Here is a 114,738-nt window from a genome sequence, read left to right on the forward strand (position 1 = left end):
TCTCCCGATCCATGAGCAGGGGATGTCTTTCCATTTCATGGTGTCTTCTTGTATTTCTTTTAACAGTGTTTTGTAATTTTCTTTGTAGAGGTCTTTTAGGGAGGGCCGATTTTTTAAGGCGCATGATTATATGAAGCTGCTACCAAAGTTGGATTATTTACTAGACAGACTATTCAAGTGCAAAGGGCACTAGCAAAATAAGGAAAGAAAGAAGGGAGAGAGAAAGGAAGGAAGGAAGGGAGGGAGGGAGAAAGGAGAATAGAAGGGAGGAGCAGAGAGAAAGAGATAGAAAAATGACCCCAGGGCTCTCCCTGGTAGTGCAATGGATTAGGACTCAGCACTATAAGCTAGCCCCAGCCATTTTAGTGCTAGTTCAACCCCTGCCCCGGAGATCACCACATGGCGCGGCAGACCTCTCCTGACCCACGCACTGTTCCCCTCAGCAGTGTACTTCATCAGTCTGCCTGTCTCTGGTGAGTCCTTTCACCGCCCCTGCACCTCTGACCTGTACCCCAGCTCTGTATGCATAAATAAATAAATCTTTAAAAAAGTAAAATCTAAACTGAAGCTATTTTGTTTCAACATGCATATAAACATGTTTGTAAAAACTTAAGTATCTATCACTTTTGTTCTGCAGGACATGTGAAGTGCGAGCTAAAGTTTTTGGTGTGTGAGGGACACAGTGGAAACAGGAGATGACTCTCAGAGCCCTTAATGGGGACAGTGACAGGGCTGGGGTATTGGGTGGGGTGGGGGGGGGAGTCAGAGATCCATCAGGCCCACCATCAAGGCACAGGTTAGATTTACCAAGATACCTGGCCTTTCAAGCAAGGTAAAGCAAAACTTCACATTTGGGTGAAGGGTTTGAGAAGTCATACTTTCTTCAAACCTCTGGAAAATTAATAAGTTCACTTTCTTTGTATTATGTCCTTTTCCAGTTTTCCTTGACCAATACCTCCCCCCAAACTTCACTGAGCATGCATGCTGGTATACTGTTACTGTTAGAGACTATTCCTTGAAACACTTTTTTTTTTTTTTTTTTTTCAGAAAAAAGCTATAGCACTCTGGTGACTGAAAACAGCAAGGCAAAACACCAGTTCCCAAGACACAGGGATAGCAGAGGCCTGGCTGAGATCCAGTAGACATCTGTCACCTCAGGGTCCCGCAGAAGTTTCCATGATCCCCCCAGAGTTCTGACCCTCCCTTGCTATCAGCATGAAGTGTGTGGTGGCCTCTGGCAAGTTCTACTGCCTTGCTGTAGTTTAGCTAATCTGCTGTGCATTCCATGTCTGACTAACTGAAGCCTTTCCCAGAACCTCAGCAGATGGTTTGCTCTGCTCTGTGTTCCGGAAATAACACTTCGGGCCACTGAGAAAAGAGATCATCAATTATCAGCAGCCATCTGTATTTGGGCGTTGCTGCCTGTTTCCTCGTGCTTCTGCCATAGGAATGCCCCTGATCACACTGCTCTATCAGTGGGTAGTAGAAATCTAGTATCCTCAGCCTTTTCTGATAACTAAACCATGTTTATAAATCCATGATTGTCTTTATACCAGCCCACTAAGATGAAATAAAAAGTTACAGCACTTCATCTGTTTTTCAGATTGGAGTGAAGGAAGCTAGTCAGCATTGGGTAGCCAAATTCTAACATCTCGTCATTTCTCTGTCTCTCATCAATTACCAAGTCTAAAACCCCTTCAAGGCAAGAAGAGTCTTATGTCATGGACAAGTCATAGTAAAACAATTACTCTTTATAGACACTGAAAGAATATAAAGTTAATTTCCTCTTCTGCATGCATCAAAATGTTACAGGGTAGGGAGAGGAGCACCCCTGAACCCCCAAACCTACCTGCTCTAAATAGGTTCTGCCATCTGCTTCATCAAGACAAGACATAAGAGTTTTAATGGAAAGGAATTTTAATACAATGAGTATACAATACAGGAAAGACAAAGAATATAATTTCTAAATCAAATGCCTGAAGTTACCCATCCCCTCTTGGGTAAAAGTCTACCCAAAAGGGATTGGTCCAAAGCAAGGCCTGAAAGCCTGCCATGAGACTAAAGCACCTTCTGGCCGGGATCCATAGAAAAGGGTCAGAAATGGCCAGACAAGTTTGGGAGGAAAAGAGCAAAATCAAAATCAACACTGCCATTGTCAACCTCCCCATGGGTCTCTCACGCACATCTGTTTCAATCAGTCCAGGTCCAAGAGACAAGCACAGTTTCTTCACATGTCTCTGCTCCATGTGGCTTCCTCAGGTCTCCTTCTGGCTCACCATCCTGCTTCCTTCTTCTTCAGATTCCTTCTCTGCTCAGCTCCACCCTTCTTCTGGGTGGGGCAGGGAACCTGGAACTTCCCCTTTTCTTGGGGACTACCCTGTTACAAAAGGAATGTGAATTCTTAGATAGAAATCTAGACATGACAGTGGAGATGCCTGCTTCTAGGGAGTAGCATTCACCTCCACTCAGCCCCATGGTGTTGGGCAAGCACCACCTCCATCTGTTGACAGAGAAGGCTGTCCATGCGACCATGACTGTCTTGCAGGCAGAGGCAGATGCAGAGACGTTCAGTAGAATTGGGTTTTTAATGTTTAACAACAAACACTCAACCCATACACTGCATTTTCTTTCTTTTTTTCTTTCTTTTAATATTATACTGCTGAGGAGAGCAGCAGGTGAGGCAGGAGAGGTCTGCTGTGCCATGTGGGTCACTTCCAGTGCTGAGCATCGAATTCGCACTGAAGCAGCCATGACCAGTTTCGCAGTGCTGTGCTCCAACCTGCTGTGCCACCAGGGAGGGCCCCATACACTGTATTTTCTGTGGAATCGACCTGAGAAGGATGTGGGGTTATGGTCGGGGTGGGAGAGTTTATAGGGTGACAGAGGCTAAGGGTTATTGAATAATAAAATTGACCTGCAAGGAACAAGGCCATTCTTCCAATGTGAAGAGATCCCTATCTGAAGGAGCTGATTTCAACCATGTATCTGATTGTGAATGAAGTGAGTGCTTCAGTCTGGAGAGTAAATTTGAGTGGGAGCGCAAGGGGAGGTGGCCGACACAGAGAACTTTCTTCCTGGACGGTTGCAAGGAATTAGGCATATCCCCTGGAGAAGGACCCTGCAAGGAGGAAGATAAGACCATACTTTGAGCAGCAAAGTCCAATGCAAATATAATGCTAATCGCATAAAACATCACCATGTTCCAATAGCCACATTAAAGAAAGTAAAAAGATGAAATTAATCTTAATCATGTATTTGGGTGATCCCCAGATGTCCAACATATGATCACTAGACATTACAATTAACGTGAAGATTTAAGACTTGGAAATCGGGTGCGAGTTCATTTCTAGTCCTTCAAGCTGCTAGTCCACATGTGGGGGCTGTGACAGTGTGACTCTGAAGCCCTGCAGATTGCAAGTTGCCCACTGATCCTGAAAACCTGAGCCCATCAGCACAAGTTTAGCACCATCAGACTCTGTGGTAGGTATCTAAGATTACAGTTATTATTTAAGTCGTTCCTTCTTGATCACACTTCCTGTGGGTTTATAAATGACAGGTTATTGCATTATGCTAGTAGAATCCCAAAGTTCATTTGTTTGAACGTTCAAGGCAAATATAGAATAATTTGAGGCTTCGGCCTGCAGACAGCCACTAAGCATGAAGAGAGAATCACAGAGAGGAACCAAGAGGAGGGGCCAGCCCTATCTGACTCATCTCCTGGCAGCTTTTCCAGAGTTTCCGTGGCTGTGGTCAGTGAAGCAACCTAGCAGGTGGCCTTTCCGAGGTTCAGATAAGAGGGCCTGGAAACAGATGAAGATGGAGGGAGGCGGACTGAAATAAGTGATAACACACAGACCATATCAGAAATATCAGGCTGTTGTCTGTAACACACATGCACACACAGGCCACGTGTCAAGACTGCCACCCCCACATGGCACAATAAAGGTTTGCAAAGCTTTGGAAAGAAGAGTAGATCAATATAGCAATTAGGACAGAACCCCCTGCCAGGCCCGGGCAGATGGGAGCAGCCGAGGCCTTCAAGGCCCGTCAGCATGGTTCAGAAATGAACACGCTGCAGTATCATCACTCGTCATACAGGAAGCATTACGCTGACCGGTGATGGTTTTGCCATTCCTCCGGCCGTTAATAATAGATCTGGGTTATTTAACACATAAAAACAAAACAATGACAAAATAGAGTCCTCTTAAGAAAGAAAATCTTTTTTTGTCGTCCTTGCAGGCCAGACGTCTGAAAAACAAAAAACAAAAAACAAAAACCGAACTGAACTGTGTAAACAGTTCTTTAAAAGTACTTCTGGGGATCAGATCCCTCATTAGAACCATCCATTTAGAACTGTGGTAACAAGCTGAAACCTTCCAATCCAGCAAAGAGCCCTTGGCTGTGAGTCTGCAAATGGAAAACTGTGGGGTGGCCACCTCTCCACCCTGGACCTGCACCCCAGCTCCAGGGCTTGTAGCCACGGCCAAGCCCCGCCCCTCTCCCTGGGCGCTCCCCGCCCACCCGCCGCTTGCAGGGGTTTTTCTCCTCTCCAGGACTCACATTCACAGGGGACAACAGAGCCTTGTTCAGCAAGTAACAATGGGATGCTTGTCGGGATGACCGGGATACCGTGATACTCAGTTGGGGTTTCCCTTTGAAAGCGTTTTCCAATTTGAGATGGAAAACAGGAATCAAGAGCTCGCTGGGAGCAGGAAGATGCCTCAGAAATGTTTGGAACCTTCCCTTATCTTTGACGCCAACCCCTCCCTTGAAGCCATCAAAGACTTCTCCCGAGAAGGGAGTCTGAGCAAGGGAGTCTGAGCGGCAGTTGGAGCCACTATCTCCCCTCTTATTATCTCTCCAGCTCTGCCCTGGATTCCTCTAGACTCATTTGAGGTCTTGAGACTAAGAATGCACTGAGCAATCACCCCTTCTTCAAAGTACATTTCTGTACATTTCAGATATATGTGCAAGCAGAATTGACTCGAATTATACACTATTTTCCACTTTTCTGTATATAGACTGTTCTGCATCCATGCAGACGTGGAGGCAGGGCTGGTTGGGAAAGGTGTAGTATTCTGTGGCAGCCACACACTTCACATGGGCATCTTGCTTGGAGAGCTCCTGAGTGTGCCTTCAGCAACCTTCACCAGTGCCCAAGGACCACCATGTCCAAGGAACTGTAAGATCCCGATGAATTAAAAGGTTAAATGTGCACTTCAGATAAACTAAAAATAGTTTAGTTTACAGATTACAGATACACCTAGTAGGTGATCAACATATTGTAGTGAATGATTAGGTTAGAAAAATAATGGTAAACATGAACTGTGGAGGCATTTAGCTAGAAGTTGAAGAAGTTTTATGATACTTGCAAGTTACCTGATAGCAGATCCTGGAGTTCTGGTCCCAACCCAGAACCTACAGCAGAGATCAAAGTTTAATTCATTTGGCCCAAATAGTTAATGGGAGAAAAGAAATCCCCACCATTAGCATATATATCTTTTCTTGCTCCATGTATTCTCAATCTACTGCCAATCTGTAACTGAGAGGAAAGAGGACTTGCAGTCTCAAAGAAAGGCTGCATAGAGGGGCCCAGAAGAACCTGGCCCTGGGCCTTCATCTCCCCCAAAGATAGAACACCATAGCTGGCTCCAGCTCCATCAGGCTGGAGCATCTTACCAGGTCTACAGAGAGGAGGCCAGCTGGCCGCCAGCTGGCGACCCAGGAGGAAGCCCAGGGAATGGAGAAGTGAGAATGTTTCAGCAGTGTAACTGGGTACACAGCCACCTTGACCGTGGCCGGAAACCACCAATGGAAAAAGAAAAAACTGCCCTGAAAAGCCCTTTGGGAACCTGCAGTAAGTGCACAATGTTAGTATATGAGCTTGATTTCCTTACCTGGGTTAAAACAAGCATTCATACCCTTTTCTTTTTCACTGTAGTGATCACACTCTTCTGTCAGCTGTGGTTCTGAATCTTACAAAAGCCTTTGTTGAGAAATGTAAGATGTGTAGGTCCTCTTCAGTTTGGTCTTCAGGGAGGGCACAGATGAGTTTAGTGGATGCCCAGGAGAGGATTGGGGTCCCAGTGTCCTCCTCTGCCTGTGTGGGGCCAGCTTAGTTAGGTGGCAGCTCTGAGTTCAGCTGCCCACTGTAGCCAACAGCGCCCTTCTCTCGCCACCAACCCTGGCTGAAGACTACATGAGATTAGGTCCAAGAAAATTACTTTGTATAATCTTAAAGAACTGTTTCAATCTTTGGTTAACTACTAACTCAATGAATCACTCGCTCATATAGAGATGTCAGTGGGGACCCCAAACTAACTTTCCCCTCTCTTTTCTCACTTCTTCTTTTTCATAGAATCAAGTCACATTTTGTTATTAGATTGTCACTAAACACCCATGAGTTCTACAAAGACACTGAGTTGAATAGTTCAAATAAGCTTGAGTTAAAATGCCCTAAAGAATCTAACATCTAGTTGGAAAAAGCAGCACATTAGAAGCTTTTAAATGGTAAGTCAGATTGTAAAGGAACATTGGTACAGAATTCTCTCCCTATGGCATGATTAACTTACTACTGTATTAATTTGTTAGGACTGTCAAAAAAATTAACCACAGACTGGGTGACCTTTTTTTTTTTTTTTTTTTTTTTAAGATTTATTTATTTATGCATACAGAACTGGGGTATAGGCCAGAGGCGAAAGTGTGAGAGGGTTCACCAGAGACAGAGTGAGAAGCAGAACAAGCAGATCAACGAAGTACATTGCTGAAGGTAGGTCAGGGGAGGTCTGCTACACCATGTGGGTCACACCCCGGGCAGGGATCAAACTTAGTGCTGTGCTTTAATTTGCTGCGCCACCAGGGAGGGCCGGCCTGAGACTGGGTGACTTTTAAACAAAAACAAAAATAAAATTTTCTCATAGTTGGACTAGAAGTCCAAGGTATAGCCTCTTGGCTTGTAGGGGATATTTTCTCCCTGTGTCTTTAAGTAACTGTATAGACCCATCCTAATCTTTTTTTTTATAAGCCCACTGGTCAGGAAGGATTAGGGCACAGTCTAGTCACCTCATTTAATTTATTTACCTCTATAAGGTTCCAGTCTCCACATAGAGTCACATTCTGTGGTATTGGGAATGAGCAACATAATTTGCAGTTGAGGCATATGACACCCCCACTCTTCTTATTTCTCAGGATTATACTGAATGTTCAACATCTTTTGTGGTTCCATACAAATTTTAGTGTTTGTTCCATTTATTTGAGGAATGCCATGAAGGTTTTGATGGAGCATGCATTAAAGCTGCATATTATTTGGGGTGAGATATTGATGTTTACTCTAGAGCAATTATTTCTTTTCTTTTTGAAATACTATTTCCCAGGCAGTCATGATTAAGGAGTACTTAGTCACTTGGTTTACAGGACAGAGATTAAACACACTAATTTTCCTTATGGTTTTCTCCTTTGGTCCAGATTCTAAATATTTATATCATAAATTCAGAAATTTGTTTTTGACTTATAACATCACTGAAAAATCAGAATTTATTAAATTATCAGAATTTATTACACAAAAGTGAAGGATTTCAGTTATTTTTGTTTAACTGCATTATAATGGATTTCCCAACTAATGAGAAACCTGAGAAATGGCCATAGATAATATAGAAATGAATGGGCTGTCATCCATGAAACTTTATTTACAGACATGGAAATTCTAATATTCACTTTTGTGAGTCATGAGATAAAATAACTTTTTGCTTTTAAATTGGATTTATAAATAAGAAAACCATTTAAATCTGAAAGGGGTGGTGGGGCAAATTTAACCTGTGGACTGTAATTAATTGATTCCTAGCCTAGAAAAACAGTAATTTCAAGTAATGACCCCTATCCATCCTTTGGTTAGTTACAGGAACCTGAAAGGTTTTTGGTACAAGATAAGTGAGATCACATAAAAAAGCCAGGGCGTAGTTTTCTCACTTTAACTATTTCTAGAACTAATTGTGGCCAAAGTAAGTCTGGGACAGCTGGTGCCCCCCCCCCGTTGCACTGGATGTCTGTTGCACGATGGTTTTCAACAAGGACACAACTTGTTTTGAATGAAAAAACACCTGCTTACAATGCTAACCAGACTCAAAGGCAGAAAGCATAGCAAATGAGCCCTTTCTATCCAAACAGGCTTTTCTGGTAGTGAAACTAAAAAAGCACATTCAGATAAATCTGTTTCCACATTTGCTCTTGCTCATGCTGCAGGGTGACCATAGCTGGGAACTCTTCAGGCTTAATTATAGAAAGTAGAAGCCAGTGGTTTCCAAGAGGAGAAGCTATTTCATGGAGTGCACATTTTACCATTTTTAATGTTGAACCCTAGTTTTTCAAATGGGACTCTGACCCTAATTGCAGAGATTTATTTAGAAGCAATGTCAATAATTTTCTTCTTCTTCTTCTTCTTCTTTTTTTTAAGCACTTTTACAACACTACAGCTGCATCACCAACTATAACCTCAAATATATCTAATGTTTTGAGGTAAAACAGTGTCTGGAACAGTACTAAGTGACTGAAGTTCAACATCCCTGTGAGACCTACTCACCTCTATTTTATAGTTAAAGCAAAGGAGGCTTGCATTACACATGGTCTGTAAACATAAGTATGAATGACTATAGGAGGAACTTGATCCACTATACTACTCTGTCTCTTAATTTATCCTCCCAGTTACTATGTGAAGTTGGAATGGCTATTTTATTTTTGTTATTATTATACTTTTTAAAAAAGATTTATTTATTTATGAATACAGAACTGGGGTACAGGCTAGAGGTGCAGTTGAGGTGAGAGGATTCACCAGACACACAGAATGGGGAGCAGAACAGGCAGATCGAGGAAGTACACTGCTGAGGGGAACAGCAGTCTGGTCAGGGGAGGTCTGCTGCTCCATGTTGGGTCACCTCAGATGCGGGTTTGAATTCATGCTGAAGTGGCTTTAGCGTCTTAGTACTGTGCTTTAACCTGCTGTGCCACCTGGGAGGGCCCAGCTATTTCCATTTTAATGAGCATTGTGTCAGAGACTCTGGATGACTTGTCCCAAGTGGATCAGATTACTGTTTTATGACTTCAAGGTCAATAGTGACACCTCTTTATGATTGAAGTCATGTAATCAGGAAGGTGAGGATTTTAGCTTTAAAACCAACAAGACATAGTAATTCTAATATTCATCATTCGACTTTTACTCATTTGCAAAAATAAGAAATTACACAAAATCTCAAAAAGTTAAGTTTTATGTAATAAAACCAGCAGATTTCTTTCTCATTAACACACTGAGAAACATTTTTTCTTTTAATGAGGTTTAATTGACATATAACATTCTGTTAGGTATAAAGAATAATAATTTTATATAGTATATACTAGGAAATGATCACCACAATAAGTTCCATCACAGTGATACAAATTTATACACATAGATGCAAATGTTTTTTTCTTGTGAGAAAATTTAAGATTAGACTGTCTTAGTAACTTTCAAATAAGCAATGTAGTATTTAAGAATCATCATCAACATGCTACAGATTATATCTCAGGTTTATTTATTTTATAATTGGAAGCTTGCACATTTTGCTCACCTTTACTCATTTTGCCACCAACTCTAGCATCTGCCAGTATATTCTCTGCATCTGAGTTTGGTTTTCTTACATCTTACATATAAATGAGATCATATAGTACTTGTATTTTTCTCTGCCTTATCTGTCTGTCTTATCTCATTTAGCATAATGTTCCCAAGATCCATCCATATTTTTGTCAACAGCAGGATTTCCTTATTTGTCATGATTGAATAATATCCCATTGTATATATTTACCATATTTTCTTTATCCGTCCATCCATTGATATGTACCTAGGTTGTTTCCATATCCTCCTAGCTATTATAAATAATGCTACAATGAATATGTGGTACATATTATCTTTTTGAGATTGTGATATCATTTGTGATATGCAGAAATGGAATTACTAGATCATTGGACAGTTCTATTTTTAATTTTTGAGAAAACTACATATTGCTTGCCATGGTGGCTGTACCAATTCACATTCCAACAACAGTGAGAAAGGGTTCTGTTTTCTACATCTTTTTTTTTTTTTTTAAGATTTATTTATTTGTGCATACAGAACTGGGGTACAGGCCAGAAGCTCAGGGGCTGCGAGAGGCTTCACCAGAGACAGAGCGGGGAGCAGAACAGGCAGATTGACGAAGTACACTGCTGAGGGGAGCAGCGGGCAGGTCAGGAGAGGTCTGCCACGCCATGTGGTCACCTCCGGGGCAGGCGGGAATCGAACTCATGCGGAAGCGGCTTTAGATTCTCAGTGCTGTGCTTTAACCCGCTGCGCCACCAGGGAGGGCCCTGTTTTCTACATCTTTACCAGCACATGTTATTTCTTCACTTTTTGATATAAGCCGTTCTAGTAGATATAAGTAATATCTATTGTGGTTTTGATTTACATTTCCCTGGTGATTAGTGACATTGATCACACTTTCATGTACCTGATGTTCATTTGGATCTTGTTTGGAAATAATTCTATTCAGATCCTTTGCCCATTTAAAAACACTTATTAATTGAAATAACATTGGTTTATAAACTATGAACAGGTTTCTGTTGCACAGAATAATAAAAATCAACACCTGTTCATACCACATTATGCTTGCCACCAAAGTTTGGTTTCCATCTTTTATCATATAACTGCTTCCTTTTACCAAATTTACCCACACTATCCCACCATTCTCTTCTTTTGAGAGTTTGTTTCTGTTCTGTTTTGTTTGCTCACTGAGTTTGTTTCTTTTCCTTTCATGTATAAGTGAAATCATATGTTTCTCTTCTTCATCTGACTTATTTATTTCACTTAATATGAAACTCAATGGCAGAATCCTAAATGTTTTTTTTTTTTTTTTTTTTTTGCTGAGTAGTAATTCTTTATGTTTATGTAACACATTTTCTTTATCCAATCATCCATCATTGGACGCTTAGGTTAGTTCACTTCTCACCTTAGCCCATTTTTAAATCATATTGTTTGTTTTAAATTGAGTGATTTGAGTTCTTTATCTAATTTGACATTAACTGTTTATGAGACATCAGGTTTAGAAATACTTTCATAGATTGCCTTCTTTTGCTGTGCAGAAAGCTTTTGGTAGCAAATTCATCATCAAATCTCATATCGTTTTATGTTCAAATCTTTAATCCATTTTTAGTTGACTTTTGTGTATAAGATAATGATCCAGTTTAATTTTTTCATATGGCTGTTGTTTTTTCAACACTGTTTATTGAAGTGGCTATTCTTTCCCCATTATATATTCCCAGTTCTTTTGTCATGAATTAATTGACCATATGTGCATGGGTTTACTCCTTATTTTATTCCATTGAACTACTTTTATGCCAGTACCATATTGTTTTAATTGCTATAGCTCTGTAAATATAGTATGAAACCAGGAAGTGTGATGCCTCCAGTTTTGTACTTCTTTTTCAGGATGGCTTTGGTTATTTGCAATCTCTTATAGTTTTATATAAATGTTGGAATTATCCTGTTTCTGTGAAAAATGTATTTTGAATTTTGATGGTGATTGCATCACCATCAAAAGTTTTAGGTTGCTTTGGGTAGTCTGGAAATTTTTCAATAATAATTCTTTCAGTCTATGGGTATGGAATATATTTCCATTTATTTGTGTATCTTACTTCTTTCATCGATGTCTTATAGATTTCAATGTGTATGTCATTTACATTCTCAATTATATTTTTTGCTAGGTGTTTTAATCTTTTGATAGCTATTTTAGTGGAGTTGTTTTCTTGATTTATTTTATTTTTCATGATTTATTTACAGGAAGTTTTGAAAAATGCCTTATTCTGTTAGGAGAAAAATTTACTGGTACATAAAAAGTAAAACAAAACAAAATGAACAACTTAGTTGTGGAGAGAAGAGAAACTGAGTACTACCCAAAACAACTGGTAGTTACTCTGGGAGGGATGTGGGCACAGCATGGAGAAAGAACACTATGGCCTAGAGCCAGACCCTGCATCCAGCTGAGACATGTTATGCTACTGAAGTGTCTAAGTGCCTCAGTCATGTCGATTTGTCTTTCTCATAGTTTATTATTAGTGTATACAAATGCACCTGATTTTTTATCCTACAACTTTAATGAATATATGTACTAGTTCTGTGTTTGTGAAGTCTCTAGAGTTTTCTATACATAATATCAAATCTTTGCAAATAGTCAATTCATTTTTTCTTTTTTAAAGATTTATTTTTTTATGCATATAAGAGTTGGGGTGTAGGCCAGAGGTACAGGTGGGGATGAGAGGATTCATGAGACAGAGGGGGAGCAAAACAGGCATATTGACTGAAATCCACTGCTGAGGGGCAGTGGGAGAGACAGGAGAGGTCTGCAGGGTCATGTGAGTCACCCTTCTGGCTGGGGCTCAAACTTGTGCGTTAGTGGCTGCTTATAGATATAGTGTTGAGACCACGAGGGAGGCCTTCACTTTTTCTTTTCTGATTGGATGTCTTTTATTTCTTCTTCTTGCCTTTCCTCTTGCTAGGATTTTCATTACAGTGTAGAACAGATGTGGTGAGAGTGAGCCTCCTAGCCTTATTCTTGACCTTAATGGGAAAGCTTTCAATTTTTCACCATTGAGTATTGTGTTAACTGTGAGGTTGTAACGTATAAAGTTAACTAAGTTTAGTTTCATTCCTTCTGTATTTGGTTTATTGAGACCTTTTATCACATAATGATCTTTACTGTTTCATTTCTGTTTAAGAATAACTGACTAATACTAGCTAGTTCTTAACCACATGTAAGACATATATAACACTTTTAGGTACTTACATGAGTGCAATCATTTGATATTTTATATTTAGACATATAAATTGAGCACCAAGAATTGTGTACCTGAGTTAGAATGCTCTACTGAGTTACTTACGCTCTACTCTTTTTATTTTTTTTCCTTACTCCCTTTTCTCCTTCTTCTTTTTAAAAATAAACCAACTATCTTTGTTTTTCCATGTGGAAAAAAGGCCCCCAGAGTCTGGTGGGAAAGGTGTATAGGCTTTGGGCAGGGAAATAATGGCAAAGGAAAAAGATAAACCACTTAAGAAAGGAATAATGTAAAGTCATTAAGAGAGAAAATTCATCCTTGTTTAAAAAAATAGTAGTAAAACGGAGATAGAAATCCCTTCTGCCTTGCTGGGCCATTTCATTTTCTCACACATTTCTTTTTTCCTCTCTGGGTATTTTTAAAAACTGAAGTGCTATTGGTTTATAACATTGTAATAGATTTCAGGCATATAAACTTTTATTACCTCTGGAATTCTAGTTTCCATCAAGCACATAATATATTCTTTCTCAATTTTCTTCTGGATTCTTTTCATATGATAGTAGAAGCAATTGAAGCCACTCCTGATGGCTGTTTTTAATGTTGACAGGCACAAGCTATGGAGAGGGATTTGATGGTTACACTATGAATTTAACTTGTTTTAGTTAGGCTGTCTTCAGGTTCAAAAAACACAAACAAACAGAAAGTCTGGCCCCACTGGCTTTGATATTGAGAGGAATGCATTACTAATGTTAAATTTATCAGCAGTTTGGTTTCAGGTATGACTGAACCTGGGGATTTGTGGCAATAAGATGACTGGTCTACCCCAGTGCTATAGATTTTTGTCTGTTTCTTTTCAATTATATACAGTAAGTTCTACCTTCTTCCTGACTGCAGTCACTCAGATTGGGTACGTATTTCTGATCTAGTCCTTTTGATAACACAGATAGAATTGGCCTTGGCTTCTCAGAGCTCACTCTTAGCAGACACTGGGGTCCATCTACCGAAATCCTATGGCAAAAAAATTCAATGCCTTTAGGGATGATTGTTTGGCAGGCAAAAACTAATAATATCCTCTTTCACAGTGCATGGAAAAATAACACAAAATCTTGTATATTGTGTTAATGTACAATACACAGGGCCATTAAGGGAATAGCAAATCAGAGCAAAATTCAAATCCCCCATGTCCAACTTGCCCTTTTCATCCATTGACTTCATTCAAGGGCCAACTTGATTGAAAGCCTTGCCTCCAGCCTACTATTGCCTGAAGACTCTGCTCCAGTAACTGTGTTAGAACCACCCTGCAGCCCCCAATCCACCATATGTTCTAGAGGGCACTGCATTTCAACAAAACTAAAACACTGAAAAGGACACAGTATGTAGGTCTCACTGGTGCTTTTGGCCTGGATCTTTTGAATGGTAGGGGCAGGTCTGACCATGGATTCATTACAACTCTCTTAGCCTGCTCATGTGGAAAGGATGATGAGAGCTTCCATGCATCCTCCTAGAGTCACTGGACAGATCACCTGAAATAGCTAGCTATGTGAAAGTCCATGCTGAATCATGGAAGCACCAAATAGTGATTAATTGCTATAACATACTGTTGCTGCTATAGTCTCTGGGATGATGTAGATAGCTTTACAGGCTATTTCCATCCCCCCTGCCCAAGTGGCCAAACATTTAGTTTTGACTATAGATTTTATTCAATGACTTCTGGTTCATTTCTTCAATGGAGGTCACTTTCTAGTAGAGTATATTAAGAGTATATTAAAGAAGTATATTAAAGAGTATATTAAAGAAAATTAGAGTATATTAAAGAAAAAGTATATTAAAGAAAAATTTTAAAAGCTTATCTCATTGTAGTCATATAATATAGTACTTAACAAAGTTGGATCTGCCATACAACCCAGCAATTCCACTCCTAGGTATCTACCTGAAGAATACAAAAACATTCATTCAAAGGGAAACATATACTTCTACATTCATTACAGCACTATTTACAATAGCTAAACTATGGAAACCATCTAAGTGCCCAAATACAGTTGAGTGGGTCAGAATGTGGTATACATACATGATGGAATACTACTCAGTAATCAAAAAGTTGTTTGCCATTGTAGCAATGTGGATGGGACTGGAAGGGATTATGCTAAGTGAAATAAGTCAGAAAGAGAAAGGTAAATACTGGATGGGTTACTTATGTGTGGAATATAGAAATACCAAGGGATTAGATAAAGTTATGTTAAATCAAACCTAGAAAGTTGATTACAGAACTGTGACTACCAGAGAGGATGGCACTGGGGAAATGGCAGAAATAAAGTGGAGAGGGAGCACAGAAGAGTATGGGGATGGAGTGTGGGTGCTTTGGTGGTGGATGTGTAGTAAAAGTACCCAAAGGGGAGATCCTATACCTCCACAATACAAATAATGATATAAACCAAGTGAACTTAACAAAAGACTTAATTAAAATTTAAAAGTCTAAGTAAATTTCAGTCACTTGAAAAGCAGTAATTAGAAAATTTTGATCTTTAAAATTCTCTCATATATAAACAGCAAAATAATCTGGGAGAAAATGTCTACAAGTGAGCTTATAACTGTCACTTAATATTGATCACATAGTGATGGGAAATACTTTTTTTTAAAAAAAGATTTATTTCTGCATATAGCACTGCGGTACAGGCCAGAGGTGCAGGGGAGGGGAGAGGATTCACCAGAGACAGAGTGGGGAGCAGAACAGGCCAACTGAATCTGAGGGGAGCAGTAGGCTGGTCAGGGGAGCAGTGGGCTGCTGCGCCATATGGATCACCTCCGGGGTGGGGCTGGGGGAGGGAATCAAAATTGTGCTGAATTGGCTTTAGCTTCTTAGTGCTGTGCTTTAACCCACTGTGCCACCAAGGAGGGCCCAGAAATCTCACTTTTTAAATTATAGCTTTCATCAACAGAACAGGGAAAGTAAATTACATTTAAGAGTCCTATTAGGGTGTGCATTTTTCTACATAAATACTTATGTAGAAACTTGCTAGTCAAAGGGCATTTGGGGCATAAGTATTTAGCTGGGTGGATATTGTCTTTCTCTGTAAGGGGCCTTGACCAGCAAGGCCGATTGGGGTCCCAGGGTCGACGAAAGGAGAAGCAGAGAGTCGATCGATTGTGCAGCAGAGAGAGGAGAGAGAGAGGAGAGAGGAGAAAGGAGAGAGAGAGCGCTTTATTGTGTCTACAGCTATATATATATGTATACAAAGAGGGCGGTGCAGTTAGTGCCGGTGGGGGGTGGTCTTGATGGTTTAATGTCTTAAAGGCCAATGGGTTTGAGGGGAGGGATCCGTAATCGTCTTAAGGGAGTGGACACTTATGGGAGCCAGAGATAAAACCTTTTTCAGGCGCAGGAACTTGCTGAGTTCTGAGGGAGAATGGAGTGGGAGAAGGGATTTGGGTGTGCTGCATTCTCAACCGGGATGTTTACCCTATGTTCCGCTCAAGTGTTGTTTTGTGCATAGGAGGCAAAGTCCTGGTCTCGGTCCCCGACATTTCTCATAAGCAAAAAGGAGAATTCAATGGATAAATGAGCAGGAGTAGAGAGAGGAAGTGCTAAGTGCTCAGGGCAGAAGGCAGAGATTTGAGAATTGTGTGTTGTTCTTGATTTTGAAACTAAATAATCATGTGACTGTGGGTTAACCTGTTCCCTAAACTGAAACATTATATAACTTTACAAATGCTTGCTTTGTTTAAAATGGAGTAATTTGTAAGCATTCTTACACCTTTCCAGAAAAGTATAAAGCACAATGAAGACATAAATATTTTAGCTGATGATATGAAAGGCTGTGACTAATAAAGGGTTTCAATTGTAGTAGAGGTTTTCTGCTTTATGCTTCTACTCAAAGAATGGTCCTGTCACAGTTCATTCAGAAGGGTGTGTAGGTAAGGGAGGAAGTCACAGGAGTTTAGGGGAGGGTTGGAAGAGGCAAGGCGTGACAAAGGCCTCCTAAAAAGGGATGCCTCATGATGATTGGTGTAAGGTTAAGTAGTGTGCTGGGGGAACATTTCAGTTGAGAGAACAGCCTATGCAAAAAAAAAAAAAAAAAAAAAGAAGCCAGAATTGAGAGCAATAGCATCAGGGTTAGATTATAGGATGTGGAGTGGAGGGTGAATGGTATGCTAGTATATCAGATTTGTGTTGGCCTTGTAGGGTAGTGGAACACATGTGGGCTAGAGATCATGAGGGTGATGTGAGGGAGAATTCAGGAGTAGGGCTCACACTTTTATTCAGACCACTGAGGACTTTTATGTTGGAGAAATCAGATTTAGAATCAGTGCTTTTGTATGACTGTGGAGTTGGGAGATAAATTGATGGGGAATAGCTCTGGAGTTACGAATAACTAAGGAGGCCAGTTGCAGCATCTGATGCTACAGATGAGGTAACCTAAACTGGGGCAGCATCAGGGATAATCAAGAGTAAGATGATTAACCAGGGCACTCCGTGGTGTGCAGCTGGTTAAAGCAAAGCACAGCACTGCAAGCAGCAGCCATTTCAGTGCAAGGACATTTTTAATATTAATATACACATGTGAAAGAGTTATTTTTTTCACTTATGGCATTTATAGTATTTAAATTTCCCCCCCCCTGCTGCACCACCAGGGAGGTCCCTTTCCAAATAAATTTTAAGTCTTTAAAAAAATTAACTGAGTTAAACAATTAAGTAACTGTCAGTACATACTGATAAAGGTGTTATGATTGTAGCAGAAAAATGCCTCAAGCTGGGGAAGCACTTGGCTGGCTGAAGACCTGCCACTGTCTGCTTAGGCTTTGACCCTTGCAGGTAAGAATCTGGAATAAATTCCATGTGGACTCTTACATCCCTCTGCTATTATCACTAGAATTGTGTTGGGTCTATTTCTGAGTAGTTTGAGGTAGGTTAGGAACATCTGGAGAGATGAATCAACTGTATGCAAATTCTGTTAGCTTTTCAACTTTTTGAAAAAGTCAGTCAAAGGATGGAAGCAAATGTTGATAATGTACTAATTTTCTTTCAATAAACCAAAATATAAATGGAGATTTTTTTCCAAGAAGTTATAAATTACTAAAAGAAAAATGAAGGCATTATTAAAAAGCCTGGAATAGGCCCTCCCTGGTTAAAGCACAGCACTAAGAAGTTAAAGCCATGGGCAGACCTCTCCTGACCCACCCAATGCTCCCCTCAGCAGTATTCTTCGCCAGTTCTGCCTGTTCTGCTCCCCACTCTGTCTCTTGTGAATCCTCTCACTGCCCCTGCACCTCTGGCCTGTACTCCAGTTCTGTATGCATAAATAAATCAATCTTTTTTTTAAAAAGCCTGAATAAAATGATCATTTGAAAAATGCTAGTCAAAATGTCTTGCTAAAAAGTTTTCAGGTCAATTTTCCTGGAGGTCTATCAAAGGTTCATTGAATAGATATTGTAACTGTTATTTAGGACACAGAAAACAAATTGAATACTTTCTAAAGTATTTTGTCAGTACAGTTTTATAGATACCAAAATTAGTTAAGTGAAATCCTAGTGAAATTACCTAGTGAAATCCAACAATGAATTAAGATAATTCATTATATAAACAATGAATTAAGATAATACATTATATATATGTATAATACATTATAATAAAACAGGATGTAATGATAAGAATTCATATAATGTTGATTAGTTTGAAAGTCTAAGTTGATTAGTCTGAAAGTAATTTAGCATTTAATTAGATTAACTAAGAACAAGAAACTAGACAAGTAGTGTTTTTAATTTTAATGCAAGCTATGATAACATTTCATAGAAATGCTTCTAATTTTTATTATAAAATAAAAAGAATAATTGCCACTATCATGACATTCCTGGCAGGCCTAACCAATCAATAGTAAAATAATAAAGATTAAGAGGCATACATATTGGTAAAGGGAAAAAAGGCTGTGAGTATCATGACTACTATTTAAAAGGTAAACAACTGAAAAGCTGTTTTAAGACCTATTAAAGAAACTACTATAAAGTTTAACAGGTGACTGGATATAAGACAAAAAAGCATTGTTACATACAGACAATATTCCTATTAGAAAATTTAATGAAAAGATCTTATTCGACATTAAACAAAAAGTGCAAAATACCAAGCAATAAACTCAGTAAAAAGTATGTAATATTAGTAAGATGAAGTTTCACTGAAAGGCATAAAAGTTCAGAATGGGAGACACATCAAGTCTTTGGATAGACTCACTGATGTAAATAGATTACTCTCCTTAAACTGCAAGTTTAAAATTCCAAGACAGTTTGTAAAATACAACTTGATAAACTCAAGCTCATCTAAAAAAAAAAAGATGCTTAGTAAGGGTCAAGAAACTTGAGAGACTATCCTGAGGGAACATGAAGCTATCAACACATATAGTGGAAACTACAGTAATTAAAAAGCAGGGCACAGGAATGGACAAGAAATTAGTGGAACAAAAAAATTCCAGAAACAGTTATATATACAAACACAAAGATGAGATTTCAAATCAATGGAGAAGTTATTTTTTAAAAATAGGAAATGATAGAGCAATTAGTTTGTCATTCAATGAAAAAAATTAATGCTTAACATACATTTGAGTAGCAAGTGTATGAAAAATCACTCATATTTCACTAGTAAACAAGACATGAAATTAAAAATAATTTTTTTTCAGCAGACAGTTTTTGAAGTGAAGAAATAGTTGGGGGGGAGGGGTATACTTGACATAAGCCAAAAAAAAGCATGACTTTTGACCTAAAAATTTCACTTCTTGGAATCTACCCTATTTATTACATTGCAGTACTAATTACAATTGCATAAATTGGGAGTAATTTAATGTTTATCATTAAGTAATGTTAAAGAAATTCTTGTACAGTTGTATGATGTTTTAAGTGTTATGTGTATGTATATGTATTTATATGAAAAAAACTTGTAAGACATATTGAAGTAAAAAACAAAATCAAATGTCAAAATATATTTCTGTCCTACCCTATTTGTATGCACAGCTTTATTGCTCAGGGATCTGCCTTGTATGAACATATCAAAGTGTACACAGCTGTTGTCCTTGGGAAGGGGTATGGAAATGTGGGAGGTGGAGGGGGAAAGGGCTCAAGGCAGGGGATGAGGTAATGGTGAGCTGTGACTTTTTTTAGTTACTCAATTTATATTTAAATTTTGAATGAAGGTTCATTTGTATTAAGAAAGTCTTTTAAAAAGATTTTCCACTTAAGAAGGAAAAAAGGTTCACTACAACAGGGCTGCTTGCTTCCTCACTTCTGTTCTATTCTAAGTAATTACAAGGGCCTTTACTTTTTATCCATTTTACATATTTGGATTTTTCTAAGAATTTATTTCAACACAAGAGTAGCATAAAAGACTAGCACATTTCTAAAGTTCTTTTTGAACACAATTTATAAGTGAGTCCATAAATCAATTGTGTCATGTGTGATGAACAGGCAGGAATATTTTAACCTCAGGTTTCCTGTTCTAGTCATTTAAAGTTCAGGAAGACAAATATATTCATATAGTACCAATATATAAGCATGAAAATGTAGTGTGGAAAAAAGTATGCATAAAAGGTTAAATGACAAAAACTAAAAAGTAATTGGTTTCTCTTATCATCCCACCTCCCATCCACCAGTAGGTATAAAAAGCCATACTCCAGTTCTAGGGTCCAAACACAAGACTATTTACAACCAATGCTCCCATTACTTTAAAAAATGGTGACACATATGCTCATGGTACATGAGGAGGAAAGTATAAAACTTGAGAACAGTGAGATTTTGATATTGCAAATTTATATAAAATTTGACAGAAGTCAGCATTGCTTCTGCACAGTCCAACAAAATGTTTTTTTATTTAAAGGCGATTTTTTTCCAGTATTACTGGAAATTCCCCCAATTTACTTCAATTATCTTTGTTCCATCCCAGTCCAAATCTTACTTTGCTTAATGTTTACTATGCTAAGGTTATTACAAAATAAAGGCCCAGATCCCTATGGCCAGAGTTCTACATCCTTGTCTTTTTTACCTTGTAAAAATGACTGAATAAAACTTTTAGATAAATGATTAAGTGATACATACTTTTTCTTTTCATTAGCATTTTAATAGAAAGATTATAAAATCTTGTATTACAAAATACATTTCATATTGTTGTTGCAATGGAAATTCAAGAAATAGCTTTATATGAACAAAAGGATGTTAAAATCAAGTTCCACATGGAGTCAGACATGAAAACAAGAACTAAAAAAGTTTGGTTAAATGTACTTATATCTAAGAATAGAAGAATTTTCAAAAGGAGCTAAATCCTATAAAAATGTAAAATTTATGTATGGTAAAAAATACTAAAAAATCACAAAATAAGTCTAAGATGAACAAATAAACTGGAAAAAATGTAAATATGATTAAAGGCTAAAGATTAAAGGCTCTTTATTTACACAGAATTTACACATATTAATAAGAAAAAGACAATCCAAATGAAAAATAAAAAAAGTTTAAAGGAGAAACATTATTTAGAAAAGATCAAACACATGCAAATACGCTTAAGTCACATTCAAAACTAAGAAAACATGCAAATAGGTAACTTTTTCTGATGTGAGATACTAAAAATTAAAATGCTTGAGATATCCAGAACTTGGGGGGTTAGGATGAAGAGAAATATTCATACTAATACTAGTCACACAGCACAGAATAACTGAAAAGTGCCAAAAAAAAAAACAAAAACCTCAGTCCAAAAAGTCAGTGGGGAACTGATTAAATTTTGGCATACTCAGGTGGAATAAAATGGGACTGTAAGCAAAACAAAGTAGGTCTGTGTATGCTGACATAAAAGGTCTGAGTAAAAAAGTACATGCTTTAAAAAAAGGATACAATAAGTTAAAAAAGGAAGGTGTATTGAACAATGCATCAACCAGGGAGAAAAACTATTATCAGGCTATAGTGCAATTGCTTTCTGTCCTCCAAAGCTGTATTTATTGTTAGATGAATAAAAGATAGGGGGAGGGGGTAAAGACTTACTATTCTGTTTTTACCATTGTATGTTTATGCACTTAGCCTTAAATAAACAGACTAACTCAAGTCTTTGTTTACTTGGTATTTATATTAAAAAAAGCATGATAACTTTTTTTTTTACATACAAATACAATGAAAGCAAAACATAGAAACTAAAAAAAAAAAAGAAATTACAACACAATCGCATGCATTATACATACCCAACTGACATTTAGCATGGTGGAACATCTACTTTCTCCATGTCAAAAATTACTATATAAAATATACACTGTTACTATAGACAAAGATCTCAAAAACTTCATTGATATTTATTGCTACAATCTCACAGTTATGTTTCAGTGGCTGATCTTCTAATTAGGTCACCAAAATAAGCAGTGATTGTCTTTAACTTATTATTAAGAAAGTTTTGTTCTATTTCCACTTGTCCTCCAGGTCCAGCTAAGGATGCCACCTAAAAAAAGGAACAAAAGAAATTCACACACATTGGCTGATTGATTTCAAAAAGAATCTCTTTCATATGCTTTTTAAAATATTCTTTACGAAGAAGACTAATTCTTAAAGTCCTTCAAGTAATAAGGCATCTCAAGTATTAACTTTTATTTTCCATGTAAGTATCAGACAAATTTAGTGGCAGAAATACTTCTTGTTTCAGACACTTTTTATTACTATAGGTGAGAACATGGTGCTATGTTATTGTATAGGAGCTCATTTCTTCAATTCCAGAAACTAAAAAAACTTGGGAAGAGAAAAATGAACCTTTCTTTCCCAAATATAAGGTTTACTTACTAAGATAGGAATTCAAAGACCAATTCCTTTTCCTGAAAGCTTCTGTCCTGTTCTTAACATCTCTATCCACTGTCCTTCCTTCAACACTATTTAAGTACCTGCTACATGATACTACTAGAAGTACATCAGAGCACTAGACAGGTGTGACCCCACTCTCATGAGAGTTCTAGTTTACAGCATCTATTTTTTTCTACTTAAGATTATTCTTCCAACTTGTACTACCCCATCTACCTGCTGTTTTTTAGTGTTTTAAATCTCCCTTTTCATTGTTTTATGTAAAACATATTATTCTTTGAGGTCTGCTAGAATACAATGACCAACTCTTTTTAGGAAGTTAAAAGCACTATTCCCTACCCCATGTCCAGAGTTCATATCAAAAGGTTGCTAATCAAATGACCTGTAACAGGGATTGAGAACTGCTCAGGATTTTTTTTTGGCTCCATGACAATGTTTGTATTTGACTTTGTAACACATCAAGCTAGCAATGCTTTACTGTAAGTTTTTATATAGATAAAGCTTGTCTGGGGCCAACATCTTTTCATCTAACTTCCCAGATTTATTAACTGGCAAATATATTACCTTGCACCCATGACCACATCTGCAAAAATCAGTTCATTAGAGTGGCAGTAAGAATTAAGGGAAAGGGGCCCTCCCTGGTGGTGCAGAAGGTTAAAGCACAGCACTAAGAAGCTAAAGTCACTTCTTCCTGAGTTTGATCCCCGCCTGCCCTGGAGGTGATCCACATGGCACTGCAGACCTCTCCTGACCCACCCACTGCTCCCCTCAGCAGTGTACTTCAATGATCTGCCTGTTCTGCTCCACACCTGCTCTCTGGTGAATCCTCTCGCCACCCCTGCACCTCTGGCTTTACCCCCTGTTCTGGATGCACAAATAAGGGAAAGGGGAATGCAGTAGAAAACCCTGGGAATCACACTGCCATGACTGTTAAGTAGCAGGGACAGGTTCAAACAATAGGAGACATGCATTTCTGAAATTAATTCTGTAATTGTTATTAGTAAAACTACAATTAATTCTGTATTTCAGTCTAGTTTGGTTTGGAGACTGAGAGTATCTCACTGAAATTACACATATTATAGCAGCACTGGCAAAAGGTAAGGTTTATATGCCTCATCAATGTACATGTATTTTCAAGTATCTCAACTTCCTCTTAGGGAAAAAAGTCAGATACTAAAAAAAAACCTGTCCACCAGGTAGGTAAAAATATCAACATTAATCTCTGCCAGCAAAGAGACACAAAAGAACAGGTTGTTTTAAATGAATAGCAATTAGATGACAATACAGGTCAGATCTAGTTGTTAAAATAATGACAAGCACATATACCCTACTATTTGCTAATAACAAAATAATAATTTAAGAACACTAGAAATTAAAATAGCCATGTAGTCTCAGAGTGGCAATTATTAGGTATAATAGTTTTATTGTCTATTTTGGTATGTTTATATCAGTCTGAAAAACAAAATGAAGTTTTTGAATTTAACCAATAAAAAGGCTTTGATATTGTAATTTATAAGGAATATATTTGGTTCTCTGGATGGCCAAAGTGTAGTTCTCATACATATTTGTTCTTTATCTACAGCTCCTGGCTCACAGCCCCATACTCCTTGTAATTTTCTGAGTGTTGAGGTGACATTTTAGGATCACCTAAGGATCATGGCTTGGTTAGAATTTTGTCCACTCTTTTGCCTCTGGTATGGGAAAGGAGCTGAAGGCAGAATCAACTGCCAATGACTAATGAGTTAATCAATCATGCCTACATAATGAAACCTCCCAAAAATTCCCAAAAGAAACTCCTTAGGTAGTTTCTGGGTTAACACATGGAAATCTGGGTTAGAGGCATGGCTTCAAGAAGGCTTTTAAGCTTTTTACCCCTCTCCCCATACACCACGTTATGCATCTCTTCCACTGACTGTTCCTGAATATCCTTTGCAATAAACTGGTGATTAAATTGGTTTCTTGAATTCTGAGTCATTCTAGCAAATTAATTGAAACTGAGAAAGGTATCTTGGGGATCTTTGATCTAAAGTTGGTTGGTGAGAAAACAGGTGACAGCCTAATCTTATGATTGGCTTCTGAAGTAGAGTGTGGTCTTGGGAGACTGGGCCTTTAATCTGTGAAATCTGAGACTATCTTGGGATAGACTGTGTCAGAACTGAGTTCTCTAATACCCTGCTGGTGTATTAGAATTGCTTGTCAGTGGGGGAAGCCTACGCATACTCATATTGGATAATGAGCTAAAGGAATAAATACTTGGGCATTGTGACTAACAGATCTAATTTTTCACAATAAATTCTGCATGAGGTAAGGTATTAAATGAAGTATTCCTCTTGTTCTTTTAAACAAATGACATGTTTAAGTAGAGTGAGACTGGCAAGCTGACATTTTCTTTGGGGTTGGGGGATAAGGGAATGGGGGGGAAGGGAGGCAAAGTAGAGAGATAAGAGGTTAAGAGAATGGAGTCAGAGGTCAAACAACAGTGAAAACCCTGCTGGATTAGTGGTAGCAGAAACAAACAGCCAGAGGTCAATTTTATTACCAGTACTACTACTAATTTCCTGTTAATTAAAAAAAGCCTTTAAGGTTGGCATTGACTTTCAAGATCTGAAGAACAGGAATACCACTATCTCCCTATCAAAGGGCATTTCTGAAGAAAAAATTTTCTAAAATTTACTTGGAAAAAATTGAAAGCAATATAAAATAGATAGTTATTGTTTTTTTTTTAAGTGGCATATAGACTTACACTGAAAAACATCTCTGTAAAGGTCGTATAGTTTTTTACTCTTTCCCCCACTTTCTAGATGATTGTCTTTATTAAGACAAAAAGCAAAGAAAACATCATTACATGGAAGTTTTTGAAGTCAATTACAAAACAATCAAATCATTTTATTCCATAACTATTCACTGAACAGAGATTTTTTTTTTTGTTTACCAAAGCCACTGGGTTTTGCTCTGGCCAGTGGAATGCAGCAGACAAAAACTTCTCTGGGTCTATGAATCTTACATTTTTGTTAGAGTCAGACGATGGACAAAACTGGAAGGTTAGTATGGCAAAATATGAGAAAATATAGTGTTTAAAAAGAAATTAAAAAATTTCCAGGTTTCTAATTAGAAAGTTTCTAGCTTTAGCCTTTTTTACATTTTACAACTATATATGTATCTTAAAGTAGATACATATATAGAATTCTGGACTTAGACTAAAGTTTATAGACATTAAGCTGGTAATACTTTGCTTCAAGTAAACTGAACGCTATCGATTTCCAGCTGTCTTTACTTTTGACAAAAGTTATTTGGTTCCTTACTACTTCTTTAAATTAAGCAATATTTCAATGTTTAAGTGTATAAATAAATATATATATTTTTGCAGATGGCCTTTCAGATACCTTGAATGCTACCTCAGCTCTCAGATATTGTTTTTTTCAAACATTTACTTGATCAAAGTTCAAGTGATGTTTAAAAGCACAAAGTGTTTTAGGAAGTAGTGACCACTTCCTATATCCAGATACATCACTAATGTTTGTATTTAACCTGTTATTAGAATAGTGGGAATGTGAAGATTGTTCTTAAAGCTTGTATTCAGAAGCATATGTGCTTTCCTAATTTGACTAATGAAGCCATTTTTATAGCTCCTCTGGAGAAAAATATATGGAGTACAAGAACCAATAATATGATACTACTCCAACTGTTCAGGGGCAAACCTGCCAAGAGAAAGCTGGCTAATAAGATTAAAAGTCAATCAAATTTGTATCCTTAATTAGCAATGTATGATTAATTAGCAGAATTCACAAAGAACAGATTAGAGTTGGTCTAGAAACCTGGGTTGCTACGAGAGATAAGAGAATACCTGTGGCAAAAATAAAGCTCAGCAGCTAGTGACTCTTTCCCTTCTGGTCAACTTTTAGCCTTCTGTCTTTCTTACCAATCAGGATCAGAACAGAACTGACTTAGCAGAATTCGTTGTATTTTCCGTTGCTTCACTAGCCACCTCAATTTCTATTCACTACTTCCAATCTCATAGTCTGCAAACTCTGTGATAAGAGGTGAGTCTGTTCCTTTTTGGTAATGAGTACCTTGTTAGCAGATAGCAAGGCCCCAACTCTCATTGTGAGGTAGACCCAGCAGGCAAATCACTAAGCTGCTCTAGTTCACATGTCAATATGATCATACTGATAATCTGATTTGCTTACTCCAAACTTGCTGTAATGATCCAAGTCAGGGAAACATACAAATTCTATGTTATTTAGACAAGACACATTTATTAAGTTCCCATGTTGTATATAAATGCAGGGCAATGTTCCTTTAGCAGCAGAATGTACTTCTGAGAACTCCAAGTTTTTATAGACTGAGTATTTTCAGATTAAGAGTTTATTATTAAGTATCATGTACCGTAAGTCCAATATAGTTTCTCAGCCCTCTTTTACTCTCCTGCTGCTGGTTCCTAGAACTGCTGGAATGACTACAGTATTTACTGATGGTCATGGCTTTGACTATGAAAGTGATGCTCTATGACCAGATTTCAATTATGGAAATTTCATTTAGAACAGTAAATCTTTTATCAATTTAAAAATTTTGAAGCTAGTAAGCCCCAATCTTCTTTATAATAAATACACAGATATGATAGCTAAAAAACAAAATACTTGTAAATAAAACTGTATTTGCAGACTTCTGGGGCATTCATTCAAAAACAAACAAAAAAAATCAATTTAGTTATATCCAAATTATTTTCTGAAAAACTTCCCAAATTGTTTCTCTATTATCAATAGTTTTTTAATTAGTCAAAAGCCTCTATTTTCTACATGGTAAGTCTTAGAAATGTTAAAATCTTGCTGATAAGTTTTCCCTTCCTTCTCTTACCTATTAGATGGATAGACCTACTGAATAAAATAAAAAGTGAAAAGTGTAATGACTTCTACAGTTAGAAACTTTCCCCTTCCTTCCTGATGGAACAAACTGTAAGGGGTCAATGGATGCCTCACAAACCCAGTCAACTAGAAAGATACTTTGATTAAAACTAACATCAATTTCTATACTTAAAGACACAACCTAAACAATTACAGGTAAGTTTTACCTATGGTATCAGGTTACTTGGTAAATATTCTCTTACATTATCAGGAAGTAAAACAGGCAGGGTTTGGCCTAATTGTTCTCAGGATGTCAGTCTGGGGGGAAGTCATGGAAGGGTGGAGTACGTTTACAAACAAGTACCAGAAATTAAAAGATACTGGACTTCCTAATTGATTATTTCAATCTTAGGGGATGTTTTTCAAGATATTCCTGTTTTCTATATTGCTATGAACAGATTATAAAGAAAAAAAAACAACTTAGTTCATGCTGAAAAGTATAAATACTATTATCACTTTCCCCAAGTTAGCTATTTTAAGAGATAGAACTGAGCAAAGATACGCCACCCAGTAGCCAATCCTTCAACGTTCCTGCATCCGGTCAGGAGACAGGACTCATCTAGTTAAGATCCTACCCCAGGGATTTATACTACAGTTTGAAAATCACTGTGGTATAGTGCCTTTGGGGAAACTAACCATTTTTCTCTGCTCAGAGACCGCTTTTTAAAAGTTTTTCATCTTTGAAAAACATGGTAGCTGCAAAGCCAATATTGGCTACAGTTCTATGGTTATCAAAACATAGAAATAAAGGAAAAACAGGAAGATATAGGTGTCAAGCAGATAAAATCTGGAGACCATCAATTGAATCTAATCTGTTTCCAAGTTTCAAGTGATATGTGAGAGTGAGATATACCTTCTTTTCAAAGAGCTAATTATGAAAAGACTTTCCAAATTACTCAGTTCTTGAGTTTCATAGTAAGAATCAGATAGAAAGGGATTCATGTTGTGGAGTAACTTCAAACACAAAACAGGAAGTAAGAGTAAAGTAACAGAGTCCTAGAAAAACAATTTACTAGACCAGAAAACAATCATCCTCATCTCCGGAATGGCAAACTTGCAAGAAAAGTTGTATTGGTATTTAGTCCATATTCAGTTTAGCTTCCCTGCATATAAATGTTATCCACAGTACCAATTTTTTCCTGACAGGAAACAAGTTTTTTTAAAGAGACAGTTCCATGGGAAAATTCAGTCTGAATTTAAAATATCTGACTCACACACTTTTGAGAAGTCAACCTAAGTGTAGTAAGTTCAGGTTGTTGTAACATTATAAATAAACAGTCCTCAACAAAAAAGTGACTTTCTGTAACTTAGCTCTCTTTCAATCTTACAGAACTATCTCTTCTGTTATTTTTAAAATAATTTGATTATAATTTGATCCAAATTCAGTATCAACCAACACAATGCACTTGAAATCTCTTCCTTTTTGACTTTTATTATTCTCTAGTGTCATTGCTCCCTCTAGAGGTAAAAAATGTGAATGAACTGGCTTGATTTGGGAGTCTAGGATGCAGCTCTTAGTCACATGCACAACAATTAGGCTTAATAGCATATTTGACATAAAAATTGCATGCATCAAGGAGACAGTGACTTTGATTTGGAAGGGCTAATGTTAGATAAAATGGTTCATAAATAGGTGACAGGCAACAAGATACAGTTTTATTTCTATTTGGTGTACATTTAAGGTTACAGTAACACAGAAAGTAATACTGCTGTGAGAAGCTAAGAGAAACAGGTAGAAACTACCTTTGTAGCTGCTTTCTTATTCCTCCCTCTCCAAACCCCCAGAATGGAGAACTTAGACCTTAAGATTAAAGAGTAGTCTTCAGAAACTGCTTTTATCCAGCTCCTCCCCAAAAGGAAGCTTATGTCCTGAGGCGGTATTCTGTGATAACCGGGTTTGCTACCCAAAATCATACCCACTTTCTAACTGCTGGAGTATATCCCTGATGCTAACACAGGTTACATTGTAAGTTGACTCAGAGTTCTGAAAAACCAGTTAGGTCAATTTCTGGAGTGGAGCTTGGACAGTCTGTTTTTACACGTCCTTAGTGATTCTAAAATGAAACTGGGGTTGATAATGGATTCTGGCCTAGCTTTTCCTCTTTTCCATTACTTGGTGATAGCCAATAACCAGTAAGGCAAGCTAAGTGACAATCATGAATGTGTCATGCTTTTCCTCTTTTCCATTACTAGGTGATAGCCAATAACCAGTAAGGCAAGCTAAGTAACAATCATGAATGTGTCATGGAAGAAAAATGAACTGTATTATAAATAATAAAACAGAAAAACATAAAATGCTTATAGAAAAATCAACAAAAGCATGAAATAAAGGCATCAAATCTTAGGAGGCAGTTACTGTTAGTTAAATGTTCTATATCCTAAGACTATAGTTACAATTGTTCTTGAGACAAATTAAGGTTTTTTTCTGTCTGTATACTTTGTTATTTTCAATAACATCGAAAACCTCTATTCTCAAGGTAGGTTTTAAGGACAAATCTTGACTAGTTTAAGTGTGGAACATTTGAAACATATTCAACCATTCCTTCAATACATGTAATAAAATATTAAAGTGCTCTATTCAAATATTCATGTCTGCCAAGAACTGTGGAGATGAAGACAATGAAGTAGGGATAGAGTAAGTACCAAGCAGCTCTAGTTTCCTAGTGGCCAAAAATCCAAGGACTTCTCATAATAAAACATTCTAAATTTTATCTAATTATTATTGTGTCTTTTTCCTGCCCAATCTTTATAACAGTGATGCCAGAGGCTTCTACAAGTTCTTAAGTAATAGCTTACCTGATCAACATCAGCGTTTCTTGGCAGAAAATAAACAATATTATTAGTGATCTTCTTGGAAAGTCTGAAAATTTCAAAGGTGCGGAGCAGTTAAGAAAAAGTAACAAAAAAACAGTTAATTTTTTGTCAGACATCTGCTCTTTGCTTATTATAACTCAAACACATGTTGGTATGTAGCAGTAAGAACAAATCTAAAATCTTTAAATGAACCCAGAAGAGAAATACATAGCAGATTTTGTAACTCAGCAACATACTGCCCCTGACAGATCAGAGGTTAGAAGTTAAAACGTATTTATTAAATAATCCTAGTGTTGGCAGCTAAGAGTCAGAAACACTTTAGTCTACATTCTAAATTTATTTGTGCTATTATTTATGAAATCAGGGTTTGTTTGAGTATCTTGGAAGAGTAATAGGGAAAATTTGAAGGTACAAAGAGAATTAGCAAAAGTTAGTATGAGTTAAATAAAGGTTAAGTAAGGGATGATGTAGTGTAGAGATGGGTGTTGAACAAATTCCCTATTTCCACACAATGCCAAAAATTAGTGCATTCTAGTTCTCATTTTGCAATGGGAAAACTGGACAGGAACCAAAGGAAACATCGCTTCACACCTGCTATTCCTTTTGGGTATCAATCACCACTTAGTTTTACACACAATCTGCTTTAGATGCAAAAAACCTGGACACAAACAAGTGCTATTAATTAACACCCTCCCCCTCCCTCCCAAGACTTTCTCTCTTAAACTTTTTTTTTCTTTCCCCTTTTCCTCCATTATCATTCTTTGAGTAAACTTTTCAAATTTCAAAGGATATCCATCCGGAGACATCATTGTTCTAATATCAAAGGTGTCTGCAGTAGCATAATCTGGCCCACCCCATGGAGGGCTGAGAAATACAACATCGGCCTTTAAATGAGAAGCCAGCAACAAGAAGTCTCCACAGATGAACTCTATCTTGTCTGCTATCCCATAAACTTCTGCATTATTGCGAGCAAGATCAATCTTAACTGGATCAATATCGATGGCAATCACTAAAAAGGGGAAAGCAAAAATAAATCAAATTAACAGTGATTATTGGTGATACAGAATAGTTCATCTTCTGAGCGATCTGCTTATCTTCTGTTAAAAAAAGTACAGACTAAGGGAGGTATTGGTATATCAAGACTAGTTACATTTTTTTAATTTAAAGATCCATTTTTCTTGTACCAAGGAAGTATGAATGAAGGACCTAGCTGTCAAAGTTATCTTACTCAGCCAGCCTTACCAAAGGAAGTAGTGAAAGTTCCCACCTAGGGAGTCAAATTTGTGTTTGGCACACTGTGCTCTATGAACAGTCTTAGCAGAAGTTCTTGAAGAGGTCACCAACTACATGGAAAGCCTATAATGGTATCAGAAAAGTTCATTCTCAAACAGAAGCAACCTCTCAAATGGAAGACAAATTTGATAACTTCTACAAAAAACTAAAACACATTTTTTAGAAACCTATATAACCAACTTATAAAGAAACGTAAAAACATTTGCTAATGATATTTAATGAAACCATTTACGTAGAGGGGATGGATATAACATTATTTTCATTGAGCTTTCATTTAACTTACTGTAATTTTATAATTTGCAGTGCAAACATAAGTTAATTTTAGCTCACTCATGTCATGTAGTAAGTTATCAAGTGTACTTGTATGTGCACCAGAATATTAATGGAAATATGTCTGGAAGGGCTAAGTGGAACCCTGATGCATACAGAATGGTAGTCATGGAAACAGTTATTTTCTAAAAAATGCTGGTTTCAGTATTTGTTAATGTTTTTGAAAATACTGTACTAAATAAATCATGTGAATCAAGAATATAAGAACAAATTATATGTTGCAAAATCATGCATTTATAATGCCATCTTTTCTGTTCAAAATTCTCATATCTTCACCTTCCGCTGGAGGTCAAATTTGTTTTTAGGTTAGGCCTAAAAGAATATAAGCAATATATTACATTCATGAAATGCTACCAAGTGTTGGGTGACATAAAAAGTTGCATTGTCCAGTAATGGTAGCTATTAGTGGTGACTATCTTTAAATTGATTAAATTACTAAGAGGATATTCCAATGCCATATTGCAGGTGTTCAACAGCCCACTGAGTGGCTATCACACTGGATAGGCAGACATTATTTTCATCATCACAAGAAATTCTATTTAGCAGCATTGATATTGCACTATTGACACACATACAAGGAGGAAAAAAACTTTTTAACAAAATGTACAGAATGGTAGTCATGGAAAAAGGGAACATGTCAATTATACAGAACACCATTTTCTCTAATGGTAGTGTAAATATGTGTGTACATACCACACAGGTGAATAAGTGTTTGCATATGCAAATGAATATATAAACATGCAAACACATTCACACACAATCAATTATACTTTGTTTTCAATGTGGTAAGTCCAAGCATACTAGGGCAACATACATGACTAATATTAAAGTACCAATGAGTTATTCTGCCTGTGGGAAGCAGACACCACTATAGTGAACATGCTTGAAGGCTCTGAAGCTTCCACTTCCACATACTGCAAAGACAGATGCCCGATCACCACGGTACTGAGAGAGTGTTTGCTGTGAGACTCTTTCTTCCCAGAGGCTAGGCTGACCGTCTGTAAGTTTGAAGTGATAAAAAGAAGCTAAAAAGCTATAAGAACATGGTAGAAGTAATCTCCTTTTAGCTTGGGACGAACATTAAGCATTTTTTTTACCAGATGTGTAGGAAGCTCCAGAAAACATTGGCAATAGAGGTGTATTTGTAGAAATATAAATCTACTACATGAATTGTTTCTATAATGTTTTGAGGAACTTTCCAGATTTGCTGCTTTATCAGAGAGAAGATATTTTTACTGTCATGTTGTGATACAATTTAAAATAAAGACAATTTTTATAACTTTGAGCAAAACCCTTTTTTTTGGGCAGTAAACACTAATTTGAGTTTACAAGATGGGCAAAGGCAGAGAGCCTTAAGTACAGAGTGAAGGGTCACCCTGGTGGCAAAAGGGGTTAAAGCGCAACACTATGGCACTATCTGCAGTCACTGCAGCACAAGTTCGCTCTCCAGCAAGGGAGGTGACCCACATGGCATAGCAGACCTCTCTACTGTCTCACCAACTGCTCCCCTCAGCAATGTATTTCAGTCAATCCATCTTTTATGCTCCCCACTCTGTCTCTGGTGAATCCTCTCACCCCCACCTCTGCCCTTTACCCTAGTTCTTATTATGCATAAATAAATACATCTTAAAAAAAAAAAAGAAAGAGTGAAGGCTTTGAAACACAAGACTATAATTACTATTCTGGTACATGTGAAAATAGTTTTAATCTAAGTAGGGTACTAGGATACCATAATAAAGTTAGTAAATGTCAGGCTTTAAACCCTAGAGTGACTGAATAAGGGTGCAATACATCAGCATTGGCTTAAAAAAAAAAAAAAAAAAAAGCACTGGCTTAAAAAAATAATCAATATTAGAATTAATCACTTTCCAGCTTCTGTGGCTTCTAGCTTTTCAAAGTCACATGTTTTCCCAGTTAATATTAAGAACTTTACATAAACAAATGTGATTTGGTTGAGGTCTGTTCAAAGTGAAACTATTATTGATATGCATAATATAAAGACATTAAAGGGCATCTTCACAGTATGACTTAATGACTGATTATCTCTAAAATATCCAACCATGTTATATTTAAGAAGGAATTATAAAGAACAGGGTACTAGTTCCAAAAGAGTGAGCAAACATTCTGGCTTTATGATTCAGTTATATTAATTTGAACAATTTACTAAAGCTTTGTTTGCCCTGCAAAAGAACATATACACAACCTACTCAACATAGTTCTTGGTAGCTATATAGTGATAAGAAGTTTTCATTCTTGTGATTCCAAAGTCCAACAACCACAAAGATGACTTATACTTCCAGATTTTTTGAATTTTAGAAATGTAAACGCTGAAAGATATTACAAAGATTATCTCAATATACTGTGCCCTTTAAATTAAGGAGAAATGATGTCCAAAGTCAGAAAGCTATTGAATGGTAAGCCTAGAACTCTGTGCACTGCTATGGTCCCTTTCTTCTAAAGAATAGTCTCCCATTTTAATATTTTTAGTTTTATATGTTATAGTCTTGATTCCACCAAGCTGTGCCTGTCTATTCTTGGATAAATTACTTCATCAGTTTATTTCTCAGTTAATCTATGAAACATAGTAAAAGACATTTTGCAAGACTGCTGACTGAATGAATACATACATTATTAGGTACATACCTTAGTATGTGATATAATGTATTTTTTAATATATACACTGTTATTTTAAAATATTTGGTACTAAACTATGAATTATATATTAAAGTTGAGCAAAGATAGGCTAATGCAAAAGGAAACATTTACTGAATAAATTGAAAATAACAATCTCTTCCATTGAAAGCTAATTACCTCTCTTTCCTGTCAAGGCAAATTGAATGGTATTCCCTCCAACTCCACAAAATGCATCCACTACAATGTCACATTTGAAGGTCTGACTGACCCGGCCAGCAATGTGCTCAGCAATCTTCTCAGGTGTAACTGAAAACCAGCCCTCTGTGAAAGAAAAATTATTTCTCTTAAAATAAAATGTTCAAATTTCAAGAAGCCAAGAAAAACAAACATAACAAACATTACTACGTTATATACTTAAAAACTCATTATCCCTTTCAAAAAGTGCGAATTACCTAGTTTTAGAGAAAAGTTCTATAAAGCTTTATAAAAATAAACCACTCTTTCCAATTTCCAGAGAAACAATCATTCCCATTCTTGTCTATGATTCCATAAATGAATTATGTCTATAAATGAACACAATTCCAATTTCTCTGCTTCAGGCATTAATTACTGACTAGGGAAAATGGAAAGTTACCCATTCTAATCTGCCAACTCTCCAAACTTCACTCAGTTCCTCAATTCTTTTATTTCTAATAAGGAAGCAATGAACCACATTTGTACTGGATTTTGGAAAAGTTCTCACATTACCCAAGTGTCAAGAAAAGCAAGAAGCTGATAGCTAAAGAAGTATAGCAGGAAGGGCAGAACCCTAACTCCATACCCTAACTCCAAAATAATACTATAAGGGACATTACTAGGATAACTGGTGAAACTAGGATGAAGCAGTGTAGATTATGATAATGTAGCAATGTTAAATTTATAATTTTACTATTGTTATATAAAAACATCCTGGTTTAAGAAAATACACACTGAAGTATTAAGGGGTAGGAACAACTGAATTAGCAATACAAACAAGAAAAACTACGCACACACCTAGAGAGAATAAAAAAGCACATGTGCCAAATATTAATAGTTGAAAATGGATAAAGGGGATATGAACAAAAAGAAAGTTTTCTGTACAGTGCTTGCAATTTCTCTGTATATTTGAAATCATTTCGAAATAAAGCCAGAAAATACATATACTTCACCTCTATCCAACTTAATCCCATCATCAAATCGGGAGAAAAGCCTGTATCTCTGGGCCCAGTATTTTGCGAGTTCAGGAACAGCAGCTATCTCAGGAGGCAGACCATTTACCTTTTTGTTCTTGCTTTTCTTCTTATTTTTCTTTTTACTTTCAGCTACAATAAAAGAATATAAAAAACAGAGAGCTCATTCTAAAATAAGAGAATCACAGTGAATTGATCTAAAAGTACAGCCTTATCAACTGATTGCATTTGGGACTGTGCTCTAGAACATGTATGGAGAAGCAGAAGGCACAATGGAAACAGCACTGACTATATTACAGTCGCCATTTTGCTATTTACTGGCTCCCTGGGCTTATAAAGAAACTTGGGTTCTCTAAGCTTTCTCTCTCTCTTTATTTAAAAGACTGATTTATTTATGCATACAGAGCTGGGGTAAAGGCCAGATGTGCAGGGGTGGTGAAAGGATACACCAGAGACTGAGTGGATAGAACAGGCAGATCAACGAAGTACACTGCTGAGGGGAGCAGTGGGCAAGACAGGAGAGGTCTGCACCATATAGGTCACTTCTGGGGCTGAGGATCGAACTCACACTGAAGTGGCTGCAGCCAGCTTGCAGTGCTGTGTCCTAACACATTGTGCCACCAGGGAGGGCCTCTCAGCTCTTATTTTTAATTCCTCATCATCAGGAGTGAATGACTGAGTATTACTTAACCTACTTTTTTCATAGGGATGTTAGGAGAAAAGCAAAAATACTATCATATCTATAAAAGATATTCCTGTAGACAAGACACTATTTAGTTGTTGACTTATAAAAATTTAAATATTTTCCTTACCTTCTTTAAAATAAAAGTTCTTAAGGACTGATAAAGCTCTTGTTCTTAGTCACATCAGTTCTCAGAACCTAGCCATCAACTAGAAGGTGTAAAATAGGAGTCACTATCTCTGTTTCATTCACTCAGAGACTGATTTTTTTTTAAACTTCCAATTTTTAGTAGTTTGATTATATGGTTTCAGTTTTGAGCAGATCAGAAGCAGTAACTTAGAATGATGAATGTGCTATGTTAACTAAATTTAATGAAAAGAACTAATACAGGCACATAAAACTCTACTATACTTAAAATAGTCCTCAAGGAAAGGACCATGTCTTAACATGGATTGCAACAGCAAAATCCAGTGAAGAGTTCCTTGAGAGGGGATACTGATTTTTTGAGTGAACAATTTTTGTTGTGCAAAATCACATTGTAATCTAGACTACTAAATGCTAGTATTTCTGAAGTCCTTCTCACAACCACTATCTTCCAAATACTTGAGTGGTGGTAGCAGAAAAGTAGGGTAGGAAAAATGAGATTTAGGAATCCGTTCACTGGTAGTGAGTCAAAGGTACTATTCACTTCCCAAATGACCCTGGGCAAATTTCTTAATTTCTTTGAAGCTTTATTTTCTATATTTATTGAATAAGGGTAATTCTACTCACCTTATTGGGTTACTTTACAGATTAAATAAGAATAAAACATGTTAAAACATTCAGAATGTTCAAGTACCAATGAACATTAGTTGTATGATGGTAATAAAAAATTAAAATTACATTAAGAACATTGTTTAGAAAGGGCAAATACATATACAAAGATCAGTGGTCAACACAAAAATACACAGGGCTGGGGCAGGGGGGAGATTTAAGCAAAACATTCTCCTCAATAGTATATTAAAACTATGAAGGACTTCAACAATTCTTACTGGCTCCATTTAGGGTATATCTGAAAAATTCAATACAACTGAACGTTAAATGAAAATTTCTACCTTATAAAAGCTTTCATGTTAAACTGAATGTAATGATTATTATTTTTTTAATAATAAAAGAACATTTGCTATAAAAATATTCAAATAGTACAAAACGGCATAAGTAAACATGTTATTATAGCCTTGTACTGTAAATACTTCTTACACATGTGTCAAAAAAACCCCACAAACTATCACCAACAAATAATCACTACAAATAAACAAAAAACAAAAATTAAAAATAAAGGAAATTGGCCACTATTAGCTCATGGAACTGACCATGGTGGTAGAGACCAATCTTTCTGGAAGAGGCAGAGGTGCTCAGTTTTCCCAAGTGCTTTTACCTTTTATTTTAATGCACTTGCTCTGCTAATAGTAAAGTATGCCCTGGGTGCTAAGCCATAACCATTAGAACATTTCACTTTAATATGCTCTCAACTTAAAAAATAAATAGCAGGTGTGAAAATTTAGATACAGATGATTCATAAATGAAAACTAAGGAAAGACAATTATTTAAACATGAATTTGTCTAAACCCACTAGCAAGGTGAAGTGGATTTAGTTTTACCTTCAGTTTCTCCCTGAAGAGAGTCTGGTACATCTTGAGTAACACAATCCTGTTTATGTAGAAGAGCTGCTACTGAGCTATCCTTTTCATTTTTTCCTGTTCCAGGTTCACCAGATGAAGATACGGCATGACACTTTTCAGGTTGTGGACTGCTAATCTCGAGCAGGTCATCACCCTTTTTAACAGAAATTTCTTGGTCCTCTGAATCACTGCTTGTACAAGTGTCTAGCACATTATTGTGAGAAGGTGACTCTGGCGATGTTTCCTCATTGACCCATTTTAGAAATTTTTCAACCTAAGAGTATATGATATCAGCAAATATGAGTTAATCTCAAATAACACAGAATATTCCCACTGTTTTACCAGTTATCACTTGAATGACATCTGTGTCATACTTATTAGCTCTGTAAGTATGATATACATGCTATTGTGAATAAATAATTCTAAATACCTGCTCTTTGCTGTCTGGATATACCATAACCTTATTAAAGATTTTGTTAAAAGGGAAAAAATATTAGATTAAATATTAAGACTATGGCCACCCTATTATCAATTAACACCAAAAGGATAAAGCTTTTCCAAAAAATAACTGTACCGTGTGCTATCACCACCACAAATACACTTATTATTGAGCAATATATTAATTTTGGTTTTTCAAATTATATAGAGCTTTCTGCAATGGTTCATGTCACAATCTGTGGTATTCAACATCAAAAGTAAACTCAAAAAAGGACAGTGACAATCTATGAGAATAAAAGCAGTGTTATATTAGAAAGAAAGCAGCTGAGTCAGCAAGATGATTCCCCAAAAGTAGGATTTGTTCTCTGAAATGTTAACAAGGCTCCAAGGCAGATGATAAATATTTCCTTGCATTTTCATAACGTGAATATTCTTCATAACAGATCTTCATGTCCTTCTTGAGTTAGTAAATCAGAAGGATTGAAGACATAAATTGAAAATGAACAACAGCCCAGAACCTTCCTTGGAAGGTACTGCACCTACACAACAATGTGGTATCTAAGGACACAACAATCACATTTATTTTTCCTCGCCAGACCTTAGCAGTTATGTTTCTGTTCTTAGCTACAATTAAATGATGGGATCATCACATCCAATACATCATAAAAAGTCCTATAGGATTGACTGGACTGATACTGGGATAACAGCTTCAGAGAGAAACACAGTCACTGCAATATTAAAATATATCACCAGTAAAAATCCCATTAAAATATAAAAATAAAAGGAGTTATAAATTTGTAGCATGTTTTAGAAATGTTGAAGTTAGGGAGAACCATATATCGTAAGTTAAAACTCATCATGGTTCTAAGATTTTGTTACTAACGTTCTGCTCACATGAAGGTGTCTTTTTTTTCTATATGAAGGATAACTCATCAATCAAGCAAAAATAATTCAAGATGCTTGTTTTCCAGGTCCTTGGATAGCAAGTATAGCAAAGTCCAAGAGAGGGGGACGAGAACAGTACAGTGATTCTTCTTGTGAATCACTAAATTAACCTTGAGTCTCATGCCATTAAGGTGAACTTATTAGTACAAAGTTGGATCTATCACTTCTTGATGACCCAAAAACTCAGGCTTAAAAGGTGTGTTAGGAAAAGGACTACCAAGGATCCTGCTTACCTGAGTGAAATGAGAAATCCTACTGTCTTACTATTTACACAGGGTAATTTTACCTATTTATTTTCCTAGACACTACTACTTTGTAGTTTTGACACATCTCCGTTTCATATTCCCCCCAACTTAGGTTTTTAAATTTAGTTCCTACAACAAATGCTAGTTAGATATCCTTATAACAGGTAGAAAGAGTTCCCATTTGAAAACAGTCTTAAGAGCCTTGCTCACAAAATGAAATGCTATCGGTAAGTATAAAACAAAATTTACACATACCTTACTCAAAGCTTTGCTTTTCTTCAAAAGTGGTTTTTCTGCCTCTTCAGTGAAAAAGATGTGTTTATTTTTCATATTTATCTGTCTTCGCATATCTAGGAACTTTGATTTATACTTTATGTTCTTCTGTAGATACCTGACCCTCCGATGACTGAAATTTGAAATCTCACCATATCTGTGACCAAACAAAAGAACTGGACTCAAACATAAGTTCTATGGGCTTGTTTCCCTACATGAAAAGAGAATAAAACTAACACTTTTCACTATTTTCTGTTAATAGTCACCATTTTCATTTTATTTTTCTAAGTGAAGAAAACTATGAAATAAAGTTTAAAATGCAGGGAAATTTGAGGTCTGGTCTGTATGTTAATTGTCAACTAAATATGAAACACTGAGGATGGAAATATCAACACATCCAAGCTGAGAGTACACAGTAAAATGTAATAAACAGCAGAAAAATATGACCCCATAGCATATAGGAAGTATATATATTTTTCTCATAGTGAAGTGTTGCCAAATATCTGGATAAGTTTGAATTATCTTAAAAGTGGTCCCTGAACTCATAACCTAACTCAGTTCATGCTTAGCAAAGAAGAAAATCACTATTATCAAAATGATTAGAGAATGTATGTTGATTTAACCATATGAAGTTTACAGTGCTAAAATGTATGTCCACCTTAAAGCCTTCTTTGACTATATCAAGCCTCCTTTAACGGGGTCTCCTACACACAATTTGGGACTGAGATTACAACATACAATTTAGCATGTGTACATTCCTGAGTAATTTGATTTTAAATGCCAGGTGTTGCAAAGGACACAAAAATACTGCTCTAAAAGGCAATCTGTACTCCAAAGCTCATTGCAATACTATTTACAATAGCCAAGACATAGAAAATACCAAAATGCTCCAAAACAATGAAAGGACCTAGATGTGGTTTGTATACACAATGGAGTACTCCTCAGTGATCAAAAAAGAAATTCATGCCATTTGTGGTGATAGGGATGGAATTAGAAGATTCATATTAGAAGGGGTTATGCTATGTGAAATAAGCCTGAAGAAAAAAGATAAGTAACTGATGGTTTCACTTACGTGTGGAACAGGGAGAAAGCAAAAAGGGTCAGGTAAAAGACAAAAGTTACAAGCTGATCATAGACCTGAGGCAGATAGCAGGAGGGGAGAAGGGTAATAAACAGGGTAGGAAGAGCAGGAGGGACTGTGGTGATGGACCATGGGTATGATGGTAGAGCGAGAGCTACAGGGACTACACTGGATGGGAGAAATCAAACACTGTCCAAAAATTAACAACAATTTAAGAAAGTTCAAATTTCAAAAGGAATTTTCATTTTCAAAAACATTTACCTTCTAGCCATAAACTTCTTTATAAAAATGAATGTAGGGTGTTCTAAGTAGGAACAGGACAGTTAAGAATACTAGCCAACAGTTAGCTAAGTATGTCTCAAAAAAAAAAAAAATTCTGCTAGCAATTTAAACATGGCAATATCAAGAAAACTTTTGTATTACTTAATCTTTCTGATCTTTAGTTTTAGATAACTATATAAACTACTTAAGTACTATAAGGAAATGATAAGTGAATCTTTAAATAACAATATTATGGTACTATAGTTATGAATGCTCATTTCTGAACTACTATGAATTCAACTTATGGGTCAACCTTAAGAACCATGTTGTTTTCTTACTGACATCATAATGTGTAGGTATCTAATAAAATTTTAGAGCTAACGAAAATAAATCTAAACCCTTAGAAATATCAAATACCTTAATCTCAACTTAAATCACTGGTGCAAATTGGAGGATTTACATTTAGCTCTTGAGACAGCAGGTCCTTTGTGTAACTTCATTCAGTTTTAATCTTTGTATTGTATGCAATAAATCCTTCGGTTTCCTTATATTTAATAATTGAGCATTTAATTGCAGAGAAAACTTACATATGGATCTAAATGTTCACAGCAGCTTTACTTAACTGCCAAATATTACACATGATTAAAGTTTCCTTAAACAAATTAATAGTCGGACAAATGGTACATCCATACAATGAAATACTACTCAGTAGCAAGGAGGAATGTACCGGTACAATGCAAGGGTGTATGTTTAGATCTTAAAAGCAACCTAGATGTGGATACAGGATGGTGCATGAAAAACAGCCCCACTGAAAGATCAGTAAATCCAGGTGTATTTACAGTGCAGGGTGTTCACTGCACATTGTTGAGGGGAAAGGGCAAGTTCCAGAATACCTGTATCTGTGTTTTATACAATGCTTTTTTGTTTTATAAAAAGAGATTTTCATGTATATACATATATAATTATAAAACACACACGTTACATTAGGATGGATATGTGCCAAATATTGTCTACATCTTAGGAATGACTTGAAAAGATTTTTACTACGTACTTGGCATTTTTGTTTTGCTACTTTCACAATAAAAAAGAAAAAAATACTCCAGCTGTGAACTTTTTATGCATGTTTCAGATATGTACAGGGGTAGACATGTTAAGACTCTAGGTGAAAAGTGAACCATGCTTTTAAGTCTCAACAGTTATGCTGAAATAGTTATCTGTCCAGTTCAAAAGTTCTGTGAGTTACAGTTGCTATAACTATGAAATTGAATAACAACATTGGAATTATTATAAAGTGCAACTTAAACTTGTGAATATGTCATAATGTATAATGATTGTCCTATAGTCCTTATTAAATGAGGTAGTGTTTTAATCATTAAACATTCTTAGCTATCCGAATATTAGAGAGATTTAAGATAGATCAAGATTTCCAGAAGATAACAGAATTTATGTATAATCACTTTTGTCCTGAGCCATGCTTGAATCCTAGAAGGGAACCATCATTCTCCAAGTCTGAATCTGGGTTTTCATCGATGTCCAGTTCATGGCTAAACAAAGAAACAAAAGGTAAATGGTGGTAAGCTAATACCCATATGGTCAGTTCAGGCAAATATCAAAAGGTACCTATGGTCATGTGAATAACTTATCACAACTAATGATAAGTCAAATCCAGAAAGGCAAGTGAGAGTCCCTGAAATGGTATTTTCCAAACTGCATATAGTATCTAGTATTTAGAAAACAGTAACAAGCCATGTCATATCTTAAGCTACTGAACATGGTACAAATATTCTCCATTTTCCTTTGGAAAAACAAAACCATTAAAAGTTGTATCCTTAGGCCCTCCCTGGTGGCGCAGGGGGTTAAAGCACTGCACTAAGAAGCTTAAGCCACTTCCACATGAGTTCGATTCCCGCCTGCCCTGGAGGAGATCCACATGGCGAGGCAGACCTCTCCTGACCTGCCCGCTGCTCCCCTCAGCAGTGTACTTTGTCAATCTGCCTGTTCTGCTCCCCACTCTGTCTCTGGTGAATCCTCTCACCCTCCGTATCTCTGGCCTGTACCCCAGTTCTGTATGAATAAATAAATAAATCTTAAAAAAAAAAAAAAGTTCTATCCTTAAACTAACTGCCTAGACTGACATAGCTAGAAGTTTTCCTTAAAATCAAGTAAGGAAACATTCAAGAAGTTATCAACTCGATCAAAAAAATTACAGAAGGAAAAATACTGTAAGGAAGAATAAGGTTGTAAAACAAGTGATATTAAATAACATGGGATCATCTATCTATTGGGATGCTGTCTAGTTGTCTCTAAACTATCTGGGCGACAGCACCAAATAAACAAAAACGGTGAAAAATAGCTTTTATGAATTAAGCTAAATGCTCTAAACATTTATGGAGTATCTACAAAGGTCCCAGGGATATATGTACATACATAGTCTCTGCCTTAGGAACTAAGGGAAGAGTTTACAAGCAATGTCTACCATGTAGAAGGAACATAGTATAGATGTGCTTTTAAATATTATGTTACTACACTTCCAAATCTTGCTCACAGTTTTGGGAAGCTATAGGAAATGAAAGTCTTATAGAAGCACTTTGTATTCTGTCAGAGAAATAAAACATTTCCCTAATGTCTAAATTCTTTAATGTCGATCCCCATCTTCTATTTTACAGCGTGAGCATGTGAACATATTGTACCTTACATTATTCTCTATTTGCTGCTCCATATGTATCAATACTAGAAAGAACACTGTCTTCCAAAGTCTGGTCTAAGGCTTGTAACTCTTGGTAAGGCACTTAACCATTTTTTTTTAAATTAGTATTTCTATCTATAGAATGAGATTATTAGAAGTGAAATTCTGTGATTAATCAAAACTTTTGAAAAAATTAGAGTTTTCATGAAATACCTATTTATTAAACAGTATTAATTAAAACTTATCATCTATTGATAGCTCTAAGTTCCAGTCTTCCCAATGATCTCACACAAAAAGGGCATCAATTCTATCTTATAGATGAGCAATTGTGGCAGAATAAGAGGTACAATTAGGAGTGATCATGTTCCAAAGTGCAGTCTTCCCAGTATGTCCTCTCTCTCTCTCTCTCTCTCTCTCACAAGATTAGCAATATTTTAATTTAACAAGTACTTTCTAAATACTCACAGACACATCGGCTTATGCTAATTCATTCTGGAGAGAGAGGTAACATGCAACTTGCCTTCTTTTGAGTTTACTGGGCTTATGTTCAGGTGGATCTTCTTCACTCTCATCTCCATCAACACTGCTGGAGTGTGTTTTTTCTTTGATTGTATTTGCTTTTGAAGTTTCCTGCAAATCTAAAGAGGCAGAGGTACTGTAGTAGATTTCTCCCTTTGGTTTGGCAACTCTTCTGCCATTTGCATAGGCAATCAAAATATTTCAGTGCTTTTCCTGCAGTGAACTGTATGTGGTATGTCAAAGTGTCAAACCACATCTACCTATTAATTACCCACCTGCACAGATGAAGAATAAAATAAATGTAGCAATGTTCAAAACACTGCAGACAAGCATGCTTTATCTTTCAAAGTTCTCCTTCCCCTATGAAGAGAAATTAAGGACCTTCTCAGAAATTTACTACTACTAACCCTCAACTCCAAGATATATTAGAAGAGCAATGGGAACTGAACAAGGTACTGAAACAACAAAATAGCAATAACAGACTTCCACCTATCAATAATCACCCCCAATGTTAAGGGACTGAACTCACTGGTCAACAGATTTAGAGTAACATGTTGGGTTAGAAAACAAAATCCAACCTTCTGCTGCCTCCAGGAAATACAACTAGGTTCCAAAGATGAGCTTAGATTCAAAGTAAAGGATTAGAAAACAATTCTATAAGCAAATGGCCCCTAAAAGAAGACAGGAACAGCCATATTTGGGTAAAATGGACTTCAAACTAAAAAAGTAACAAGACGTAGATGGTCACTATATAATGATCAAGACAATAACACTCCAGGAAGGCATACTACTCATAAATCCAGGAAGACATACTACTCATAAATATATACTCAACAAGTGAAAGAACCTCAATGAACATTAGACAATTGCCATAATCTCTGAAAACAAGACAATGGAAAAATACATATATAATAGGAGACTTCAACACCCCATTCTCATCAACAGAGAGATCAACAGGACACACAAATAAACAAGGACACAATGGCCCTAAGTAGGGATCTAGAACACATGGGCCTAACAGACAGATGTCACAAGGCACTTCCCAAAATCCAAATATACGTTTTTGTCAAGTGCACATAGATCATTCTCCAGAACTTACCACATACTGGGCCACAAGACAAATGAGTAGTATGCAGACTGAAATAATACTAAGTTTCTTCTTTGACCAAAAAGGAATTAAACTAGAAATCAGCTATGAATAAAAGGCTAGGCAGTGCCCTACTACATGGAGACTGAACAATATGTTAATGAAAGACTACTGGATTAATGAGAAAAATAAATATGAGATGAATGACAATGAGGACACACCTTCCAGAATGTGTGGGACATAGCAAAAGCATTTCTAAGAGAAAGGTACATAGCAATAAGGCTCACATCAAGAAAAATAATAAAGAATCCAAAGAAATAACTTAATGTCCCATCACAAGAAACTCAAAGAACAACAAAAAAAAATCCAAACCAAAAGAAAGGAAATAATAAAAATTAAAGCAGAAATAAATGAAATAGAAATTAAAAAGTCAGGCCCAAAGATGAATGAAACAAGAAGGTTAATGAAAATATCCTCTTATCTAGACTCACAAGGAAAAAAAGAGAGAAAACTCAAACAGAGTAATAAAAGAAAAAAAGGGAGAAATTAGAATAGACACAGTGGAAATCCAGAGGATAATCAGAGATTACGATGAACATTTATATGCAAACAAGCAAATTCTTGGAATTACATAATCACCCCAAGCTGCAGAAAGAAGAAACCTTCCCCCAAATCAAAAGCCCATTACCAGATAGTTTCTCTAGCAAGTTCTACCAAATGTATAGCAATGAACTAATGCCTCCTCTACAAAAATGCTCAAAAAAGTGAAGAAGGAATATTATCAAATGCATTTTATGAAGCCATTACACTAATACCAAAACCAAAGACAACACATACAAAGAAAACACAATCTCTCTAATGAACATAGATCTAAAATCCTCAATAAAGTCTTAGCAAACTAACACAAAATCCATCAAAAAAATTATACACCATGACCAGATGGAGTTTATTATTACAGAAGCACAAAGATGGTTTGACATCCCAAAATGAATTAATGTGATACAGCACATCAACAAAAAGGAAAACCATATATTCTATTAACAGATGCTGAAAAAGCATTTGATAAAGTTCAATATCTATTTGTGAAGAAATTCTTAGGAAAACTAATGATAAAGGGAACATAGCTGAGCATAATAAAAGTCACATATAACAAACCTACAGCAAACATCATTCTCAATGGTGAGAAACCAAAAGTCTTCCCACTAAGGTCTGGAGCATGACAGAATGTCTACTCTCATCAATGCTTTTCAATATATTATTTGCAGGAGATATAATAGTATTTAGAGAGGACCCTAAAAAAAAATCCATGGAAAAACTAATTAAAACAATAAACCAGTTTAGTAAAGTAGTATGTCACATAATCAAGAATGCTATATCATCAGCAAACCAGTTTCAAATTTGAGGAACAAACTGAGATTTTCTTAGACAAACAAAAGTTGAGGAGTTTGTTACCACTAAACCTGCTCTGCACGAAAGGGAATCTGGCATGGTGAAAAGAAGGCACACCAACACCTAGACCATGCGAAGAAACAGGATCGTTAAAGGCAGTATTACTGCAACAACAGTTTGTAACACCACTTTTTGTTTTCTATGTGATTTAAGAAAGTAAAATATATTTAAAAATTATTAGTCTAAAATTTAATATTATTATGACTGATTTTAACTTCATATTTTATTTTTTATATAATTTCAGAGACTAATGAAATTAAATACTGGTTTGTATACTGGGCATATACATTGTACATACATAACTTATGGCTTCAACAATCCAAAGGGTTGGGTAGAGTTGCAAAGAAGCACAATTTCTGTATTTTATTAAAATACCAATAAAAACTTATAAAAAAATTGTAGGTATTTCTATTAAAGTCAGTTTCCAGTTCTAAATATTTAAAAAGTAAAATGCTTTCCTTAGAGATATCCAGATTGACACAAATCAGTCTACAATTTAACCTTTGTGATAGTCATTAGTTATTATATTTTATCAAAATTTTAATTTAAACGACTAACAATAGCATGATTGCATAGAATAAGAAACATTTGTTTCTACCACAACTCTTAAACAAATAATGGAAATACCAGAAAGTAAGTATCAGCACTTGAAAAGATTATTTTTTATTTGTCATGGCTCCATATGAAGCTTGAGTCTTTATTCTTATTTTCAGATTGCAAAAAAGCGTGTGGATGAGGCTGGAGTACAGCAGTGTGTGTTACAGGTTGACAAGGGGGAAGCTGATTATGTGGGCACAGACAATTTCAATAGAATGCCCAACCACAAACAGTAGAAGCAGAAGGTACAAATGCAGTATGTACTCTGTGTTTGACCTAAAAGTGATCAAAACCTACAATTCTCAAATTGATCCCAATGGCAGACACACTGGAGCTAGTTAGAAAATGGTCAATTAAATACACAGCTAAGAATAAGCAACAGAAAAGGTTAATCTCCCTATATAATGTAGGAACCAAGCAATAAAAAGCATAGATAGTAAAATTTACATTGACATAAGAAAAAAGTAGAAGGGAGGAAAATCAAAGAAAAACATGAAGCAGTAGCTAAGGGCTAACAAACACAATGACCAATATACATACTTCAAGTTTAGTGGTCAACAAGTACAAAAAATAGGGTCCTCCCTGGTGGCACAGCAGGTTAAGGCACAGCACTAAGAAGCTGAAGCGAGTTCAATCCCCAGCCCTGGAGGTGACCCACATGGTGCGGCAGACCTCTCCTGACCCGCCCACTGCTCCCCTCAGCAGTGTACTTCATTGATTGGCCTGTTCTGCTTCCCACTCTCACTGCCCCTGCACCCCAGTTCTGTATGCACAAATAAATAACTCTTTAAAAAAAAAAAAAGTACAAAAAATAACCAAGAGAATTATCAGGGCTAATTTAAAATAATCACATTAAAGGATAAAAATAACACCACTCATGAAAGAATGATAACAGCATACTACATTAAGTGCCATTATTAGAGTACAGAGAAAACACAAATAAAAAAGCAGATGGAGTTCTTTAAGAACGCTTTAAAGGAAACTGAACTACATCAAGTAAGATTATTAATCTGAGAAAGCAGAGCAAATCTAATTGTTTAGTAAAAGGCCAACACTTTCTGCTTCATATAGGAATAAGGCTAAGAAGTAGTTCTGATCAACCTGACTTTTCTAAAACTAAATATCAAAATTGTTAAGATACATCTTTTTTTTTGATAGAAGTATAATTTTTATTTCAGTGCAAAAGTCCATTTTTGTTTTTCTAAAAGAAACAGATTTTCACTAAAAACTTAGCCACGATGCATTTTCAAATTATCAAAATACTATTTATTAGAAGCTTAATTTTGATTTCTGGGCAAAAAACCTTTTTCCATTTTGCTAAATGAAACATTTGGATTTCAGGAAATTAAAATGTTATGAAATTTCCCTCCTGTGCCACTCTGCTGGAGTTATCAGTTGGTAGTACCCTCCTTTGTAATAAGAACATTCTTCTATTCACCTTACTCTAACTTCCCCCAAATACCTCTTTACTGGCTTTCTTTATTTCTGGAAGTGGTATCAGTCTGCATGATGAGGCTGTTTTGTTTTTAAATCCGCTTAGGCAGGAGTCAACAAAGTTCCTACCTTGGATATTTTTTTTTTTAAAGATTTATTTATTTATTCATATAGAACTGGGGTACAGGCCAGAGATGCGGAGGGTGAGAGGATTCACCAGGGACAGAGTGGGGAGCAGAACAGGCAGATCGACGAAGTACACTGCGGAGGGGAGCAGCGGGCGGTCAGGAAAGGTCTGCCTCGCCATGTGGATCTCCTCCCGGGCAGGCAGGGATTGAACTCATGCGGAAGCGGCTTAACATTCTTAGTGCAGTGCTTTAACCCGCTGCGCCACAAGGGAGGGCCATACTACCGTGGATATTTTATGAGAATACAGAATCAATCCTTCCAGTTACAAATTTTCAGGTTCTTTTGAGATTTTCAATAAAGCAAGATTTCACTTGTCCCAAATGAATGCCATGTGAATCAAAATCAGATCTGCAAGATGTCAAATGTGTGCTTCTAATCACTCCCTAACATGTGTTCTTAACTCAGGTGCTCTGGAAAAAAGTTGGGTATTTCAAGCTCAATGTAATTTTAAATTAGATTTAAGGGACTTTAAAGTTTAAATTCATTGGCCACCAAGGTACAACTGGAAGAAATGATACTTTTGATAACTTATGCAATTTTCCCCCCATTTATGTAGAAGGGTAATGAAGAACTTATAATACAAAAAATGAGGTGGGTAAATTAATTCTTCAATTGTACAGTAAAATGTAGTTGGTATGACTTAATTCTACCATAAAGAATGGTATTATTTTGCTAAATAGACTCACTTTGTTAACAATTTTTATTTAGTAGGATAAATCTTGGCCAATCTTACCTTGAGAAGATTGGTTTGTGCTTTTATTCCTGGACAAGCTGTTTTCCTTGGTTCCTCCATTACATGGCTCACTTTGGCCAGAAGCAGGGCATTCTCTTCTGCTGTTAACTTCACATAAACACTGATGTCCATCACAACTTACAGAGGAATCCAATTGGCTCTGTTCTACTTCCTCTGAATTTAGATTTATATTATTCATCCTACCAAGTATTTCACTGTGATCTTTGTCACTTGAATTAGAGCTTTCGCTATCAACTGTAACAGATGGAAAAGAATTTAAGTCTGCTTTCATGCAACTTTCATCTTTCTCATTGTCAGCTTCTGCCTTAGACCCAAGAGAATCTGTGTCACAACTCTGTGAGGCATCAAATGTCCATCCCTGAGCTTCCCAATAATGAAATTGCTCCAAATAATACCAGTACAGTTGACTGTAATGTTGCTCCCACTCTTCCTTTGTTTCAGGTATGTTCCATGGTTCCGAGCACTGTGTTTGATCTGAATGTTTTTCTTGCCAGCTTTGCCACAATAGTCCTCCACCATATTCATTCCAATACTTTTCCCATTTCTCTGTAATCTCTAGTTTTGGAGATAATGCAGTTTCAACAGGAAGCTTTTCAATTTCATTATCTTTTTTAGTTTGAAGTTTGTGTTTGCTGTTGTTCTCACATTGCTTATATGAAGATGGATCATCTGAAGCCAAAACATCATCATCTTCATAGTCCTGCCTCCAAGATTCCCTTATAATTTCATCCAAGTACTTTTTCTGATGTTTTTTCTTTTTCTTTTTATTTTTAACTTTATTTCTAGTATTCATAGACACCTAAATAAGATAAATAACTTGAATGTAAAATGTACTTCATAAGCAATTAGAGAAAACAATCTATTTTGACATTCAACAAAAACTCATACACCCTGAGCCTTTATACAAATCTTACGAAGTTTCCAAGAGGAAAAGAAAATTTACATATGAACACATCACAGCTTAGTTTTGGTTAATTTATAAATACATATATTTAAAGAGATCATATGCTCTAATTCATGAATGCATTAGATTGAGGTAAGAAAAATTTCAGTGTGGTATTTTATGAAAAAAAAAAAAAATAAAACAAAAACTAAGACACAGAAATAATAAAATTCTTACCTCAAAATTCTTATGGGCAGATGTTCCACCAAACTGAAGGGGCAGTCCCATACTTCTCATGAGTTCAGCCTCAGAATCAAGTTCATTTTCATCTTGATTGAGGTCCTTGCTGTTATATGATTCTACAGTGTTAGTGGAAGGACTGTCATCCTCCTCATCTGTAGCTTGGTCTCCTACAGGTAATGTTTATTTAGTTTAGTTTCAGGGGATATTTAGACACAGGTTTTAGCATTCATTTTAAAGAACCTCAGACCGAGAGTAATTCCGACTTGTTCAAAGGGAAGATATGCAAAGGTTACAGTTTTTGAGGGGACGAATAAAAATAGGACAAATGGAAATGGATGGAAACATGAAATAGTAAAAGAATAGCCAATAAAATTCAAGAGACAACTTCTAGCCAGGCTCTGCCTGCCACTATCCATCTAGCTTCCATTCAATTTATGTTTACCGGTTGTCTTCTCTGTGCTGAGCACCGGACAAAACAGTGAGGACACAAGAGGGAACATGGCAGAATTATCACAGGAAAATGCTTAAAATCTTTACATTTGTTAGCTGCAAAATTACTGAACTAGATAGATGGCTGTAAAAATGCTGATCTGCAGTGTTACCATAGCAATTGTTAATAACAGAAATGAGAAGTACATCTTCAGCCTTTCACAGGCATCTTAACAACAAGTGGGATTTATACTCTGGGCTCTGTGGGAAGACTGAATTAATTCAAGGGCTCTGCTATTAAAAGTTTGAAATCCACCAAGATGGAAGATCCTTTTAAGGTCCCTGAATCTAGGTCTTACAGAAAACCTGTTTTCGTATAACAAGTTTTATTTTATTCTCAACATGTTTATTTAAAGGCAGCTCATTCCACTAACTGGAGACATGTCATTTAAATGCTTTATTAACTGTTTAAAAACCTCAATTTTCTCTATTAGGATTCTCAATTAGGATTGAGCTGTACAGCACCTAAATGATCTTGCAACAGAGCAGTGAAAACAGTAAATATAATGATCGAAAGACAAATCTTAACTGTACACATTATACTAAGAGGGAAATTAGGTATTTATCTAAATAATAAAGGGGATTCAATTAATCTTTCTAGTCAATTAACTTTTACAGCTCAGGAGAGCAAATCAAGGAAAATAAATCAGTTAAATTTTATATTCCTCTTTCATGAGAGGAATATTTTCTTGTGTTTGGTGAGAGCCTAGTATCCAAATAAATCTTTTGTACAACATAATATTGAATTACAAGCACATTTTGTCCAGTGCTCAACTGAAAAAACGGTGATTTATTCCATCAATGTTACAGTTAAAAAGGTTTTCAAAGGTTTGATATTCTTCACTCATGCTGGGTAATAAACTATAACTTATGCTGCTGTTTTTCACATGGCTAGAAAAACATAAAATATCTGTGTGGAAAAGAAATACTGGGTCTGAGGCCTGAGTGACATTAAAATGGCTTTCAGGTAGATAGGTGAAACTTAAAGTACAGAAAATTGTGTCTGTTTCTTGGAAAAATCACCTACATTGCAACCTCTTTACTTCACACAGTAGATAGTGATGTTCACTTAAAAGTTTATACTGAATTATTTTCAAAACAATCATTAAAGTAGTTAAATAAGGAGGCCATTAAGAAATGACTCTAATGCTTTGACAGCCTAATCAGCAAGCCAAAACTCAACTCTGAGTCAGTGAATTGAATCTGAGAAAATGAAAATTTAAAAACAGCCAACTAGACTTTCCCAAAGAAAGCAACTACTTAAACTATGGCAAATCAAATAATTTCCATGTTTTGCTTGTACATTTTCTTTGTAAAAAGGTTTTTCCTTAGTTTCTGTCAATGGAACATTCCTTAACCACCTTTGATTTGGTACTTTATGATGTAAGTTGTATGTGCAGATAAACTCTTAAAAAATATTTATATGCCTAAGCTTAACTTTTAAGATAATAAATTACCAAACAAACAAACAAAAAACAACACAAAACCCTGTATGATCTTTACTTTTCAAAATTTTACACCTCAGGTTACACTTATTCAATGGGAATATTACACAGGACAAAGAAGTAAAAATCCACATAGGAGCTACAGGAAAACAAGCTTGGCTTTGATAGAAATGCGCTATCATAAAAAAATAAGGACTGTATGATTACAGGATTATTTTCCATTTATAATATTTTATCCTGGGCCCTTCCTGGTGGCACAACAGGTTAGGTCACAGCACTGCAAGTTGGCTGCAGTCACTTCAGTGTGAGTTCAATCCCCAGTCCCGGAGGTGACCCACATGACGTGGCAGATCTCTCCTGACCCGCCCACTGCTCCCCTCTGCAGTGTATACTTCGTTAACCTGTCCTGCTCCCCACTCTGTCTCTGGTGAAGCCTCTCACGGCCCTTACACCTCTGGCTTGTACCCCAGTTCTGTATGCACAAATAAATAATTAAAAAAAAAATCTTATTATTTTATCCTAACAAATTAATACAGTAATAGTTAACTTTAGCAAAAAAGAATTATTTTACACAGAATTACCTGTGATGTTGTTTCCTTTGACATAATAGCCTTTTAAGCCCAAATTGCATAGTTTTCGATCTCTGTGAAGCAAATGAAACAGTCAGTCTTGAAAAAAAAAATAATTAAACTATATGTTTACAGGAAAAACAAGTTCAAGGCAACATAGACTCATACAAAAATTTAAAGAACTGAAAAGCAATTTGCTTATTCACTTTCTTCACCTGCACTAAAGAGATAATAATACATCTCATGGGGTTTTTATCAGGATTGACAGCATATACTATAAAGTATTTTATACATAACACAAGGCAAGCTTTTATAATTGTAACTTCTAACAATTAAGTGATAGTTCTGGATATTGGGGGTAGAATCCAATTCTTACAACATAAACAGTGACATGTTCTCTAAATTTGCTGTAAAAAGTGAGGATAGGAGCCCTCCCTGGTGGCGCAGCGGGTTAAAGCACAGCACTGAGAATCTAAAGCCGCTTCCGCATGAGTTCGATTCCCGCCTGCCCTGGAGGTGACCACATGGCGTGGCAGACCTCTCCTGACCCGCCCACTGCTCCTCTCAGCAGTGTACTTCATCGATCTGCCTGTTCTGCTCCCCACTCTGTCTCTGGTGAAGCCTCTCGCCGCCCCTGAGCCTCTGGCCTGTACCCTAGTTCTGTATGCACAAATAAATAAATCTTTAAAAAAAAAAAAAAAGTGAGGATAAAAGTGGAAAAACTTATTTTACACATCTAGAAATCTATATGCAGACCCTAGTCTGTTTATATACAAGTAATCTATTATTTGCTGATATTCATGAGCCAAGCAAAGACTGTTTTGGAGACTAATATACAATAAAGTTCTTACTGAAATATTTAATCACATTGAAACATAAATCAAAACAAAACAGTGCAATCTCTATGACTTATAAAAAACAATGAATAGCTGAACTTTTCTTAACATTCCTACTTCTAAACTTTTTCTTTATGTACTAACATTAGAAATTAAGTAACTAAAATAAACATAGGAGATCACTTTTTAAAAAAGGTATACTTATTACTATCTTTCTGCTGGCATATTCAACTGCAATAAACTTCATCATAACTGCCATTAATAAGGCCATCTGCAGTACAGCTAATAAGGGGAAGGGTGTCCTAAAGGAACTCTGCAGAGTTTTGTGGACTCCACCCCCTACTCCAGCTTTCTGGACTCCATTCTCTACTCCAGTGATTGGAAACTACAACTCCCAGCAGTACGAAGAAGAGAACTGTGAGGACCCAAGGGCGGAGCTAAGCAGGCATTCTGGGACTTTGGGGGATAAATAGCGGTTTTGGCAACTGTGGCTCTGGGGAGGTTACAGTTCTCTCTTTCTGGAGCAACTGCTCTCAGACCAGGTGACTCAGGGCTAAGAGTTTTAGTCTGTGACTAGAGCTCCAAGTTAATGGAGCTGGTAACATATTCCAGCTACTTTGTATCCCTCTCTCTTTCCCTAGGTTGTTCCTTTTCCTCCCCCCCCCCCTTTATTAAATAAACCCAGAAAATTAAATTTTAAGTGTGCTGGTGAGGACCCACAGACAGGCAGCTCAAGTTCACTATGGGCTACCCTGTAACAATACCACTGTTCTAGTGAAATTACAATAACTTTAACAATATAAAATTCTTATGTACTTAATGTTATTTCATATTCTCCTACATATTTTTTTATACCTTATAAAACATGAAGTGGTGACTCATAGCAGGACAGTGAACTGGGGAGAGATCAAGTACAAGAGTGACCTGGTAGTATGCCAAATGGCTCCCAAGAAGATGGGATAAGAGAGGTAGTGAGTACATGTGGTGGGTGGAGGTAGTAGTGAGAGCAGCAGCCACATAAGCCCTCAAAAGAGTGCCCACCAGCATCCAAGAATATGGGGCATGAGGGTTTTAAGTGGTGCATGCAGCCAATGAGATTCCAAGATTGGTTATACTGAGCAAATAAATAAATGTATTAAGGATAATGATAACCAAGATTCTCTTACACACATACTGCCTATTGTGAGAAAATACAGGAGTAATAGGCACAAGGAATACTCAGGTCTTGGTCCTTACTAAAAGGAACCAGGGTACCTTGGAAATAGAGTGGTTCTAACTTGAAGCACAAATTATAGAAGATAAGCCTGGGTGATCATATGCCAGAACAGGTAGAGCCTGAAGAATACCAGGGGCATATATCTAAAGAAAAAGTATAGAAGTTATTTTGAGAAGTCTCCACAAGCCTCATCTGTGACAGTATAAATACAAAAACAGAAAAAATAGAACACAATACATCAGTAAACTAAGAATCCATAGTCCACGTTAATATAAAGGAGCAAACAAATCCACAAGGAGAGAAGGAAAAGTACTCCACAGAGAATGCCAACTAAGGAGTATAGAAGGAATGATGGAGACAAAATCTTTGGTAACTTTCAGAGGTAGTGCATTCAGGCAGGAAAATGATTTTCTTTTACATTTATTTACTAATGCATATAAGAATTGGGGTGTAGGCCAGAGGTACGGGGGCAGGGGAGCGTGAGAGGACCCACCAGAGACAGAGTGGAAAGCAAAACAAGCAGATCCACTGAAATATACTGCTGAGGGATGTAATGGGTTAGACTGGAGAGGTCCGCTCACCATGTGTGCCAGCTCCCTGGCAGAGCTGGGGATGGAATTCTTCCTGCAGTGGCCAGCAGCAGCTTGACAGCTGTATCTCCAACCCCAGCGCCACAGGGAAGCCCCCAAAAGATTCTTAACAATATAATACTTCCTCTCAAAATACTATGAATACAAGGGGACCGTTGTGACTTTACAGTGGAGAAGACTGGGAGATAGCAAAATGACTAGGCAATGGAGTTCAGAATCAATAGTGCTGGGATGGATCTACTTAAAGTGTCCTCTGATACAGAATTGAACACAGGATCATTTCTGTGGCATTCCTGACAAGACTGTATGGCCCAACTACGTTCCTGTTGAGAGGTCACAAAGACCTAAGTTAAATCATTCTACAGAAGGTACAATCTGTATCTTGCATATTTCTGAGGGCATGAAAAGAGTGAGAAATTTTTCCAGAGACTGACAAGACCTAATAAGTAAATATAGGAGGTTCATTCCTATATGGAACCTTGACTCAGAAAAGAAAAAGAAAAAAAAAAAACCACTTTGGGAAAGCTGGGGAAATTTTAATTTGAATCTACTACAGTGGTTATGAATTGTGCAGGTGTATGAAAAGGGAAAGATGGAGTCAATGTGATTAGCTGCTAAAACTGAGTATCTGAGAGGAATATGGTTTTTTTGAACTACTATCCTGTAAGTTTGAAATTATTTCAAAATGAATAATTTAAAAATAATTAAGCCTGCTACTTATAGCATAATCAAATTTATAAGAACAATCTGTTACTCCATTCCAGCATTTTCCTGTATTTTATACAGAAGCACACAAAATTTTCATATAGTAGTAATCATAATGTATTTTACATTCTAATATTAATTAACACAAAGACTTTTTCATGTCACTATGAAATCACTGTATGATTACTTTTAAGAGCTCCACAATATTGTAGTTCTGTCTTCTCTCTCCAGGTTAAGTATAGAAACTTGTATGTGTAGATGAAACAGAATTACTACTCTAATTATAGAATTCATAAAACAGGGCATTCATGAATACCTCCAGCAAATAAAAATCACAGTATAAATAATGCTGGTATGAGAATCAACTCCTAATTATTGAGAAGTTATCCGACTCCTTTGCTATTTGTCCATTATCTATGGCATTGAATTTGTTATTTCAACAGGTTGCCTGCTGTCCCAAGTTTAGACCATTTAAACCTAGATTTAATAAAAGTATAAAAAGTAAACCCATCTGCACAGAATGGCTCAAGTTTTTAAAACTAGACTTCTCCAGAGCTCCAAACCGTACAGACACCTATTCCAAAATCAAAATGCACAGGTACATGTATTTCAAAATCAAAATGGACAAATATTCTTTTTGCCACCTACCGAACTAAAACCCCATGCTTCTATAAAGATCCCTATCTCAGCGAAAGGTATCTATGCAAGAATCCAGGTAGTTACCCTTTCTATTTCCTGTCTTCCTTTCACGCCCGCCCCTCTCTACTCCTATCCAACCCCTTAAATCAATTTCTCTCCTATATTCTACCTTTTCTCCATTGCCCTGCCATCAATCCTAATCCATTATCTGTTGCTTGAAATGATTTTAAATAGCTCTTCCCCAACCAACCACACTGCTGCTAGACTAAGCTTAAAAAGTCAGAATCCAATAACACTTTCTATGTAGCTGCATATTTTCACCTTGCCTGACCCACCAATCTTAACTTTTCTCTTTCTTTCTCTCTTTTTGTTTCAGTTTTAAGGACTTTCCTTTGCTACCTCAAGGAATGCTTCCTCCCACTCAAATTTATCCCAGGTTTAGTCCACTGAACCTTTCACACCTCCTTTCAAATGATATTTCTTTCAAGAAATCTTCACTTCCATTACATTTATAATTATTCAAATAATTCTTTAATAGCTGTCAACACTAATCTTTACCAGAGAGTAAACTCAAAGCGTGTAGGGGTCAGCTTTGGTTTGTAGACCAAAGACTATCCATATATAGCACAAAAGACTGGAAGAATACATGCATGCACGCTAGCAAGACAATCTTTTTTACATTAAACTGCATTTAACTTAATTTTGAATAATTTTTGATTACTCAATAAAAACACATTGAAAAAGAATCCCTTCAAACAAATTCAACTACATCGAACTGTGTTAAAAGTATCACATAAAATTCACTTCCACAGTGGAATCTACAATAAACCTGTTTTAGGAGTGAATATAATAAATGGCTGAACTCACAGACCTAATAAGAGTATAAAGATGCCATCTCTAGAATCCAATTTTTTGGTTAGTTTTTCCTTACCCACTAGCTTTCTTCCAGGCAGGTCATTTTCACTCAAAAAAGTATTTTTCCATCTCCAAAACAGAGGGCTCAAAAAGTGATGAAACTATAGCCAAATTTTCAGTCTCAGATAAAGTTCTACTGTGTGTACTTGTACTTTAGTGAATCTTAAAACTTAACTAACACAAGTCACTCATCTTTAAATGTTAACCTTCTAAGGTCACACCCATCAGATTTTACATCTCACTTCCCCCAACTTTTTTTTAATACAATAGTTTATTTTTACACTATTTTGTGCCTTTTTCCATCTCAGTTTTAATCCCCATGGGCTTGCTATCACTAAATCACCCGTGTGCCATCACCACAGTCCAGTGCACTCCCCTCTACCACATTTTTGATCCCATTCCCACTCTACCCCTGTAAAATGTCTCTGACATACAGTTTTTCACTATTATTATTTTTTCTACCCTGGTCCTTTTACTCCTGCTATGAGTGAAAACATCCCGAATTTTTCCTTTTCTTTCCGGTTTATTTCACTAAGCATGATCCCTTCCAGCTGCATCCATGTTGCTGCAAAAGGCTTGCCTGTTATCTTTTTTGATTGCTGAGTAATATTCCATTAGATATATGTGCCACATCTTTTTAATCCAGTCATCTACTTTTGGGCATGGGGTTGATTCCATGTCTTTCCTATTGTAAATAAAGCAGCAATAAATATGGAAATTTCTCCCAAATTTTAAGCGTCCCCCCCATTTATAAATGTAACATATATCAGCTACCAGTTTTTTCCTAACAGTCTTACAGAGACACACTCGTTCACTAAATAGCGAGTAGGGGATCACCCTGTAAAGTTGGAAGGCTTTTTTTTTTTAGAACTTTTTCTTGGCCATCACTTGCTCAAGGGTCAGTACAGTCACTGTGGTTTCAGAGACCAATTACATCTAGTTTGTAACACACTTCTGAGATAGAATGACGAACACGTTTTTACTTACTCCACGAACGCCCTAGAGCAGAGGCAAAGGATCTTACAATCCTCCCCCAGGTCCTCAATGAAGAGAAACATTTCCGCCACGCGGCTCCACTTCTCGCAGCACATTTTCCCACTTCAGAGGCGACAACCTCGTCCTAAATAGCAGGGACCCGGCGTCCGGGCTCGCTCACCGAAGACCGAACGGAGATCTCGACGCGCGCCAGTGGGGTGAGGAACGGGCCCGGGGCAGCTCGAGCCGAGAGGTAACTGGGGAGCCACCACCGGAAGTGGTTCCTGGAGGCCACAGGAAAAGGCGGGGCGACCGGTGGTGTCACACTCAACAAGGCTCGGCTTGCAGCCGCCTTTTGGTGATTGTTTTATTTTTTTCTCTGACCCGGAGGGGCAGGCGCTCAAGTTTCACCGCATCCGTCGGTGGTTGAGCCACTGGAGAGCTTCGTTGAACCATCGGAGAGCTCCGTCGCTGCTCGAGAGTGACGGCGAGCGGCCCCTGCATCCTCCCGTCACAGGTGCGTCGGTCCCCAACTGTAGCTTTCCCGCGCTGTTCATCGCCCTTAGGCGCGTCTGTCTCAGGGCGCTGGGAGCGGCTATGGCCGCAGTCTAGTCTTCCCAGCGCCCCCACTGGAATCCCGCATCCGGGCGGGCGGCGGCCTGGGGCATCGGGGTGTCGGGAGGGGAGGACCTGCCTTGGTCACAACGAGCTGGTTCAAACCTAGTATCTGTAAAAGAGAAGGGAAATTATTTGGCGATCTCTAAAATGAAGTTGAGAGGCTGCACTGGTATTCAAGTCCCAACACATCAGACTTGGAATTCTGTGTGATCCGGCCAAGTGATTTAACTAACCTCATTGTGATCATTTATACAGTGGGAACGTTTAGTACCTACTTCCTACTGCTGCTGAGAGGACTAGCTATTATCAGACCTGAAACCAGCTATATCAGACCTTTAATTTGTGCTATTAATGCTTTTGAGTCGTTAGACTTTGTAGACGCCAGGCACTGACTCTGTCCGAAGTTTTTGCACCCTGTAAAACAGCTCTCTTCCCTCAAGCTTCTCATTAACCAGAAAACTACATGCGAACGTAACCCAAGTGTCGAAAACGAAAACAGTTCTGTTAGTTTGAAAAAAGCAGAAAGTGTGTGGTATCCGCTGAAACTGCCCGGGCTGCTTCTTCAAAGAAGCATGTTTTGAAGTTGTTGCAGCACTTTAGGACTTCGTTTGTGCTGTTAATGCTGAAATGCCGTTGAAAAAATTTGGTATTTCCTTAAAAAAATATAAAAACAAATAAAATTCAGTTCCCTTAATATTTTGGCTGCAAATACTAGTGGGTGGAAGTAGAAGATTAATTTGCAAATGAAATGTTAATTCCTACATCTTTACTTTGCTGTCAGAGATATGCTCATTTTAATATGCTCATTTTAGTGACTCAAGAAGGTAAGAATGTTACAAAGTTATAGATACTCCAGTAAAGATATGCAACACTTTGGGGATGACGCTAAATTAAGAAAATAAGGAGGTAACAATAATTGTCAAACCCAGTGGGAGATCATAGCTAAAAGTTGGGGGACAGTCTAAGATTAAAAAAAAAAAAAAAGGAAACCTTGAAAGATAATTCCTGTCAAAACCTACATTTGGGACTTACTTTGTGATGTTAAAGAGATTGAAGTCCCAGCACTATCAAGTTCTCACCAGTCACCACTACATGAGTTCTAGCACTTCTGGCCTACACCCCAGTTTTTGTATGCATAAAAAGATGTATTTGTTTTTTTAAACCCTACAGTTTGAAGCTTGAAATCAAAAAGTTATTGTTTTGAAGTTAAAACGATTGGGTTTGTCAGATAACCTAACTGAAGTACTAGATGGACTTTTAATTTTATTGATTGCTTGAAGTAGAACTGTTTAATCAGCCAAACTTAGTACTAAACCCTGTTAAACATTATTAAAAAATGCAAAAAGAAAAAAGGAAAATTAATTTGTAGTTCAGTGAGTATTTTTTTTTAAGGATTTATTTATGCTTACAGAACTGGGGTACAGGCCAGAGGTGTGGTGGGTGAGAAGATTCACCAGAGACAGAGTGGGGAGCAGAACAGGCAGGTTGACAAATACACTGCTGAGGAGAGCAGCAGGCAGGAGAGGTTTGCGGTGCCTTGTGGGTCAGCTCCCTGGCAGGGGATCCAACTCTTGTTTCAGTGGCATCTGAGAGCTTGATAATGTAGTTCTTTCACGGGTTGCGCCACCAGGGGGAGCCCTCAGTGACTTTTTTTTTTTTTAAAGATTTATTTATTTGTGCATACAGAACTGGGGTACAGGCCAGAGGCTCAGGGGCGGCGAGAGGCTTCACCAGAGACAAAGTGGGGAGCAGAACAGGCAGACTGTCGAGGTACACTGCTGAGGGGAGCGGCGGGCGGGTCAGGAGAGGTCTGCCACGCCATGTGGTCACCTCCGGGGCAGGCGGGAATCGAACTCATGCGGAATCGGCTTTAGATTCTCAGTGCTGTGCTTTAACCCGCTGCGCCACCAGGGAGGGCCCCCTCAGTGACTTTTTTAATGGACATTTTCACAATATGGTCAGTCTGACAAACTAAAAGTAAGAAATGGATCTCCTGTCATCCTTGATAATAACATTACTGGTGATGGGGTTTAACTATACTTTCTTTCTGAGGCTACCAGAGGAGGACAGAGGACAGCAGGAATAAAGTGGGGAAGGAGCACAAAGGACTGGGGATAAACTGGGTGCTTTTGATAGCGTTTGTGGTATAGTAACAACACCTGAGGGGCAAGTTCCTATACCTCTAAAACAAACAACATTGTTAACCAGTGTTACCTCAATAATAACTTAAAAAATAATGAAATAAAAAGCTTTATTTCTTTAAGGTTTCATGGAAAGCCAGGAAAAAAAAAAAAACTCCACTGTTCTGATTTATTCGTTTTTCAGGTATTCTGATTTTAGACAACTAAAAATTCAATTTTACTAAATACTTATCATCATCAACATGGTAGTATTTTGGATTGTCAACTTTGTTTTACAAGTTATGTGAGTTCCAACTGGAAAATTTTAAGATGCTTTATATAAGATATATATAGGGCTGTGGATATTTTTTGGGATAGGGAATAACCTGGAATTTTGTTAAGTAAAACATACTTGACAAATAATATCTTTTAAGAAATGTAGCTTTAAAATAAAGTGGTAAGGAGTCCAGTATAGCCTAAGGGGGCAAGAGGGTTCCGAAGAAGTAGAAGAGTTGGATTCTTAATACTCTCAGCTTCACTATCAAAGAGATTAAGGAAAGTACAATGGAAGTAAGAATAGGAGTAGAAACTGGGTCTTAATTTTGGCTCTCGGTTATTTGCCTAATTAAATTAGTAACTTTGAACATGTCTCCTTGGCTTCCTGTGTCTAAGTTGTTTTCTACATAATTAAAAGGTTATATTCATTGAAATTTTCAGCCATTTTCTTATATTATCAATTGTAAGTATTACATTGTTGTTCAAACTCTTCTGATCAATCTCCGTTGGCAAACTTTAGGACACTGTCTTGGTTCACATTTTTGTCATAGATTTAGAAGAACACAGTTCAGATCTTGGTCAGGTATCTAAGATGTGCCAGGCATAATTCTAAGTGTGTTAACTTACGTTTACTCATCATTTTATCTACTGATTTATCCCCAGTGTTTGGAATAATTTTGAGGACAAACTACTATTGTAGTATTTCACAGAATAAATAAATGATTAATCCAAGAAGTAGGACTCCTTCCCCCTCTGTAACACGCCATCTGTTATCCCCTTTCTTTTTTGAAAGAAAATATAGTTAAACCCCATCACCAGTAATGTTATTATCAAGGATGACAGGAGATCCATTTCTTACTTTTAGTTTATCAGACTGACCATATTGTGAAAATGTCTATTAAAAAATAGTCACTGAGGGCTCCCCCTGGTGGCACAACCCGTGGAAGAACCACATTATCAAGCTCTCAGATGCCACTGAAACAAGAGTTGGATCTCCTGCCAGGGAGCTGACCCACAAGGCACCGCAGAACTCTCCTGCCTGCTGCTCTCCTCAGCAGTGTACTTGTCAACCTGCCTGTTCTGCTCCCCACTCTGTCTCTGGTGAATCCTCTCACCCACCACACCTCTGTGTGGCTCCGTGAATTATCTTCTGCGCTGTATCATCCATTTCTTACTATCCCATTAATGCATTATCACTCGCATTAAATGCTGATTTATTTTCTTTCATCTTAAAGCAACAACAAATGACCCACATTCCCCTCTAGATACCCACCTGCTTCTCTACTGTACCTTTTTTGTATGTGTATTCCTCTGAAGGAGAAATGTGTTTCCAATTCATTTCTTCTCATTCTTTCTTGTATTTCCCTACCTAAATTTCATCCCTCTACATCAAAACGGTTTTTACCACGGATTCCCAGTGTTGCTGCATTATAAAATCCAGTGGTCAGTTAAATTCATTACTGCACTAAGGTCAGCAACATTGAAATCACTGGTTGATTATTTCTTCCTTCTTCAAACACTCTTATTTTGACACCTAAGATGTGATTTCTGGAAGGGGATGCTGGTTTCTTCTTGTTCACCAACTTCTATAATATTGAGTGCTCCAAGGCTCAGTTCAAGAAAATCTGTTTATACTTTATTTACATCCTAAAAGTATCTTCTTAAGTTTCATGGTTTTTAATACTGTATATGTCAATTCCTGTATGTGGGCTTTATTTTTCTAGGTCTGACCTTCCTGCTGAACTCTGCTTATGTCCACTTGTCTATTTAGTGCCTTTACTAGAACAGACTCTTAAACTTCATGTACACAGAACACATCCTACCTCCAAAGTTCTTCTTCCTGCAGCTTCATCTTTGTATGGTCAAATTGATGATGATAGCAGTATTTACTCTGCTTATGTAATAGAAACTACTCCTTTAAGTTTTTTTTTTTTTTTAAGTTTTTTAATGTACAGTTTTCATGACAGTTTCTTAAATAGGTCTTGTTACTCTTCTCATTTTACAGATAAGGAAACTGAGACAGAGATGTGAAGTAACTTGTCTGGGTCATAGAGGTAGGTAACTTGCCCATGATATAAACCCTTGTTGCTAAAAACATGGAGTCATCTCAAACATGTTTCTCATTCACATTCTGCACCTGTTCAGCAAGTCCTGTTGGTTTTATCTTCAAAATATATCCGGAAACCAATCTCATCATTCCACCTTCTCTTTGCTACATCTGTCCAAATCACTTTAATTACTCATCTCCATTACATATATATAGCTGTAGCTTCTATTTGCTCCCTGTACAGCATATTCTCCATATAGCAGTTCTTTAAAACCATGTCAGGCAGTTTTATCCTTTTGCTCAAAACTTCACACCTCTATCTCACTTAGATAAAGTTGTTTTACAAGTATTGTAGTGTTACTTCTATACCCATTTCTGATTGCTCTCCCTGTCTTTCTCAGCCTGCCTACCTGGCTGCTTCCGAAACCATATGGTGTACTTGCTGTTTTTTTAGCTAGAAAATTTCTCCGAAATATCCACATGACTTGCTTCCTCACTTAGGTCTCTGATTAAATTTCAGAGTGACTTCCCAAACTACTCTATGTAACATAACAATATCTTCCCCCCTTGCCTGCTAAAGAACTTCATAATCCTCTTAGCTTTCTGTATATCTCTCCCCCTACATATTTCTATGGACCTATATATTTGCAAGATAGAGATACTATCGATATAGTGTGGTTATATGTGTGTGTATGAGTATAATATACATAGATTACCTATATCCATGTAGATGCGGTAGTGTTATCCCAATTTATAAATTAGCAATTTGAGGCAGAAGAGTTACTGTTCATGATCATTTCAATATGGCACTTAAGAAATCACCCAATGGACAGGTTTAATGGTATAAAACTAGGTCCAATAGGGAACAGTGAAGTGAGTACTGCAAGTAAATGCTGTTGGTTTCAAAGAAATTAGACTTAAGTCCCCCCCTTTCTAGAAGAACAATACTAATAGCAGTAAGTCAGTTATCGAGATAATTTTGGCATAATGACAATATATATTACTCTTGTTTATCTATCTCCATCTCTTTCATGGGTTCACTTTCTGTCTCATACACAAAGGATTTGAAATGATTGTCATTATTTCTTAGAATATTCTTAGAATAGAAAAGATGGGAATGGAAGATAGAAATCATATGCAGAAGAACATGAACATAAGGGCTATTATAATTGTATCATTAGATAGTATGTTTGTCCCTAGCTTAGTGGTGACACAGAGCTAGTCAGTTATACATCTTTAGTTCATAATTTTTTCTACTGAGAAGCGAAGTTTTTTATAGAGTTTTTAAACTATTCTATGAGGGGTTTTATATAATTTTACTAAACGGTGCACAGAAGTTCCTTACTAGAACAGAAGTGGCAAGACTATTATTTATTTATTTTCCAGCATTTATTAGGTTGAGTGTTTAGGAAAATCAATTATATACCCAGTCAGGCATGAATTGCTGAATGTTCTTGTAATAATTGTCAGTTGTTAAACTGAATGTACAAGAGTATTATTTTTAATAATCAACTAATATGGCTTATTATCATACCCATATCTCTGAATGTCTCATAGTTTGTTTTATGAAAATATTAACTCTAGGTATTAATGATTTTAATCATATTTTTCTCTTATTTGTGTGCTGTGTTTTCCAGAATATATATACTGCAGCTTGGGACAAGATATTTATCTGATTCCTGATAAGTTAACAGACTGGTTTAGGGAGTGTGGTCATACTGAAATGATCCTCTTTAAGACTTCCACATGTTTTAGAGACTATAAGATTAAAAATACCTGCATAATGCATAAGAACAAGAGCTTTTCAGAAAATCTACTTATAAAAGATATTATCCAAAAATGTATGCTATCATTACCCCTTTCCTACAGAATTGGGTTACTGTTATTGAGCCAGATACTGTTGTTTTCTTTTGGTAAAAACAGAGTTATCTCAACATTACCTAGCTTAAGATACAATTGTTCAGTATGATCCACTTAGAATATAAGTCATATTATTGAGATCAACTTGAAATTTCATTCTTCATGAGCTTTATTTTCCTCTCCAAGTGAATAGCTTGTCAGTTACTTTAAAAGTTAAAACTGGCATGTTTCATGAACAAAGTAACCTAATAATTTTTGCACTTTAATGTACAAAAAGTTATTAAACAGTTCACTCATTTTTTGGTATTAAAAAATGACTGGTATTTATGTATACTGAAATGTAACTTTTCAGCTGTGAAAGAATAAAATTAAGTTATTTTTTTTTTCTAGTGGCACAATTAAAGACCTGTTATGGCAATAAAGAAAGAGACTGGATTTGTCATTTTCACCTAAAGAAAAATGACCGACAAAAATCAAACCTGTGGTGTGGGACAGGATTCAGTGCCCTATATGACTTGTCTGATTCACATACTGGAACAATGGTTTGGTGTGGAGCAACTGGAGGATTACTTGAATTTTGCAAACTATCTCTTGTGGGTTTTTACGCCACTAATACTTCTAATACTTCCTTATTTTACTATCTTTCTTCTCTACCTTACTATTATTTTCTTACATATTTATAAGAGGAAGAATGTATTAAAAGAAGCCTATTCTCATAATTTGTGGGATGGTGCAAGGAAGACAGTGGCAACTTTATGGGATGGACATGCAGCAGTTTGGCATGGTAAGCAAGATTGCTTTGATCTGTGTCTATAACATGGCATCATTACATATTGTTGATTGAGTTGATACTAAATTATATAATGGAAAGACTATTTCCTACTACCTGTTTGTATGCATTGTGCATATTTATACCCTTTTAAAATGATTTCTTCCAAACACATTAGTTATATACCAAACAAAGGAAAACATAACATTGTAGACTATTACTCTACGGGAAACCATAAAAATTGATATTTCAGGTGTGTAAAGGAGTGAAAGTCTAAGTAAAACTCTATAGAAAACTATTTTAAAATTCTTTACTTAGCACTTTCATTTTTAAAAAAATATGCTTGACTTTCTCATCATAGAGATTTTGAAAAAATGTAATACTAAATTCAGTATAATTTATATACTACAGTTTGCCCATTTTTGTTTTGATTTGTTTGAGAGGTCATAATGTCTTCTGAATAAATGAGTGATAGTAGTTTTTATCCAGGATGTTCATTCTTTTTTATGTTATTTGAGAGATTGTGATGTTGCTCTCTTAGTGATTGGTGGTTGGATCTTCTTCGTTTGACTATTTCATTTGACTATTCTAAAAGTTGCCCTCTAGTGCCTGATTTTTGAGGACTTGGTTTTTTTCTTGACCAATTTTTACTCTGTTATTCTGCCAATACTTTCCTATTTGTTGGTCTTTTTTGTTTTTGACTATACAAAACTACAGAGGATTCAGTAGGAAGGTAACAAAGATGAGCTTTCTATATTATGTTGTTGAGCATCAAACTAATTTTACACAGGACATGGAAGGAAGTACAGACTTTCAAATATGGTATATTTGGTATATTCATCACTGAAGTATAAGGCTGCTATTAGCAAAGCTCACCAGTGACATGCTTACCAGGTTGATACAATTTTAATACTATATCCATTCTTGTATACCTACAAATCTCTTTTTGAACTCTGTGGCATATATTATTAAATGTTTACCATGAATTCTTTTAAACCTCTTAATAACTATATGTATTATTCCATTTTATTGTTAACCCTTGAGAAACGGAGAAAACCAACAGGTTATTTGCCCAAAGTACACTCATCATATTAGGCAGGTAGGAGGAAGAGCTTGGATATAAACTCACATCAGGCTGTAAGGCCTATACTCCTGTGATCTGTACTGATTCTCTGATCTTGGAGATTCAGGGTATATAGCAGTGATACTCAGCAAGAACCAAGTGCCTTTGATGTGTTGATATTCACTCAACAATATTTACTTACTAGTAGAATGCTTTTGCCAATTAATAGGACTCACATACCCTTTGGTGGTGTTTTATATGAATCCTCCCATGGGCGTATATTTGCTGACACTGCACCTATGTTGATTGCTGCTATTCACTGTCTTTAAAAGATAAAAAAATTTAGTGATAATCAGTTGTAATAGTTGTTGAGAATAAATATCCCCCTGTGTCATACCAGGATAATACATCTTGTAGGGATGTCTCTTGAGATGTGATAAATTTGAATATATTCAACACCTAAAATTATTTTATGGCAGGACATATAGTTGGAGGTATTTTGAAATATGCACAGTGGAAACAAAATACATTGTTTACTGTTTAACATTTTTATTATTATAACAATATTACATTAAGGTGATACTTTTTAAAAACTGATTCTTTTACCTTGCTTAGTAATATATAAAGGATTTATGTGCAAGTTTGGATTTTAGTGTTATTTTAAATTTATCATATTGAATACATATATATTGGTGTCATTGATGCCATAATCATATCATGATGGTGTCAGATCAGTTTTAATTCATTTTTCTTTAAGAATTTTTGGAGGAATTTTCTAAATAACAAGACTGTTCATTGTAGAAAATGTGACAAACACAGAAAACTATAAAGAAGGTAATAATAGTCACTTAAAATGTGCCATGCATTTGAATTCTGTAAAGTTGTGGTTTATTTATCATTTTTTATGTATGACAAAATAGTGTTTTTCATGTCACAGAGCATTCTCAGTGATCATTCTTCAGATGACCACATGCAGCTATTGCCTATTGGACCATTTTTTTGTTTGTTTACTATAAATATCTTTACATAAAAAACAATCCAGTGTTTTAAGGATTAAATTTTACCCTCATAACTGTACATACATGTTCTGTGATTTTTTTCAAAAAAAATTCTGATTATTATGTGCTTTGTAATAAAACATCTCTAGTATATCAAGAAACATTAACTTGATATTTATATTTATGCATTTCTAGATAACTGCCTTGGCAATGGGTGAATGAAGTCCCTACTCTCCAAGTTGCTTGCAGGCTTTAAACTATAAAAGTTTTGATTTATATTTCAAAAAACAATATTTCTGGAAAATATGAGTAGTATTTTAAAAAGTCAGGCTCTTCAAGTTTAGTGATTTCCCCTGGAAATGAATCAGAAGTATTTTATTTTTGCAGCTTGTTATGAAAGCCTGTGTTACCTTCAGTGTGTAGATGTGTCATTGTGGTTTGTTTTTGTTTTACAAGCATAGTTATTTCATTGTCTAAAAATGACATTTATGTTTATATAACACTATCCTAGCTGGTTCAATTAATTGGCAATACAAAATTTTCAGAAGATGCAGAAGTTTGACTGTTTGAAACTATTATATGGATTACTGATTTTTATTTTAAAAAATGTACCATAACAGCACAGTTTGTTTTATATCTTATTATTTTTAAAGAAAAAGACACATTTTGTTCACTAAAATTTTCCTATAAAGAATATGTAGCAATTATTTATGGGAAAATTAGATTGCAGTAGCAAGAGACCATCCCCTTTCTAGGTTGGATAAGTTTCCTTTACATATGAGTTGCTCATTTTTCTGCTTTATTTTATTTAACATAGAAAATGCTGGTCATAGCTCACTAAACAATTTTACAGCTTAGTAACAGGTTACCACCAATATTTGAAAGTCACAGCCACAGGTTAGCATGGCTAAATCTGTAGTAGGGGGCGTAGTATTTACTAGGAGCATAGACTGTGGAATCAGGCATATGTAGGTGTACATTCTGGACCCGCCTCTCTGTGACTCTGAGTAAATTATTTGGGCTTTTCTCACTTGAGTTTCCTCATGTGTGGAGGATTTTTATGAGGACTAAATGGGACACAACTATTAGTGATCCAATACAGTGCCTGGCATTCTTTGGGATAAAAATGACTTTTTACAGAGGTGGTAACTTTGGAACAAAACTTTAATGGATGCATAGGAAAACAAGTGAAATATTTTACAGGACTGTATTTGAAAACAAAATGGATAGTTTTGCAAGATAGAAATGATCAAAATTGGTCAATAAGAAAGAAACAAATCAATAATCTTAAATAGGAACAGTGGTCAGTGTCTACCTCTTCTCTTCACAGGGACCAAGCACCCACATTTAGGTTATGCTTTTAAGGAAGAAATAAGTTGCCCATCTTCAAATGTTTCAAAGCATAGAAATAATGTAGAGCTACAGTTTGTTTTCCGGGCAGCATAGCTTTGTTGGCAGAACCAAGGAGAGCACAAACAAGATTTACAGGTCAGTCTTATCTCAAAAATAATTTTATGAAATTCATTATTTATAATAAAAAAATCTGAGCCAAGGAGGTCTCAGGGAATGTATCAGAAATTTTCAACAAACATGGTCCATAAAGGAAAAAATATTAGAACAGTTTCATTAAGTAGGGAACAAGACAAAGATACTCTCATCACAATTGTTTAAAATTGTTGCTAACGTCTTAGAAATTAGTATAAGTATTAGAAAAGACCTGAGAAAGAGCCAAGTGAGTAAACAAAAACTTATCCATACTAAAATGATTGCTTAGTAAAGAAATGAGTATAAGATCAATCAGATTTCATAACAGTTCCTATTTTCATAGGTTTCTAGTAATCATTTTTAAAGTTGAAAAATTCTATTTGAATATAACAACAATAACAACAATAACAAAACCAAAAGAACTTTTGGGGCAACTTTATAGGGTATTAAGATTAAAAAAAAAGATTTAAAGAAGGAATTAGAAAGTCTCAATTCAGGGCAGTGTTACACTACATACTCCCAGGAAGCATTGGTGCAATTCAGACACAAATTTTCACACTACTTCTACATTTCAATGAAAGAGCAAATAAAGAATAACCAAAACATTTGAAAAAGAGTATTTTCCTTCTCATATCAAAGACATTAACTTTATAATGCTTAAAATCTTGGTATTGGTATAAAGGATTACCACAAATAGATCAAACTAATTAGAGTTCAGAAATGTGAATTAGTAAGTGATTTAAAAAAAATAAAAAGTGATAATCCTGGGTTTTCTTGGCAGCCTAGGGGTTAAGCCTCAGTGGTATCACTGGTAGGCCTGAGTTCCATTTCAGGCCGGGGAACTATCCCATGCATGGCACAACAGACCTCTCCTATCTTGCCTCTGCTCCCCTAAACAATGTATTTTAGTAGATCCCACTCTGTCTATGATGAATCCTCTCACTGCCTTCCCCTGCCCCCAACCTCTGGACTATACCCTATTTTTTCTACACAAAAATAAAATCTTTTTTAAAAAGTGATATTCCACATCAGCAGGTAAAGACATAAGAAAATCTTCGATGGTGTCCAAGTAGGGGAGATCTTAAAAAAGACAAAGTTGTTCAAAAAAGGTAACTATCAATAGATGACATATCAAATGATGAGCGAAGGTCACCATAAGGTATTTACAACCTATCTTAGAAAAGAATGAATCAAAAAACATTACAATGACCAGTAGTTAGCCCACTAGTTAGGAAAGGATAAATTGAAATCACATTAAAATATTTTTTACTCTAAGACTGGCAAAAATTTCTTCTGTAAGTGAAGCCATCCAATAGTTTTCTTTTTCCTTTGGCTTATTTCACTGAGCATAATCTTCTACTTCCCATGAGTTTATCTTTTCTAAGCTGAATAGTATACCACATCTGGATCCAATCATCTGATTGGGGGCATTTAAGTTGTTTCCATATTTTAGCTCTTCACTAAAAAGTGCTGCAAAAAGTGCACACATAGGAATGCAGGTTTCCTTTCAAATTAATTTTTTTGATGTCTTGGATAGATTCCTAGGGGTGAAATTGCTAGGTTGAACAGTAGCTCCATTTTTAGTAGCTTGAATGCCTTCCACATGGCTTTCCATAGTGGTTGTACCAGTTTACAGTCTCACCAGCAATGTAAAAGTATTCCCTTTTCTCCATATCTTCCCTGGCATTATTTTGTTTTAAGTGAACTATTCTTACTGGTATAAGGTAGTATTGCATTGTGGTTTTGATTTGCATTTCTGATTTTAAATGATGTTTAGCATCTTTTCATATATCTGTTGGTCATTTGCAGTTCCTCTTTGAAAAAGAGTCTTTTAAGCTCTTTTGCCCATTTCTTGACTGGAATGTTTGTTTTGTTTTTGTTGAATTGTGTAAGCTCTTTGTAGATCTTTGATGTAAGTCCCTATTAGTTGTGCCGAGTGCAAATATTTTCCCCCAATCTGTAGGGTGTCTTTTTGCTCTTTCCATTGTACAAAACAAACATTTTTTTTTAACTTGATATAGTCTCACTTATTTTTGTTGTCGTTTCCCTTGCTTTTGGGGTTGAGTTCCCAAAAGTCTATTGTTGATGTCACAGAATGTACCACCTATGTTTTCTTCTGATTCAGGTCTTTTGTTCAGGTCTTTAATCCATTTGGATTTGTTTTTTGTGTGAAGTTAGAGAGTTACCCAATTTTATTCTTTTACACATGTTCATCCAGTTTTGCTAGCACCATTTGTTGAAATGACTATTTTCTCCATTGTATGGTTATAGCTTTTTTGCCATAAATTAGGTGTAGAAGTAAGTGTGGATCATTTTTTTGGCCTTGATTCTCTTTCACTGACCTATGTGTCTGTTTTTATTCTAATATCACACTCTTTTGAGTGTTATTGTAGTTTAAAATTTGGTAACATAGGTATCTCCAGTTCCCCCCCCCAAAAAAAAAATTGCTTTATTTACTTCGGGTCTTTTGTCATTCCTATAATATAAATTTTTATTTTTTTTAAATTCTATTTCCTTGGAATACCATTGGGATATTGATAGGATTACTTTTAATCTCTATATTGCTTTTGGTGGGATGGTCATTTTCATTTTAATTATTCTCCCCATCCATGAATATGGGATATCTTTCCATCTCTTTATGTCTTGTTATATATATTTTCAGTAATGTCTTATAATTCTCATTAAATTATCTCCTTTGTTAAATATTTCTTCAGTATTTAAATCTTTTTGATGTGTTTTTAAATAGTATTGTTTCCTTAATTGCTTTTTCTTCTTTCTTGTTATTTGCAGTAGAAATGCAGTATATTCCTCTGTATTAAGTTTGTAGCTTTACCTTACTGTATTTATGTTCAGTCTTTAAATTTTTCTGTATATATCATGTCATCTATTTTAGTGAAAATTTACTTCTTTTCTAACCTGAATTCCTTTGATTTATTGTTATTATTTAATTGTTCTGGCTAAGAACTTTAGTATTAAATTAGATAAAAGTGGTGAAAGTGGACAACCTTGTTTTGTTTCTGATCTTACAGGAAAAAATGCAAAACATTCAGTTTTTACCATTGAATATGATAATTGATTATAGATTTATAGTTTATGATATTGTTATAACTTGTTATGACTTTATTGAGATGATATATGTTTCTTCTGTACTTATTTTGCTAAAAGTTTATTATTATTTCTTAATTTTTTTAAATGTTCTGAAAAGCAAGAAAGCACCTCAGAAATGTTCTCTATATTAGAGTCCCTCAAAGAAAAGCGTGCTCCATTGTGCAGTTGGTTAGTGTGTGATACATATAAGGAATCCCTCAAAGAAGTATTTTTTTATTGCACAGAAAATTTAAGTGATGAAACAGTTGATCCTTTTGGTAGTCACTTCAGTGATTATAGTATCAATGTAAATTAAATTACTTGAACTAGAGTTAGAAAATTGGAAAGAAATGTTGAAAGTATGTAAAAACAAAATCTTGAAATATCAGAAAATTAAATTTTATGAGCATTCTCTTGAGTCCATTTAAAATATTACCAAGCGGTTTATTCCTTCAACACTGGAATTACAGTCATCATACTTAATTTAACCTGTTAACTTAATCAGTTTAATATTAGAGCCTACTTTATGAATGAATATACCATTTTAGTATTTGACAGAATCCTTTATTGTTTGAATGCTTGCTTGTTAGTGAATCAAAAAGGGGTAAACTTAAGGAAATAAACAGATTGATAGTTTCAAATTTCCATATCCTAAACTTTCATCTTTTAACATGTTAGTAGCAGACCCTCTTGAGACATTGTTGAGCAGTCTGGCCTTAGACATTTTCTTTATCTACTATTGGTATAGGTACTTAAAATTTCTTTCTTTTTACTTTTATTTTTTAAACTAATTCTGTTCTTGGTCTCTGAACACTTGCTTTTTTCTTTTTTACCAGCGCAAGTTGAGGCCTTCATCTATGATGGCATGACAGAGTGATGAGATGGGAAGGGAAAGTGGCTTTTACAGCTAGAGACATGACACATTATATTCATTATATCTGCTCATATTGTCTGTTCTTGGTCCTTTGGTAAAATACCTGGGGTATTTTCTGCTGAAACATAGGTGGAGCTATTCCCCACAATCCACCAGCAGTGAAATATTACAGTGAAAAGACAGTAGACATGTAAATCTAACTGATAGGAGAGGTGGCCTGGAAGCCAGCCTTGAGCTGGGATTAAGTTAGTAGTAAACCTAGAGAGATCATCTCCTTTTCTATGTCCACTACCCTTTCATTCTGTCATTTGTTCCTCTTAAACTCTTGCTCTTGTTTACAGCCACTTGAAGTAGGGTTTACATTGTGGCAGGAAGGAGAGGTAAGAACTGACATGAATTCTAATCATACTACAGGAGAGATGTCTTTTGACTGTTAAATTTTATTTTAGATTGTGTTGGGGATGGTTCAATTCATGTCTTCTACCCTCCCCCTTTCGTCTACTCCTTTTTACCTGTTCATTTCCTTAAACCTCACAACCTGCTATAACCAGTAGAATCTTGAATTCCATAGACTTGCTCTCTATCAAGCTTACATGGAAGGGTCCTGAATGTTTCATAGAAACTAGCAGATTCAATAAAATGTGCTTGATGGGTCAGACATAATGTGATTCTTGATAACCTTGATTAACAACCCCAAATAGTCCAAGTTCTAATACTGTCTTTCTGTTCCTACATGATTTTACTATAAAAGACAATAAAATTATTGTTTCTATTCAAATGCTTAAATATTATTATTCCAAATGTTATATGAAACACATATAATACAATTATTTTTCTTCCATTTGCTGAAATTTCTATCTGATTATGCATGTGTCCACTTTTTCACCTAAATCCTTGAACATACTAAACAGTTATTTTTAGTTACTGTTTGAGAATGTAAGCGTTTGAATCTGTTTCTTTTGATTAAACATTGTTTGATTAAACATTTTGAGCATTGGTTTTGGTAGGTGTTTTATATGTTCTATAGTGTTTCTAGCTTTCAGTTGAATTCAGGACATTGTAATAGAATAGAGACTGAAGTACATAGTTGCTACAATTGAAAATTGGTCCTTTTCTGAGAGCACTAGTGAGTGTGGTAAGGGTTAATTAATTTAATTTAGTAATTGAAGTGGGTTTGGGTTTTACAATTTACCTTCCGTTCAGTACAGACTTAAATCCTACTTGTACCAGGTCTCGGAGTGGTAGTAGGTTTTCTTTGTTTACTGCTCTAATCTTAGTCTTGTATAGCTGTGCCTTAGAAAGGATTTTTCTTCATGATCCTGCTCTTATCCTAGGGAAAGATTGCCTTTGTACTCCATATGATACTTATGGTGGGGAAGAGGGTGGTGAGGGCAATCCTCCTTGATTTTTTTGATTTAGCTAAAATTTTAAATAGTTCTGTATTTCTGAGGCTTGGGAGTGAAATTTTCTCAATGTTCGATTTCTCTTTCTGGTGACAGACAGACTTTGGTATATTTAGGTAGGGTCTTGGGAGTTGTGGGCAAGTTTTCTGCCCTTCCTCTTAATGTGAACATGGTTTATGTCATTTCAGGGCCCTGGGTTTACCTCCTACCTCTGTGCAAATGTGTTGGCTTCTACTTTGCTTTAACATAGTGGGCTTTTGTATAGGGATGGTGGGGACATGCAGGGGATGGGCTTGGGGAGTGGAGCTCTGTTCCTGTAAACATCAGTTGCTTTTGGCATATGCCCTTTTCTTCGAAGGGGGTAGATGTTTTTCATCTCCCAGTGTCAGATTTTACAGTACAAGAAAAACTTACAGGAAGTCAGTGGGGTTTGTTCTTTGTACCATTAGCAGAGGTTCTCAGAGGACCTCATTTGCCCTGCTGCTAATTTTTCTTCTAAGTACCCACAAGAAACATGGAGAGAAGCTTGTGAATGAGTGTGTGAACTCTTATACATTTCCGGCTTCCTAGGAGGGATTCTACATTCAATGTTAGCCCATAGTTCTATAAGAAAAAAATTTTCTTTTTTAATTTTTGTATTAGTGACTACTTTTTAATATGAATTAAATAATAAATATATTTAAATATGTGAACTTTGTCTTTCTAACAGGTTATGAAGTTCATGGGATGGAAAAAATACCAGAAGAAGGGCCAGCACTTATAATTTTTTATCATGGAGCTATTCCTATAGATTTTTACTACTTCATGGCTAAAATTTTTATCCACAAGGGCAGAACTTGCCGAGTAGTAGCTGATCACTTTGTTTTTAAAATTCCAGGTAAACATTAATCATTGATAGAATTATAAAATATCTTACAAATTATGTGATCATTTATATTTTTGAGCCCTCTATAATATCATATGGAAAAGGCATTTGTCTTTTTTAATGATAACATACTTGGAACTCCAATTTGGGAATACTTAATTATTCTGTTTAGGTAGTAAATCTAAATGTAAAATAGTATGGCAAAAATGTCATAATAAATGCTTGTTAATTTTTTTTTAAAGATTTATTTATACAAGAACTGGGATGTAGGCCACAGGTGGGGGGTGGGGGTGGGGCTTTGGGAGGATTCACCAGAGACAGAGTGGGTGCCAGAACAGGCAGATCTACTGAAATACACTATGAGGGGATCAGAGGGCAGACAGGAGAGGTCTGCACTATGTGGGTTCCCTGGCGAGGGGTGAAGCTTATGCTGCCATGGTTTTGGATAGCTTCCTAGTATTGTGTTTTAACTCCTTGTGCCTTCAGAGAGGTCCTTTTATTAACAGCATTTATATTTCCAATTTAAATCCTTAACTTTCAGTTTTTAAAAATGTAACTTTTCCCAAAGAATTTTTGTTACAGAAGGTGACTGACTTTGCACGATGATATTTTTTCATATGTTGTTTATATTTGGGGGTTAATTTTACTGTAATTAGAGTTTGATTACTATCCTTGTAGTGGCAGGATACTACACTACAAATAAGCAAAAAAATAAAAAAAATTAACTAGGGTTTATTGTCTTACATAATATAGCATTGCCTCAAAATCCAACCCTAAAGATTTAATTTTGTCCCTTATACTTGACTTGATTGGTGAACTTAAAACTCTTAAGATTGAGCCACTATAGTCTTTTCACTCTTTTCATGAAGGCTTTCTACCTTTTCAATAAGATATAGCAAATGATTTAAACACAATAGAGTTTTTAAAAAATGTTAGAAAAAATTGTAAAATAGTATCATTGAGATCAAATCTTATTTTCCTCTCACCAGTCTCCAGAAACAAGCCAGTGTTGCTCTGGAATAATTAAAGCAAAACCCACCCATTAACCAAACAAACAACAAACAGTGAATTAAATAATCCCAGTGTCTTTTATAGACATGATTAATGCTATGTGTATTTTTGTGTCATCAAAAAGTCATTTGGACTTTGTGTATAAACTAACTGGCTATAAAGGGTTTTTCTTTAGAAAGTAAATTCACTTTATATTAAATTTGGAAAACAACAGTTATCATTTTGATTTATTTTACTTCATTTTAATTTGCATATTTTCAAAACAAAATTTATTTTGTTCTTTTTTTTAAAAATATAGTTTAATGATAGCATTTAATTTTACCATGTTTTATGAGGAATAATTTTAATTGATATTAAAACACTTAAGTGTTTTTTTCCTTATTTAATGTTAGGCTTCTTCCTGTTTTAAAAAAGTCAATAACAGAATGTGAATAGTTTTAATTAGCATTTGGTTTTTAAGGTTTTTCCTTCTTTGTAATTTATAAAGTCTACCCTGTCGTTCATTTATTATGAGAATGCATTTAAGTTAAATCAGTGAGCTTTTAATGTATATAACATTTATGATCTTGCTTCAGACCCCTAGCTCTATGAGCAGTTTAATCTGCCCAGTTTTCATTACCTATCCTCATATTTCCCACTCTCAAGAAAAAAGACGTCTGAACATTAGCCCTTGCAGTTTTATGTTTAGGGCTGGGTAAAATATTTAATACAGATAAGATTGTTTCTTTTATCCATAGATCGTTGTTATTTGAAAACTATAATATCAAGATTTAGAACTAGCTGTTCCTAAATTAAGCACTCGTATTAAAACTCAATGATTTTGCTACTAGTGATTTTTAAAAAGCATCCTCTGACTTTTTAATTTCAGTCAATTTGACTTTGGCTTGCTAATTTTGGTAGGCCTAAGTATAGTTAGATGCACATTCTCTTATAGGATTAATGTAAGGTTAGATTTGTGATTACTGATGAGAGATGATTTCTGATTGCTTTAATAAATGTTGTAAACAGTCTTTGGCTATGAGGTGCGGTAGAAAGAGCTGTGCACTAGACATACCTGGACAGGACTCTCTGTACTGCCACTTGCTAGATATGTGACTTTGAGCAAGCTGCTTACTCTTTGAGTTAGCTTTCCTCATCTCTGAAATGGGATTGTATAAGTTTCAGTTAAGATTTTGAACATATAAAGTAGCCAAAGTAGTGGATGATCAATAAGATATACCTATTGCTTCACCAGCAGTATTAATCCTATATTAATTTTAAAAGTTCTTTTTAATTTATAAGAAGTAAAAATGTACTGGTTTAAGTATATATTGCAAATCATGTAGATTGTAAAAATTACTGCTCTTGAAGAATTGGACTAGAGGTACTTAAGATATATCTTCATGCTGATGTTTCCTACAGGGTTTAGTTTGTTACTTGATGTATTTTGTGCTCTACATGGACCAAGAGAAAAATGTGTTGAAATTCTGAGAAGTGGTCACTTGTTAGCTATTTCACCAGGTGGAGTTCGAGAAGCCCTACTTAGTGATGAAACCTACAACATCATATGGGGTAATCGTAAAGGCTTCGCTCAGGTTGCAATTGATGCTAAAGTGGTGAGTTGTGTAAACCTAATTATTAAAGTTAGGTTAATTTGAAAATAGATACTTAAATAGTAAGTCAAAGTAAATAAGAATTTAGATGCTTTTAATGCATTATTTTTAAAGTCCAATATATCTAACACTTTATAAAGTACAGAAATTTCCTTGGTCATGGGAAGTCATCTTAAAAAAAAAAAAATCAACCTTAAATAAGTTTGGTAAATAGTCAACAAAATTTTATTTTTACTTTTGAAAATCTTGCCTTTTTTGATTTGTAAAATTCTTTATATTTCTTTAGTTATGCTTTTTCCATAAGTATAATTAGTCCAATTCTATGTATTTTGATATTTTGATACAGTTGATTGGTGTGTTTCAATGATGGTTGTTGCTTGGTTCCATTAAAGTTCTTTTTTCTATGACCAGTTACAATAAGACTCAAATAATATATGACTTCTATAATTTTTTTATCAGCAAATGTGATCAGCTAACAGTATGAATAAAAAGGAGAAATAGATATTAGTGTTAATGTAGAACTTTTTTTTTTTTAACGTAGAACTTTTAAAAAGATTTTTTACAATGTATTTGTCAATAAAATTAAATGTTTCTCTGGGATTCACTGTAATTATACTTAGTAGATTGGAGAATGTGAATGCCATTTGTTCTTTTGCTTTGGGAAAGTATTTCCACTTTTGGTCTCTGTATTATACTTGATCCTATGAAACATTTATTATTTATGGAGTGTTTCTTCTTTGTTTTCTGTTTATTTTCATTTTAGATTGTTGGTCATAAAAAGAATCCATAGTGTCTTTGACAAGTGGTGTTCTTTTCCCACACCAATTAATTAGAGGCTGCTGCCAGTAATTTAACATTTCCATTTTTTGTATGCCCACTGCTGCCACTTAAAGAACCAGTTTTCACCCTTTAGCCTGCCTGTTCATCTTGCAGATATAGATTGTTAATTAAAAAAGGAAAAGATTATTGATGATTTATTACAACCCAAGATCAGTATTTGGAGAAAAATGGAAATTTTCTCTTTAGTTTTCTAGCTGCAGAGTTCCAATAAAATAAAATCCACTAAGTTTTACTCTCTCTTGTACATATGTATACATTATTCCTATACATTATTGCTCTAATAATGTACGTTGTTGCTATAATGCTTTAATAATTGATACTAGTGTAAGGGTCAGTATACTTGCCCAAGTGTTAATAGACAACATGACCATTTGAACATGGCTGTCCTCTAGTATGTTATAAATTTCGCAAAGACAAGGCCTGTAATTGTGCTGAGTCCCTAGAATAATGACTTGTTATTTACTAAGATACTTATATTTGTTGAATTGGGTAAATTTTTATAGTACATGTTAAGTGCTACTGGAAAAGAGCCGTTTGAATTTAATTTATGTTAATAATGTTAGTGACCTAGAATACTCTTATAGCAGACGTTATTTTATAAAATGTCTTTAGCACTGGTGTAGAAAACAAAACCTTAGACTCTGAATAATATAGAATATAAAAGGATATTTGTACATTGTAAATTAAGGATAATCAGTTTAATGTACATTAAAACAATGATAAAAGCCTTATCAAAGTAAGTTAGTTTTTAGAATTATATTTTGAAAGAATTATTTCTCCTAAATTTTAAGATAAAAGTGACAAAAGTATATTTGAAATCTCAAATTGATCATAAGATTGTAATCCCTTATCTTTAAGTTTACAGTTTTAATGAACATTGTCTGGAAGATTACCTAGGAGAGAAATTATATAAAGAAAGTAACTTTTTTTCTCTTTTCATGAAAGAATTCTTAAATAATCAATTTAGATGATTTAGATAATTAAGATTTTTCTGCTCAGAACTTGAAAGAACAGCCTTTTACAAGTTTAAAAACAAGCAAAAAGTTTTAACATTGCTGATTTATAACACAGAATAAATTTAATGAATATTGTACAACTCCAGTCTTTTGTAGTGTTTTTAAAGACTTTTGTTGGTGCTCCTGTATAGCTAAGTAGGTGACATATGTAATTATTCCAATGTTACAGATGAGGAAACTCAGGCACAGAGAGATGAAGGGATGGAGGGACCAGGTGATAAAGCCAGGCAGAAGCAGAGCAGAGCATACAGTTCAGAGCTGCAGGCGGCCGGGGCGTTTGCCATCCCTGACTGCATCTCACAGTGAGTCCGCTGACCTAGAGATTAGAGGGCCTTCCAGAGACATGAGAGAAATTCCAATCTCTTACGGATACAGTTGTAAATAGCACAATCCCTGTGTAGGCCTTACAGTATTACCATGAACCTTGAGGAAAAATTTTATACTGTTGCAGAACTAACGTTTAGATTTTGATGTGGTAACAGGAAAAAAAGACTAGGCTATCAATGCAAGTTTGTGAAATACTGATAGAAAATCTTTAAGATTCATCTGAAAGGTATGGATACTATAAATTTATATAAGATAAATCACTCATTTTGTGAATTCTTGAGAATTATAATTTTGATAAGAATTTTTACATAACTTCATAACTAATAAGTTGGGGGGGGAATAGCCCACTTACTCTACCAGAAGTAAAAAAAGAAAATTATTTCATTAAAACTGTTTATATATAACATCTTAATCTTAAAAAAAACTTAGAATAATTGTCATTTTATCTGTGAAGAAACTGAACTTTAAACATGGTAAGTATATTGTCCAATATTCTCATTCTTTTTTAGTGGTAAAGACTCCAAAACCATGTTAAAGTAACTTATTTCCTTAAGAGCAGTTTTAACAAAATAAACTCTGTCTCTTGCACATATCTATGCACACACATACAGAGAGACTCGTGTACATGTAAACAACTTAATGCTAGCTTGTATATGAAGTATGTACAAGTAAAGGAATATATAATTATTCTATAGTATCATGTTATCACAAGGCCATGCTTGTAGCTTTAAGACTGGAAGCTTGAATGCAAACTTAGAAACCATATGCCCATAGCGTAGCCTGGAAAATGGAACCTACTAGGGTAAGCTTTCTCCTTTCCTATGTTCTAGATTCTAGTTTTTAAAGAATGATGTGTAATCTTAAAAGTCTTCATGAAGTTTATGAAATACATACTTCAAAACAGGGTTCAAGTCTCATTCCCATCAGTAGATATTTGTGGCATAAATAGAGAGGCAAAATGGAATGTGTGGGGGTATGTGCGCTGAAAGGTAGAAACCTTCTGCTCCTGGATCATAAACTCATTTTTTTTTACAATAGAGTCAATGTATTTTGTCTTATATGTCAACTTTGTTAAATTCCTCATCTGACTGCTTACTTACTTGAAATCTCTTTCCTAATTGATTTTAAGATTGCTGCTGCCTATTTCCTTTGTATTCAGAGAATACAGATTAGTTCATTAAATGCATTATTTCTCTGTTCTGTTTATTTACTCCTTCTTTAATTCATCTGTTACACTCTCTTTTGCCACTCAGTGTATTCCAGGCACTGTTTTAGGTTCCAGAGGGTAGAGCAGTGAACAAAGTGTTCCTGCTATTGAATTTCTTCCTTTTGATACAGGAGAGGTAAATAAATAATTGATCACATGTATGTGTATGTAATAGTAAATAAGGTAGTAAGTTTTATGAAGAAAGCTATTCCTATAGTTTCTTCATATATTTTACTGTTTTTCAAAGCTGAATAGAAATGGCTTTTTAAATGTCAGCTTATTTAAATATCCAAACCCTGTTCATTAAGGCAGGTAATTCTGTATTGGGGAATTCTCATGATAGACTCTAAGTGATACCTTCCTATGGGTTTTTTATAATATAATATTGTATGAAAACAACATTTAATTCACTATATTTTGTTTACACTTTAAAGTATTTTATTGTTTTTCTTTTTTAATCTACTTAAGTTTCACAGTGGCATAATCTCCTTATTTGCTGCAATCTGTTTTTAAATGATATTTAACTAGGGTTTCTATTTTTAAGAAGTGTACTTTATCATTGATATTCATAGAAAAATAAAAATAAATACCAGATAAAATTAATGACACACATAATTATATATTATATACTTTCACTTTTTGCAGTGTGTCTTGTTTCATTGATGTTGAACATTATTAGATATAGCAAACTCATAAAAAATGGTGTTTCTTTAAAGTCCATCTTACCAAACCTAAATTCCATCTTCCCAAACCTGTCTTTTACATGTGTGTAAATTTCCTTGTAGAGCGATCAACTGTCTTATAACCTTTTCTTCTGAAACCCTATTCCATAGCCCACTGAAACCTATTTAATTTTCCTATTTAATGAAATTAATGATTACTGTAAATTTATTTTGTGCTTAAGGATTTATGTGGCATGATATGAAAGATGGTAAATAAAATATGTATATAAACCACTAGAGGGTAGTGTTTCCAGTTATATTTTTACACGTGATCACAAATTTAATGTGATAAATCACACTTGTACTTTATTTTAAAGATAAGTTGTTTTTATAAACAGACCCTCGAAGTTTATGTTAATGACTCATGAAGCTATTGAATGGACTAATTTATTTACTTTTTAATTCAAATTCTCTCTTTAGCCCATTATTCCTATGTTTACACAAAACATTCGAGAAGGCTTTAGATCACTTGGAGGAACAAGTAAGTTCTGATTCATATGGCTTTTCTAGTTATAATGTAATATTTTAAATATTTGGAATTTGAGACCCTGTAAGGAGTCCTTTTGAGTATTACTTTAGATAGCAGATTTTGCATATTGATGTTTAAAGTCTGAATGATAACTTGTTCTAAGTAATGGCAGTTCTTAGTTGTTAGTTACTTAGTTGTTCTAAGTAATGGCAGTTCTTAGTTGAACTCTTTTTTAAGAGTTTCATATGTGTACCGAATAGACTTTTTTCTGTAATAGACTTTATAAAATGCAGTGTGAATTGTCAAATTTACTGTGTTAAACTGTGTTGTTGAAGGTTAGAACAAATTTATGCATTCTTACACGGGGAGAAATTACAGCGTAAAAAATGGTAACAGAGTGGATAAAGAATTGAGATTAACAGCCAATGGATATTATACTTGCTTTGATTTGTTACTTTTTTACTTTTTAGTTTTAGTATTTTGAATCTTGCTATATTACACTGAACAGTACTTTTTGTCTACCTTTAATTTATTGTTAGACAAAATAAGCTTTGAGTGTTGTTATAGAAGTGATAACATTTAGACATGCTTTTCTTCTTGCCATGTCTCTGTTGTTTTCTTTTTCTGTGGAATTTTCATTACTTGTTTTTGTACCCTATGGTTTATGTATTACTGATTGTTTTATATCCCTAGCATTATATCATTAATATTCTCACCTATAATGTAAATCCCCAACTGAAGCGCTTTAAACTTCTACTCTTTTTGTCTAATGTTGGTGTATTGCTAATATTCCACTATGATAAGTCATGCTTTTTTCCTTTTTTTTTTTTCAAATTTAAAGTGGAAAGGTAGATTGATATGACATTTAACTTCTGGTTTAGAATTATATTGTATAATGTTTTCTGAGATCATCCTTTAGAATTTAACTCACATTTAGAGTAATTTGAAATTATTCCAAATCTTGCTTTAAAATCCCCTTTTGACTTTTCTGACTTTAGTGTCAAAAATTAGTACCCATTTTTTTTTTTTTGAGTATCACTTTGGGCTTTGTGTTATATTCTGTGTTTCATTATAGAAAGTGTTTTAAAGTTTAAGTGTAGTTTATAGCGTGTACTGATTGTCTTGTTTGCATTCCATTTTTTTTTAAAACTTAGGCTTATTTTTTTAAACCTAGTTCTTTGAATTCCTTTTTTTAAAAAACTTATTCGTAGTTTATCTTTTTATTGTATACTTACTGCCAGTTTTTAATCCTGACAGATTTTCTCCTTGGTCATCAGCATTAAAAATTTTTTGCTTTTTGTTTTCCCTAATTTATAATAATGTTCATAGTCTTTACCTAATTTATTGGTACATTGTAGTTTCATTTTTATGTTAGCTTATTTTATGCTTCCGCCTTTTTTCTTTCAGTCAATCACATATTTGTGAATTTTTAGGTTTTTTAGTGTAGTTTTGGTTGTAGTCTTTACATTTTGCTTTGCAACATGGAAATTAATATGTCACATGTATTTCTCATATTTATAAAGCACATTTTTAAAGACTTTTTTAAGCATTTCTAAATTTATGAACTAATTGAGCAGAAAGCATGTAGGTACCTCCTTACCATATCCAGTTTCTCCTATTATTAACATCTTGCAATAGTTTTGTATATTGTTTACCATTGATAAAAAGCTCATCTTTAAAAAATAAAATTTTGTTATTTGCCAAGAGGTGATAACCTTTGACATCTTCTTTGTCTTACATAATTAGTTCAAAGTTTACAGTTATGCATTAAGAATATTTATTAACCAGTTAAAATGATTTTGTTTATTTTAATACAGGGTTATTTAGGTGGCTTTATGAAAAATTCCGCTATCCATTTGCTCCAATGTATGGAGGTTTTCCAGTAAAATTACGTACCTATTTAGGTGATCCTATTCCGTATGATCCAAAGATAACAGCAGAAGAATTAGCTGAAAAGGTAATTATTCTTTCTTCCTTTTCTTAGGACAGATTTTTACCTGTAGTTATTAAAATTTTATTCATTCATTTATTCTGCAAGCATGTTCTGAATTAGTAGTGAGCTGTCTCCGGGACATTTGGTAATATCTGGAGATGGGCTGGTATCTGGTGGTGCTGCTGGCATCCAGTGGGTTAAGGGTAGGGATGCTGGAAAATAGTCTGTATTGTACAGGGCGAGTCCCTGAACACCTCAACAAAGAACTATTCATTCTAAAGTATCAGTAGTATTGAGAAACCCCTTCTTAGGCACTGATGATTAAAGAACTTAGTTAAGTGATATTCAGGAGAAGAAAACTTTTACCTCCAAGAAAAAAAGGAAGTTGTTTTTGCCTGATAGAAATATCTTGGGACAAAAATGGAATGGTCAGTTATGGAGTTAGACTGTTTCTAGCTGAACTTTGTGTTTGCTGTGTATCTAGGGTACTCCTCATCTCACTCTTCTATTCTGTAAAGCAGGAGAGCATTTTCTTGAAGGTTACATGAGGTTGCTCTTTTTGTTGTTTAGAACAGTGTATGGCAGATGGAAATTCTTCATGGAGGATGGTGGCTGCTTAATCTTAGAGACTTATAGTCCACATCAGTGTTATAAGGTGGTAAGTGTTACCACACTAGTGTGCTTACAAGAGTTTCTCAACCTGGGCACACTCACATTTTTTTATAGGGGCTGACCTTTGCATTTTAGGGTGCTTACCAGCATCTGTGGCTTCTGTTCACCTAGATACCAACCATAGTCCCATCCCCACCCCTAATCCATCATAATAGTGACAGCAGTGCCCCCTGGTTGAGAACTGCTAACTTGAGGTATGATGGAAGCACAAAAGAAAGGCATATAAATTATATCTAGGGGTCCTCCCTGGTGGTGCAGCGGGTTAAAGCACTGCACTAAGAAGCTAAAGCCACTTCCTCATGAGTTCGATCCCGCCTGTCCCGGAGGAGATCCACATGGCATGGCAGACCTCTCCTGACCCGCCCACTGCTCTCCTCAGCAGTGTACTTCGTCGATCTGCCTGTTCTGCTCCCCACTCTGTCCCTGGTGAATCCTCTCACCCTCCGCATCTCTGGCCTATACCCCAGTTCTGTATGAATAAATAAATAAATCTTTAAAAAAATTAAAAAAATGTTATATCTAGGTGTTTGCTGGAGGTAAGTGATACTTGAGTTTTGAAAAACAAGAAGGGATTAGCTGAACAAAGAATAATGAGGTAGAGAAAATATATAATGAAATGGTGACATGAAATAGTGTAAAATCTTCAAGGAGTAGATAATTTAGTATAGATGAGGCTAGAAATGTAGAAAGGGTTTAAACTTTGATGGCCTGTAATTGATTTTGTTTCTTGAAAGCCAGAGGGTTGCTTTGGAAGCAGGTGAGTGTCTTCACTTATTCACTAGAATAAGTGAAAGTGAATTTGAAAGCAGTAGAAGCTTGAAAAGAGGTGGCTTTGTGAAGAAAAATGCTAGGAAAAGTTTCCTAGAATGTGATCATTTTGTAGTGGGTCTTCAAAAATGGGCATGGCTTGGGCATGTGGATTTCAGGCGTGAGGGAAGAGTATGGATAATGAAAAAGTGACAGGAAAGTAGTTTGCATATAACAACAGTGTTGAACAGTCTAAAATGGTTAGCCTAGTAAGGTTGGGAAGTACTGCCTAATAAGTTCTCCTGTAAGAATTCTGCAAAGCCCAGGAATTCAATAAAATTTCTAGAAACACTTTGCCAACAAGATCCATATAACTTTATCTCAAAGACCATTTACTAGTCTCATCTGACCAAAATTCTCCCTGTTTTTCTGTGAGTAGTACTTACAACTGTGTAGTAAACATGTGTCGTGTCGTTGGCTTAGTTTGTGGAGTTTGATTGAGATGAGACTGAGAATTAAATAGGAGCTACATTTTTAAGGCCTTAAAAATCAAATTAAGGAATTTGCCAACCAATTGCTTTTCAGTTAGTACAGACTTTGGAAGTGGTTCATGTTAGGTTATGGGAGGAAAAACAAAGGAATAATAGGGAGTTGGTGTCCAGTGGGTTGAGAAATTCAGTTTCGAAAAAATGAAAAAGTTAAGAGATCTATTACACAGCAATGTACATTGTTTAATACCACCAAAATAAAACCTTAAAAATGGTATGTTGATCATTCCTATTTTTTAAAAACCTCAATCTGCTGACTTCTTTCTTTGGTTACTTGGTTTCTTACCTCTCACCCAGCCCTTTTCATTCATCCTTGATTCTTCCTTGGCCTTTTTCATCTTTCAAAATTAAATCAACCCACTGAAAACCCAACTCTCTATTTCTTTCTTTCTTTTTTTCCCCATTAACACATTACTCTGGTTCCTCTATGGAACAAGAATAGAATGTGGAAGATTCAGTGTTTTCCAGTTTTATTGAAATATGAGTGACATAAGATTGTATAAATTTAAGATGTACAGTGGAAAGATTGATAGACGTGTATTACAGAATGATCACCACAATAAATTTGTTAATACTTCCATCCCTCACATAATTACTCTATTTTCTTTGTGCGTGATGACAGTATTTAAGGTCTTCTTTCTTAGCACTTTCAAACATGTAATGAATGAGGTGTTGCTAACTATTATCACTATACTGTACAATATAGCCTCAGAACTGCATTGTAACTGGGAGATTGTGCCCTTTACCAACATCTCCCATTTCTACCACTGCCCAGTGTCTGGCAAACACTATTCTGTTCTATTTCCATTAATTCTGCCTTTTTAGATTCCACATATAAGTGAAATTCCTGTACTAACTCTGCATTTCTGCCTCTCCCGAACTCCTGTAGCCACCCTTTTACTTTCTGTCTTAGTGAGTTTGACTACTTTAGATACTACCTTAGAGACTATAGCGTAATGATCCGACTATGTGATGTCTTGCGTAGAAAATCCTAAAGACTCCACCAAAAAGCTACTGGAAACAATAAATGAATATAGTAAAGTGACAGGTTACCAAATCAACATACACACATTTGTTGCATTTTTTTTTTAAAGACTTATTTATTTACAGAACTGGAGTACAGGCCAGAGATGCGGAGGGTGAGAGGATTCACCAGAGACAGAGCGGGAAGCAGAACAGGCAGATCTACGAAGTACACTGCTGAGGGAACAGCGGGCCGGTCAGGAGAGGTCTGCCTCGCCATGTGGTCGCCTCCGGGGCAGGCGGGAATCGAACTCATGCGGAAGTGGCTTTAGTTTCTTAGTGCTGTGCTTTAACCTGCTGCGCTACCAGGGAGGGCCCCATTTGTTGCATTTTTGTGGGCAAATAATGAACAACAACAAAAAGAAATTAGGAAAATGTTTCTGTTGACTCTTGCAGTAATAAAAATCAAATACCTAAGAATTAATTTAGCCAAGGAGGTAAAAGACTCATACAATGAAAACTTTAAAACTATTAAAGGATACAGGTAAAGCATGATTTAAAGAGTTAGAGCTATAGTCCATATTCATAGATTGGAAGAATTATAGTCAAAACATCTATCCTACTAAAAGCTATAAATACATTTAATGCAATCCCATTAGAATGCCAGTGTTATTCTTCAGAGAAATATAACAAAAAATTACAATTTATACAGGACCATAAAAGGCCTTGAATAGCTAAAACAATACTGAGAATAAAGAAGAGAAATGTAGGTGTCACGTTACATGATAACTACTATAAAGTAGCAGTAGTTAAAGTAATATGATTTTGGAGTAAAAAGAAACATGGATCAGTAGAACTGAACTGAAAACTCAGAAGTGAATCCACGCATGTATCAATACTTAATCTGTTATGTAAGCTAGAGTCATACAATAAAGAAAAGAGAGTTTCTTCAACAAATGGTGTTGGAAAATCTGTACAGTCATATGTGAAAGAATGAAGTTGGATCATTTTCTAACGCCATGAACAGAAATAAATTCAAAATGGATTAAAGACTTAGATATGAAACTTGCAAAGAAAATATACAGAAGAAAACACTGATATATTTCATGACATAGTGATAAAGATGTTTTTGGAGATTCAACCCCAATAGCAAGGGATACAAAAGCAAAAAGAATTACCTCAAATTAAAAAGCTTTTATACAGGAAAAAAAAATACATGTCTATTGAAAAGATACTGTACTGAATGGGAGAAAATATTTACGTATTACCCATCCAAAAAAGGGTTAATATTCAAGATACATAAAATAAATGTATTCAATTTAACAAAAAAATAAAGTCCATGTAATTAATGGTCAGGATGTCTGAACAGACATTTCACTAACGAGGAGATCCAGAAGGTCACGAGGATAAACATAAGGAAAAATGCTCCTCGTTGCTTCTAATAAGGGAGATGCAGGTCAAAACCTAAATGAGATACTCTTTCATGCCTTGGAAAATGGCACATGTTAAAATGGCATTTCCAATAGTAAGTTCTAGAGAGAGGGAAATGTAAATTAATGTAGCCATTTTAGAAAGCAGTCTTACAAGGCCCTCCCTGGTGGTGCAGTAGCTTAAAGCATAGCATTATGAAGCTAGCTGCACTATCCCCAGATAGGGAGGTGATCCACATGGCATGGCAAACCTTTTTTGTTTTACCCCTTAGCCCCTCACAGTGTATTTCAGTAGATCTGCCTGTTCTGCACCCCACTCTGTCTCTGGTGAATCCTCTCAGTGCCCCTGCACCTCTGGCCTGTACCCCAATTCTGTATGCATAAATAAGTTTTTTTTTAAGCAATCTTAAAAAACCAAGAATAGAAATACCATATGACCCAGCACTTCTATTTTTGCGCATCTATCTAAAGAACATGAAACCATCAGCACAAAAAAAATTATATACTCTGTGGTGTTTATGTAGCATATTTGCAGTAACTGAGACATGGAAACACGGATATGCCCACTACTATAAGTTTGGATTAGAAAAGCCTTTGAAAACATAGTTGAAGCTCAGTTATCTCTGACCAACTTGCCATTCCTTCAATAGTTGTTTTCCTGCAGGCTTTTTTGTTGTGCTTTGTCCTTCACTGTTCTTGAAATATTCGTCCTTGGAGACTCAGAACAAATGTGTTGGTCATACTGCCCCCAGGTGGTCTTTCAAGTCTGAATTTCCAGATCTTCTCTCACATTAGCTTACATATGTTAATTAGCTTGTACTTGATTATGTTTACCAAATTATGAGCTTTTTTTGTAGCGACTGTATCACTATTACAGTTTCAAAGCATCTCATATTTCCTGAATTAATAATAAAATTTTAAGATATTTACAGCATAGAGCACAATCTATGTGGTGATAGTCATTGTGCCAATTATCTTAAGGTTTTCAACCTTTTAAAAAGGTTTTCAACCTTTCTATGAGTGGTTATTAATTTCACTTAAAAAGAGATGAAGGTTCAGGATTTGTAAAAAGAAGACTTTCTAAAAGGTTATCATCTGAAACTAAGTGTGCATGAATGTACAAATATGTGCTGTGTAAATACTTTAAACATAACACAAGCTGATTTAAATATAAAAATGATTGAAATTTATCATGAATTTAATTGGAAATAGCTTTAGGTGATTTCTTGATGTATCCTAATTGACTTCATTGCTATGACTTAATTAAAACTTCCATCTGAAAATTGAGACAATGAACTAAAATATGTGAACTCTTTAATAACTGCCCTCACTTTTTCCTGTTGCATTGCTTGATATACTTGTTTCATGAGTACAGTGATGAAAGAAAAAAAATGTACCAACTTATTAGTTACTAAAAAGCAGTGAAATTTGCATTTGTCTACTAGAAAATTTCCTATGTTTTTGCCTTTTTTCCCCCCTCCTCTTGTGGATGTTTATTGTAAACAGGGCACTGTCCTCAATATCATTAAAATACTGAAGTGTATCTTAGGGGTCTTACAATCTGGTGTCAAAAATAGCCATGAGATAATAACTATTGCAATCATAGTTAAGTGTAAGAAAATGCTGTGGTGGACTATGAAAGAGGCCATTAATTCTAAGGAGAGATGGATGCTAAATTAGGGAAGACTTCTTGAAAGTAGTACTATATAACAATCTTTACAAAAATAAATGATCTAATTTGAAGACTAAAAGAATATTGGCTTTTCTTTTGTTTTCTTAATAGACAAAGAATGCTGTTCAAGCTTTGATTGATAAGCACCAAAGAATACCAGGAAACATTATGAGTGCTCTGTTAGAACGTTTTCGTAGAAAGCAAAAGATCCACTAGAAGATGCTTTCATATATTTATCTTGATAGGTTTGTCACTGCAGTACTGTCTTCCAAGTTTTGTAGATTCTATAATTAATATTTTTTTTAAATCATGCTAATACACATCTTTTGCTGAATTTGTTTAAAGTTGTATTATCAGTTTTGCTTTTATAATCAATTGTGTCAAATTTAAACAACTCATTACATGCCTAATAATTCAGAAAATGACATGTTTCTTTTTATAAATTCCTAATAATGTATAATGAACATGTTGATTCTTAATGTTAAAGTTATTAATAACAGGAGTTTAAGTTAAACCTTTCTAACTAATGCATCTGGTTTCTGTGTCTGTTGTACTCAACTAATTAGTGAGATGGTAGAACCTAGGGTCTAGTACTAATGCTTAAGTTAGAAAATAATGCTTTTTTGGTAATCTGCCCTAACTCCTTTCTTCATCTTAGGCAAATCACGTAGTATTTCTGTGCTTCATCAGTTATTAACTTTTTAAGAACATGTTAATAATGTCGGGGAATATTATTTTATGTTCTTTATATTTGCTGTGGTTGATAACTGTAGAACCAAGATTTTAACCAAATTAAACAATATCAAGATCTTTTAGAACTTTTTGTATATATTTTGTCCATAGGATGTTTAAATTATGTCTTCAGGTATGATGTCCAGTTGCCAAGCACAAAGAAGATGTACTGTTTTTCAAACTGAATGAAAACAAAATTAGGAAATGTAAAATTTCCAATTATTATTTTTAGTATTATATTTTTAATGAGAGTCTACAAACTATATAGGGTGTGCTTGCTATACATTATCAGCCGAACAATTTGGCATTTAAGTGTGTAAGGTCAAGTCATTGTCATGCTTTGCATTCTTACATTAGAAACTGATTCTAACTGATGAGCTAAGCAGAAGTTTCTGTCTTTGCTCAATATTATGTCTTAATCATTTTGACTTTGCAGCCAGTCAAATGGTATATTGTTTCAATAAAAATATACTTGAATGATGAACTTTTATGTGAATAAGCTTTCTGAAAAATTAATGATTTTCAATTTGTTGTCTTCTTGAAATCTGAATTTAAAAAGTATTTAAACAGAATAGTACTAGAATCAAATGCCGTATGTCCCTCTCCCTTTTTTAGATATTAAATTATTGGGATTTTTGTATAGATTTTTGTATTATAGGAATATGTATCTGGTATGTGTAATGTATATAAAATTAAGCAACATGAAAATAAAAGAAAAGCTGAATTACAATTATTTCTTGTGAAATTATGTATGACATTCTTCATCCTTTTAAATGAAATTTTTCTCTGTTTATGCAGTTCTTGCCCACAAGCATATTTATCTATCTTAACCACAGTGAATAAGCCTAACATTTCTAATGTAGTACATATATTTTCATTTCAGTTTCAAAGAAGTGTCTATTAATGATTTGTAGTTTTTTTCTATTACTCTACCAATTAGTATTTTGTTTAAACTTGATAAACATTTCTGGAATGAATGAATAAATGATCATGAAATGAATGAGAATAATATTTTAGGTGTTGAACAACATACATTGTTAATGTAGCAAAAGCTATTGTTTTTTGCTTTTTTTTTTGGTTTTCTCATATTCAGGTTAATAGGAAAACCCTGTCTCACTTGATTCACGATCTTTAACTTTGCTATTTGAATTTAAAGCTCTTTTAGAAGAAAGAGGGAATATGACTGAATATTCCCTCATATTTATAGAAAAGTAAATGCAAATCAGCACTCCTGACTCTTTGAAGGGAATGTTCACAAGTCAGAATTTTATAGGGACTCTCTAGAAGCATAAACATGGCATACTTTTATGGGAAACCTTGATGCCTTTTAAAACCTTTCATTATGGAGCAATTCACATTTACTGAGAAGTGGCAATAATAATGCAAAGTACTTCTATATATTCTTCACTCAGATTCACCAATTATTATGGCACATTTGTTTTATTCTCTTTACATACCACTTGTCCTATTCTTATATTTAAAAGTTTTTCTCTTGAATCATCTTATAGTAAGTCACAGTATGCTTTTACCATTACTCTTGGCTGCAAGGTCATCCATTTCCCACCACCAGATTAGTGATCAACATTAGGAAATTAATCATGGCTATTATGGTTGTATCTGATCAAAAGACTAGATTCAAATTCCACCAGTTATCTCAATAATAATCTTTTTATAAATTCCTCTTTGATCCATGGTTCATGGCAGGATCACACAGTACATTTAGTTTTTCTGTTTCTTGAGTCACATTAATCTGGATTTTCCAGCCCTTCTTTGTACTAATATTTTGGGGAAGGCAGACTATTTATCTTGTTGATAACTCTTCAATCTATTTCCCCTGATATGTCTTCACAGTTTGATTCAGTTATGCATTTACTCCAGAAATACCACATAAATGGTGCTACACTCTTTCCAATGTATCACATAGGAGGCGTACATTTTGGAATATGTCAGTTAGTAACTTTTATCACTTGGTTAAAATGCCTCCCACCAGGCTTCTTTCCTATGAAATATTTTTTCATAGGATGAGTAAGTTTTTCATGTAATGAGTAAATTCATGGAGAGAAACTGTGAGACTGTTCCTCACCATTATCACCTACTAGTTTTAGCATCCTTAGACTATTGCTTGAGAAGGTTATTTCTAGGCTTTTGAAATTTGACTTTCTATTTTACATTTATTGGTTAACATGCTACATGCCATAAGAACTTAGAGAAATAACTTTCTTGATAGATTGATAAATTAGATAGATAGAATAATATATATTTTATTTTCTGTTTCTTTTTGCTGATACTACAGAATGACATTCTCCAAGCTGTATGTCAGGGGTCAAAAAACTTGTAATAAAAAAATACAGATAGAAAATGTTTTCCACTTTACAAGCCAAATAGTCTGCTGTGATTATTCAACTCTGCTACTGTGTTTTGAAAGCAGCTATATACTACAATTAGACACATGAACATGACTAAATTCCAGTAAAACCAGATATTGAAGTTTAAATTTTACATCTCAAAATAATCTTATTTTGAATTTTCCTTAAACATTAAAAAAAAAAAAAAAAAAAAAAAAAACAGCTTGTGCCCCATATGAAAGCAGGTACTGGGCAGGATTGGACCCTTGAGCTGTCACTGCAACTCCTGATAGAGAAAACTCAGTGTCATTATTGTTTTCAGAGTCTTTTTTTCTTTTTTTTTTTTTTTTTTTTTTGCTGTTGTAGATTTTCTTTCTATTTCTGGTTATCTTCAACAATTCTATTCCATATTACTTCTGCTTTTCTGCTTTCTTTAGGTTTAATTAGTTTTTATAACTTGAGATTTTGAGGTGGATAGCTAGATCACTGATTTTTCAGCCTTCCAATAAATGCATTTAAATTTCTAAGTGTTGCTCTGCATCTCACAAATTTTGATGTTCTTTATCACTCAATTCAAAATACACTTAATTTTATTTGTTTTCTTTTTTTCTATCTTTGACACTATGATTATCACTTAGAGTTGTATTACTTTTAAGAATTTTTCTCTTGTTTATAGTTAATTCCTAGCTTAATTCTCCTGTGATCAGACCCTGTGTTCAATTCCTTTGTGTACATATTCAGAAGTAGTATTAGCGGGAATGTGATATTTCTGCTTAATATTTGAGGACCCACCATGCAAGTTTTCTGCTCTTTCACTTTATCAGGATGATTTGATCCAAAGAAATGTTCTAGAATATAGCAAGAAAGATGTGTTGATTTCTTTTAGAGAATGGAAAATAAACTTGATAATAGAAAGTTACAAGTGGGTAAAAAGTCAAGGCAATGGTTAAGGGAAATGACATGAGGACAATTAGGAAAAAGCAGGCTTTAAAGATCTGAAGAACTCAAGGAAAGAAAAATATTCTGGAATGGAAGCAATATCATCGTTACAACCGAAGGACAATGTGTTCTAGATTCCTGTGCTTTTCAGGGAGTGAAACCAGATTTGCTAGATTTAGGCCCTTCTTGGTGGCGCAGTGGGTTAGGACGCAGCACCACAAACTAGCCACAGCAGCTTCAAGGCAAGTTAGATCCGGGTCCCAGAGGTGAGCCACATGGCGCAGCAGACTCCTGTCACTCCCCTCAGCAGTGATTTCAGCAGATCCTCCTATTTTGCTCCCCATTCTGTCTCTGGTGAATCCTCTCACTGCCTCTGTACCTCTGACCTGTACCTCAGCTCTGTATACATAAATAAATAAATCTTTTTTAAAAATAAAAAGTCTTTTTAAACATATATACTGGCATTTTCAACATTATTGCATCCACTAAGTGTCAACACTGTAAAGTTACAGAATTAAAAACACTAATGTTTGAGGCCCTCTCTGGTGGTACAACAGGATAAAAACACAGCACTATGAAGCTGTCCACAGCCACTGCAGCACGAGTTTGATCCCTGACCAGGGATCAGACCCACATGGGGCAGCAGCTTCTCCTGACCTACCTGCTGCTCCCCTCAACAGTGTGTTTCAGTCAGTCTGCCTGTTCTGCTCCCCACTCTGTCTCTGGTGAATCTTCTTACTCCCCTTCCACTTCCACACGTCTGACCTACAGCTCAGTTCTTGTATGCTTTATGTATTTATAAAGATAAATATTTAAAAAAAAAACATTTGGAATCTGAGCAGAATCTTTATACTTCCAACTGCAAATACCTTTCCTGAAGGACGAGAAAACATGTTTTTCACATATTTTTCCTTGATGTGTTAATAGAAGCATGAGGTGTGACCTATAAAATAAGGCAGAGTAAGGGAAAAGAAGGGAAATTATGTAAAATTTCTGGGACTTGTGCCAGAAAAAAATTCTTATACAATAGGTGCTCAAATTATTTGATGAATAATGTCAAGCTAAAGAACAAAAGCATTGCATCTCATTCTTTAAGACACATCTTAAAGTAAATTATTTGCTTAAATGTCATAATTAAAAATAAAGCTATAGTATGAAAACTTTGATGTAAGTTCAAACTGAATAATTGGACATTAGATGTAAATCTGTATATTTTAAGCAAAGGATTTTTCACTAATTCAGTCTGTTCTCAAGCTTTTCTCAACCTTTTAAGTGGCATTGCTCTGTCGTCTCTCTAATCTACGGGACTTGCCTTACATACCTTTCACCTATGCTTGACAAGGAAGCTATATATTTCAGGATCCCTTGGGGACACAAATTTCAGGGTGGAAAGTTCCAAAAAAAAGTCTTTAATGAGGCTACCACTTGCAGAGCTGTGGCTATTATGGAATCGCAGAGGTGATGCTGAGACCAGAACCAGTGGGCGCTGTCACTGACCTGTGAGAAGAGGACATGATGTTTTAAAGCTTAGGGTGACCGGAACCTTGGAGACAGGCTGCTGGAGGGCTAATCAGGTACTGAAGCAGGGGTTGAGTGGAGAAGAAATACCGCTGCTCTCTTAAGTGTCTGCTGTTGCCTCCAGATGATGCAATTTAATCTGAAGCCCATGAAAGGAAGGCTGGGATGCAGATAAGCAGGCTTCAGAATGACAGAGGCTTCTTAGAAAGCAGGGAGTGGCAGGGAGGGGGGGGGTATGGAGACCAGGGTGGGGCCAGTTGTCAGAGTAAGTAGCACACAGCACTGGGTGGGGGGAGAGGGCAGGAGGTCTTGATAGGAGAAAGTAGCAGCCGTGAAACAACAAACCCTGACTTCCTTAAGGCAGGACCATTGCTTTCAAGAAAGTCAAGTGGTAAAAGCATACAGGGCCAGCAGAGGGGTGGAGATTACAATGAGTGAAGCTAATCTATGCCACCTGGATGACACCTCCAGCTTGCATCAGTGAATGGTTATGCCGCACTTATTAATGTGCCGAGGCTACTCTCTACTTGGAGCTTAGTAGTCAGCCTCTGATGTGTTCTGCTTGGATGACAGAGTGTTTATTTATTTTGTTTATTTTCAATTGCAGTTTCTTTAGGTGGGCCTGATTTGCCTTGAGCATCAAAGGCTCCATGGCTCACTGTGGGCAGGCCTGGGAGTAGGGTAGATTGTATTTTGAGTTACAAATGTTTTCAGTATAGTTTACCGTTCACAAAAGAGCCCCCTTTATCAAGGTCGTTGGGTCCCTATTACTGTTTTGTCAAGGTTGTGGCACCCTGACAACTCACCCCAAAGGCCACCACCTATATGCTAGGCTGGTGCAGTCTTTCTGCCTGCTCTGGCTCTTGTCTGGAGTCTACTATACTCTTCTAGCTTATCTCTGGTCATAGTGAGTGCTTGAGTTAACTTCGGACAGGAGTAGAATGAGTTTTCCAGGCCAGTCGGGGCTTCTAGCGCTAGCAACTTTCCTGCCCTCATCAGCTAGCACTTCCAGCTGCTCCCAAGTCCTGCTGGGAGGCTAACCAGACACACACTCAGAGGGCTCAGTCTGTGGTGAAGGACTTGGTTTCCTCTGTCTTACCCACGCTGCCATCCAGCATGGTTCCAGCAATATTTGGGGAAGGAAGTGGCTTTTGGCGGGGAAGCTTCACTGCCTGACATGTGTAAAAGCTGATAACTGACAGGTTTTGAGGAAGGAAAGGGTTTTTATTGTCGTTGTTGTTTGCAAGTGATTGACAAGGAGGCAGGAGAAAAACTGAAATTGGTCCTAGTTAAGAAAGGGAATGAGGTTATATAGGTTTTAAGAAATAAGTTAAGGAAAAAAGAGTTAAATTGTATTGGCTATGGAGGCGGGGGTATGAGCAAAGAAATGTGGTTTTGACTGAAGCTCATTGGTTAAATACAGGGCACATCATATATAGAAAAATATAAAAAGGCTTTTCTTCTGATAATTGGAGTTTTGGATTTCTTTTGGTGGTCCTTACCTTCTTGTAGCTCCTATCCTCTGTATTTTTAGTTTCTTGGATCCAACCAACCTGGGACTCTGCTAATCACTTCTTTAAATGTTTAACTTGTATCTCTGGTAGATGAGGTCCAGAATCTGGTGTGTCTGTGAAAACAAGTTCCACTCCTAGGCATCTACCCAAAGTACTCCAAAATATTAATTCCAAAGGACACTGCACCCCTCTGTTTATTTACAATAGGTAAAACATGGAGACAACCCAAATGTGCCAAAACAGATGACTGACTCAACAAGATGTGGTATATATACAATGGAATAATACTCAGCAATCAAAAAGATAAGCTAATGCTGTTCATAGCAACATGGATGGAACAAGAAGGGATTATGCTCAGTGAAGAAAGTCAGAGAGAAAAAGAAAAATATTGGATAGTTTCACTCACAGGAGGAATGTAGGGGAATCAAATAAGACATCAAGAGAAAAATAATAACAATGCAAAACACAACACAATAAATTATTATAAACCAGAGACATCCTGCAAGGGAGGAGGAGGGAGAGATTGAAAAGAGGGAGAGAGGAGCACAGGGGACTGTGGTGATGGTGCAGGAGTGAATTGGGGAGGAAATTCTATGGGGGCTACACCAGAAGGGAGTGGAAGTAAATATTACTTAAAAATGAACAATGATATATATAAATAAATATATATATAATTAAAATTAAATAAATTGATCTATCAAATTTTTAACTATTAAAAAAGAAAACAAATTTCAGAAAAAAACTTAGATGTGTTTTGTGTAGCCTAGCAAACTTGAGTTTGTGCAGCTAGGAAACTGGGGTCCATCTCACCTGGGTTTCAAAGTGGTTCAAAACTCAATGGACCTTTATCTTCAGTAACTGCTAAGCTGAGATCCTAGATTTTCAGTGGGACAGCTGACCTGAAACAAAATTTAGATATCGAGGATGAAAATTAATCTTCTGTATGTGTTTAGTGTTTGTTTATTTATTTGTACATGTATTTTTCCCCCTGAAGGATATGGGGGTTAGAACCTCAAGATTGATGCCTGAAGTTCATATAGCATAAATAAGGAATATTTTCGTTAAGCTCATCTCTCATATGTGCTCATGTTTGTTATGTACTCAACAAAATACTACAGTGGTTAACGTTGGTGGAAAGATAATGGTGAGTGGGTTATGATTATTTTTTTCTTTGTGATTTGTGTTGATGTATTTTTATAATAAATGAAAACAAGAATGGTCAATCTTTAATTTTAGGTATTAGATTCTGTAAAAGTGAATCCTGTCCATCTCCTCAAAGCTTTGGCAAAATCACTACATGGCCTAGTGTGAGTGAGATCTGAGAGAGATGCTTTTCTGTGCATATCAAGGAAAAAGTCCAGGATTTGTCTATGTAGATTACCAGCAGCTCCTAGTGAGTTAATTCAGGGCTTTCTAGGAAATAACTGAACTGAATTGATTCAATAGAAGTTAGTCTGGAGACCATGATAACTAAGTAAACATAATGTTCCTGGGAATTTTCAGAATTTAGTCTTCCTTAATTTCTCCAGCAACTCTGCAAAGCAATTATTATCAATATCCCCATGTTATATGAAGTAACTGAGTCTTAGAATTTATACAACTTGCCAAAATTCACACAGTGGCAAAATAATAGAATTGGGATTTGAATCTAAAGGGTCTCATGACTGTAACATACTAACACATGCTCACATTCTATTTAATATTTCTTTAAGGACCTTCCTTGGTGGTACAGCGGGTTAAAGCACAGCACTGAGAAACTAAAGCCACTTCAGCCTGAGTTTGATTCCCCATCCCGGAGGTGACCCACATGGCGCAGCAGACCTCTCCTGACCCGCCTGCTGCTACCCTCAGCAGTGTACTTTGTCAGTCAGCCTGTTCTGCTCCCCACTCTGGGGTGAATCCTCTCACTGACCCTGCACTTCTGGCTTGTACCCCAGTCCTGTATGCATTAATGAATAAATCTTAAAGAAAATTTTTTTTTCTTTAAAAGTAACTCTGGAGGGCCCTCCCTGGTGGTGCAGCGGGTTAAAAGCACAGTACAAAGAAGCTTAAGCCACTTCCGCATGAGTTCGATCCCCACCTGCCCCGGAGATCCACATGGCGAGGCAGACCTCTCCTGACTCGCCTGCTGCTCCCCTCAGCAGTGTACTTCGTCGATCTGCCTGTTCTGCTCCCCACTCTGTCTCTGGTGAATCCTCTCACCCTCCACATCTCTGGCCTGTACCCCAGTTCTGTACAAATAAATAAATATTAAAAAAAAAAGTAACCTCTGGAGTTGACACTGTTGTCTCAATATGACTGGCCTAGTACTGAATAACAAAAACTTTTCCTTCTTTTGTCCTGGAGTTAATTAACTGAAGTCAAGATTGCGGTAATCATCTGATGTGTTTGACATATTGAACTTAAAATCAATACAAAACTCCTAGTTCTTTGGTACAAGAACTGCTTTAACAGACCTGCCATAGCAAATATTGTTCTGTTACCAAAAGCAAACAAGACCATCACAGAAAGAAAATTATAGAGTGATATTCCTCATGAACACACATGAAAAACACTTAACAAAATCTTAGCAAACCTAATTCAGCAATATATTAGAAGAATCATACATCAAGACCTAGAAAGATCTGTTCCAGGGATGCAAAAATGGTTCAACATATGCATTTCAATCAATATAATTCACCATATCAACAGAAGAAAAGGCAAAAATCTTATGATCATATCTACAGATGCAGAGAAGGCATTTGACAAGATTCAGCATCCATTTACAATAAAACTAGTAAGGTGGAGATAGAAGGAACATATATGAATATGATAAAGCCCATATATGTCAAACGCATAGCTAGCATCACAGTGAAAATTTTCCACTAAGATCAGGTATGTGACAGACATGTTCACTCTCACCACTGCTATTCAATATACTATTGGATGTACTAGTTAGACTTGGAATCTTAAAAACTCCACTAAAATAGTATTAAGAATACTAAAATAATACAGTAAAGTTGCAGGCTACAAAATCTGTTGCATTCCTATATGCAATTAATGAAAAAAATACAGAAATCAAGAAAACAATCCCATTTACATCAAAAAGCAGTCACTATATAGGAATAAACCTAACAAAGGAAGAAAAGAACTATTCAAAGAAAATTATGACATTGTTGAAAGAAATAGAAGACAGAAGGAAATAAATATATCAAACTTCTAATTGGAAGAATTAATATTGTAAACTATCCATCTCACCAAAAGCAGTATTAGATTCAGTGCAAGACTTCTAGATATATTTAGTGTCTAAGAGGAGAGAAAACAACATATGTTCAGCTCCATTCGGAGGGAAACAAAAGCAAAAATAAAAAGGGACTCCATCAAGCTAAAAAAACTATAGTGAAAGACATTATCATTAAAACGAAAAACCAGAAAACACCCTACTGAATGGGAGAAAAAAATTGCACATAATACATTTGACAGAGACAATATCTAAGATCTGCCAGGAACTTACACAACTCAACATAAAATGAAGAACCCAATAAAAAAACAAATGGACAGAATAACAAATTAGACAGTACTCCAAAGACAGAAAACCAACAGGCACATGAAAAAAATGTTCAACATCACTTATCATCAGGTAAATGCAGATCAAATTCTGAATGAGATACCACCTCACTCCACTAAGTATGGCCTATATCACAAAGGCCAGAAACAACAAATCCTGGCTAATATGGGGATCAAATGATCTATAATTTTGTGTTAGCAAATTTCCTTTTAACAATGGAGAGAAGCAAAACATGCTGATCATGTGGAAGAGTTTTGGATTTCAAGTTCTCAGAGAATTTCCTTGCTCTATATCCTCCCAGTTATGTGACCTTAGGCAGAATTACTTACTTACCCTCCAAACCACAGTCCAGCACTATAAAAAGCCAGAGAAATGAAAACACTCAGGTTCATTGTGAGGATTAATAGCAATTACTCCTGTAAAAGTTTTAGTTTTTTATGGCATCCAGTTGAAGAATATGTAAAACACAAATACAGGATCCCATTCATCACAGATATTTGGCACTCTGTAAATATATACCTGTATTATTACTTTCCTAGTGTGTGTGTGTGCAACATAACTTTTGGACCTATATTAAATACTTCACATGTATTTCTGTTAAACTTTATATTATCTCACCCTGTTATTTCAAACCCTATTACCTCTTTGACACTATCAGTCAACATGCTGGAAGTTCTTTCTTTTAAATTTATTTGTTTACTGACTTACTATTTACCTTTGTTGAGAAATATATTTCTTTGTATTCTGGTTTATTCACAGATGACATATACACATTTTCTTTTAAGTTTGATCCAAGTTGTCAGCCAGTATGACTCCTCTGTCCTCCTGTAAGAATTTCTCTGAATGTTATTTGGATCCTACCTGATATTAAGCTCATGTCTTGCTTACCTTATTTCTCTTTATTGCCAATGCCATTTATTTTTCACTTGTAGGGCCTACCCTTTTCAAGTCTAAGAGGGGGTCTCTCACTGGGCACAATGGGTTAAAGCACATCACTATGAAGCTCTCCACAACCATTGCAGTACAAGTTCGATCCCCCACCAGGGAGCTGACACACATGACATGACTCATCTGCTGCTCCCCTCAGCAGTGTACTTTGATGATCTACCTGTTCTGCTCCCCACTCTGTCTCTGGTGAGGCCTCTCACTCCCCACACCTCTGGCCTGTACCCCAGTTCTTGTATGAATAAATAAATAAATCTTTTTTTTTTAAAGTCTAAGAGGGAAGAAAACTAAGTTTTATTAAGTACCTGCTGAATGCTGGGTTCAGTGTTAGTGTTTCCAGCCCCAACTCCAACTCAAAAAAGTGGGTCTTTGACTTCTAGAGAGAATTCATCAGCAAGAACTTGATACAGTCAAACCAAGCAAGTCTTTGTTGAAAACTTGTGCACAAGGAAGCCAGTGCTGAAAGGAGAATTTAACCTGGCTCCCTGAAGTGTCCCTGAAGCCCAAAAGGGCTTTCATAGGGTTAGTTCTGGGCCAGGTTATAATAGAGCATGTGCAGAAGAGCTACATGTTCCTACATATGATTCGTGTTTCCTTATTGGCATGTTAAGGAGGCCTTTGACTTTTAAGTCAAGGTCTTTGCTAACTGTGAATGTTGAGCCACAGTACTTCTCTCCAGGACATGGCATGTAATTAATGTTAAAGTCACAACTTCTGTCAAGATTGATGGTTCCTCTGTCAAGTCATGGTGCTGTGATGGGTCAATCTGAGGTTGTTAAGGCCAGGTGTCCCAACTGCACCTGCCAACTGTGATAAGGTCCATCTGTCTGAGGCAGGATGAAGTGTGCTCCCTTCTGTCAGTCGTGGGGCAGAGATGACTTTGACGTACAAGGCCAGACAACTCCCCAGATGGTTAGGACTAATGGAGGTAATTTTCTGACAAGAAGTAGTTTCATGACCTGCTCAAAATTGTAATTAATTTAAACTGTTTCACTAGTACTTTTTATGTTATGCCATTTAACCCTCACCTTGAGTGTTCTGTAAACACAGAGGGAGCCGGAAGCACATCGAGGTCAAATAACTGGCCAGCAAAGTGCTGTTCTGCTTGCAAGTCCTTGACTTTTCTACAACTACTACTGCTGTCTCCCATTCTGGTCTTGATTATGGCGTAGGCAGGCTAGTGGCAATATTCCTTGATATAACGAAGACCCAGCATCAGACAAAGTGTGGTGGATGCTGGAACACCCTGGCACACCCTATCACAACAGAGGTGCTCTTCCCCCAGCTGCCTGAGGCTCCAGGTTGAGCATCTCCCCTGAAACTGCCTCTGCCGAAAAGCTTCAGCATTGTCCAGGGGAAAATGCTTTCCTAGACACACATTCAGGGACTGGTCCATGTGGGTGAATCACAGGCCTGGCTCCTATCTCAATTGAGGGTGCAAAGGGCCAGGCCTTGTTCTGAACTTCCCATGTGAAAGGAGAGGTGTCTTGTAACTTCAACTGCCATCCCAGTTTCTTCCACACCCTGTAGTTCAGAGACTGAAGCCCTGTGCTCACTAACATCTGTCTCAGAAACTATCTGCATTTCTTTTTCATCTCTATGAAAGTACCCTGTTCCTAGCTCTGGCCAGTCTCTTCCAGTTCTGACCACAGAGGCTTTAACCTGAATGCCCTCTCATCCCTCATATCCACCCAGGTATCTATGGATCTTTTGTTTGCTGGAATCATAAAGATCACCTGCTCCTAGGCTCCTAAATTTGGTACATGTTTGCCCCCAATCTCTCATTAAATTAACTTTTCCCCAAAAGGTAAAAGAATTCACACTTGTGCATCAACACTGGCTTTATGTCACTTTAATAAGTAAAAGATGATCAGATACCCTGCTCATCTCTCTGTCTCCATGAGTGGGTCTACCCCTATTTTCTTGCTGTTTAAAATATGTTTTACCTGATGATTACTTTTATGAGTTGACTTGGTTGGGCCACAGGGTACCCAGCTATTTGTTCAAATATATTCTTAGTATGACTGTGAGGGTGTTTCAGGCTGAGATTAACATTTAAATTGGTAGAACGATTTGGATTTCCACATTTATTCAGAACCACTTACATCAAACAAAATGATACAAAAACATAAGTGCCCCAGAACAGCTGAGTATATCAAGAAGCCATGGTATATGTACATAATGGAATATTACTCAGCAATCAAAAAGGGACAAACTCATAACATGTGCAACACCAGAGATGGAGCTGGAAGGAAAAATGCTTAGTAAAATTAGTAATAAGTATTAAGATAAGTACTAGATGATGTCAATTATATATAGAATATAGAAAAAACAAACTAAGGGTCAAATAACAGCAAGCTTAACAACTCACCATTGAAAGCTGACTAAGCCCAAGAGGAGAGAGGGTGTGGATGATTTGTTGGTAGGTGCATTAGGGTGATGATACCCAAGTGGGTGGAGATCCTGTACTTCTGAATACCAACAATAATGTAAGCCAATGATGCTTCACTAAAAAAAAAAAAAGTAAAATTTCATAAAAAAAAATTGGTTGAATGAGGAAAGCTGGTGTGTTCGCTAATGTGACTAAGCCTCATCATATGTTTTCTATAAATACGTTGGTAATTATATATTGATAGTGTATATAACAAGACATTTATATTATTTATTATTTATCATATATCTTACATGTTATAGAAGTTTATAAATAGAATTTAATAAACATATACGCAGTAGACACCTAGTTGGTAAAGCCTGCTATGTATACTATGTATATGTATGTATAACACATACATATATATCGTGTGTGTGTGTGTGTGCATGCACAGATTGTTATATATGCAATGTGTTGTTGACTGAAATGTTGTCAGGTAACACATGGTTATTTGTGTGTATGGAGGGAGAGAGAAACAGAAAGAGACATAGAGCAAGAAAGAGAACTGGTTCTATTTTTTTGAGAACTTTGATTAATATTTTGTCTTGGCACTATCAATTCATTTTGTGCTTCAGTTTGATATACTGAATCTCATTCATTCCTAGAGTTTCATTTCACATATTTTGGAACTTGCTCTTGGGCATTTACTGGTCCCTTCAACTTTTATAAACAATGTTTTTAAATGTGAGATCACTGAAGGACAGTTGTGTAACAACATAGTTGGTGATATCTGTCCGTTCATTTCTTTGTACTTTATGCTGACATTTTGAACACTTATTTTTTGGATCCCTTATTCTTCTCCAGGCAGCTTCCTTTTTTAGAATTTCCAAATATAAAAACGTGCTTATTTTTATCCAAAGTCAAGTGTGTCTATGCTTATAATTCCTTTTCTGAGCTTACAAAATATCATCGCTTTTCATCTTTCCAGCCAGTTCTTTTTTTGCAATTGAATTAGAATAATTTCTTGTATTATTCTCACTATTAAATGTGGGAATAATTTATTTTAAATCAAAATTTCTAAACTGCAATTTTGATTGTTTCTTTATGGGCATGAAATCCTCAGCAGAAGTTTTTATATTTCACTGACAACTTTTCATTTGAGGAGTGTTGTCAACCATGCCAGGATGGGTAGTTTCACTCTTAGTTTTCCCAGAAGAAAAAAAAGTTTAGGGCCTTTAGTGGATATGTCAGGCCTTTACTAGTGAAACAGACATACCATTATTCAAAGCTCTTTTTAAAATTTCATAGTAAGAAACAAAAAGTTTTTCCAATTTCTTTGTATTCATTCTACAGATGAAAACAGATATGCAGTCCTACAAAGAATTATCTTAAATATCATACATAAATTTCTTTTCCTATAAAGTTCTAAAAATAAACTCAATAAAAAAACTGTGAAGTCTTATTTACTGAAATTCTTAATGAAAATTGAAGAATTTAATTTTGAATTATGTGCAACAATTACTATCACAGAACTGTGGGAAATTAGAAATAAACACCACATAGAAAAATGAAAAGGAGCTTCTGAAAATGACAGCTATCTGAAAGCGATTATAAATATTTAAACCAACTTGGTCTGACCTTCAACTTGGAATCTGAAGTAGTATTACTTTCTTTTTTAAAGATTTATTTTTGCATACAGAACTGAGGTACAGACCAGAGGTGCAGGAGCGATAAGAGGGTTCACCAGAGACAGAGTGGGGAGCAGAACAGGCAGATCAAGGAAGTACACTGCTGAGGGGAGCAGCGGGCGGGTCAGGAGAGGTCTGCCACGCCGTGTGGATCACCTCCCGGACAGGGTATCAAACTTGCACTGAAGCGGCTGCAGCCAGCTTGCAGAGCTGCGTTCCAACCTGTGGTGCCACCAGGAGGGCCTGAAGTAGTATTTTAAAATTAAATAAACCCAGTAAAAATTTTTACTCTTAAAATATATAACCCACTACTGTAACTAGTGGCTGAAGTCAAAGACTACTACAGATCGTGCTCCCTGCAGGGGTTTGCTGGTGAGGAGAGACAGCCCCATGGAAAATGCAAAAATTATATCATACTTTGGGAAGGAGCATCTGATAAGAAATATAAAGGACTGCAGAAGGTGTTTGGGATTAATCATTTGAGGATTCCATGTCTGGGATTCAGCTTTTGAGGAGGGATGTTTGAGGAATCAGCGTTTGGGATGTAGCAATTCTAAGGTCACAGATTACAGCCCCAACACAACAATCTTCCAGCAGACTGTTGTAGGCCTCTGATGAGTGTGGAGAGGCCTCCAGCAGCCAACCTCATGTAGGAAAAGTTTGGACACTTCACAGTAGCCAAGTGACTTAAGTGGTTCCTAGTTTTGCTGCTGTTACAGTCTAAAAGAGAAGGTGAAGACCAGGAGCAGAGTGCCTCGTTGAGCTGTGTCTGTGCCTGTTTCCAGAAGCATAACCTGTTGTGTCTTCTGTTGTGTTCATCAGTTGCAACCTGGCCTATAGTCTGGCAGCCATGTGCTCTAGGGTTACAGTGGCAAGAGGATGCCATTTTAGCTGCTTCTTGTTTAAGACTTGAAAACACTGGACACTGCTTTGGGTCAGGTAAACAGACATTTTTGGCCTCAGTAATTCTTTGTTTTTTCCGTGGTTTGTTAAATAAATCCCGTTTATCCTCTGAACCTGAGTAGTCTTGCAATTGTGTGTTTGAATAAAGAACTCAGACAGTGACAAGTAAATTAGTTGGCTGGTTTTAGTTGCCTTTTATTACTATTTTCAGATGAACTTCAAACCACATGCAGAGGACTTATATATTCAACATGTTTGGTGTGTTACAGTGAAATGGAAACTTTAGTAACATCTATTTAAAATTCTTTACAGTATTTTGAGCCTGTAGTACAGTAAATAAAGTCCTACTCTCACCTATTTAAAACAACAATGAAACAAGGAACAGTATACCCAGGCAGGCAGAAAGAGGCAGAAGCATAAAAGCAACTGACCTGCCTTCTGCCTTTTCACTATTTTGTGTCTATAGTTAAAGAACTGATACATTGCTGTGAACGCAAAGCCCATCTGTTGTTTGCTTGGTGTTTGGAAGGCAGAAAACAACATTTCAAGGTTATGGGCTGTCTGTTTCTTTGGAAGGAGAAAATAACCTGATTAACTTATTGTTTTTTCTTTTCTCTTTTACTTGAACTTACTGTCTTTATAAAATCTAATCTCTTCTAATCTCTTTTTCTTACTTTTGAGTTTTTTTTTTAATACACAAAAGAGTAACATTTTGTAAAAAGAAAGAAAAAGAATTTATAAGGGCACAAGGGAGATAAAAAAATAAACAAGGTGCCCTCCCTGGTGGTGCAGCCAGTTAGGACGCAGTACTGCTAGGTAGCTGCAGCCACTTCAGCGCGAGCTCAGATCACCTGCCTGGGAGGTGATCCACATGGCCAGCAGAACTCTCCTCTCTTCGCTTGCTGCTCCCCTCACCAGTATACTTCATTGATCTGCCTATTCTGCTCTCTGCTCTGTCTCTTGTGAAGCCTCTCATTGCCCCTGCACCTCTGGCCTGTACCTTAGTTCTGTATGCAGAAATAAATAAATCTTAAAAAAAAAATGAGGATCAAATTTTGCTACCATATTTATTTTAGCTCATCAAAATGACATATTTGTGTTCTACTTAATGTAAGTTATCTCTAAGACTTTAGTGCCTTAAGACAAGACCTAGTTTTAAAAAAACATTTGTCCACTATTAGCTAATCTCTTGTAAAGTATCCTCCAATAAATACATATGGTTGATGTCATTAGATGCAAGTAAAAATGATGTATCTTCATCCTTTAGTGATCTTTCTGAGGTGAAACAAGGTTTACCTTGATGAATGTTTGAGTACATTCCTGATATCTGATGTTCTTGTGCCCAGTTCCTGTGTAATGATTTATAAGAGAAGTCTTATTTTTCAATTTAAAAATATATTTGTAATTTACATACATTTTACTCTTTTTGAAGTACAGTTCTATGGATTTTGAATGCATCACCATTTACTCATTATCATAAGACAGAGAACTGCTACATCATCCATCCCCAAAATTCCTCCATAAGCCACTTTTGTAGTCAATGCTTCTCTGTCTTCAACCCTTAGTTTTTAATGTCATAGCACAGACTGTCCCTATGAAGCATTTTGGGTCTGGCTTCTTTCACTTACAATAACACATTTAAGATTCATCCATTCATCAGATGTATGAGCAGTTTCTTTCTTTTTTTCTTGCAGAACATTAGTCTTTTGCGTAGATGTATCATAGTGTATTTAATTATTCCTTAATAGAGAAACAGTTGGGGAATCTCCAGTCTCTAGCTTTTATGAATAATGTTGCTATAAATATTTTTATATAGGTTTTAGGTAAGCATGAGCTTTTGTTACCCTTGGACAAATACTTAAGATTAGGATTACTACATGTGAGAGTTTCCTGGGTCTTCATTTACACTTTAACATAGACTTGATGACCTAAAACAATAGAAATTTATTTTTCCATAGTTTTGAAGTCCAGAAGTCCAAAGTCAAGGTGCATACAAGGTCACACAAGGGGAGATTGCATTCCTCTCTGTTTTAATTTCTGGTGGTTGCCAGTTTTCTTGGCATGTGACCACTTCACCCTAATACTTTACCTCTGTCCTTATTTATCCTTTCTTATGTTTCTGCCTTCTCTCCATAATCATATTCCAATGTGTGGGCTCCACTTTTGATTCCAGGTGACAAAGAAATTCATTTAGTCTAAATGTACACAGCTCCCCTCTAAGCTTTATCTGTAGAGTTGAAGAATTACAGGGAAGCCAGGTGTCACTCCAGGTGACATATTAGTTTTCTTATGACTGTTTCTTGAATCATGTTACTTCCTTGTGAGTATACTGTATTCTTTGCTTGACTATACTGAACCAGTCAGAATTCATGGTTGCAAGAAACAGCAACCAATTCTAGTTAATCTAAATATCACCTCTACATCTCAAGATTCAGAGTCCTAGCTTGGGACATTCAATTGGCTAAACCACAATACATGCTCATGTCTTTGATGTCAGGGAACTGGAAAAAAATTTGGAGTATCCTTCCAAGTTAGCTACTCTACAGGGAGTATCTTATTCTCTCCAATTAATTTTCTCCCAAAGAAGGAAATGTGTTTAGTTTCTCGCTAACAAGAACAAGTCCCCTCCCCCCAAATCACAAACATTTGCTGTATAAACAACAAATTCATTGTTTTTCAGTGGGGAAGGTTGGATGCTACTTTTTTGCTCCTAGTTTCATAAACGGCAAATTTGTTTTCTTAATTTTTTTTTACACCGACAACTCTGGTGGTTTGGAGCTAAAGGGAAGATATAAAATTTCAACTTACAGCATTATCTTGACTAAAACTTCTCATGTTACCCAGATTTGTTCGCTAATACTTGTCACTTGTAGAGCCACTGTTTACCATATCAAAAATGTCATAGCCAAAACTACAATTTTTTAAAACTCCACTAACAAAGCCTCCTGACTAGTGGTAAAACTATTTAAAAGCATACCCAGTTAGCATGTGGCTCTCTAGCAAGAGAGAAACCCTTCCAGATTCCATTCTGACTCCTCTTTCCAGCTTTCTTGGTTGCCATGATGCCTGCATAATGTAGCTTCCATTTCTGGATTTTGTTTAAACTTTACACAGAACAGTGTGGCATTTACCTTTGGGAAGGAATATCCGTAGTCTGATGATGTTACCCGGGTGCATCAGCAGTTAGTTTCCCTAGAGGAGAATGCTGGCAGGGGGAAGCCAAGACATGAGTAGAAGACAGGTGTGTGCACTACCCTTCTTCCTCTCTGCTGTGGTCTACTCTGAGCTGTGTTTTTGCAATCCTCTGGAAGATCATGTGTGATAGCTAGATGTGCTGCTGAGCAGCCTGCTGGCTTTCTTTGCCACTGAATGAAAGACAATAGCTCAAGCAGTAACACTAATGCTGAGGCTACTGCACTACCATGTAGTGTAGTGCTGGCCCAATTCTCTTATTTTCACATCTCCTTAAAATATTAGTGTTTTAATCTTTGCCTCAGGCTCTGCTTTCTAGAAGATCTGGGCTAAAAGCAGGACAACTTCTTTATACCAACAACTCCCAGTGGGTTTATTCTATCCATGGCTATTGAATGTGACCAGGCTCACTTCCATGGCTACTCCACTGTGGAAATCCAGGGAAGGGCATTTTTTTTTTTAACTTAAAGATTTATTTATTTGTGCATACAGAACTGGGGGACAGGCCAGAGATGCAGGAGCGGTGAGAGGCTTCACCAGAGATAGAGTGGGGGACATATACCAGAGCACATAGTTTTGATTCTCTAAACTTATAAATATGAGCAATGATTTATAAAGGTCAGGAATAAGGGGAAAGTACAGATTTTACTAAAACTAAATGGGTTAAGAATAATGGCACACGGGTGAATTGGTGGTGGGAAGCCCTTGGGAATTACATCTGAGATAAAAAAATGCACAAAACGAAGAATGATGTGAAATAATAAAAATAAATAAAACTAATGTAAAATTACCAAATAAATAAATAAATAAAAATAATAATGTCAGTAATTATGAGCTAGTTGGAATAGAGACAGGGAGTGCAATCTGGGCATTGGCAACTAGGGGGCGCAAGAAAACATGTTCCTTTTCCAATTGATCAGAAATCTGTTGGTAAGCTGAAGCAGGTTAGCAGACTCAGAAAGTTTCCTTATACAAATCTACAATAGTAATCATCTCATCATGTGTATAATAATTCTGCATTCGTTAATAATTTTATCATTCTAACATTTCTTGATTTATTTTGAAAGTCTGAAGTGTTCAGAAAAGAACAACTGATCATTAGAAACTATTTGACTATTCACATTACAAAATTTATGGGCATTCCTCACTGGAAATGCATCCATTGTTACAAAATTAAGACTGCTCTAACCATTTAAAGATCCCATTTCTGTAAATTCCCCTTGTAATTTTAATCCTTTTTATATGATTTAGTTAAAAATGGTGTCAACTTGGGCCCTTCCTGGTGGCGCAACCGGTTAAAGCACATCACTATGAAGCTGTTCGGTCCTGGAGGTGATCCACATGGCGTGGCAGACCTCTCCTGCCCCGCCTGCTGCTCCCTTCAGCAGTGTACTTCATCGATCTGCCTGTTCTGCTCCCTATGCTGTTTGTGGTGAATCTTCTCACTGCCCCTGCACCTCTGGCCTATCCCTTAGTTCTGTATGCAGAAATAAATAAATCTTTAAAAAAAAATGGTCAGCTTACCTTGCTCTGTTTCCTTACTTCAAACTTAGCTGCCTATATAGGATATAAATCTCTTCAGAGCTATGACTCCTTTTTTAATTTTTTTAATGTCCTTTGTGTCCTTCAGGTCATATATTAGATGCTTAGCATCTACCTGAAGATTAAAAATGAAAACCACAAATAAACAGCAATCAATAACTATAGAAATCTAAATTCTAAATATAAGCATTAGACCTAGTTTGCCTCTGATAGAAAACCTCACCTAACAATGACTTCAAAATATTTGAAGTTTATCTTTCTTCAGCTATAGGAAATTTGTGCTTTGGGCCTTTCACTCATCCCCTGTTGCCTCACGAGTTGAATCACAGAACTTACATAAGTTCTGCCAGTATACACACAAAGGCCCTCTTGTATTTTAGTCCAGGTCACATGCTTCAGGAAGGAGCCTGAGCTCTGCCTCCTCCTTTGGAACACTCACTGAGCTTTTGTTTCAGTGCCCAACAAGTACTCAGCCAACTATATTAGCTGCAAGGGGGACTGGTGCCAATGTGTCCAGCTAAAAATCTAAAAGTCCTATGCTTGAGGAAGAAGATAGGAGAACACTGGAAAAAAGAGGAGGAGACGGTTCAATGGCACATGGTAGAATATTATGGGTGTTTTTTTCTCAATGTGGTGTTGTGACCTACATCTGAAGAGTTAAGGCCCCCAGATTATATATAATGTTTTTGGTTCAGAATAACTGGCGTATAGGCCAGAGGTGTGTGGGTGAGAGGATTCACCAGAGGCAGAGTATGGAGTGAAACAGGAAAGTTTACTGAAATATACTGCTAAAGGGGAGCAGCAAGAGAAACAGGAGAGGTCTGCTGCACTGTATGTGGATTAACTACCTGATCAGTGACTGAACTCAGGCCACAGTGGTGATAGTGCTGGGACTTAACCTATAGGCCACCATCGAGGTCCCCATGTAAGCTATATTTTTGTAAGCTATTGTTTACAAAATAGTCTTGTAAGCTATTGTTACTTCAATAAGAATAATACAATTAAAAAATAACAATAAAATGACTTGCTAAAATTAGCAAAATGTGATTACTGCACCTCTATCTTTTATGTATGTATAAGTCCACAAGTCACAAAATAGCTTATGCATTAAGCAAGAAGAGTTATAATTTTTCTTAAAGATTTATTTATTTAAGCTGAGGTACAGGCCAGAGTTGCAGGACGGTGAGAGGATTCACCAGAGACAGAGTGGGGAGCAGAACAGACAGATCGACGAAGTACACTGCTGAGGGGAGCAGCGGGCGGGTCAGGAGAGGTC

At 35.9% G+C, this 114,738-nt stretch overlaps 2 protein-coding genes across 5 annotated transcripts; one reads left to right on the forward strand and one right to left on the reverse strand.

The window, feature by feature from the left end:
* Positions 1–21,267: 21,267 nt before the first annotated feature.
* On the reverse strand, positions 21,268–59,876 carry TGS1 (trimethylguanosine synthase 1). The gene is made up of 13 exons (XM_004679872.2): positions 59,625–59,876; positions 53,749–53,810; positions 51,228–51,400; positions 50,087–50,906; positions 44,599–44,716; positions 42,850–42,936; positions 40,033–40,207; positions 38,129–38,423; positions 35,786–35,938; positions 34,776–34,919; positions 31,134–31,350; positions 30,324–30,402; positions 21,268–22,276 (listed from the first exon to the last, which is right to left on the reverse strand). Exons 1-13 carry the CDS (start codon positions 59,726–59,728, stop codon positions 22,154–22,156), a joined length of 2,550 nt encoding a protein of 849 aa, XP_004679929.1. The 5' UTR covers positions 59,729–59,876; the 3' UTR covers positions 21,268–22,153.
* Positions 59,877–60,010: 134 nt separating this feature from the next.
* On the forward strand, positions 60,011–93,670 carry TMEM68 (transmembrane protein 68). 4 transcript variants are annotated; one of them, XM_012722802.1, is made up of 8 exons: positions 60,011–60,129; positions 64,632–64,680; positions 66,924–67,317; positions 76,922–77,089; positions 79,490–79,683; positions 84,213–84,273; positions 86,079–86,218; positions 92,338–93,670. In XM_012722802.1, exons 3-8 carry the CDS (start codon positions 66,993–66,995, stop codon positions 92,440–92,442), a joined length of 993 nt encoding a protein of 330 aa, XP_012578256.1. In that variant the 5' UTR covers positions 60,011–60,129; positions 64,632–64,680; positions 66,924–66,992; the 3' UTR covers positions 92,443–93,670. The 4 variants fall into 4 exon arrangements, with proteins under 4 accessions (XP_012578256.1, XP_012578257.1, XP_012578258.1 ...); XM_012722803.1 differs by lacking the exon at positions 64,632–64,680; XM_012722805.1 differs by lacking the exons at positions 60,011–60,129; positions 64,632–64,680 and having other exon boundaries at positions 66,983–67,126; positions 67,218–67,317.
* The last annotated feature ends 21,068 nt before the right edge of the window (positions 93,671–114,738 follow it).

This window comes from Condylura cristata, unplaced genomic scaffold (genome assembly GCF_000260355.1).
Source record: "Condylura cristata isolate star-nosed mole 26May11 unplaced genomic scaffold, ConCri1.0 scaffold00009, whole genome shotgun sequence".
Taxonomy (NCBI): domain Eukaryota; kingdom Metazoa; phylum Chordata; class Mammalia; order Eulipotyphla; family Talpidae; genus Condylura; species Condylura cristata.

Coding starts and splice junctions, on each gene's coding strand:
- TGS1 (XM_004679872.2), bottom strand. CDS start 59,728: ATGTGCTGCGAGAAGTGGAGCCGCGTGGCGGAAATGTTTCTCTTCATT. Junction 44,717..50,086: donor CACAAACCAATCTTCTCAAG/GTAAGATTGGCC, acceptor CTGCCTCTTTAG/ATTTGCAGGAAACTTCAAAA. Junction 34,920..35,785: donor TGGGATTAAGTTGGATAGAG/GTGAAGTATATG, acceptor TTTCTTTCACAG/AGGGCTGGTTTTCAGTTACA.
- TMEM68 (XM_012722802.1), top strand. CDS start 66,993: ATGACCGACAAAAATCAAACCTGTGGTGTGGGACAGGATTCAGTGCCC. Junction 77,090..79,489: donor CTTTGTTTTTAAAATTCCAG/GTAAACATTAAT, acceptor TGTTTCCTACAG/GGTTTAGTTTGTTACTTGAT. Junction 79,684..84,212: donor TTGCAATTGATGCTAAAGTG/GTGAGTTGTGTA, acceptor TTCTCTCTTTAG/CCCATTATTCCTATGTTTAC.